Source organism: Barbatula barbatula, assembly GCF_947034865.1.
Source record: "Barbatula barbatula genome assembly, chromosome: 9".
Classification (NCBI taxonomy): domain Eukaryota; kingdom Metazoa; phylum Chordata; class Actinopteri; order Cypriniformes; family Nemacheilidae; genus Barbatula; species Barbatula barbatula.
In genome coordinates this window covers 1,441,694-1,584,809 of record NC_136772.1, presented here as the reverse complement: position 1 = coordinate 1,584,809, position 143,116 = coordinate 1,441,694, and the positions used below count along the sequence as shown (strand labels likewise).

Here is a 143,116-nt window from a genome sequence, read left to right as displayed (position 1 = left end):
TTTTGAGAGTCAAACAAACGGCCAATGCTTAAAGACACACGCATCTAGACATCCAAACACACACACCCCCATATCGTCTCAGAGACATTATACACTTATGAAAAGAAGGGTCGTAACATTAAAGGAATTATTATTCAAATAATATATACAGTAGCAATGTAAATCTGTTTCCTTCATCCCTGTGCAGTGTAGAAACATAAATGGTTCAATTTAACCAGATAACCAAGACAACTGAATGTCCAACTATTATCATCGGATACATTTCCAGCAATAAACCTTCAATCAAATCAAGTCGATATTGTCAATTTTTAATCTGAAATTTCCGTAAGAACCACAATGTTTTTAAAGGCCAAAGTTTCTCAGCAGTTTGCACATCAAGCAGGTTGAAATGAGTTGTTCAAATACGTTTAAAACTTGCTTTTAGAGAACACCCAAAGCAGAATGTTTTAAGGAATATTACTGATATAGTGCAAAGAGCATGGTAAAAAGAGGGTAAAACAGCTAATCCCAGTTGAGATTTGTTCTGTACGGGAGTTGTGGGATGGAGGCCGGGTGTCCGGAGCAGGACAGACATCTCCTCCGCTGCAGACATTCCCTCTGAGTCATGATCTGATGTGTACGCCAGCACGTCTGCAGACCATGTGTCTGTCTGATGACAATCTCTCTCCATTTTTTAACCCTTCGTCTCCCTCTTTCAATGGCATGTCCATCTCATGTAATATGACATACTTTTCTCAACTAATATTTTCTAACCAACCTACATCAGAAACCCTTAAAGAGAACTTAAAGCAGCCTAGTATTTACACACTGTTTGTCTGTATTTTTTATCATTCTGTCGACTCTTGAAGAACCAAAATAATGCCAAGCGTCATTTTGAAAACTCGCGTTCAGTTCAAGAGATTTGCACGTGATTTGACACAGGTCACATACGTATTCCAAAGGTTAAAGAACTGACCTCATATTTAACCTTTTATTAATTCAATGAAACCCTTAGTATGGGAAAGCAAATGATACTACTAACTAAGACATGATGCCGATCCTTAGAATCCACACCACGACATGAACTTGTGCAAGTGGATTATTTCAGCAGAGCTGAGAAGTGTTTAGTGAGGAAAATCTCTGGCTCCCCGGTGGCAGCGGAGGGATCGTGGTGAGGTCAGACTCCAAAGTGCAGTGGGATTCTGTTTCACTAAGTAGTCACATACATCCTGCGGTACCCGTCCTGCTCTCAACCGTGAGGTACGTGATCGAGAGACTCAAGAACACAAATCTACCCTGACAGAAAAGAAGTCTATTCAAGTGTACTATTACTATACTTTCAGTCTGCTTCCCAGAAATATACTTCAAATTACACTTGACATATACAGACAGAGAAGTCTGAGTATGTTCAGCCTATACCTGTTCTCAATACTTAGCTTGAGAAACACTTGAAAATCAAATGAAATGTTCTAAGTTTACTCTTACAATCTTATAAAAATAAGGGGAAGAAAGCCAAATAAGTAGTCAACCATAAGGGTGATGTATACTTGAAGTATAAAAACTATTTAACTAAAGGTTTGCTGAGAGTATACTTCAAAGTGTTCTTTCATACAACAAAGATATGCTTCAAGTATTGAACTAGTAAATTAAAAGTATACCTACGGTTCACTTTTAAGTGAACCAAAGTTTACTACTAGTATACTTTTATTTATAACTAAAAAGTGAGCCAATTTAGTCAAAAGAAGTATTGAAATAGTACACTTACAATATACTACCAGCACACTGATGTCAGTATACTTATATCTATATGTACTACATAAAGGATACTTCATATATTTTTAATTTTACGCAAGTATACTTAATCAAATTAAACGAAGTACACTTGTTTTTGTAAGTTTAGTCTGAAAACCTGCATTTACAAAATTACAAGAAGTGTACACTTCATGACACTTCAACGACACTAATAATTAATAAAATGTTACGTCTGTACTTCTAGGTGTAGACTCACTTGGTCTCACTGATAAAAACGTGAGAAGAAAGTATGTTTCACCAAAAAAATGAACACAGCAAATCCTTCTGTTTGTGGTTCACGAACAAGGCCAAGCGTGTGCAAGCACACAGGAGAAGTTTCTCACAGCGTGCTTTGTTTCTGTCACGCCGAAGCCAAATGTCTCATTTACATGTGAACGTTACTCTCCTGGATGTGCGACATGTGAAAGGGGAAGTACAGATCGCTAGAGCACGACTAGCCGAGAAGACACGTTGCACACTGTTTGCGTTTCGACAGAGAAAGGAGGGGTGGATATTCTGTCTTGGGAGCACGAATTTAGCCAGCTCGGCAAATAAAGCAAGGCCAAAGCGGTGGTGCGGAGAGGGAGCGATAGCAATTTACAGCTAATAATACCTTGTCCGTCGCCTTGAAATATAACAGCGTGTTCCAAGTCAGTGTCGGGGGAAACAAGGAACCCCCAGACCTTGAGCTAAAATAGGCTTGGGTTGTGTTGTGTTGGGTTGTGCTGAATGAAGCTGTTATTTGCCCGGCCGCGGTTTAGACGGACACAATCGCTCGAAGACGATACCAACTGGAGTGGCTTCTTAACTCTTACAGCGATAAGAGACGTGAGAGTCCAGACACTGAGATAAGACAAATTGCCTGTGGTCTGTAATGCAAAAGGAATTCTTTAATCGACAGATCCCATAAATACATGCAACAGAGCTTGATGATGACTACATTGAAGTTCTTCCAAAAACAATCATGTCATTATTTACTCACTTCTATGTTTGTCACGGTCACTTGTCAACTAGGGACTACACTTCCCATCGGCCTTCGCACCTGTCATCCATCATTGAATACACCCGCGTCTAATGCACATCACTGAGCTCTTTAAATACCCACCCCCAACTTGCACTTGTTGTCCGGTATTGTAGCTTGTGGCTTCCCTTGTGTTATTCTTCGTATTGGATAACTAAAATCTATTCTATTGGATTATTTTCGCCTGTCTAGCGTTTCTCCGAACAAGAGCGTTATAATGTTATTTAATCCTTTATTGTTTTTCTCATTCCTAAAATATAGTACAACGTTCAGCTTCTGTTTTACTTAAAAACAAAGTGGAAGGTGATTTTTATTATCAATACGGAACTATTAAATCGTATCATATAAAAACCTACAATACCAACTTTGCAGTGTTCAATTATTAATATACATAATTTTACTGAAATGTACCCAGGTGGATTGACAGTGTTCGTCCTATAGCAAAGATATAAAAAACATAGATATAAAACTACAAGTAGTCCTAACCTCACTATTCTTAGCTTTTTATACTGTGCTAGGCTTTAATGGACTAGTTTGATGCACTTATGTATTTTGTTGACTATGTTGTTATAATTGCTTCCAATGTTTCCTCATCTGTAAGTCGCTTTGGATAAAAGCGTCTGCTAAATGACTAAATGTAAATGTAAATATGACTTCTTTCTTATGAAATATTGCATGGAAAAATGGGACAACACTCACTCTTTCTAGCAAAAAATAATTAAACTTTATTAGTTAAAATGAATATAATTTTTAGTTTCATTCTCATTTCTAGAGAGAAAGTGGTGCACCATTTTTTTCCATGTAGTATGATTTTTGTATTTTTGGCTGCACCTCCTCTTGTGTTCGAGCATCTCTTTTCAATTATTAATTATTTCCATTAAAAAAAATATATGGAGATGAACATATAACATTAACATATTAAACATTTCCTAAGATTTTAAAATTTTAAGTGAAGATTGTGAAGGCATAAAAAAATTAAAAAAAAGAGAATAACCCACATTGATAAAATATTTGAACTAAACGCTGCAATATTTAATTCACTGGGACGTTAAATACGTCTATTTTGTCTCGCAAACCAGCAGTTCACATAAAAAGGACTAACCCATCATTGTCTTACAGAAGAATTATATGGTGAGGTATATAAAACCGTTTAAGTGCATATGGATGTAGTGAAGCGTGAAAGCGGATCAGGGCTGGAGTCTGGGAGAGGTTACTGAGCTCTGAGACAGCACTTCTCACTCTCTGGGTCTTTGTCATGTAAATGTACCATGACACTGCAAGCACAAGGGCTGGGAGAAGTGCTTTCTCACGACTAAAATAGCTTTTAAAGACCGTGTTAAACAAAGCCACGACAATGGTCAGGACCTCTGGGCGTTTCAGACTCCGCTGGTAAAAGAAAAAGCAAGATACGGAAGGCACGATTCAACCTACATGTGAATATTTACAGGTAGGAATGTTTGTGAATAAAACTTGAAATCCTTGTGGATCTTATATCGGGGCAACACTGCCCTCTTGTTGATCTCAATGACAGTCACAGACACCAAATGTCATTCTAAAGCTGCTCATTTATCAAAGAAAAATGATAATACTCTATAATACTCTCAATTTTCTTTCCTAAAGGCAAAACAGGTTCAGGAGTCTTTCACATTGACGCATGAATTTGAGATTTAAGTCCTACATCTGACCACACGCAACTACTGTCAGTGTCTCTTGTGCTAAAAACGCAGTACTTATTCAAAAAAACAAAACAAGTTTTAATGGCGAGTGGGGAGACGGGCGGGTGGAACAATGATGCAACACTTCAGCTGGTCTCTCTACATCTATTCAGTCGAGTGTAAGGGCAGTGGGGGATGCAGGGCAATGATGTCATGGCTTTCTGCACGCTGACCGTGTGACTCAGACGTACTGTCAGACGAACAGCTGTGAGTGCAAACGTTCACCTTTTGTCCTGCTTGAAGCAATGACTGCTGAAAGACCTGTCACACAAATCACCCTGATGCGGAATTAAACCCTTTCAGCCTCGCCCCCTCAGTTACTGCTGCCCACTTCACGCCCCTTAAGAGTGAACTTTCATGAACAGCAATATTTTAATAGTACAACATGAAAAATAAATATGTATATGATGTATTTGTGTGTACGTACAATTATATAAATGTACACTTTTGGAGAAATGCCCCAATCTACCTTAATTCACACTTTATAAAGGATTTTTAAACGATTATTTGTACACAAATTAAAGTTAGATCATTTGGCCACCATTTCTATATGGGTTTACTTACTAGTAACAGTAACTTTTACTGAAGAAATTCTGAATGAACCGTAATTTTCAAAGATTTACATGAATTATCCAAACAAACAGGCCACATGAAAATATATTGTAGAATACTTTGGTATTCACTATATCAAACTGCAATATAATTTCAAGATACTATACCATTTTAAAACCTTACTATAGTAAATATTAAATGTTTATTGCAGTTATACTCCTACATAATACTGTAGAATATAGTGTATTCATATTTATAATATATTACAGTATAGTACAATTTACTATAGTCAATTCTATAGTCTACTATATTATTTACTACAGTTTACCAATATACTATTGTTAATCCAACTGAATACTGTAGAATACACCAACAACATGAAGTAATTATTATGAAATATTATTTGCTATAGTAAATTCTATAGTCTACTACAGTATTTACCATTTTTATACTAGTGTAGTATGCTTCAATTTACCACAGTTTACGAAAGTAAATACTAAAGTCTACTATACTATTAACTAAATGTTACCAATTCACTAGTGTCAATACTACAGAATACTGTAGTGTGCATTAACCAAGCGTACACATTTTTTATATTATACTTCAGTATACTTGAATTTACCACAGCTTACTATAGTAAATTCTAAAGTACACTAGAGTATTTAATACAGTTTACCAATTCACTATAGTTAACACAGAATATTTTAGTACATATAAACAAAGTGCAGTTATTATTATATTATAGTAAAATGTACTTTAGTTCTCAGTAACGTTTTAAAAGCAGGGTTTGTCCAGAAACCCACAAAGAACATCTATGAAGAGCGCTGGAGGTCGCCCCAGACACCGTTTCGCTTTCGCATCTGAATCTTAAATATTCCCCTCCTCTAAATCATCCAAAAATAACAGCAAATCCCCCATAATCCCATCAGCGGCCTTCAACAAGCGCAGGCCCGGCACTGGAGAATTACAATACAGCAGTGAAGTGAAGCCCGGGGCGCGTTTCACAAAGCATCAGGTAACAAGACCTGGATTGTATCCTGAGAGGACTTCACTCCTCTGAAAAGAGAAGATCAACACAATCAGGCGCCATTTACAGCGAACAAAACAACCTGATTAACCGCAACATTTCTGAATCATACAATTACCACTGGCATTAAATGAAAACTCAACCGGCAACTTTATGTCACGCATATTCCTCTGCGATCTGAAGTCTGTAATTTCATCTCACACACACACACGCGTGTAATCCCTGACGCCTCCCGGCCCTCGACCGTCACCTCCGCGAAAGGCTCGGTCTGGGTCAGAGTCTGCCCTCCTGACTCGACAAACTGCAAAAACTAGCACAGCAAAAAGGTTTTGATGGCACGTCTCTGTAATCCCCCTCCTGATTTCCCTCCCTTGGCCTCGTAGGCTGTGTGTGTAGAGGCCATAATTGCTATCCTCAGATATGAGAGCGAGGGATCATTACTGCCCGCCTCGAATATAATGAAGGCCCCCATAATGGCAAGCTGGAAAGCCACATTACGATGGCAGGATCTGAATATGCTGTAATTTGCAGATCTTGCAGGTCAAAGCTGTTCTGGATAGTCGTTCATAGCATATATTTGTCATATAATAAGATCCACGGGGGTCTACGTTTTCCCAAACCAGCAATGCAAGCAGATGGCGTTGCTTATATAAGTTCTGAAAGGAAAAGCGCTTTTAGATAGAGTTCTCACGAAGGACTGATAAGAGACTACATAACATGATCGCAGCACTTCTCATCTTGCATGACGCACAATGCACCAAGATGATCACCAAAATACATCTGAAGCTTTTCACAATTCAGCACAACTTAAACATTCGTAAACTGATATATAACATATATCACGATATTTGTGTATTTGATTAAAAAAAGTAAAGCAGCCTTTGAGGTTAAGATATAAAATGCAACAGTAATTTAAGAGATTAAACACTTGGTTTTCAACAATTAGGCAACAGGGCTCAGCGAAAGATTGAAAACGTATTTTGTAGACATGTTCAGATGGTTCGCGCAGTGGGTTTATTTCATTATGTGATCAGAGATAATTCAATTGCAAACGATGTGGGAATTTTCCGCATTCTTAAGTCTAGATTTGCGTGAATTTTATAAATGTTGCGCAACCCCACGATAAAATTCAAACCTCTCTTCAGCCCTGGCCAAAAAATAATACAGCACCCCAGCTCAAAATACAGTACGTTCCCGTGGCTATGCTAAACACCTTCAGCTTGTTCTGATAAAGTGAGTCGTACCTTATCTTCTCTTACTGATCCAACCTCAAGGGTCCCAAGATTCTCTCATTTACTCATCATCATGTCATTCCAAACCTGTTTTCTTTCTTCTCCAGATCACAAAAGAAGATATTTTGAACAACACTGACCCTCAATGACTTCCGTTGCATGAACACAAAACCGCTGAGACATTTCTCTTAATATCTTCTTTTCTTTTGTGTTCAACAGACGATTCAGATTCAGGTTTACAACCACATGAGGGTGAATAAATGATGACAGATTTTTTACTAGGTACATTTTCCGTTTAAGATATCCCATAGAGAAAACTCAAATGGCCTCATATCCCACAACCATCCATCAAACATTCCTGACTGTCATTTATTTCAAGAGCTTTCACCCATCTATCTATCTGACTGTCTGGTCGAGCCAAGTTTGAAATATACAAGTACAGACACACACTCACTGTTTCACGCTTTTTCCCTGTTCTAGTACTGGACTGGGAACTACATTAAGGATAGAAGAAGGCTGACACAGCAGTTCTTTCCTATGTGCCTGTTCCCTTCCATTCTGGCCAAACCGGTTCAACGTCTCTCTGTTTTAACAGCGCTCACATTCAGTCTGTCTTTTCTGCCTTCAACTCTACAGTATGTCAGACTCTGAAACTGTTCAATATTTCATGACACCCTTTCATAAAAAATAAGAAAAACTTGTTTCAATTGTTACAGTTACTCATTGGATCCTGACGTACAAAGAAATACTGTCTCTGTCTAGATCTGTTTAGATCACAAATGGCGTCTGGAGCGAAACTATGATGAAACATTAAATGAGATGGTGTTGAAAGTGTGTTTTGGCCCGTAGATATTTTAAACAAATAGCCGCAAACAGACATCCAAGAACAATCCATCAGTCAACAGATCTAATGCTAAACCATGTCATCAATCCTTCAATCTAAAGAAATACTTGACACACACTCATATTGTACTGTACATAGGGTGCTAACCTCTCTTAGAGGTTAGCACCCTATGTAGACAGCAGACAGAAAAAAGAAACTTTGAAATAAAAGAAAGTGGAGTAAAACACGGAAGCGTGTCTCACCTGAGTCGCACTGTTTTTGGTCCAGGGTAAAAGACACTCAGACACTAAGGAGACAGCGGACGGCAGCAGCTCTGGAAAGGGATTTGGGACGGGTACCATTTGCGTTTCTATCCCCTCTTTGCATTTCCTGAAGAAAAGAGAGACACATAACAGTGAAATAGAGATAAGTATCTCTGCAAATTACAAATTTACCCGACCTCCTCCGGGAAAACTCTTAGAAAAAACATATTTTGTATGCGAGACACATAATGATGGTTGCAGAGTAATGAGACATAAAGCGGATGTTCTCCAAGCAGCTGTGTAAGACGGCAGGCACAGACAGAGGCTGATGTCATTCTAATGATGGAGCAGATGACTGAACTTCTGTCTCCAAGGCAACACTGGAGTGTTCGGTTACTGTAGCAATGACCTCATCGGCTGTACCTGAAGGGTCCCCGGAGAGTCCGTGTAAAGAGAGGAGCAACAGTCTGATGTGATCATGTGCTTATTTATAATTCGCTTGGAGAGATGTCTGGAACATGCCTGGGTGATAGTTCAAGTCAAAATCCAAAGAAATACATAATATAAAAAAATGTAATATATATATAGTTATGTTCTTTAATAAAACGTAGCCTATCCTGGCCTATTATGTTTTTTTTCTGATGCAATTCTAATTGTGACAATTTGACACAAATTCGCTTTAAAAATATCATATTACTGTAGTGCATTAAAAAACACATTTATGCTACCTACATTTTTATGATATTAAAATAAAAAATAAATCACAATTTTCCTTATAAGTCTACGGGTGTTAATAAAGACAGCAGGTTTTGTTTGCCTATCCTCGTATGGACCAACTATAAAAACTGATTCTAAACATATTAAAGTGGCTTATCTGGACATCTAAAATAGCAAAAAAAAAGGTTTTTGTGTGTGGTTAGCGGTAGACATTAGGTCTGTATAAAAACAACAGAAGTCTATAGCAAGTTCCCATGAATGTGTGTGTTTGTGTGTACGCTCTATCTCAGCTGGCACACCCAACCTAGCGAGGGAATGGATATTTGAGAAGCCTGAAGAAAATGGAACAGAACAGAGTGAGAACGAGCGAGAGAGGGGTGGCGAGAGATAGAGAGACTCCTTTTATTTTCCCATTCGGTGAAGACAAATATGGGGTGATGGCTGGCAGCATGCAGAAACCACAGAGCAAATCAGCCAATCAGCATCAAGAGTAAACAAAAATGAGATGTGACGGATTCAACAAAAACTAAATTCAACCAAAATAAACGTGCTGCTTCAGCAAAATCTGACCATTAAACACGGCACGAAATAAAAAAATTATGGAATATTGTTATGTAGTGTTTTTTATAGCGACTTATCTGTGCACTTCATTATCTAAAAAGGCAAGCGCCCTCATAATCTTTAATTGAAATCGTTGACCTCCTCCCCTCCTCGAATCGACTTTTCATCACTTCCTGTCACGAAGAACAGTGCGAGGGCGGAGTTTTCTTCATGGGAGGGTGTTCCTGCACGATTGCCTTCATCAACGCCCATCTTCCAATGATCCAAGGTCTCGAGGTAGGAAGTCAAGTCCCGAACAACTTTTTCTCTCATTTCAGAAGCAGATATACGGAATATGCGTAAATAACGTAATGTTAACTTGCAGTTGCTATACTGTACTTGTGGTTCAGTCAGTTCAGCGCCTGGCAGCACGAACCGCTGTAAATACTAGTGCGGGCGAATGTTGAAACCCATCCGTCTAGCGCGTTTACATAGAAAAACAGTGGTAAAGTATCACTGCGGGATGGAAAATCACGTTGTTTATGAATGGCCGAGCCAGTTACTGTAGCTCACAGCACACACATACTGTGTGCAGTTATTAGCGTGTGAAATTTTTTTTTTAATACGTTTCAATTTAAATATACCAAAATATATTTTCCTGATTGAATAGTATAAACAGATGAACCATGCATCGCAGGATAAGAATTGTGTTTTTAGAAACTAATTGGGACTTCATTTTGGACATCAATTAAATTATTTTAGTGTCATTTTTTTCTCATATTTGTGCATCTCAAATCAAGACTGGTGATCCAGTATAGAGAAACACACATGAGCACAGCAGGGTTGTTTTTGTGTCTACACATGCGGACACGCAGCGGCCATGACAGTTGTTTGCGACACAAATAAAAAGGTTACACCCCTTTACACAGAGTCCTGTTTGTGATTGAAATCCAAACCCCCAGAGCTGAGCTACCGTATCGCAAACACGTAACAGACGAGATATAAAGTTTTAGTGCCGAGGCCCCTGTCTGCGATCCGTCTCGCTGTCTGACCGGGCCAGACAGTAACAGGTGCTTGGTCTGATTCCAGTTTCTCCGGCCTCTTCTGTTTACAAGTACAAAGTCTACGGTCCCCTCTCAGGCAGACAAAGGCAGCACTATTCGTCGTAGGTAGAGAGACGACCCGTCGCATGTGCGGATGTGTTAACCATTAACCCGTGAGAAGCGCGGTACGGTATCCACGCAGCCAGATCTATGTCCCGCAAAGCCGGGGTTGCATGTGCACAAACCCATAAACACAAAAAATAAAGTTTAGTCAATAAACAGGTCAGAAAGAAGGAAGAGAGGTCTTACCTATTTCCCTTGAAGAGCATGGAGGCCGCGGGAGACGTCTTATTGTGATGAGCATTGGGTGGCTGCAAGGGGGAACGCAGTGGGATCAAGGTCGGCCCGACGTTCTCGCTGCCTCTCGCGCCCCGAAATATGGCCGCTCTCTCGCCGTGGCTGCCAGAGGTGTGCGTCTCACCCAGAGAATCATTCATAGCATTCATGGAGCAAGGTTACAGCTACCAGCTCATCTGGAGCACAAGACAGAACAGACGGCATCAGGACGGGTCGAAAGAGTGCAAGCGTGTGTACTGATCTCTCTTCTTCTCTCGCCGTGCTGGTGTTGTCACAAACACACACACAAACGCACACACACACGAGTCTGTGCTGCCCCTGCATGGCAGGCTGTCCTAGCAAGGGAAGCAGATCCCTCCTTCCAAAACATGATCCGCAATAAAGTTATTTTTAACTCTATGATTCCTGAATGTGCGCGGCTGGCTCTCACGCGCCGCAGGGATCAAAAACCACCCGCTCCGTCTAATCCTGCCTCAGAAACTCTCTCTCTCAGTTTTGTCTGGGATTTGACACTTCAGCCCTCCCTGTTCCTCACCTCACTTCTTGTAAGCTGTACGTGGAGGTTAACGTCCTCAGACAAGGTGTGTTTGGGTCACTCATTGACAAACAGACACGGATCAGGAGTTACATACTGTATATAGAGAGGGATAACAAAACAATTCAATGTTTATATCTGAGCTAAGATTATTTATAAGGTAAGGTTCTGTTTCAGCTTTGACCATCATGAACTTTCAGGTCAGCTTCATACGTGATAGCATTGGCGAGATCATTTATTCATCCTCATGTCATTCCAAACATTGTGTCTTTCTCACTTCTGTGGAACACAATACCACCGAGACCTTTCTCAAAATATCTTCTTTTGTGTTTCACTAAAGAAAGAGTCATATTCATCTTAACCGATGATGACAGAATTGGGGTGAACAATACATTCCCAGCCGGGTAAAAAAAGCACTTGAAATGATTTATTGCCATCATGTCTTCTACGTTAAAAGACTTTAAAGGATTATTACAGTATAGTTTTATCTTTAGTGCGTTTTCTACATTTCCCTGGACCATTTTTTTGTCCACCCACACCAGCGAGGTAACACTGCTCTGAAGAGCGCGTTATCTAACATCGGCTCCATAAACGTGCATGTACTGTAAAGTATAACGTAGTATAGTGTAAAACAATATAGCAGTAAAAAAAAAACAAAGCAGACGCTGTGGAATACTTTGTACCACAATGCAATGCGCTTGTCTTGAACATCTGTGAAAGTAAACACTGACTGGATTTTTAAAACATCTATAGATTGCCAAAAGTTAGTCAAGGTTTATCTTTACATAACTCTTAGAACTTTCGTTTCAACCAATAAGAAAAGACAAAGCAAAGATGAGATCTTTGCAATGCTATTGTTTTTCCTGGTTATCAATATTTGCTTGCTTCAGTTTCCTTGGTCTCGGATATTTCTGCTAAGAAAAAATTGTCAGAAATCTCCATCATTATAGTTTATGAGTGTGTCAACTGAGCTCGTATCAAAAGTTAACATTATTGAAGATCTCAATAAGAACTCATATGTTACTTTGTATTTCTTCTAAGCTATTTTAGTTGAAACTTAAGTAAAACACAATCTCCTGAGCTATGAAAAAGCAACATCTGAGCATTACAATTCTGCTATGGGAGGGCAAAAACACTGTCTAACAAAAAAAAAACAAGCAAGCAATCTCTCCGATGACCAAAAGTTTTACTGGGTCTAAGACAAGGACACCAAAGGCCGGACGGCTCCAGAAATAGGCTCCGGCCTGAAACACATTCTTCTGTTATCAGTCAATGCAAACGCTTTCTAATTACATTAGCAGGACATGAGATCCAGAGCTATTTCAGTTCAGCTCGGTCACAGTTGCACATCATAACAAGAGTCCCAACACACAATCCAAACCCAATGAAGGGTTTCAGCTCTGCGGGTTCAGAAAGTTGAAGATGAATATATAATGAGTTTAATAATGGAACAAAAGACAGAGTGACAACTACAGTACATGTTCAATGAAGCACGTGCATATAGATAACCATATAAGTGCATGCACTGACTACATGTATATTAACTTTACATATCTCCATGCGTAAACAAATCTATCTGTCACACCCGGGATATGAACCCAGAGTGTGTTGCTGGAAACCCCAAGGATCAAACCACTGCTCTATGGTGCTGTGTGAATCCAACAGGCAGATAACCACAGGAGGCAGGTTAGAAGGAAAACAGATGATCTTTACTTAATGTAACGAGAAGTTGATCAAAAGTTGATAAAAAGTCTGACCTCAACGTTCGCTCAACATTTTCTTTGTTGTGAAAAAAGCTTTGTACAGACCCCCTGCATTTAGCGTACCATCACTTATGACATCATAAATGATGACGTTAGGACATCATTCCTAACTCAGTCCGGCCAACCACATCTCTCACAGCATTCAAAAATGACTTAAAACCCATCTCTTCTGTGAGAAAGAATGAGAAAAAAACGAACCCTCTCTCTTTCTCTCCACAGGTGTTGTTCTGGCTTTTGTTGAAACTAGTAACTTTGTATTAGCACCTTTTGTATTATTGCTCCTTTATGACATATCGCCGGATTTCCGCGGAATAGTACCGTGTATTTGATTGAGTACGCATCAAGTAGTCTACTGTTAGTGTTGCAATCTAATGATTTTATGGCGTGATCGATTCCAAAGACATCCACAGTCTACTTCTCGAGCGAATCTTATAGATCGTGATCGTTTCGAACAAGCGAATTTTGCCTCACGCAAAGCAAAAGTAAAAATTCAGCTTATTAAGCAGCCTGTGTATATAAATGTCCACACGATATGGTTGTCGTGTTCGTATTGCATCACGTGTTTTTGTTGATAAACGCAAGCTTAGCCTACACATTATTGGCTTTAAGAAGCGCTGTGTAATCAGACGCAGCAAACTCACACACAACAATGCAATGAGCGAACAAGTTTGTTAAAGCGCTTATGTTTTTTTACACATTGATTCCTTTCTTCTTCATCTCATGTGCTGAAACAGTATCACTGAAAGATCCATTAAAGTAGTCAAAAACACGACTGAGATCGTCAGAGTTTAAAGCTGTGAACACAGTTTACATGTATGATCATCATTATAAAAATATGTAATTCTGCATGTAAAATGTATATTATAAATAAACAAGTAGGTCTATATTCAATAATGGTGTTTGATGCTGATTGCCAAGTTCAATACCAGAGATTTGAGCCCCAAACCTCAGATTTGTTGGGTCAACTATTTATTTTATGTTAATAAGACTGTTATGTAATTACCTGATTGTCGCATGTTCCCTCGATGATGTTGATTGAAAAGTTCAACACTAAAAAGCAGATGCAAACACCTACGTTTTTCTCTGTTAAATTACGTTTCAAACTGACTATTCTGAAATTAACATTAAATATTTCCTCCATTCTTTTGTTATGTATACTATAAATGACATATGGCTTTGTTTAGAAAACTAGTTATACCAATGACATTTGTATTGATTGATTGTACACCTCAAATAAATGTTATTCTTGATTTTACTTGTAAAGTTTAAAGGCCCATTCTCTCAAATCTTTTAACACATTTATTTAAAAACATTTTTTTAACTTATAACACATTATAAACAATTTAAAAACTATTCCGCAGAATTCCGCAGATTGAGAAAGAAATTCTGCACAGAATTAACAAAAAAAGTCAGCAGATTCCGTCTGGCCCTGCATATCGCTTATTGCTCCCTGAACTCTCTGTAAGTCGCTTTGGATAAACGCGTCTGCTTAATGACTAAATGTAAATGAAGACTTTCAGAAATCTATTGCATAAATTTACTTCTAAGTTTGGTAATTTCCCATTAGAAATCTCGTCTGCGTTATCGTATTTGAATCTTTATCTCTTCTGTGCAAACGTGACAGGTGTCATACGATTATGAAAATATTATTCAGGGACACGCGATACATGTTCCGAGCATTATACGAGAACATCACTGCAAACAATGCTCACTATAACATGCAAGTAGAATTGGTCAATTATCTCACAAATACTAAGAAATCAAATGAACACCTTTTTCTTTCTCGGGCTGTAACATCAGAATCATCACTACCGATTCTCAGAGATCAGTGCGTGTAAAGAAAGTCCGTTCTCGCATGTTTCTGAAAGGGTTAATGACACAGCTAAAACTAATATTATCGTTTGTAATAGATGTAATTCGATGTGTATACACGATTTAAGGTTAAAAAACGCTGTATTTTACACATATCGTGCATGTTTGTATCTCCTCTTTGCTTCGCCTCTCTGAAACGCACAGATTTTTTACAAAGCTCATTGCTCTGAAAAGCGAGGTGTGCTCTGATTGTCCAGTTTACCCGTGCGTAGTGATTGGTCGAATATTACAAGCGTGTGACGGAATTGTAACGCCTCTTACCATATTTGGCAGGAATTGCATATACATTTGCACAGTCTTAGTCAAATTATACTACGAACTTACGTAGATTTGTGGGGGTGTGGTTACACGAGGCGTTTCAGGCAGGTCTGGGTGAGCATCCTTTGCTCCGACACAATTTTACGTGTCTAATACATGCAGGGGCAACTTATAAAACACCAAAGACACATAAAAACACGTTTTCGCAACCTATGACCCCTTTAATGTTAACTATTTGAATGTTACTCAAAATGTAAAGAACAATATTTAGGATCAGCTGTCTTGTTTTTGCTGCTAACAGAGTTCTCTTCATCCGATATTACATCTTAAATTCACTGAAGGAGAACGCAAGTGAACCCGCATCCCGAGGGTATAATTCAATGTTCCTTCGCTGGCTTTACTGTAATGATTGTTGTTAATATGTAGACAGAGGATGCTGGGTGTTCACTAAATGCAAACAAAGGCTTGCGGTGCTGGTTTCCTGCGTCACGAGCCCTCGAAGTTTTGTCATGAGTCTCAGCGACGTTGACAAAGGCACACTTCAGAGTAACATCATAGACATCCAACTCCATAAGCCGGATACATGCTGCCAGTTGTGGGTGTGATACACAAAGCCACTGCTAAATCAAACAGTCTATCTTCACATCTTTCTATACGTCAGGTTACATATTAACATTCAAACGGACACAGAAGCCCTCGATTGAAATTTAACTTAGCATTTAACCTTGATTTACTGAAAGGAAACACCAGCACTCAGTGAGTTACAGAGTCCAAAGGCTTAGGAAAGAAAAATCACACAGGACATCTCAAATGTCTCAATTGTTTCTCCTTCACCCCAATTGGAGGAAATGGTGAGCAAGTGGAGAATTTAGGAGAAATTAGTCCTGCATCTCATATGTTCTTCATTCTGTCTAGAGTTTCAGGAAAGATCCAACCGCGGCTAGAATAGCATACTGACATACTGCTGTTTGTAGTATGCATACTGTATGTGCAGTATTTCAGTTTCAATATGAAGTCATCCACCTTCATTTTATACTCTTGCTGCTTTTGTTTCTGTTTTTATCTTTCTGAAAAACCTTATAGGGAAACATCTGAGACAAAGTCGATACTCCCACAAACTTCACAGAGAACCAGGTCTCAAAAAGAGCAACCTCTGAGCAAATAACTCTTCCTTGGGGAAGACATTAGCACTCTCGTGGGTGCGGAGTCGGAGGATGGAGCCCCGTGCAGGGGTGGAGCAGAAACACGAGCTGGAGTCAGCATCACTCGTACGGTCTGAAGTCATTATCAGATTAACAGGATTCACAGGGGAGTGTGCACACCTCATCTCTGCTTACAGACAGGCATTCATGCATCTGTGCTGTGAAAGATACGCGGGAACAGTTATTCTGAGGCCGTCACGTACAGACTGCAGTGTACATTAGCGACACGGTGCACGGTTTAACCTCTATAAAGTTATTTGACCTTGAAATACCACTATAAGACTGTATGAGCTGCGGCAGCAACTGGTCAAGTTTCAGCAGTCCAGTAACACCCTGCTGGTACACGTGAAGGGCTACATTTTTCCACAGTTCTGTTAAAATATGATATATAATATGATATAAAATATTATATATTTGTTTTCAATCCTAAATAATATATTATAGTAGATACAGTAAGTGTAGCATTTTTACTCTCAAGTACATTTTTAAGTATGTGTATTCTATCAGTTCTTTTGGGGGGGGGATGTTGCTTCATATCATACTTTTGACTCCAATAAATTTCATAAATACATGTCTTTTTTTACCTTTAATACTTAAATACACTCAAATCTATTTAAACTATTAAAAAAGTATGAAAGTAATAGATTTTTTTAAGGACTTAAAGTCCCTGTGAACCGGATGTTGCAATCGTTTTTACTTCTGTAGTTTGACTAATTTCCGAGTTAAATGGAATTTTGAGTAAGGAAAAAGAGTGGCAGTGGCTTTCGTCTTTTTCTGCGATTTGAATAGATTTTGAAACTGAACAGGGGAGGAGTTAACTGATGCTCCGCCCAAGTCGTCTAACACACGTCATCTAAGATGGATAGTCATTTTCAGATTTGATCTGAAGATTATGAGGGCACACAAATTTTAAAAAGAGAATGACGCACATTGATGAACTATTTATAATAAACGCAGCAACATTTCATGAAAAAATAGGCATTGTCATTTTTTATTTCACTGGGACTTTAAGTATTAAAATTCAGTAAACGTAAAAACGAATAAATGAAATGTAGTGGGAAAAAGTATGTTGAACTATGGTTACCTTGTTTAATTATAGAATTTGTAGTAAAAACATAGTAACCACATTTAAACTTATCATTGTCATTGTAAATCTTTGTAAAATGTACTACAGTAACCATTCGATCAAATACTTAAATAAATCAAGTTCATACAACACAATTATTTTGAACAACTTAAACAGGGATATTGTTTAATACTCTGGTATTCTGGTATGTTAATGTTTTTGGGGGGTTACCATTGTGGTAAAGTAATTAAGTTAGTTTAAAGTATTTTTTTCAGTGTATATAAAAGGTTACCGTATAATAATATACTGTATTTATACACATAATAGTACACGCAATAGTGTAACAGCAGAAAATGCTCTGAAACAAAATCAGGTTTGTTTTTTCGCACTGAAATCAATACACACACACCCATCACTTGCCGTGGAAGACGTCATTATGCACAAGTAAACAATGTACAGTATATACCTGATCATATTCTGGATGTCATTAGAGTAATTATTTGATACCAAATATTAATAATGATTTTTTTTCCAAACCATCACATTTTTACCGTTCCATCCATCCGCCTGCTTTATTCTTGATGTAACACCCCCTTCAAGATAGATTAAATGTGTCCTGTCCTACTTTTAATTCTTGTGCAACATCTTAAAGATGTCAGTAAAACAGACAGAAGTGTTTTATTTCCAAGGCAACAGTTTCACTCTAAAATAATAACGATACTGTAGTGTTTTGTTCCCTGCTAATGTTTTATAATGGCTAAAGACGCAGTCTATAACTTACATAACTTTTAATAGCATTTTTCTCTAAAGTCGAAATCATTCGATCAAGGTCTCATAAACCACAGTCTTTTATCAGGAGACAGGACAGGCCTTTAAATATTAACTAAACGTGCAATCCATAAATATTGATGACTTGTTTCTCTGCTTTCTCTTTCTCATTTGTTTAAAGGACATCAAAATAAGGGACAAAAATCTTTGTGTTTCATAGAGAGATTTGAGATGAAATGGGGCGCAAACAACAGACACTTTTGTGTAAATCCTCTTCAGCTCAGATGCATCTTCTCACTCCTCTCTTATTCAACCGAAGATCTCAACAGTGTCTCAAACTGCACAGATTGCTTAGGTCCTCATCTAAAATCATCTTAGCTATGCAATCCACATCATATCATTATATTATGTCATAGCTCTATACTAGTTCCCTCTGTCGCTAGGTGTCGCTGGCGGTGTGAACGCAGCTAGTATATACCGTCTTATTTGCATTTGAATAGTTTCTTTAAAAAAAAGAGATAAAGTTGACACCCTATCAAAGCAACTTCTGAGTAATACAGCTTTCTTCTGGTCTTTGTGGAATGGATCCACGCAAACAGCGATTGAATATTTCGCCATAGATGTCACTTCTGAGCAGATCCAAATGTGATCACCAATTCATTTCAGACTATCCTTCAACAAAACTTTCCAACATTTTCTAGGCCAGAGCATCAGTATACGTATCTGAAATGTGTATCAGGTTTAATCGACGGAAATGTTCTCGGTGCAAATCTGTAAAACCAGTTGCCTGTGTAAATGATTCGCAAGGAACCGGTTGAGGAGTGACTGTCACATGGTCTTTGGTTTAAGCGCAGACACACAAAAGACTGGAGGACACAGAAGAGCAGATAATTATAGCCCGTAGCAAACACCCACCTCACCTCACCCTCCAACCAACGCACTCGCTCCATCACTACAATCAGCACATTCACAAACACTAATGTGGAATTAACATGCAATCATGTTACTGACACACACTTTGGGCGTCTGGCCTGGAGGCACGTAGCCACGAGGGCGACTAAAGTCAGATCTGGAGAATACGAGCAGAGAGGAGATAGAAATGCGTTTGGGTTGCATAAGTCTACAGGGCAGTGTTTTAAGGAACAGTTCACCCAAACAATGTATTTAGGTTTGGAATGACATGAGCGTGATGATGAAAGAATTGTCTCTGGGTTAAAAATGAAGTCACTGGTTGAATTATAGGAACAAAAGAATATTGTTTGAATCAGACTGCTGTCTGAACGCTTTCTGTCTTGAGACCTGTTAGACTTGTGGCTACTGTGAACATTTTTCTGGGTTGTTTTGGAAGAACATAGTCATTTGTTTATTACATAAAAAGATGAAGGTTAAATAATCTTTAACTAGTGTAAAGTAGGCTTGGTGCATGATTTTCAGGGGAAAGAAGAGAACCAATGGCTACCTTGTTTTCTGCAGTCGATGTTTTCAAATAAAAGCAGTTCTCCACTTTTTGCCTTTTGTTTCAGACTCAGAAAATGTTATATTAATATTAAGATACTGTGTATCAGCCAATATATCTGTTATCGGTTTCCAATGTTAAAGAATCATCGGTTATCGGCAAAAGATTTACATATCGTTGCATCACTTATGTAGCATAAGATTTGCATGATGGTAAGTTGTTGGCTTGCAGCTACTTTGCAAGTCTCTATGCCATTTTACTTAGATATAGCTTGTTCCCTTCTTTCTCACTTACAAAAAAAGAAAAGGACTTTTTCACGCAGCTATCTATGGCTGGTCACTCGATTTGCCATTAAATTGTATTCGCATATCATTTTTTAAAATTTAAAACCCTTTGATAATTGGCGAATTCAGCTCCTTAACATCGTTTACAAACCTGCTTTTCCGACCAAAACAATTGTTTCTTTGTATTTTCAACGTAAACTCTTCCACAGTGTATGTTGCCACTGGAGGAATCATATGCGTTATGACACAGCTCCTAATAAATGTACAATATTTTGCATCTACATGACTTGAACTTTCCCTCATATTGGACCATGAACGACAAACACAGCTGTTCTCAACAAGCCAAGCAGTCAGAGTTTAGTTTGAAGCACAAATAAAGCGTTTAAATCATGAACACTTCTCCTAAATACAGGCCGTATAAATCTATACTGCGGTTCTCCGCATCGCCAGCAGGTGGCAGCACTAAATGTGCCACTTTTACCACAGAGTGACAAATCCCATCATTCATCCCATGTAGTTGATCCTACACAACTCAAAAAAAACACTGACGTGTAAAATATAAATGACAGTATATAAAAAATAACTTCAAACTACGTGCAAAGATTAAAAAGGCATTTGTATTCTCATTTAAATAAACGGAGAATTGAGCACAGCGCAACAACGCACAAATCTCCTCAGATGTGATCGGACTGATAGAAATAATGTACATGAACACCTATGCGCACATTAAACTGCGCTCTGATGTACAGTAAAGTACAGTACACATGAAGTACAGTAGACTACAGTATGCGACGGTAAAGTACAGTACAGCTCACTTGAGTACAGTTCGGTTCCCTTGAGAACTGTACAGACCCGAACACGGCAGTGGCCTCTACTGCAGTAGCGTTACGCAGCGCGTTAAAGATGCAGCATATGGCACTTTAATGTCGTTTACAGTCATGTGTTATATGCGTGTGTACCTGCTTCTGCTCGCCGCTCCCCCTCTCGCCTCCATCGCTGCCCTGTGAGCGTCTGGACGAGCGGCGGTCCTCAGGCTTTAAAACGCGACGTCACGATACTGCGCGGAGGCGCGGATCAGACGCGCGCGCGTCTGCGGGGACGAGGACGGGCATCAGAGCCCCGCAATTTACTAACAAGGAAGTGAGAGGGATGTAAGAAAACAAAGGAAAATATAGCATAAAAATGCAATGAATTAAGTTTATCTTCTATTATATTATATAATGTACATGTTTTAAAGTATGCTAGTACACAATATTGTAATTAAAAAAATAAACCAGGAAATAAAACTGAATAAATTATTTATGTAGGCCTACATTTGAAATACCTTTATTTTAAACTTAATACACATTCATTTAAGTGTAAACACCCCTTACTGAATAGAATTGAAGTAAAATGATTTAACCGTTTTATAGTATTACTTAAAGGACTGGAAGATCGCAATCGCTTAATGTAAAAATTCACTAGTTAATAAAAGAAATGAGCGTTATATATCAGAACTGGAATATCATGCAATAATAAAGAAGTCAGAAAGTTTAAAAGTCTGTTATACTTTAATACAGAACAGAGGAAAGTTCAGATATTACAGCAGTTTTCTTCTCACAATAAGCCCAGTGTCTTCTGTCTTGGCACCGTTTTTTATGTTTCTTGTTGTGGGCCCCAAATCCTGCTTGATGACATACCATATTTTGATCATTTCAACACATGAAACTACTGCCCACCGTTAATAACAATGCATTTTGTGCTAACGTCTGGCAAGTGAAAAAGCAGAGCTTTGTGTATTTTTCAGTACCATTGGATAGTAATTATATATCAAATCTGCAGCTAATAATTTAAACAAAATAAAGGCCTTATAATAGAATAAAGCATACTCTAAATCTGCACATTTACAAAATTTCTCATCTCATTCGCAAGTCACAAAACAACCCCAAAATATTCAAATGGGTGGATTTCAAAATAATATAACATTAATACGATTGCTGCTGTTTAATTTCTGTGGTCAGGGAAAAACAGTGTAACAGATAATAAGAAAACAGTTTCATCTCTGAGAGTTCATCTGAAGAATAAACGAGACGAGATCCACAGTTGTAGCTTGTTCTTTCCAGGTATCCGCTCAGCGTCGATCCCAAGATCAGGTTATCAAACAGATCTTCCCATTAAAGGTAGTTGGACCTAAAATGTGAATTCTGTTGTTATTTATTCGCTCTTATAATTGAAATTAGGGTGAATAAATAATGACAGAATTCACATTTTTGTCAAACTATTACTATAAGGCACGAAGGCAGATGAAAGCATCACCTCAGTCTGAGGAGCAGCTTCACATCCATGATAAGCGACGGCGAACGTTTTGTTCAGGTCTGGAAGGTGAAGCTTAGCTGTGTAGCTTTGAGAGGTAAAAAATCATAATATTTGAAATTCTAAGAAACGGAGTTTGTGTCCTGTTTGCAGAATATTATGGAAAGAGTGCAGCTGGATGTCCATCAATTAAAACACTGAATCGAGTTGAAATTCCTCATTCCTCTACGGTTGCTTCTGATATTCCCTTCAGTGTGGGAGATGGTCCAAAAGATCCCTCAGACCCCTTTAAACGACAAAAAACAGACACTTTGTTAATTCAGTAAATATAGTGGATTTTTTCATTTGTGAAAAACTGAGCGATGACTCTGTCTCTCAATTATGTGCATGAATGACAAAATGAATGAAAGTCTACAGTTAGAGGGACTCACAGGTGACGGTTGAGTATTTCTAATCTCACAGGTTCCCATGTCTGCGTCTGAAGCAGAGCAAGGCGCTGGGACGTCACGGCCCGTATTTTGTGAAGGGACCGCTCTGTATCTCTCCGTCTCATCCTCTCCATTGTCTGTCACCTGTGGTCCACAGGGGTGATCAAAACACACACTAAACACTCTGTCATTGAGGAGTGGGAACGGTGCACGCCAGGGTCCACCAGAAAAAAGAAAAAGATGTGTCGTGTGATTTATGTGTGTGACACGAGTGAAACGCAAATGTCTACCTAACACAATCAAGAAACGCAAACACACACACACACACACACACCCAGTCCCATCAGTAAAACAAAAGCTTTAACCACAATCGTGTTTTGATGGCGCTGAGGCCCAAACACACATTGTGGGGACTGACAGCACACAACAGCGCCCTGAACACACTCACAGCTGACCTCGCTTACACAACGACAAAAGAGAAGACGACGGGTCAGTCCAGGACATAGATTAATGATGCTTGTGCGTCAATACATTCAGTACACACAACCATTACAATGAGCGTCACCCAACTCCCAATATTAATTTACTAGGGCCGGTTTAAACTGGGTGTACTTTACAATAGATTATTTGCTAACGAAACAACTGCAGTACAATGAGACTAAAAAAAGAGAATCAGGTGCCAAGAAAAGACCTTACAGGTCACGACTCCGCCCGCACTGTACTGTTCTCTGACCTTATCACTATTTGACATTTCTGTTTTTGACTGGGTCTCATGAAAGCTGTGACGAATAGATAAATATAGACAGACAAACAGATTGACTGACAGACAGATATAGGCAGACATACAGTACGTATAGATAGACATGCAATAGACAGACAGATAGATAGATATAGAGAGACAGTTAAAGACAGACGGAAAGATGTAAAAAACGACTATAGGATATACCTGTTTTAAGTTTATTTCACCTAAAAAAAAGTTTTAAAGTGAATTGTAAAGATTTTTGTGTCAAGTATTTGTTTTTTTAATCTACTTGCAGAAATAACATTAGGAAATCTCACTTTAAACATTAGGCATTCATAGTTTAATTTTATTTTACAGTGCATAAATAGACATAGACAGACACATATAGACAGACAGATATCTAGACATAAGATGGACAGACATATAGATTAATATAGAGAGACAGACTGATGAAGACAGACAGACAGTTAAAGAAGATATAGATTGAGAAATATAGACAGACAGATATATATCTAGACAGACAGACAGACTGATAGATATAGAAACAGAAAACACATACAGATAGAAGATCGATAAAGGTGAACAGATGCATAGATATAGACAGAAAGACAAACAGAGAGACATAAATAAACAAACAGGCAGACAGACAGACACACACATATAAAAACAAACCGATAGATATAGACAGATTTTACTCACTGTGTTCGCGGGTGGCTCGTGTCTCTCTTGAATGGAGCTTGTGTGCACCAGAGGACGCTGGGTAAGAGAGTGTGAGCGTTTGGCGGCAGACAGCACAGCCTGAGCGAAGCGAGAAGGTGTCGACGATGAGTACGGCTTGGGTGCAGCAAAGCTTCTCAACTTATCCAGACTCAATGCAGGCGAGGGATTTGCCGGAAAACTCTTCTGACGGGTCACACATGAAGCAGGGGGAAATCTGGGAGGCTCTACATCTTTCGCAGGGTGTTGGGGTTTAGTTCCATCTACCTCTGTCTCGTTAGGAAGAGTAACATCCCTCGGCCTCTCACGTTCCTTCTCATCCCACCGCACTGGTGGCGGTGGAGGTGGAAAAACATCCGACTGTGGCCTCGCTGCAGGACTGCTACACCGACTGCTGCCGCTACTGCTGCTACCGAAACTCGCCCTGCGCACCGCCGCCGAGCTCACGTAATCCCCGGCCGTCCGTTGGTGCTGAGGCAGACGGAACGAAGCTGGTTTGGGTCTTATGGTGGGTGGAACTTTCTTCACTTTGACACCGGACTCGGTTCCTGATGGAGACACTGGAGAGAAGACGTCATCTTGAGGAGAAGCCGGAGGAATAGTTTGTGAAAGTTCAGCTGGTTTTATGGACGATCTCGAGTGGCCGTTAAGCGCAGGCGTGCCGTTGCTCAAGAGGCCAGGCGGAGAGGAGACGGTCTTGCTCTTTGAGTTCGCGTCGGCATCATCGCGTCGTTCCAGAGTCAGTTCCACTTCAAAAAAACGCATCTTTTCCAGAGACATCTGAGGCACGATGGTGTAAGTCGTCATGCCCACTTTGGGTATGTATTCACGGGTCAGCTCGTTGGACGGTTTGGGTTTGGGCTCCGTATTTACGATATACTGTACGTTGCTTGGGAGTTTTGGGGATTGAATCGTTGAGCTGGTTTGGGGTTCAGGAACCCGGAGCTCTTCTGTAGAAGTGTCCCTGTCCCGCTTTGGCCCCGTTGAGGGTGTGGACACAACTACTGGAGGGTTGATGCAAACGTCGGATAATGGAATGTTAGTCGTGGGATCTGGCTGGGTTTGCGTTTCAGTTTGACTTATGCTGACTCTACTGGTCTGGTCTTCAGAGAGAGGTGAACGACTGGGCTCAGGGGAAGGTTTGGGTGTGACCGTGTTGGATTCAAGGGATTGAGATTGTGAGAGTGACGTCTGGATGCCGCAGTCAAATGTTTGAGACCTTTTGAGCACAGCAACAGTCGTCTCTGAAGCGCTCACAGAAACGTTCTCCAGAACAAGACTGCTTTCAGAAGATTCAGCTGCTTTTTCAATCCTCTCCTCTAGGGGATCTGTAGCAAGAGAAAAAAGTAACGAGCTGAATTCGGTCACTTTTGGTAGCTCTTCTTAAGAACACAACGCACTAACCAATGGTTTGGTTTACAAAAAATAAGTAAGATATTTCATACATTAGAAAACATTAGCTTTCAAATCTAAAGAGGTGTGCAATTTTTCCCCGACATGATAAATAAATAAATGTAAATTGAATCCCCTGCGTCCAAACCTTTGACTGGTAGCGTATTTACATTCAAACTAATGATGCCATTTGATGTAATTTCGTATCACAGCAATAAACTGGCTTCTGCGTGAACTAACTGTGAGATAAGCACTCTTTCAAACTTTTAAAACAATGTCCAGAAGTTTTAAAAACTTTTTAAGTTACAAAAACATCAGCTGAAATGTACCTGTCTTTGACTGGGCCTGGCATGTGATGACCTGCTGTGATTGGACCTCTCCATTCACTGCCACCTCAGGTATTCTGTAAAATAAAGAACAATCACAAAATAAAATAAATATAAAAATATATATAAACATTACAATGAAGTTAACCATGAAAACATTTTATACTTTAAAATAAAAACTAATAACTTTTACGAAAGAAACAATTTAAAGTCTTTGGAATACACTATTAAAAAGCTTTTATAGTCCAATTTAAATCAAAGGTTGACTTCAAAAATGCTCATGAACTCAAATATTATTTAGGTTATAATATTATATTTTGTTTTACTAAAATTAAAAGTTTGAAAACGTTAATTTTCATTGAAATACATATAAAATATTGATCTAAAAACTAAAGGAAAATATTGAAATATTGCTGTGACGAGCAGGGCGGGACGAGAGGAACGGTGCGAGGCCGGTGACGCGAGTGATAACAAGCGTCAGCTGCGCGTGCAGCGTTCTCGCATCTCTCACGGAGGAGCTCCGGAAGGATAAAAACTTGAGCGACCAATGTGAAGGGCGACTCTCGTCCCGCCCTGCTCATCACAGTTGCCTTAAAAGAAAACTGAACAAAAATTGAAAGCACTAAAATTGTAATAATAAATAAAATCTAAAATAACAAAAAAACTAAAATTAAACTTCAATATCAACATAAAAATAAACCAATCAATTATAAAATGACAAAACCATATACCAAAATTGCTGAACTCAAAAGATCAATACAAAAACTCAAAGCTAATTTAAAATAATAATAAAACTAAAATCTAAATCTAAAGTTAATTTGTCATATTGTAGAACCATTAAAAATAAGCTAATGGAATAAGTAACCAAAAAATACTAAAACACTGATGCATGCTAATGTCACACATTATATTACAAGCGAATGATGATGTAGACATGAAGAAACACTTTAGATTTTATTGTAAACTTGCAATAGTCCTAAAATGTATAATTTAGTTACTGGTTCAAATGTATTTTTCTACTAAGCTCTTTGAAATTGAAACCCCACTGTATACTTCATAAACAATACCCTGGACAAACAGCTTTTCCTGTACCCACCCTGGATCAGCAGATCTGAGATCACGTGATGGATCGTCTCGGGACGTCCCGAGTGGAGATACACGTTCAATCTCTGTATCTTGAGTGGAGGAGTCGATTGAGATATCAGCAGACAGCTTCAGACTGCTCTTGTCCTCCGGCTCTCTTGGCACAGACACCTCCTCCTGTTCCCTGATCTCCTCCAGAGGTGTCGCCAACATGACCTCTGTAATATACGATCATGACAATCATTAGAACTGAAAACAGAAAGCTCTCTTATAATACAGATTCAGTTTGAGTCCTGATTGCTGAAAGTCTGGTCACACAGCAACAGCTGAGATGAACAACACAACTAGTTTGTATGTGTGTGTATATACTGTACAACACATACAGACGTCAACAAATAACCTGAATAGGCAGATTTCTATGTCAGGAATAATATTTCTATCAAAGGATATAAAGGATACTTTTTGCAATTAAATCAAGGATGCTTAATGAAACATTGTTTTAAGTCCACGTGAACTGGAAGTTGCGATTGTTTCCGAGTGAAATGGGCTGTCTCTCAATATGCGTTCTTCAGCGGTTTTGAGTCTTCGTGTTCTCGCTCCACATTATCAATAACTGTCAAAGTCTGGTTCTAATACTCAAGTACACAAGAACAGAGAACGCATAAAAGTTCCCGGATGTGTTCTCAATATCAAGGATGCTTCGAATGCAGCCTGTCGCGTCATGTAAAGAACCAGCCCGAATTCACTGCGGCTCCAAGTTCATTCTTCCGAGGCTACCTCGCAAGACCCGTCTCAACAAGAACACAAGTCCGTTCTTTGCGCTCTTGGAATTGAGAAACGGCCATGGAATTTCTAATGAGAAAAAAAGTGGGCGTTGCTTTAATCTTTCTCTGCGATTTGAATGGATGTACAAAAACAGCCGTTGCATTTTGGAACTGACAGATGAAGGGGAGGGGTTAACGGATGCTCTGCCCAAGCCGTCTAACATACGTCATTTTCAGATTTGAAAAGAAGATTGTGAGGGCTAGCGAATTTTAAAAAGTGAATGACCCACATTGATAAACTATTTCTAATAAACGCAGCAATATTTCATGAAAAAATAGGCATTGTTATTTTTCATTTCACTGGGACTTTAATGACAAAGGGTGTTTAATACGTTTGTATTATACAATAAACACGTTACTTTTCCAGAAAGATGAAAGCATTTTCCAGAATACTGTAAGGTGCACTTTATTGAATACACTTTACAAACAAACTTAAAAGAAGTCTTTCCCTCTCGACTATATTACATGAATAGCACAGCCTCTTGCGCCGTATTGCATAATTCTCATGTGTTTGCATAAACTCCATCAAATAATGCTTTTATGAGATTCTGCATTGGCTGTAAATAGCATGATGCAAAACTCAACAACGTGAAAGTAGCCTCCAACATTGAGTTTATCACAGTGTCTCTGAGCTCCAGTCGAGCAGGGGTATCCCACTTCAACATGAATTATGCACATCCTCTCTCTCTCTCTCATGAATGAACAGCAGATATGAAAGAGAGAGATGGCATTTGCAGTATTAATGTGAAATCTCTGCCTCTCCGAGCGAGCGAGCACAGCTAATGAAGACATCTCAGTCCTCTGGCTTCATTCAGTTCAATCGCTAGAGACACACGAGATGAAGAAACATTCCTGTGATCTTTCCATCCACACAGAGGCACTTCCCTTTCTCTTTCTCACTCTCTTCTTCTGTCTTTACATAGAATTTACTCACAGACCATGTAGGCACAGATTTTTCTTTTTAAATGCATCATATCATAAGGGAACATGTATATAGACAAAGGGAAAAAAAACAATAACACGTCAATACATTCGAGGAAAGAAGAAAAAAGACATAAAATGGAAATCAGATTATGTCCTGTATATCAAGTTTCTCTGTAGATTGATTTTAAGAAGCAGATGAGAGAAAGGAAACGAAGGGAAAAACATTCCTAACAGATGCGCTTAGACAGATCAAATAAAAAAAAAAACAAAGTGTTATATACAGTATAATTAATTTAAGCTGGGATAGTTCACAGAAAAATGTAAGTTATTTTATCATTTATGCACTCGCATGTCATTCCACGCCTCTATGACTTCCTTTCTTCTGCAGAACACAAAATAATACATTTGAGGAACCAAACAACACTGTTGTCTAGATACAAAACCACGAAGACATTTCTCAAAATATCTTCTTTTGTGTTCTACAACCACATTTAGCTGTTTTAATGTGAGACATGTCACACACTAAACTGGCTTTAAAACACAATCCTAACTTAACTCAACCCTGCACATTTGATACAGCATTTGGGAATGAAGGTCTTACTGACATCAGATACTCAATACACCTCAGCAAAAAGCTGGGAAGGAAAATACCCTCGCGTGAAAGATCGTCCTGGGTCTCTGGAGAACGTCTCTGTACGGTTCTGAACAATGAGAAAAGTCTGCCTGATGATCCCAACGCCAGATTAGACAGTAACTCCCGTCCAAAACAAACATCCGGACCTGTCCATCTCCTCCATTACTTTACACAAAACCTGCTATCACATCATAACAAAACAATGTGTTTTATGAGTTCAGTGTCCCCAGACAGAGGAACAACACGTCACACTGACAATAGCAGCTTTAGTTGGGTTACCTACCGGGACGAAGAAACGCTTATATCCGTAATGGATTTAAAAAAGAAGGAAAGCACAGAATGACAAAAGAAAACAATAGGACGATGACGAACTAAAAACCTTCACCACAAGCTTCCAAATCATTTACTTTTCTTACATTTACACCGATGCATTTGGCAGATGCTTTGATTCAAGTTTTGTCCAATGGACGTTTTTATTCATAATTTTTAATATGTGACCCTGGACCACAAAACCAGTAATAAATATCATAGATATATTTTAGCAATAACTAACAAGACATTGTATGGGTCAAAATTAGAATATAAATGAAAGATCATGTTCCAGGAAGATATTTTGTCAATTTTTCTAACGTAAATCTCGAAACTTTACTTTTTTAAGTGGATGTAGCAAAAATCGCAAACAAAAATGGCCGGAAACACGCTTTCAAACTTTACCCACACGTACCAAAGCCACGTGTAAACGGACAGACAAAACGCATACATTTTTTTGCCCTTTCACTTGAAAACCGTCTCGTGTAAACACGAGATTTTGAAATAGTTATATCTCGACCAAAGCATTTTTATTCAGCTTTCAGATGTTGTATACGTCTCAATTTAAAGAAACTGACTCTTATGACTAGTTTTGTGGTCCAAGGTCACATATGTATTAATCATTTTGTATCCATGCTGTGTTTGGAGTGGAAACTGAAGCTCCATTTTGAGAGAAGCCTTTACACCAAAGCCGCACTAGTTTTCACTCCACAGTCCCGTCGCACATTATAAATACATTTATAACAAAATATCAGAAATAAAAAAGTGACATTGAGGAAAACTTTTAAACGAGTAAGAGATAGAGAGAAGATAAAGTGCAGCCATCAGATGATGCTGAGAGTCTCATACGCCCCCTGCTGGTGAATCAGCAGGACAAACATAAATGATGCTCTGCTGCCACAGATGAACAGATTCTTCACATTCAAACCATCACCGAGTGTCTATGAGATCACAGCCCGTCTCCATGTTTTTGACTAATGCCAAGGACAGCGAAAAAAGTTTAGTGTTTTCTACAAGTTACATGTGCGAGAGGTAAAACACAGTGAAATGACAAATTCGATCAGAATTACTGATATATAATCTTCAGACACCTACTGATGAATTATTTCGGTATCAAACCGATAATAAAATCAGGCCTATATATTATAGTTGATCATTTATAAATGATTTCCTCCGATTAAACCCCTTAAACTGCACGCTGCTAACAATTCAAATCCTTTCTGTCGTGATCATTCACGTACTGCTATTAGCAAAACATTGTTGATGTGGGTACAGTATGTAGATACAATATTTCTTAATGTGTAAATTATAGGAACAAAAGCATCTTGTTTGAATCCGACCGCTGTCTGAATGCGTTCTGTCTTGAGACCTGTTAGACTTAAGAGCATTTTTCTGGGTTGCTCTGGAAGGACATCTATCGTTTGCTTATAATATAAAAATGATACCAGAAAAGTTTAAGTCAAAGAATATTTAAATAGTGTAAAGAAGGTTTGGTACCTGATATTCTGTGGAAATAAGAGTGCTAATAGTTATCTTGTTTTCTGCAGTCAATGTTTTCAAATAAAAGCAGTTTTTTGCCTTTTGTATTAGACTAAGAAAATGTTATATTAATATATATCTGTTATCGGTTTCCAATGTTAAAGAATTATCAGTTATTGGCCAACGTTTACATAACATGATACATGATTGAGATGTGCACAGCAGGTGCGTGTCGGTTAGAAATGCTGTCTGACTTGATATGAAGTCATGCTAACGTGCGCCAAGAATACTGTCGTGACACTCGGCTGTAAAAATCCTAACAATCCTTTCCGTGGACTGAATGTTTTCACAATCGGACCCTCTCAAAACAATGCTGATGAAATGTCAAAGCTCTGTTTACACACACAGCTGTGGCCCATTTGCAAATCTGTGTGTATATGTGCGTGCGTGCGTGTGTGTGAAAGCATTTAATGAATACAGCTGCAAACATTTAGAAGCCGAGAGTTGCATACAGTAAATTTTCACCAGCTGGGGAAACACCCAACTCAAGCATATAAAACACAGATCTGCATTACTTACAAACAGACTTCATCCCAACACAAAAACCTCATATGAGTCCAGTTCACAACACAAGCCTGCGTTCAAATTCATCGACTTCCATACTGTATAGTACGCAAAAACCAGTATGTGAAATGAGCGGTATTTCAGAAAACCCAGCATGCAAAAAACTGCATGTGAGAAATACCCAGATGATCCACCGAGATTTCTCGGTTTGCATCAGATGGACACTTTTCTATCCCATGAGGAGACACCTAATTCAACAGTCAATACATTAAAAATACTATAAAACAGTTCAGCGAGCAGCTTTAATAAAGTGTATATAGTTATGAAGAACTATAAAGGACATAAATACTTTTACATTTGATTCACTGTGTAGTGTGTACGGTCACAATACACTATTGTAAACAAATTGAAAGACTCTGCACAAATGATTTGGCACACTCACAAACGCAGGCCTGATAGATTAAGTATAATAGAAATGTCTCTTTCCTTGTCTGCCATAGTTGATTTATTTCCACAGAGTGCATTATGGGAGTCTCTACAAAGGACACATGCAAGGTTTTTCAGAAGGCATCATAATCCTGTTGCTAAGTATTTCGCTAACATAAGGTTTTAGAACAGAGCTCGGCACGTGCCGGCTCTCAAAGTCTAAATCTAATCCGCTCTTTTGTGGTATCAACACTAATATTAAAGTTTCATTCTAGAGGGGGATTACACCTGACCTTTCATCCGGAGACACAAAACAAAGCATGTGGCTATTTAGAGAAAAGAAAAGATTGATGACAGCACAGTGAACGCGATAGAAAGATATGATGTGACTGTTCCATCACCAGGTGGCACCAAAGCATTATTAAGATACAGCTACACTTGATAATGTGTTTACATCCCGTTCAAAGTACAGCTGCTGCAGTCTTTCAAGCCCTCTAAAGCTCAAAATACTCTAGAAAAATGAACGCTTTCCATCCCTTTATCACACTGACAACAGCGGTCTGAAGAAGACTGCAAAACTAGAATCTGAAAAGTTAGTATTCATAATCATTTGCTTTAAACTATCACCCTTATCTCATTATAGGTATACTTCTTTTAAATTAAAGATAGTCTATTTTTATGTGCTTCTAAGAAATATACTTAAAATGACAGTCAAGTATACTTATATTGTAAAAAAAAATATTTGGCCTATACTTGAAAGTATTATTGAGTACAGTAAATCTTGACTACTCCTAGTATACTTGGCTTGTTGATGCGTTTACTTTTGTTCGAATAGACCCTCTTCCACTTTTTTTCACAACTTTCACTAGATGTTTACGGAGAGTATACTGTACTTCTAAGTGTACTTTCATAAAAATGCGCTACAAGTATTGAACAAGTAAACTATCAGTATACCCACAAGTTCACTTGTAGTATGCTTTCAAGTACAAATGAAAATTTGTAACTCGGAGTAGACTACTGCTACACTTAAAATATTAAATAGTACACTTACTAGCACACTTATACTAGTATACTACATTAACTTTACTCAAAAGTATACTTAATACAATTAACTTAAGGATTTCCCTTAATACAAAAAAGTATTTTAAGTATGATTGGGTTGAATCTGAAGACCTTTTTTACCCAGAAACCCCTGAGAACCTGATTAACGCGAGCACATTCTTTGAATTCCTTCCGTTTAACACATGTCTAACATTTTCTAACCAACCTGTCACGCTTCTGTCCTGTGCAGCTTCATCAGGAGGGGCTACGGCGCTCAGGGCGGGGGGCGGTGGAGCCTTGCGTTTGGTGGACGTCCTCTTGAAGCACGATTCTGTTGAGGGTCCTGCACTCAACGGGGCCACGCTCTGTGGAACGCAGACGGCAATAAATATGACACATAATTCCAAATATTTGGCTTTGAGAAATGTAACCACATTCCCAGATGACACAGTCTCCAGAGTTTTGTAGAAACTAAACGAAAGAGTGTAAAAGCAGATTTAATGTTTTACAGATACCTGGTCGCCATCCAGATGCTCTGCCGTGTCAGGGTTTCCCTGGTGATGGCTGAGGTCAGCGGGCATGCTCTGTGACATCATGCCGGGCGGCAACGGTGCTCTTCTCTTCTTTGGCATATCGGAGGGCAAGGTATTGTAATCGTACGTCGGCGAATGAGCGCTGAAGGAGTTCATGCTCACCGGACGCTGTTTCCTTTGTACCGGAGACCCCGGCGCACTCACGGTCATAGACTTCAAAGAAAGACAACCAATCACACGTCAGCACACTTCCGACCGAAAGCACGGCCTTTGAAGAGACAGCCAATCACAACTCATTTCAAAAGCAAATATGACCGCTGGTGCTCGGAGAACGTTTACAGAGTAAACAAAAATACAGATGCCTTTGAACTCGCCCTAAAGTCAAAAAATCTTTTCTGTGTTGTCACAGCAGTTTTCTCATACAGGATTTCAGTACTCACCTGTTCTGACTGTTTTCGACTTCCTTTTCTAAATAAGCCGAACACTCCTTTATTTTCCTTCTCCTTCTGGATCTTGTCCTTTCTGTGCCGAATCGTGTCTGTGATGTAATGCGGTTGTGTATGTTGTAGTTACATTCTAAGTATTCGTATTGCAAAAAATGATCAAATGTGATGTTTACTCACCAGAGCCCGTAGGAGATGGTGGCAGACTCACAGGACTCACTGGACTAAAAACTGCAAAACAACATCAAGATTATTAAAAATTAAAATGATTTTCAGGCATCTGGAGTACCTTAATATCCCTTAAAAAATAAGCATACTTCAAGGTGATTTTATTAAGTTTACTGGTATAGTTTTAAAGTATACTTTGTTGTTAGTGTACTTATTTCAATGCACTAGTAGTATACTTATAAGTGTGCTATTTCAAAACTACTTGGCCCACTACTTTAAGTTTACCACCTAAAGTATACTCTAAAGTACACAGGTAGTTTACAACTATGTTTTTCATTTACTACAAGTGAACTTGTAGGTATACTGAGATAGTACACTTTTAAGGATACTCTCAGTAAACAACTAGTTTAGGAGTTTTTTACTATATAAGTATACTTGTGACTAATGTTAAGTGAACCTAACATAACTATTTATATTTTGCACTTTAAACCGAGTATACTACTATGTTAGTATACAAGTATACTACTATTTAGGTATTAATTCAACTTCTTGAAATACACATTTAAGTGTACGTCAGGTAGATTTATATTTTTCTATATCACTGTGTACAATTTAGATCAGCTTCAGTTCCTCATGTTTTATTTACTTTATGCTATTCCAGCTGAGCTTTTTTCTGAAGGGTGACCTTGTAGAAACCAGCCGTGGATGATTTAATAGAGTGATTTGAATGTGTTGGTGATAAACACACCTCTGGTATCGCTCGCGTACACTTCCCTCAGGCCAAAGTCATTGAGAGAGTAGTTCAGGTCCATAGTGTCTTCAGAGTGAACGTTTCGTAATAAAACTGTGGTCTGCGGGTCAAATTCACATTTCTCACAGATGGCTGGTAGGAGCTCTCGCAGAGGAACCCGAGGACTCACCCTGAGAATAGTCTTCTGTGTTTTCTTGTAGTTGATCACTAATCGTACAGTTGCCTGAAAAAATGAGACAGGAGTAAGAACAGTCGAAAAGGCCCGTTCACACCAAAAAAGAGCAAACAGGTAAGGCTAAGCATGCAGCATCACATGTATCCTTCCCAGATAAGGCAATCCCAGAATTCAAAGCGAGTCAATAAATTATATCTATCCGATATGTGATGAACGATGATTATAAACATTCCTGATTCATTCCAAGCCATTTTTGCACCATACCGATAAAATCAAAGACTTATCAAAATCAACAATGACTTGAATTGGTCGCTGATGAGATCAGTTTTAGTCAGGATGCTGTTTCAGAAGACAGCTGCCTACAAAGGTCGTAGAAGCACGGTGCGCTGGGTTTGTTGAACAGAATCTACCCTGCTGAAAAATCTGAAACCATCACAGAAATTCTAATGGGTTTAACGGTCATAATGGGAATTGCGTTGTTTGTAATGGATACTATAATGGGTCTCTACTGGTAATGTGTTGTGATGTTCTCTGGCATATGGACACAGTTAAATCCTACTGGAACAAAACCGTGGTTCATAATGGTATTTGTAATAAAAACCATTGTAATTTGTCGTATAGCGTTAGAATCTGTTTTATACAATCTACCAGCCACTTGCTTCTGTTTTGTCATGTGAACTTGTCATGTTGTTTTTATTTTAGACGGTCAGGCTCCGCTCCTTTGAGTCAATGAAATAACTCTCAGGTTAATCTCACAGGGTGTGGAACAGCACAGCTACGGTTACTTATGACTAAAAGAACAAACACGACAATGAAAATGACTGACATTTATTTGAACAAAGTGTATAAAGTTTACAGAAACGGATCCGTCGGATCAGACCTGACACTGTTTACTTTCCTAATGCAAGTTCCTGGAATTATTGTGTACAGTTCATTTGTGCAAATCAATCTAAAAATGTTTGGCTCATAAACCTCTTAAAATGTAATAACTTGTTATACTTCTGAACAAGTTTTCTTGTCGGTTCACGTCACAAATCCATCCTTGTTTTACATCCTCCTGTCATCAAAACAACTCGATTCTACACACGTTTGTTAATAAATTAATAATTTTTTCCTGCAGTAAATATAAATCTGCTTCCGCAGAAGAAACAGATTATTACAGATTTGCAACTGCATGAGGACAAAAGTGTTTTTTGTTTATCTTTGTTTCAGGTAGCACTTTAAATCAGTGGAGCTGTACCTCGGGCATCTGTGGTCCTGTCTTTTTGCTCCTATCCTCCAGTCCTTTGGGTTTCAGTAAGATCTTCTCGGCCTCGAGGGTTCCGATCAAAGCGTTGGGTTTGAACTTCACATGGTTTCTGTTGGTGGTGATGAGCTCAATGGTGTGACCGGAAGGGTTCAGGTGGTACTTGGCACAGAGCGTAACCAGCAGGTCCATCATGGGTTTGCTGAAACGCACAAAAGCTCAACTTGTTAAATGACGCCAATAATCTGGTTAACACATTCACAAAGGCACGGCTAACCAATATACCTATACAGCCACGGAAAAAACAAGAGACCACTCCAAAGTTTCATTTCAAATCAGCATTTCTAGATACACTGTGTTCATTCCAGTCCAGTGTCTGTTGAATTTCAATCAAAGTCAACAGCAATGTAAAAGACTGACAGCATTGACAAAACAAATGAAAACTGTGATCACAATTTATTTTTACTTTTCATAAATACATAAATACAAAAGTGAATATGAACTTTTTCTCTTTGAGGTCTGAAAAATAACAGAAAGGATGCTCTGTATTTTTCACCCGATTCCGCAATAAAATTCAAATAGAAACAATATTTCTATTTTAAATGTAGTAAACATATTGTCAGTAGTTCACAGATGAAACAAAAATGCTAATTTACCTAAACACATACAGTACTTATGAATAGTAAATTGAACTGAAATGATGCTTTGAAATGCTCTCAATTTATTCTGCGGCTGTTTGTATATATAAAGTTCTATACAGTCATATGACCAAAGCCCAAAGCAGCAGCTTAGATGCATGGTTAACTATTTGGGTTTCACATAAACAGCAGAAAATTCATACCTCAATTATTCTCTCTAGACATAAGTGAGAATAAATGGAGAGCAAATTAAGATATTTCTCAATATGAAAATCTCAAAAGGAATAAAACATTTCTCATCAAATTCACCCAAATCCAGATTATTTAATGTCTAAACACAACTGAGAACTCCATCAAATCTCCTGTAGCTTTGAAAGAGGAACATCTGAGCAATATATGGGGTTGGAACATCATGTGGATAATGATTTCTGGGCGAACTATTTCTTTGCATTTGCAAAACGAGACAAAGATCTATGTTTCACTGGTTCAAAGAGTCAAATAAAAGCCTCGGGACGAGTGAGGAGGAGTCTGAAATGTCACAGCACAAGTTCCTCTATCCCTCCAGCATCTGAGGAATTTGCATGAGTTGATGTTTCTGCGGGGATCTCCAACACAATCAATGTAAATGAGCTTGAATGTTGATTTTATGTTTTCGCACTGCCATATAATGTGAGAACCATGTGAGAAACAATGATGTGAAAGCCATGATGTTTTGTAAAGCGCCAGTGAAATCTAAATTATTTCTTTTTTCCTTTTATTAAAAATAAGTTAGCCTTAAGGACGTCAATAAACTGATATGTTCCTACGCTCTGACAAAATTCCCGTTTAGAAGATATAAGCGTTCAAAACTTGACAGTCTGGCACGTGTTCTAGAAAACCATGACATCACACTACACTTCAGCCTGTCGTCAAAGTTCTTGTCCAATCAAACCTGCTTTAAAATCCGAAGAGTCCCGCCCCATTCACTATGAGAGCTGCGGAAGCGGTGCTTTAAATCAGCCACTTGTTCGCACATTTATTATGTCCTACATGGTGAATGATGCACTAGATGGGAGATAGGGGATGATCTAGACAATGTAACACTTAAAATTTAAGTCTTCATTTTTTTGCGTAAGTGTCACACAAGCGGTTACAGGCGAGTGTCCTCCATTTCAGAGACATGACAGCACAGAGCTTATCATTTGCGTGATCATTCGCCCGTTTCAAGTCAACACACTATGTTGAATGTTAAGGTGCTATAGAAGAGATTGATGCGTAAAGGAGAAGACAAACGCCATTGTCACTTACCAACGTAAATAACAAGCTTCAAACGACACATCACGGACATCACTGATCTTACGATTCTTTTCAACAGACTTTAACACCAATGTGGCTATCAGGCTGTTAAACGCAGCTTTGCCAGGCTGACTGTCAGCCGTAAACGAAACGAAATCGGTTATTATTATTTAAAGGGGGCGGGGTCACTTGATGTGTCTTTTGAGTTACGTCAACACATCAAACAATGCTGCACGTTCAAAGGCATTGCAGTGGGCCTTTAATATTATTAGTGTTATTCAATAATATTACAAACAAAACTGTGTTCATAATGTGACTTAAAACAGTAACATACTGATAAAAATATACATAGTTTGAATGCACTTTAGGTTGTTTTGAATAAAAGCCTCTGCCACAATAAATGTTTTTAAAACTTCAGTCACCATAAACTCTATGGCAGAATTTAAAGGATTTTAATTTTTGGATAACCCATTCTTTTAATACAACACCCACATCGTCATGGAGTAAATAAATCACGAGGTTTGCACCGCATGAGCATGAACAAACAACAGCTTTCAGTTAAATGTGTTTTGCTTTCTCTTTTCATTGGACTCTAGCGGGACGTTAGAGAACACTCATCATACACGCTCGACATGCTGCGCATTGAAAGTGTGGAAAATTCTTCAGAGACAGTTTATACCTCATAATACTTTCCAACTGCGTTTGGTATTCCAGGATCGGAGAGCCCTTAAAAAATACACAAATAATTTCATCCCTATCAGAATGAGGCCGGTTTGGGTGTCCAATTCACAAAAGCAAAACCGACGGATCTGATGATTACTCCTTTTTATCTTATTTGGTTTCAGAATCTGCAGTTTAGCTTAAAGGTGTTTTGGATAACAAACAAAAAAAACAATGATTAAAACAGCGATGACAGATCTAAGATCACTCCGACAGCTCGCGGCCTTACGCCTGAAAACAAATACAAATAGCATCCTCGTAACAACCTTCGGCTAACATATCCGTTGATGGGTGATACTTGCGCATTTTAAGCTTGTTGGCTGATAAACAAATGAACAAATTAGATGATAAAGATCCTGGCACACCTTTAACAGTTAGTTTAGTTTGACACTAAAAACATCTAGACAACGACACATTATTCACATAATCTCTTTCTAAATACACACACCTTCATATGAGTAAATCATCTGAATAATGAAACTATAAGTGCTTAATCGTCTCGGTGTTAAAAGATGCAAGACTACAGTATTATTCCTCGTACCCAAACCGACTGAGATTTGCTGCAGGAAGTTCTGAAATGTGCCGCCACACCCCGATGACTCACAGCAGAAATGATTTAATTCGTTTTATAACCGAAATCATGTGAAAACCTTCATGATGTCATCGTCACCAGAGTTGAGTTTTAAAATCCTTCATTATTTATTCACCATAATGTCATGGAACATGTCAGATATTTTGAGAAATGTCTCAGTGTGTCCATGCAATGAAAGTCAATGGGTGCCACACAACCGAATGCGAAATGCATTCCTCACCTGCCGGGGACCACGGTGGTTTTCTCCACCCCTCCTGGCAGGACCACGGTAAGGGTCAGGTCCTGATCCAGCAGATTCTCTTTCTGGTCCATGTTGGGATGAGGGTACGTCGGGAGCTTGTTACTCAGCAGTGGACCATCCAGGCCTTTCAGAAGAGGAGGAGGAGAGGGGGCTTTGTGTTTCGAAGATCTCCTGTAAAACAGAAAGAGGAAGTTAAGAATGTAAGAATGAAAAATGAGACGTTTGGGTTATCAAGACAAACACGATTGTTGCACTGAAAATGTTGCATGACGTTGTCTGAAAGACTGTCTTTCATCTGCGCTCCGTTTAATGTGCGAGAGGCACTTTACACGGCAGTCACAAGACGAAGAGGAGATTCATTCATTCATTACAGCAGACAGTCACCAACTCAGTTTTTGAGCCGCATGGGGCCACATTAGTTTTAAAGCACTGTGCTGCAAACATTTATTTTTACATTTTACATTTGGCAGACACTTTCATCCAAAGTGACTTACAGGCCTAAACATAAACTTAAGACAAAAATATTTCCTTGTATGAACATAAGTTTCACCTTTATTGTTTTTCCATAAAATCAACATTAAGCACAAAACAGTCACAATTCGATTTTCTCTGACTCTTATGCCAGACACATACTTCACACCCGTACACAAGTACAGACACGAACATTTTAACCCCCAACGGTTTGGTCTTGTTGATGGAAACCTTGGTGAACGTCTAGCGTGTTATCATCGATGGAAAAAGCTATAAACATGTAATGCAAATTAGGTCTAACTTGCTTAACAAGATTCCAACTGTGGCTCTGACAAATTGAACATGAAAAGACGGCTTACGCTAATGTCTGTTACAGTGTCCTTTGCATACCTAGAATGTGTTTCAACTATAAAGTTCAACTAAACTAATATCAGTTGTTAATGAAGTTATGCCCTTAAGACTTCTATGTAAACATGCTCAACACATGCAAAAAGAGCAAAACATTTTCTCTGCATTTTGACACTGGAAATTGTGAACTTCATACGTTTTCAAAGAAACATAAAATGAAACGTCTGCATTAACAGCGCTGAAGAATCCAAAGCGAAAGTAAACACATAACGTCAAATTTGAAGTAAACGTAAACATCTCCTTTGTGTCGATATGCATCTAAGAGATTATCTTCATGAAAAACACAAATGTCTCTCTATATAGCTATTTAAAGATCAAGAAAAATAAGGAACTACTCAAATAAGTGTCAATTAAAGCAATAATAAGCGAACATTAAGCATGGTAAAATCACAGTAACACACGGCCACAAAATACACCTTTAACTTTTGAGGCTACACAACTCAATGAGATGACTTCAAATGAGATGACTTCAAACAATAAGCAAAGCCGCAGACCTTGAATGAAAAAATCATTCAACAAACTCACATGCAGACACATGTGCAAACAACGGCCTGACACGACACTGAAATTTCAAGGTTCTGCGACTATCAGCCTCTGTAACCATAACAAAGTACGACTGCGTGGAAATCAGCTGGAATTCAGAAATATTGCAATGGATCATTCTGTGTCAAATCAACCTCATGCCAAATGGTTAAAATGACAAAAAAGTTTGTTTCTAAAAAGACGTACTTAAATTAATCAAAAAAGCTGGAATATGAAATGTTGTGAACGGATATTTATTGAGCCGCCTCAAGATCAAAAAGTGCATGTAATGTGAACGCTGACAGTTCCAAAATGAGAAAAAGCACATTTTCGTTTTCTTTTTCCAAAGGGGACATGCCTGCAACTCGAGAAATATTAATCTCAACATCCTTTTAGATTCTGGTTCTTAACAAACTTGTCTTTTGTTATCTATATTGATAAGGCGGCATATTTTACGGAAAGAGAGATATGGGGATCAATTGAACCCTACCCATGCTCCCTTTGCATACAACTGACACTTATTGTATTTGTAGATGACTGTCACAAGAACAGATAACATTGATACCTTTATTTATTCACATAAAAACCAATGTGAGGCAACAAATATTCTTTGGTTTTTGCTGGTTGACACATAAGGCCACGCATGGCAATAGTTTTGACGTCAGAACACGCTGCGAAAAAAAGAGCATGTGTTTTGATGACATAAGCAGCTTTGACTGACACGTTGATGTGTAAACAAGTGATTGTGCTGAAAAGACAAGAAGTTTGATTGTGACCTGTTGACTGAAATATGCTGGTTGATGTTTATTTTACACCGGAGCAGAGGACGCAGATCCAATGAAACTGTGATGTGGAGATAGAGTCAAAACATACATCACAGACGTGTCGGTTCTTGACTGGAGGAGTCTTTTCCTGTGACACATACACTACATTCAAACTCATCCATCAGCTGTACAGATAACTGTTATTAAACACAATCACACATCCTGAACAAACTACAGTACTCAAACACACAAACAAACAGACAACGCAAAAACCTGGCCATACGCAGCATCTCAGTTTCTGCATTTATTTTAGGGCTGTCAAACGAGTAATCACATCCAGAAAACTTTGTGTTTACATAATATATGTCTGTGTACTGTGCTTCTTAATTTTGTATAAACAAATACATGCATACTGTATAATATTTGAATAATAAGTAATTCATGTTTATACATAATTGAATTTGAATTGTTGTAAATATAAATAGATGCATTTAAATATTTCCTAAATACATACACTGGTATGTCTATCTTTTTGTTTTTGTTTTGAAGCGCGACACACATTCACTATTTAACAGCGTATATACAGCATATCTCTGTCATCACACGCATCACAGTAATTCGAAGTAATTCATTAAAACAAACGTTTATTATCGGCATGCATTTTTTGATTTTGCCAGTTGAAACTTGCAAGCGTTTTGACTCACAGACACAGCACAGGTACAGAAAAAAGTTCTCTTTCGCGTCTTGCTAGCTATTTAGCTGTAAAATGCACACAAGATTATGCCGAAAACATACAAGGTTCACATAAACACAAAGGTTTCATCGGACGCGGGCGTCTGACCCCCAGTTAACTTCTGGTTTGTTTTTGACTAGTTTCTAATAATATAACAATTTATATTGAATTTAATCTTTTTTTTATTTTATTGTATTAAATAAACAATTTGTTGAATGGGTGCTGCAGTACCGTACGGTACACTGACATCTAGCGGTAGAGCTTGGTATCGCAGTCTAAATTCTAAATATTGGATAGACAAGTTTAACCAAGTAATGGTTTCTCGGTTTCTTTTGATTGTTGTCAGAAATAATCTACAGGCACTCGATTACTTGTGAATGTGTACTGGAAGTTAAGGGCAGGCCACGAACGTGCGTATGTGCAGTAACGTTTATTTATGTTGTCACCTTGAAACCGTCTATAAGTGAAGTTAGGTGTGTATTAACATTAGCTCTTAAAGTGACAGTAACCTAATAAACCTGATGTTTTTACTATTTATTTATTACCAAGACACTTCACAGTAATGCAGTTAACGTGTTAACGGACATTTCAGAATGTATGTGCAAAGAACTTGACAGATCACTGTGACTTTGCCTTTAAAGAATACAACACACATCACTTGAACCTCTTGAAGTTTGTGTTTCTTTTGCATCAGACGTCAATCCAGAACTGCATAAATGCGACATCTGAGGTTGAGACTACACACAAAGTCAATCTGGGCTCAGAAATTTAAAGCAAGTCAGTTCCTTACGCCATGATGTCATTTTATAAAACCTGGAGCAACCGTGTGACTCAACGTCTAGAGAATGACTGTGTGAATATTTTCATAATTTAATAAGCCAAACCTACAATTGATCATATGAAGAGCTGTGCGGATCACACGTCAAACTCTCTCATTCATGTCAAACACCTGCTGCAGTTTACAAAAGAAATCTGACAACACGTGCAGATAATTTCTGTCTCCAAAACAAGACTGGGCCAAAACATCAACGCATCAATTTACTGTACAAGATGTTTTGGTCGTAAACAAACGGATCATCGAGTCCCCAAACTGATGGTTATATCAAAACATCTGTGAAAAACAACTGATCTTGTGGACCCGTTCTGCTCATTCTCTCAACCAACTTCATCTTGGTGTGCCCTGCCATACTTTCAAACCATTTACATTTTACATTTAGGCATTTGGCAGACGCTTTTATAAGCGACATACATTGCATCATCCTATACATTTATACATAGGTATCTGCAATCCCCTGGGATCGAACCCACAACCTTGCGTTGTTAACACAATGCTCTTACCACTGACATTTAGATGCAGTGTTTTCTTCAAACTTCAAAAAACAAATGTAGTCAAAAAGTGTCTAAATGATTGACTGGTACTCTTAACCTTTCATTTTAATCACTTATTGTACAGTATATAGTAATACTGTTAACATCCATCGAGATAAGCTTTAAGCACATCAACTTGCCAGTAGTCCTTTTATCGTCACAAATCTATACATCAGGGAGAGCGATAGAGTCCGTTAACGGAAGTCGTGCCGCTCGGCGGCCATGTTTGCAATGCCTCTGGGCAGTTATTTACGTCAAGGCCACAGTCCTATCTACTTGAATGGGGAAGAAGTTTATTTCTAAAATCCCTCACAATTAAACAGCATATTTCCGATCGATAATTAAACATGAACGCTTTCATAACTTTGGCTAAATTCCTTCGCTAGTTGCATTATTTGCCATTCATTTCACCGGCAGTGGTGCATCTTGTTAATATTAATATCTTTAGATATGCTTTCCCTAACTTACTGTGTGTAAAGTGTTTGATCTGTTGCTTTCTTTGCACGGATTTAAACTAGAAATGCTCACCTCTTCACAAATTTAACAGTATATAATATATTTATATTATTTATAACAGTATACTATATTTTTGCCATTGCGCTAGAGTCCAGAGCAATCCAAAAGGTAATTTTCCTTTTTTTCTCTAATAAAAAAAATCATCATTTTGATCAAGCATTTAGATTGTTGTATAGCACAAAGAGTAAAGGATGTAAATGCTGCGTTATGTAATGAAACAGAATGGCTGTGCATTTATATTTGGTCACGGTTGTCTTCTTGCACAACTTGCACATGAAGGCATTTCGTTTGCTATTCGTTTCCTGAAAAACAAATCATCAACATTTGACAGATGCATTCTTTTTGGGGAAAAATGTATTATCTACTCCTTTGTCGTTTTCCACACAGGTGTCACTTACTGTTGCCATTTTGATCATGACAAGTTATGTTTTGTGCCACTAATGAGACGTAAGCAGTGAGCAAAAATGCCTACTGATGCCATTTTTGTCACGTTACTCTTTCATTTTAACAATATTCTGCAATTTTATATTTGATATAATCTCATTTTATTTCAAAATTAATATATTTCCCAGATCTAATGCACATATTTGCAACATTAAACTGAAACTACAAGAAGTAGTAAGAGAGAGAAAACACAGACACAATGATTTCCTTCCTTTGAGAACTGAAACACAGAGACTTGTCTGACTTTTGTCGGTTAACCAGGCGTAACGTGTCTTGTCCATCACCTTTATTAAAGGCCGTGTGGTCTTGTGGCTTGCGTTGGGCCGGCTACTGTACACTAATGAATGTTTACATGACTTACCCAGCACGACCACTCACATTATTAAATCGCTCGTAACCGTCCCAGCTGGAGGAAAAACTTAACCTATATCATATTGGGAAACTACAATATCTAGAAGACGTTTGGGGGGGGTGTTGCTGGAATTCCACGCATTCCAGCTCGCATTATTGCAGCTGCCGTGTGAGGAGGCTTCCCGGGAGCGACAGTTGTGGACGGAATTTCAATACCCGAAACATGTCAACTGTTGCCTCTGGATTGTTTTAGAAGCATACGGAGCGAATCTGGGACAGTCACATCAAAGCCGAGCGAGATCCTACAGGGGGATTGTGTGCTAGACAGGTCTGGAATTGAACCTTTGGGAAAAGGTGGGTTTACGTTTTAAGAAGAACTGAACAACATCCCACACCTTCCTGCTCCGTGCACGACTCCACCCGGGATATTTTAAGAACCCAGTTTAACAATGGACCGCTGCTTCAAAAGAAAACTAGCAGGAATAATTCACTTTATTCTACTTCATATTTATTATTGAACGGACAAACTCTCAAACACCCACAGTGTGATTCTTGATAACACCTGCCCGATGACTTATGACTTATTTTCCAGGTAGAAGGAGTTATGAAAACAAACACATAACGTACCGCCGTGTGACTGGTTTCATCTCGTAGTGTAAACATGGCAGAATAAACTGAGTCACTTATGAACCTGCACCAACAAGATCAACACAGATCTGCCAACATTCAGTGCCGTAGAGTTACCTGCCTCACAGGTACAACACAAGAAGGCTTTATCAAACACAGATTCAGATTCGATTGTTTCGATTAGTTTTCTTACCTCCTAGGCTGTGCTGTGAAAATCCTCTTTTTAGATATGTGACATATTCCATTAATCCACACAGTGAGAGAGAGAGAGAAAGACTGGACTAGAGCAAGTCTGTACCCAAGTGGCAGGCCTACCTTAATGCCACACCCCCTTCTAATGACATCAGAGACTATCTATGCCTCCCACCCTGGCGTAACACTCCAGCATGCCTTGTCAGCGAATCATGTGTGTGTACGAGCGTGTGTGCGTGTGTGTCAGAGCGTGTGTGTGTCCGAGCGTGTGTGTGTGTCAGAGCATGTATGTATGTGTGTGTCAGAGTGTGTGTATGTCCGAGCGTGTGTATGTGTGTGAGTGTGTCAGTGCGTGTGTATGTGTGTGTGTGTCAGAGCATGTGTGTGTGTGTGTGTGTGTGTCAGAGCATGTGTGTGTGTGAGTGTGTCAGAGCGTGTGTATGTGTGTGTGTGTCAGAGCATGTGTGTGTGTGTGTGTGTGTGTCAGAGCATGTGTGTGTGTGTGTGTGTGTGTTAGAGCGTGTGTGTGTGTGAGTGTGTCAGAGCGTGTGTATGTGTGTGTGTGTCAGAGCATGTGTGTGTGTGTGTGTGTGTGTCAGAGCATGTGTGTGTGTGTGTGTGTGTGTGTCAGAGCATGTGTGTGTGTGTGTGTTAGAGCGTGTGTGTGTGTTAGAGCGTGTGTGTGTGTGAGTGTGTCAGAGCGTGTGTATGTGTGTGTGTGTCAGAGCATGTGTGTGTGTGTGTGTGTGTGTCAGAGCATGTGTGTGTGTGTGTGTGTGTGTGTCAGAGCATGTGTGTGTGTGTGTGTTAGAGCGTGTGTGTGTGTTAGAGCGTGTGTGTGTGTGTGTGTGTCAGAGCGTGTGTATGTCTGCGGAACTTGTGTGTCAGAGCGTGTGTGCGTCAGAGCGTGTGTGCGTGTGTGTGTGTCAGAGCGTGTGTGTGTGTGTGTGTGCGTGTGTGTGTGCGTGTGTGTGTGCGCGTCAGAGCGTGTGTATGTCTGTGTATCGTGTGTGTGAGTGTGGGTGTGCGTGTGTGTGTGTGTGTGTGTGTGTGTGTGTGTGTGTGTGTGTGTGTGGCAGCTGATTGTGGTCATATTGCCAATTGTTTAATTAAATATATTAAGTATATAAGAACTGTTGTAAATAATATAAACAATTATGTTAACTCTGTATCGGCACAAATATACAGTATATGAAAACAAACAACCTCCAGCACTAATGAAATAAGACAATAGCTGTCAATAGATTTATTAATTCCATGTCAAGATTCACAATTAATCTTATATTTTGTATAGTTAACATGTTTACACAATAAAATCTTTTTTTGTAGAATAAAAACAAAACAGTCATGTGTAAACTTAACTGTTGATACCAACAAAGCCAAAACTCCACAGCAATTGCTTTTTCTATAATCTTCAAATACTTTAAATTGTAGAAAACTGAAACTGAGAGCTCAGAGGTGAAATACATTCCTGTATCACTCGATTTAGCATGAAACACTTGATCTTTCACTGTTCACTGACCTGTTGAAACAGCATTGACTGTGTTTCTAATGTAATCAAGTCTTATCACTTTCAGCTGTGTCTGTGTATCATTCATCATTATCAGGCCCGACGCAACAGTACATACATATTAAACTTTACAAGGCAGAAATGTAAAAGCCTACAAAAAAGATTTACAGATATTATTCAAATGTTATGAATTGACTATTTATAGGTGTGTGTTTGGGTAAATGTTCATTTAAGTTTAATTCTGGGAACTATTAACCACATTTCTCCCAAATTTCAAATAAAAATCTTGTTTCAATTTGCATTTATATGCAGAAAATAAAAACTGGAGAAACCGGTGAAAATACGCTCTGTATTTTTTCAGACCTCAAATACTGCAAAGAAAACACGTTCATATTCACTTTTAAGAAATAGATCTGTTTTTGGTCATGTATTTAGGAAAATCTTTCACATTTCTGTTGGATGACTTTATGTCACTCCTTTGGTTTGATTTTGTTAAAATTCAAATGACACTGAACTGTACTGACCACAATACAAATGCTTATTTAATGAAAAATTCTCTTCTTATCCAATACGAATTTTTATTCAAGCTTCAAAAAATTTACCAAGCTTAATTCAAGTATCTTTTTTATACCGTTTTGGGTCTTTTAGGACTGAGAGCTTCTATGCTTTAAACAAGACATCATATCTGTAAATCGATCGAAGAATGTTTAGATATTTGTGCTGGAAAACAAGGCATAAGATACTAAAGGAATAAAAAAATGAAAAGCATAAATAAGTATCAAATATATCTTAATCGATTAAAGATTAAAACAACAATATCACTTCAGCATTCATTTTTAAGTGAATTTTTACTTTGGTGTAATTTTTGGTCTTTAAAGCATGACATCACATCCAATCACGCAACAAACTCAAAAATAAATGGACATGCTCAAAGCCGAGTGTGACCGCACCTTAAATCTGTTTCAAACAACCCCGAGAGAGTAAAACAAAAGTATTTCTCCACATTCTTGCTCAGGCATGTCACGACCCAGAGGTTCAATTAAACCTGCGGAACAACAACAACACGTCTCTTCTGCGCTGTCTGTCATCTCATGTTTATCTGTGCTTTTAAAGGGGTCATATGACACGGCTAAAACAAATATTATGGTTTGTTTAAGATGAAACGCAATGTGTAAACACGATTTAAGGTTCAAAAATGCTGTATTTTCCACATACCGTACATGTTTGATTCTCCTCTTTGCTCCGCCTCTCAGAAACGTGCAGATTTTTAACAAAGGTCATCGCTCTGAAAGCGAGGTGTGCTATGATTGGCCAGTTAACCTGTGCGTGGTGATTGGTCGAATACCGCAAGCGTGTGACGCAACGCTTCTTACCATATTTGGAACATCAGGTTCCAATGCCATTGTACTGACAGGTACGTCCATCTTACTTGCGTTTACATTTAGGGCGGTGTTAGTGGAATCATACCACGAACTGATGTAGATTTGTGGGGGTGTGGTTACACGAGGGTGTTTCAGGCAGGTCTGGGTGAGCATTCGCTTTTAGATAGAATGCATCTTTTGCGCCGACACTTGAATTTGAGCAATTTTACGTATCTAATACATGCATGGCCAACTTATAACATACCAAAAGACACAAAAAAACACGCATTTGCGCCATAAGACCCATTTAACTCCTCACGTGATCACATCAACGCACTCGAGTCAAGGTTATGAAATGATAACAGCCAAAGGGATGCACTGGATTTTCGTCAAACGAAAATATTCGGTCAAAAATAGCAAAACAGAAAGCAGTTCTGTGTTTGACCGAATAAGGGAAATGCCCGAATAAATTTGACATGTGATGTGATCAAGCAGCAACCAGTTATTTAATAACGAATCGTTTAATATGCTGTTATGACACCGGACAAATTAAATCACACTTCACAAATGCGTTTGATCAGGTTAGATGAGAAGAGTCGCTCCTGACAGACACTGACTCACCAATCGTGCGCTAATACACTTTTAAACATCTTCCTTCAAAGAACAGCTGTGTCTCACATGCGTCCGTCTGTCAGCTGGGTTCTTCTCTTTATCATGTGACTAGTTCACAAACAGAAGCCTGCGGAGGCGCTGAACCAGACCGCTGCGTAGGAAGAAACAGATTGTTTTGCTAAAACTCCAGATTTGACTTAATGAGATAAACCGGTGCATCCAAACAGTTCTGCTTCAGCCCAGCTGTCAGTTCCCGGGTTCCAACTGTGCTTTAATAGGAACAAGTCTGACTGCGTCATGAAGGACAGAAAATACAAAACGAATAGTCACTAATTTACAGGGTTTAATCGGTTGAGGCGAAAAACTAAACTATTGAAACTCAATTTAGTGTTTAACCGTGCATAAACTAAAGAGGACAAAATAGTACGTAAACATTCTGTTGTGGCCGTGAAAGGCTGAGCATCTAGCAAACGAATAAATAACTTGAGAGCAGTCGTGTGACATGCCCTAATCCTCAATAGAGACCATCTAAACACTGGCATAACCATGCTTTTACTAGTCAAATCGAAGTAGTAATGTTCCTTGGCAGATTCCGACTATGACAGACGACTTGCGAGTCTCTAATGCGACTAACATCTACGATTATACATCTTATGATAAAATGTTTACCCGTAGCTTTCTCCGAGAGGTTAAAGTGCCTGAAACAATCAGGTGGATGGAGGGAGAGGCCCTACAAATTCCAGTCATATGCTTTCAAAGATTACTGTCTAAAAGTCAAAGAGTGTTTGCATGCTCAAACCTGATTCCTGGCGAGGAGAACAAGCCTGAATGGGACCTCGCTTCTGACTCAGTTTATTCACAACTATTTGAAGTGCGTATCATTGTTTGCGCAGGGGAAAGTTGAATTCAAAGTGAGCGTTAGAAAGGCAGGAAGACGTGACCTTGAGTTCCCAGTTTAGCTTCACAATGAGAGTCATCAGACCTGCGAGGTGGGGTTTTGGTGATTTTCTCGCTTTAAATTCGCCGCTTCCAGCACCCACAGACCTCGCTGGATACAGATGTTGATCTTGCCAGTTTTCCCTTGGCCTTATAAAAACAGGGAGAATGGTAAAAGCGCTCACTGCTGACAGCTCCTCTCCGCAGATATGTTGAATGTGTGTGACGGCTGTGAATGAGGGCATTATGTTGGCTATGTTTGGAAATTAGGGCTGAATTTCCACGTACAACCACACAGGGCAAGAAAATCTAAAATATCTTTGTATATTACATACTGTAGTAGATATATTGACTTGTTTCTCAGATGTTGCTCCACAACCGAAACAAAAGCATCAAAAGTAAACAAAAATGTCAAATCTACTCGTCTTAAAGATGAAAAGTAATTATATGACAAAGAAGTAAAACCATGCAACGATAAGCAAGAATAATAAATGTTTGGTTTGTAAATGTCTCGTGAATTATAGTAGATGGTTTCATGCTTTGCCAGCCAATTATTCACCAGACGTGGTTGCCACAAATCAAGTTTATCTTCTCTGCTGATGAAGCTGGATTTAATGCAGTTTGGGGTCATAATGGCTTTTCTTTTATCTATTACCATGCGTAGGTTTCAAGGATAAGGACACGTAAAGCTTTATTCGTGTTGGCGTAGCTCTTTCTCTACCAGACAAATCTATGTGAAAAAAGGTATTCGACCGCATGCTTTTGACATTTAACCTCAGTTATGAGCCTAGATGCACTTTATTATTTTGCATTTATCATTATTGCAAATGCAAATGCACATTTGCATTGTGAACGGACCAGCAACTCAATATCTTTTCCCAAAACCAAAAGATCTGTGCGGTGCCGTCCACATTTATAGTCGTCAACAGTTCTCTTACAATCCTCAATGTCGCAATCGTCTTACAATCGTCTCCTGAGCTAACAAACAGCAACCCATGAGCAACAAAAGGTTCATCCGGGGAATCTGATGGCAAACATCCCCACTTTTTTACAAAAAGAAGAAAAGATCAAAACTTAAAACCATTCTGTCAGATGATGAAGATAAAATGACAGCCAGACGAAACGGGCAGGACGTGAGCCAAAGAAATGACTCTGATTGGTCAGAAGTGTTTGGCAGACAGAGCGGGTAACTGCAGGAGGTTGGGGGGATTATTCCCCGTGGACAGACGAAACACAGAACCGCAGTCACAGCTGGTAATATGGTAAGCGAGGTCGCTCACAGTAAACACAAGCTGTTTAGAAAAGGTCTGGAAAGGATATTACCCCAAAAGCATTATGGGATGGGAAGATATAGAAAGAAAGTGATGAGGGGGGGTGAGACTGGGACAAAATAGAAAAGCAGAAAAACACACAGGGACATGAATTCACTTTTCTCTTTGCATCCCATTTATTTCAAGCCTAAGTGTTAAACTGTGCACCATATGTGACACATCCTCTAAAAATCAACTAAACAGTTTTCTATCATCTTACATAATAGGCTTGTTGCAATAGTCGATGTCACTGGTGATACACGGTATTCACCTGCCAACCGATTACATCACTTACGTCACGACCCCACCATCATATTGAAGCGGAACAAGTGTCGCAGCAAAGATCAGCAGCAGGAGTCAGATTTTATTCCTCACGGGAGGAGAGTGAAGTGAGCTCACGGACAAGACGATGACGGAGGCTTTTCTGTCAATGAACATGTAGTAGAATATAAGCATCAAGTTATTATTTTCTTTTGGTTCTAACTTAAAAGCCAGTCCTTTGCCATGTATTTAACATAAAAAATTTTTGTATCGTATTCCCTTTCTTATTCGTTTCTTATTAATTAGTTTTTTGCACAGTGTGTGCCGTGATTAGTCGTTTTTTTAATATAGGCAACTTATTTAGCATAAAGATTTTTAAGTTTCGTTTCTTAATTATTTTTTGCTTGATGTGTGTCATGATTATTCATTTTGTTAAAGGCAACCTTTAAGGTTTTTTAATATTTGTTTCTTTTTATTTTTGCATAGTGTGTGCAGTGGTTACTCTTTTGTAAGGTTTGTGTTCAATATAAGCAAATGTCATTGTACTTTTTTTGTAGTTAAGAAAGTTGTTGAACCTATCATTGATTCAAGCAATTGCCGTTCCCGAAATGCCGCTAATTCAAACCTGATGTACGTGCACGGCCGCATCTTCGACCACCCCACACACAGCACACCCCTCACTCCTGGTGTCACCAGTACTACCGGTGTTTTTACATGTCTATTGACCGGTGGGAAAATGTCATCACCGCCACATCCCTATTTACATAATATAAAGAAAAGTCTGTGAAAATAAATATACTTTGGTATATTTAATATTGACCCGGTAAGGACATGTCAAGAATGGATGTCTACTTTTAGGAAGCTAATTGGTACTTTTTGTGCAGAATAAAAACACACAGGCCCAAGAAAATCATCATTTTCAATACATTATAAGTCAAGATATATTCTATTTAAGGAATATATCCTTTAAGGAAAACTACTTAAGACTCTCAAAAGGGAGCTGATGGGACATAGACATGAAAGGTAAGAAAGTTTAAGAGAAGCGTATAACATTTATGGTCCACACTAAAGCAGCGTTCCCATGACCAGTGCCAAGGGAAAGAAATCGAGATTCAGTACACTAAATTCAGAACACCATGGGCGATCCAGATGTGAGCCGCGAACGACCCCATACTGTAAAGGTCATGTAGAAGGTCACTGTACTGGTCGATGAACTCTCACTCTACCATTTCACCCACAGGACTCTTCGGGGTCACATGTTCTGACCTAGACATTCCCACCACGGAAAACAGAGATACGGAAAGACAAGGCCAGCTAAAAATCTTGTTCTCTACAGACTGGTCAAAACATCTGCCAGGCATTTAGATAAGCAATGCTGAAGAGAAACGGTTCAAATCCCACACTCGCAGGAATGTTTTGTACCATTTACAAGATAAGTCATCAGAATTAAACGCTCAGCTTACCTACACGGCAGTGAAACTCAAATCCGCTAATGGTGTCGCCTGCCGAGTTGGAATATACAGGGTATACAACGTTTGCGAGTTTCCCCTTTATTAGCTCAAGAACATTTACATAAAAGTCAAAAGAGGAAAGTATTTTAACACAATACATCCTTTCTTAAGAAACAACGAGACATTGTTTACAGACAACACATTTGCCAGAGATACACCAGCTCGAGTTTTCTCTCCACACACAGTAGCATCCGAAAGTCGCCAGACGCTTCTGGACTTCAGAATCTTTATATCTGCTTCAGTGTGCTGCTAATGCATTCACTATTGTGTTTGTGCCATCCGTATAATTCTAGTACGATATTTATAACATGCAAGTATGTCTGTGTGGCTCCCTCTACTGAGTCTTGGTCATTTTTTTATCAACCTAAAACATCTCACCAAAGCCTCTACTTTGACTGTATCGTGTTGACACTTCCTGTTTAAACAGGAAGTCGGAGTGGAACATATCGAGGGCTTGTGTCTATATGTATAAATACACACTACAGCTCCATTGATAACATAATATATTTTTTATCTTATTTGTTTTTAAAATGTTTTTAATATTATGACTTGGGCCGAATAAGTAGGAAAACATCCAATAAGATGTGAGCTGTAAAACTGTTTAAAAAGCATTTAATGGCGAGGCCTCAAGATGCTGCTTGATATAATAAAAAGCGTCTCTATAATTCTAGATAAAAGGTAACCACTGAAAATAATAAAATGTAAGTTTTGATTTATTGGAGTTTTATTTGTGTCACAATATAATTCCCAGTTACATTTGTGTCATTCTATGGTGAGTTCTGAAGAAATTGAAATAAAGAAATACATATACTAAAGAATAGACAAGTGACTTAACTTGTACGCATGTAAACACAGATTCAAAGGAACAAAACCTTTTTTAAGGTTTTAAAGAAAATATTAATATTTAAGTATTAAAAGATGTCTTGACATCCAAACCTAATTTGACAGCTGTTGTGTACGCTTCAGTTAAAATGACATCAGGGGGAAAACGATTTGACAAAATTGTATGTGTTCACATCACAGCAATGCCGTAATGAAATGAAATGAAAACCACCCAGTCAGAAACATCAAGACAAACATGTTTGACAGCAGAAGTCCAGTACTGTGTGTGTCGTCCAGCTCAACTGTTTGAAACGGAATAACTTTGATTCATAATCGATACGACAGATGGACGTTTACACGTTTCAAGTTTCATAGAAAAATTACAACGAGAGGAAAATCTGGATTTTCATGTGCCGAACAAAACAAAATACCATGATATCATATTAAAATGATCTTTCGATCTTAAAAAAAAGTAGTCCAAATGATGGGATACTATGATTGCCAGGAGGATGTTGCTAGGTGATGGCACTTCTGCTCCAAGTGGTTGCTAGGGAGTTGCTAGGATGCTCTGGGTGGTTGTATACTGGGCCAAGTCAAAAAGGTCTGTTAAAATTGTAATGCTTTGGCAAACATCAAGCCAACCACCAAATACTTTGATTCCGTGACACCATACAACCAAATGTTTAACTGCAAATTGTTAAAAACATTTAATCCGGCTACGTCGAATCACGGACCAACCAATCAAATTAATCCTCAAACCTCACTTAACAAATAAAGTCATGCATCCATCACCTCCACAATATATGAGCAGAACCGCATGGCTGAAAAGGATTTGTGTGTGAGGTTTCACTAATGCAGTCAGATGGATTTGTGGCTTTGGAGTGTGTTCATGAAAACACAAAACATGAAGGTGGAAAGGTCTGTGAAGGAGCATTTCTTCATGAAAACTATGGGTCCTTTCAGTTCCCACAGCAGGTTCAGTGTGGTTTTATGAGGTGAATCTAGGACTGCTGTGATTGTGGAGGTTGTCAGTGAGCGTACGCATGAAGTCATCCACAAAGACGCAGTCTTGTGTTAGAAAACAGCACGCCACTGAACAGACCGCGGGGGTCTCTCAACATGTTTTTCAAATTTAAAATTCGTTTTTATTAGACAATGACAGCACTGTATTCATGGTGTCTTGAAAGAGCCTAGCTCATATTAACAATTCTGTTTATACAAACACGCTGTTGTTGTTTCAAACGGCGTATATGCACACGGAGCAATGACGTATTTCTGCTAAAATCTCAGCTCTTACATTTTTTTACTTTTAGAAAATCGATAATGAGCATTAAATAAATAATATAAATATAAACACTGTCGGTTCGCAAACTCATCACGTAAAGCCCGTCTTCAAGTGCTCATGGGTGTCTTCTGTACAGTAAGCGTAAACACAACACTGACAGCATACTAAAATCCTGCCAACAAACGCATCACACTGGAGGAACTCGACACGCATCATATTGTGGAATGCGGTTTAGCTCACCGTATCTGCCCACTGGAAGAGTCAACCTACCCCACCTACCCCAAACACATCAACCCATTCACCCCAAACTCATCAATCTGGTGCATGTTGTTCTCTGCTGTATTCAAAGCTGTTTACGGTCACTGCCTGCACGACCGACAACCAAACAAAGCCAGCCTCATTCTCCGGCGTTCTCTGGAGTTCTGCCACTAACTCTCTTTCAGAGCTGAGAAGCACAACATGCAAAAATAAAGGCCTTGTTTTCTTCAAACAGGGGAGGCAGGAGAGATCAGCTCTCGTGTCGCACAGAAACACTCTTCTAATGAAAGTATTCTGTTGAATACAGCTGTCGAGAGAGCTTGTGCGTGTGGTATGCGGAGGAGTCATGACTTATGGTATGTGCTGAAGATCTATGGCATCAACAGACACTAGCTCCGTACCAAAATCTAGTGAGCTGCCTACACAGGCAGCATATTAAGGCACCATATGTCATCACAAGAAATAATAAACATAGTCACATTATCTCTGCGTTTACTGAACAACCATCTTTCAGCTTTGAAAAACTTTATCACACCAATAGTGTAATTCTTTGGCTTTCAACACTACATTTAAGGCCACAGCTGTGTGTGTATGAAGAGAGAAAGCAGAGTGTGAGAAACAAGGAACAAATCTACAATAATTCTCAAATGCCATAATCCCTGAAGTAACGCCGTCTCTTGAAGCCCTGGCCCTTATTGGGGGGCCCTATATTTTCCACAATGCGGAAAACGCAGACGGAATTGCAGAATCCAGACATAAAAACTTAATTTGCTGTATAACACCGAATGACACGGAATCTGGTAAATATATTACATCTTAACCAGGACTCAGCGCTGCACAGTAAACAACATGCTAATCGTGCAATAAATAACGTTAGAATTGCTCAGATGCGGTTTACATAATCTGCTTGTTTTGCGTGTCTAAGTAGTTGGGTTGCATGTACAGTACGTGTAATGCCCCGTGGTGCTTTCAACTGCATTGAATCTACTATGAAACACGCTTTGCTGCGACCCTTGAAAATAAAAGTCTGGTAAACTTGAATAGGTTTTGACACACCCACATTTTACTATAATTCGACCACAGAGAATATTATTTACTATTATTAAATCATATTTTACATATGTTTTAAAAATATTAATTTATTACAAAATAAAAAATAAAATGAACTTTAAAAATGGTTTAATAACATATATACATATATATACTGTATGGATTAAAGCAGGACAATTAAGTTAGTTTGTCATGGGGGCCAGTTCATGAAAAGCATCCCAAATGTGGAGCCAGAGAAATATGGCTTGCAATATGAGGGATGACACAACAACAATAAGAAACCTGTTTTATTCTTTCCCTAATTCAGTTTTTTTCTGTTCACATGTTTCTGGATTCCGTGTCTTCCGTACTTTACTATACAATATAGAATAATAATATATTTGACCACATTGAAAAAATACTTCGGTATACTATACAATACTTATATTATACTACAGTATACTATTATCACATCATTCCGTGAAACAACATTAACCTTCTTAGGCGCTATTCTCCGACGCGCTATTGACTCTGCACTTTTGGTCCTATTCGTGCTAGCAAAATGTCAGAAATAAAACCAATAAAAGTTCTCATCCGTTATTGTCCTGTTGCGTCTCACAGTAGAGACTGCTGGCGAGTCTCGCCGCTCACCTAACGTCACGTGACTCCTGTTCTGTGCTGCTGCAGTGAAATATTGAAACGGTATATGGGATAAAATCAAATGGATTTCATAGGGCCCTAGGGGTCCGTGCTGATCGTTTGGAAATGGTCAAAGATCACTTTACATTACATCATAAGTGAGTAAATGATCTGACAGCTACTCACACAACTAAATGTCCGTCCAGCTCCGAATTCCAAGAACAGATGTCAAGAGCGAAAGAAGCCAAACTGCAGCAGCGCACGGCACAGTCCTGCCAAAACCTGTGAAGTTTCACATCTTGCATTCATATTTGCCGCTTAGAGAGTTCAGATGAAGCTGAAATTCCTCTCATTTGTCTTTTTTGTGCAAATCTGAGCTTGCTGAAGATGAGTATGCGGGGAAATCTACAGTGAGGTGATGGCAGGCCTAGAGCGAATCGCCAGGCGTTTTGTGTATTTTTTACGGATCTGGGGGAAGAAATCTACAAATTTAGGTAGTCTGGTAAAATGCGTAAATCGAGGACTTCCTGTAGCTAAACTTGCAGAACATAGCGTTAGCAACACACAGGTCATGGGTTCAACACACATGTCATGGGTTCAAATCCCCAGTGAACACACACACTGGTAACAAGAACTGTATGGATAGAAGTATCTACCAAATGCATAAATGTAATGCTGTTCACAAACAAATGATACGACGAGAAACCGGCGTGTGGAAACAGACTCATGTTTGAACCAAGTGTGCAGATAAATTAGGCAACTTTAGAAAATACTGTGTGTGCAATTTCCAAAAAGAGTTTCACCACACAGAAGGTCTACAGGTCCGTGCTAGACAAAACCAAAATCCAGCTTCCAAATAACACAACTACTGTCTCAATTTCTTCCAATCATTTCTGTTGAAAATCCCAATAACGGGGAGATGCGCTCATTCCCAACGGGAGAGAAAATGTATGTGCGTAAGAGAAACGATAACAGCAGGAAAAACAGCGATGAGAACGTGCTGGAAAATATCTCAGATTTCATAGAAAATCCTTCCAGCTATTGGAACATTCAGAGCTGACATCATCTAAATCTGAAGCCATTGAGCACAAATTTCCAAAGTCCTGAAGTCCAAAGTATGTTAATAAAGATCATATTTGACTCTAATGTGAACACAGGATTCCAGATCCCATCGCTCATTATATAGATGGATAATTGGTCTCATGTGGTATCCAAGGACAAATGTCTGGTTCGTATATGTGAAACGTCTTTTCATTTCTGCGTAGAGTCTTGTCATTGTGAACCCGTAGCACCGCAGCTATAGATTTTAACACAAGATAAGGCTCGAAGATCAAATGAAGCACAACATAATAGTCTAGTAGATATGTATCTTCAGTCATATCTAAAGGGAAATGAAAGCCATATGATGTGTTTCTTCTGAGATCTGTACAGTAGTAGTTTTGAATGCAATTACATGCTCATTTCCTCAGCAAAGAAATGAACCAAGAGCGTTTTCTAGAGATTTCTCTCCTCCCAAAAGTTCATTTCCCATGACCTCCACATGTGTCCGAGAGCGTTTCTCAGCTCTGCAAGCAGGAAATGCATTAATGTCAAAGGTCGAGGCAATGCCTGCAACAACAGGGACTTTAATTACAGCCACGCTGTCTCATAAACAAACACACATCCGGGACAGCAGAACTATGGTTAGACACATACACGCTCTTAAAGAGACAAAACTTCTGTGGTCATTTACTGTTTAACTTTCTTTATTTTGTGGAACACAAAAGTTGATGATCGACAACTTCACTTCCATAGTATGGAAAAATGATCAGCTTTAAAATTCTTGAAAATAATTTCTTGTGTTCTAAAAGAAGAAAAGAGGCGAGTACAGTCAATGCCAACAGAATCTTGAAGGAACCTTTTAAATGCCCAGTCTGCAAGGAATTTCTGCCAACACATTAAACTAACTTAAATTATACAAAATACCTTTTAATTCCAAAACTCACAATATCCATCAATAGCTCTTTCCTTTGCAGCCCAAAAATGTGGTGGTTAAAAAACCAAAGTAAGACCCGCTCTTTCTTCCCAGGACTTCGCCACTATATATAAACACAAAGGTGTCACCAGATGATCCATCACCAACCACCTCCCATTTACATTATGACCTTTCATTCAATTTCCTATCAGACTCACTCATCTACAATAAACACAGTGCCATAGACGTACACAAACACTGCATTGACCATTTAATCGTATGTCGCTGTCATATGGGACAGGCTTAGTACAGTAAAGTTTTCTTGATACAAAACACCAAAATGTGTACATTTCTTAATAAGTTACAATAGTGCATATCCCATAGTCTATGGTGTATACAAACACTCTGTGTCAAGTAACTAATTCATAGTAACAAAAGAAGAAAACGAAAACTCAGCATTGTCAAGCATTGAAATCACTTTAGAAATGTAAGTTATTGAGCTTGTGTGAGTTTGTAGAGCAGTTTTGCCCTTTCCAATATGGCGGACACGTTGACACATCTTAGCAACAGCCAAAGCTGTCTATGTTTCTAGTGCCTTATTGTCATAAGCCCTCACGTTCCATCCCGTTACTGTGCTTTCACACCGCCCCTGTTGAGAGCGTCAAAACAATCTCTCTGGTCGCCCTGCCAACAATGCTGTAGAAAGATTGGTGGACGCCCTGAAGTAAACCAAAGTGTACAGGACTGCCTTCTCTGGAATCCTCTCGATTGGTTCCTATTGGTTGCAGCCTAAGGGCGTCATAGCTCATTACCATAAAGGTGACCTGATTTAAACTCTCCTCAACGGCCTCGACGGCCGCTGCTCGCTCACATTGAAAATGAATGACTTCCGGGCACTTTGACGCTCTCGAGGGCGGTGGTGTGAACGCACAGTTAGGCTGAGTCCAAACACCGCCACTTGCGTTCTTGGCCACTTGCGTTCTTGGCCACTTGCGTTCTTGGCCACTTGCGTTCTTGGCCACTTGCGTTCTTGGCCACTTGCGTTCTTGGCCACTTGAGAGTGCATGCATACGACGGAAGTAAGAACATACGTCTGTCCAATGTCTTAAAAACGCTGCAGTGCCCTTAACGCACATCACACAATCTTGAAAACCGCTTCCAAGCGGTATTCAGGGCTAAGTGTATCCCATCATGCATCACGTTCACGATATATCATGAGACTTTTTCCCAGGGTCTCGCGATGCGAGATGTTGCGGAAAGCTTTCCAAGTTACACAACAACTTTCTAAGCTTACATCCATCTGTTTGGCTAACATGTGTTTTTCTTTAGCATTTAGCTTTGATACAATACAAATAAAGCTATATAAAAATAAATCTGACATGACTTGACTATATAATGAGTTGTCACATATAATTTCTTAGTTAAACTTAGTTGCACATTTTATTGGTGAACACTCCAGAGTTGTGTATTTTGTACAATGACATAAAAAGAAACACCACATTAATTAACGTTACATGTTTGCCCTTGTTAAGTGTGTCCCATTGGGTTAGAAATACTACATCCTCACTTTGGGATCTTCAGGACCGCTAGAACACTTGGCCAAAAACCGGAAATACGTCATGAAAGTAGTCAAGTGGTCAAGTGCGACGACCGCAAGTGAGGTATGTGCACGCAGCCATAGTCTTGAATAAATAACTAACATAAGACAGTTCCTGTATATTAACATCCTCCCGGAAGTAGCGTCATTTCGTGGGAAAACAGCAGCACAAACGTCAGTAAAGATTAGCAAACAACGCGCGCGTTCTCGTCTGAATTCACATCGGGTTGTTTCTCCCCAAATAATTAAAAGCTACGATTCAATACGACACGCAATGCCACACTTTCTCTCTATTTACATATTCATATGCTCGCTCCATTCTGACAATAATCCAGTTATAGGAAACGTCTCCTCACGCGCTTTCCAAAGGAAGACTTTCTTAAACTACAGGTTACAAAGTTAAAACAGGTACACGAACAACAGCCCAACTACAGTTACACCAAACATACAAACCCAGCGCGGATGAGTAAATCTGTCAATATTTACCTTCTGTTGCGCGCGTCTCCATCCATCCCAGCAGCGGCTGTGAGAGTCACGGCACTGTGAGACAGAAAGCAAACCGCAGTCATTCATTTACAGCCCGAGAAGTAAAAAAACTAGATCGGTAAGTTCGTCGACTCTTCGTTGCGTTGCGTTGCCTGCGGCTCCAACGACGCGCACGGTTGCGTGGAGGTGTTTTCCCGGGGAGGAGGATCTTTCATCTCTGTTACCAAATCACATTTCACCCCGTGCGACATGGGCGTCATGCGCTTTCATCTATGGGCGCATCAAAACAACTATTTGTTACGGTATATTAAAACTACACCAACCCCACACTTACCAACTTACTACAGCAACCATGTAGCATTTGTAATAGACACCACGAATTAACATTGTCACACAGTGATCATAGTTTGCCATATGTAGTAAAACTAATCAATCCCCCAAAACCATGGCAACTGCATTTTTATCTGTTAACTTTCATAAGGACAAACGGAGAGTCCTCGCTAGTTTGGTGTCGTATGTGACATAAATACAAAGTTTAATAAAAACGTTTTCGTTTAACTTCTGCGTTTGTTGACTATTTTGAAAACAGAGCGAATCCCGCCTCGACGCGTCGTGGGTTCGAATCCCGATCAACCTCGAACACGACGTGTCGATATCTGACAAGGACCAACATTGTGATGATAATAAAACGTAATAATAAAGTCACGGTATGAACTGACCTTGATCGGCCTCGATGCTGCGCGCTGCGGTCCACCTTCATCAGTGCTGCTACAATATCAGACTCATCATCTTCAGGTCATGACGCGCGCTGAATAAACACTCAGGTCTCTCTAAAGCTGGTTCTGTCCCGTTACACCCTTACAATTCTGTAACTCCCACCATATTTTCCGAAGTCCTGCCCCAGTCAACAGAAGCTCTCTGTTCCCATTGAAGAAAGAAAGAGACTCATACGGTCATTCACGGTCCTCCCATCTTCATATTCACACTCTAGTAAGACGGTGGGATGTGAATTTGCATGTCGCCCCCAAAAGTCACAATAGAGCAGTGAATGTGCAGAATCCCACCTGAAGCATGCGCTTTACAGTTTGTTTGTTTACATTGCAAATTGCATATAAAATATCATTAGGATATATCATTGATATTAAGAAGTAAAGTTCATTAGGAATTCACGAGGTTAAGTAATGGGTAACATTTCTAGCAATACAGTGACATCTAGAGTTGTAAGTGTTCATGTGCATTATGCAATCCATTTAGTTTACAGTATCCACGTGACATTTGATCCAATTTGACTAAAGGTGCAATTAATCATAACATTTATCTGTACCTGTGTTCTCTGGGATCTTAACCTGTGATTTTCAGGTTGAGCCAGAATCTGAATTATTTAGCAGTTTCCACAACGCACTGGTGTTCACTTCTGTCCTAAAAGCAAACTCATGCTTGCTTTGAAATATGTGTTATACGTAAGACACCTAGTGAGTGAGCATCCTTGCTAGAGCACCTGATTCCCATGCCGGACCTATTTACATCTATACATTCTTTCTACAAATTAAATGTTACTTGTGAAATTACAGGTGCATTCCATTTACCTTAAGCACACGTTTTCCAACTACACTACCTCTAAAAGCTATTTGTATTTTGTCAAAGTTGACAAGCACTTTATAATTTTAATTGAGTTAGATATTTGCAAAACCCAGACAAACATTAAGGGTGACTAATAATAATAATTTTACTTTTAAACAAATGGAGATACAAGGTTTCAGAAGGACTGCAGCGATATGATTTATTTAATAAACCAATTAAATGGTACAGCAATTAAAGCCGTAACAAATGTATCTTAAAAACAGTATATAAAAAGGTCTTACGATATCAAATCTTTAACAGACTGATATTCTGTGTAGCGTTTGTAATCTGTAAGAAAGTGCTGGTGGTGCTTAGAACAGAGGTGTTGGAGACGGTGCAGTAGAACATATCAGCTCCGTGTGAACAGTCTTGAGGGAAGAGCACCATCATGATGATACCGATAATCATGACGCAGACACCTGCCACCAGGATGATGCTCGGAATGAGGTTTTCCCCACGAAACCAGCGTTCATTTGAAAGCTTCAGAAAACAGGCAGAGGGAAAGATGAAGATGAGAGGTGTGGCGCTCAGGACTCCCTGAAAAACAGAAACAACACAATAATCCAATCATAATAATAAATTGCATCTAAATACTCTTCTTCACCGTAATGCTATAGAAGAGCAATCAGTTAAACGTTAACCTTTTGTGTTAAAAGGAACACTTTATGGAAACATGCTGGCCAACAAAGAACCTTTATAGGATCTCCTCAGGAAGGTCTCAAGGCACACGATACAGCTTTTACACGTGATTAAACAAACGAGACATTTATTAGACAATGACAGCATTCTCAAGTTTTACGAGAGCTCAGTTTAGATATTTTCCAAAAATCATGAATCTGTTTTGAACTTTTTGTGCCATGAAAATCGCACTTTCCATCTTGATAAAAATGGAGGTGAACTTTTTCTTGCTAACGGCTAACTGTTCTTTTGCTGATGGTTTGACAGGAAAACTCACGTTTACTTCCAGTACGATACCCAGACAGTCATAAAAGAGGGATATGGCAGTCGTTGCCGATATGATCACCATGGTGACAATGACGTGGGCTGTGTTACCGAGTTCTCCTTTAAAAAAGATATTAGAGACCACCTGGACACAGTGGGAAAACCATCAAGTCTCAAACAGCTGGTGGTTTACCAGAAAGATAAAATACAAGAACAAACACATCTGTCGCTCTTTAAAAAGCCCTCAAACATTTCCAGTCATTAAATGAACAGTAAAGGAGAGCTAAAGAGGTTTAATTTTTCAAGTTTTTAAGTATCTTTTATATGAAAGCCTCCAATATGGTCTGCACTATTGCAGGGACGAAAAATGAAGTCATACCTCACGCGTAACAAAGCACTCCAGAGGGAACGTGGTGATTATACTGACACCATAACACAATCGACCGAATGTGGCCAAGTTATCATTCTTGCAGTAATTCTCAAATATATCACCTCAGGAAACAAAAGGAGGAAAAGCAAAACAGGACTGCCATGAATAGTTTAAGTGTTTCTTACACATTTCTAAATAGTACGTTTAAAAATAGTGACTGCCTGATGTAGAAAAGTAATGGAAGTACATTACAACATGCAATCTCTATAATATGATTTAAAAAAACTCATATTATCATAAATGGCTGGAAAAGTCATTCCCATTGATTGCAATGGGAAGTCTGATCCGAGAACTGGGTGTACCTTGCGTGTAGCCAGTAAAAGTTGCATAACCTGCAGCCGCAAAAACAGCGCTGACCACGACAGCTGAACCCACGGACACATGCGTGACCAGAGACCAGTTACTCAACGTGGGCTGCTGCAGTGACCCGTAGATCATGAAGCTGTTGTGATGGCAGATAAAGGCTGTAAAAGATGCCACGGTAATGTTGAGACAACAAAAATCTGACCATACTGAAATAAAAACATGACAATTTCAAATAGAATCCTACCAAAAGACATGACAGCGACTGCCTGAATGACATTCCAGCGAGCAAACACCCACGCATCATCTGACGGAGGTCTGTGAACAAAATATACAGTAAATCAGAAAATCTGAAGAGGACATTTCATATTTCAGATAGCATGGGCAATGTGTGTTTAAATGCATTCTATAACGTATGCAAGTAACACCATTTAGTGGCCTAATTTCAATAAATGGTCTTCACAAGTTAGGAAATTATAGATTTGTATAAATATAAAAACGTTATGTTGTGTCTCATTGCAACATGCCACGGATGTGCTCACTAAACAAAGCCTCTGATGGAAATCCATACCAGGAGCTCATAGGGGTCACTTCTCAGAAATCTGCATTTACAGGGGTAAATATTAGCCTGAGCTGCCGTCAGTAAATACAAGCATATGGTGGACATTATGTATGAATGAACACAGGAGAGAGAGAGAGAGAGAGAGAGAGAGAGAGAGAGAGAGAGAGAGAGAGAGAGAGAGAGAGAGAGAGAGAGAGAGAGAGAGAGAGAGAGAGAGAGAGAGAGAGAGAGAGAGTTTCCGTACATCTGTGGTCCTAGTGTGGCTGCTTTCACGATAACTGTGATGAGGATCGCAACAGTCAAAATAATGGATAATAAAGACACCTGGAACAAAGAAAGAGAGAGAGAGAGAGTGAGAGTGAGAGAGAGAGAGAGAGAGAGAGAGAGAGAGAGAGAGAGAGAGAGAGAGAGAGAGAGAGAGAGAAGAGAGAGAGAGAGCGCTCAGTCATCTTCCAGATAAAAGGAACACAACTTACGTCTCATTTCTTCACCCTCATTTCATAACAAACCCAGTTTCTATCTTCATATAGGAACAGTATTTATTGTATTGACATACAATAAAAGTCAAGTTTGACATCACTGATGAACAACAAACTTGGATTTTAGTTGCAATAAACTTTGTGCACTACATTGATGTTTTGTATGGCTTCTGATAGGAGTGTCAAACAATGAATATGATTAATCGCTTCCAGAATAAAAGTGTGTATTTACATAATATGTCCGTGTACTGTCACTATGCATAATCAATTTGTATTTTTAAACGCATATACATATACGCATGTATGTAAACATATTTAGACATTTACCAATAATTTCAAATTGTTAATTTTGAACTTTTTTCTTTTCTTGAACATATGTATGTTTCTATAAATTAAAAAATGAATATGCACAGTACACAACCATATATTGTGTAAACACAAACTTTTATTCTAGTTTCTGGTCTGTTGGAAATTGACAGCCACTATGTTGTCTATCATACAGTCACCATGAGCTGTCATAGAAAAGAAGCGCATGATGACATCAAATAACATTTGGGACACATTATAAGTACAGACTTTTTGGAACATCTATTCGACAAATAACACATTGTTTTAAAATAAATATATTTATATACATCCGTAAATAGAGAATTGTTTGCAATACTTTACCTTTCCGAGCTTTGCTATATCTCTATAAAGAGACAGAGGGGTTGTGAATAGAATTGTGGACAGCAGAATTACAAAATGTCTGTTTGTCAGAATGTTTCCAGGTCCAACTGCACAAACAAACAACACATCAAAGTGCTTAAGATGAGTGTCTGTTGTATTCTGGTTTTCTAGCTACATTTTGATCAAGCTTGAAATGTATGTAAGACATTAAGTCTTGTATTTAGATAACCGTTTTTGAATTTAGTGTTTATTTCTCACCCCGCTAGAAACGTAAGCACAAATCTAAGTTTCAATCTAGTTGAGTATTTTAGTATGTATATACCTTTTCAAGTTTTTAACTTAAAAAAGATTTCATTCACGCTTTACAAAATAATAATTAAATGAGACAAAAACAGTACAAGAAATGTAGACTATGTAAAAAAAAAGCACAATGCAAATATAACAGCTCACCTCCTTGGATTCTCATAAACACTTTGGTCAGTGTATCGCCGGTTATGATGTTGTAGCTGATCATGGCTTTATGTGGGAAACAGAAGTTTATTTTCTTTATGAACCTTTGAGCGTAAATACAAGTCAGATAAGTTCGGAAAATGTTGTAAATTGTGATCACCAATAAATGGATACATGAACTGCAGACCAGATAGAATCAAATATCCCGTCAACCCAAAAGTGCTTTGCACCAGAGTCTGATAACTCTGAGTTCCCGACAGATTTCCTCCTCGAATCAACAGGATGATGGAGTAATCTGCAATACAGTATACGACGACATGTCAACGTGTTTCAACAGCGTTACAAACTTTTATCACATGAATGCAAGACATCTGACGGACAGGACTGAATGAAGCATGCATGCTGCACATTGTACCTGTGATGAAGGCAACCAGAATGAGCAACAGAAGCCCCATTGGGAGACCCGCCTGACTCATGGAGTACGGCAAACCTGGTCGAACAAAAAATACGTCAGAGATTAATAAGAAAGATGATGATTCACGTAAATATAAAAATGAACTCCTAACTAAAGAGTTAACGCCTTTTCTCTACCCTAAAGATACATCACAGGACTGTAAACATATCTGTGAGTGTAGTTTTTTACCCTGAGCATCATGTGAATGAACTGGCTGCTGTGCAGTCATGTGATTCTTTAGCGTGTAAAAGCTTAACCAGTTCTCACGTCTTTTTTGACCTACTGAAATCCACACAAACTGGATTAATGGGAATCTAGTAACTAAAGTTCAAACATAAATGCTCTTTAGAAGAAGAATGTGCTTTCTATTGTGCATGTACATATTTTGTTGAAACTGCTATGAATATATTCTGGCTCATGTTAAATGACTAGAGCCACAAAACTGTTAATGCGTTTATGCATTATCCCTGTTTAGTACAACAAAGCTTTACCAATAATTCCTGATCCGATGATCGAGTTTATGAAATTAAAAGAGGCTGAGGACGTCGAGCTGCTTCCACCTCTATCCGTGTCCTTTTGCAACAAACTATCTCGGTCATGATCTGTCTGAAACGACCAAAATCACATTAGAACCAGGTTTAAAACTATATTTAGTCAATTGCAGATCATGTACAAACTCACCTGTTTCTCACTTTCTTGGTTTTCCATTGAAACAATCCGTCTGTGTTTTCCTACATGAATGTTCTTGCGTGTCACTGACTCAAACAGCAGTGAAAAACTCGCTTCACTTCATTCATTCCGCCCCCTTAATATGATAATACGCCCCTTGTTCCACTTAACCGTTGAATGTATTTGTTATTTTGCTTTTGAGAAAATAATCTCCTTTGACACATCAAACCGTATAACAGGCCTAATACTCCACAGTCTCACATTTTCTGGATAACATTGGAAAATCATTTATTTAAGTGCATGATCCCTTAGGAGAACGTAAACTGCGGTTTAAACTGACCGACCAATTTATAGACCTATGATTTAAATTTGTATGAAAGTTTGAAGTTTCATGAATGGGTTCCTGTAGCTCAAATGCTTACCCAAACCCATTAACATTTAAATCCTCAGTCTATAACGCAGTTTAAACCGCTCAGACAGGTTCCTGTAGCTCAATTGGTGGAATAATGTCTTCCAAATGCATTCGTGAACATGAATGGTATGTGACTTTTCATTTATTTCGTCTGATCTGAGGACCTGGGCCAGACAGATGGATGTCATGATTCTGCCTCCTCTTGTCTTGATTTTCTGGTCTAGGGGCAGAATCATGACAGACCCACGTGTTTTATGTGGAGAGAAACATATTGTCAATCAGGACATAATATGCGTTCTCTCCAGTCTCGTCATTTGGCCCCACCCCTCTCGTTCCTAGTATAGCTTTCCTCCTGTGTCTCATTACCCACACCTGCCCATCGTTATCTCCTTTGTTAGTCTCCCTATATAATGCCCTCTTGTCTATTGTTTTGTGCTTGTTCGTTGTACATGTTTCCATGGCGTGGTCCTCAGCCGTGTCTTTTCTGGAAATTACCTTGCGCCTTGTTTTGACGCATGTTTAGTAAGTCTTAGTTATTAGCGTTAAGTATTTGTCTTTTGTTTATGCCCCCTCGTGGGAAGTCTTTGTTTACGTTTTTTGTATCGCGCCTCAATTCAGTTTTCCCCCATCGTGGGTGTATTTGTAATTTGCATTTATTAAATCCTGTTTAACCCCTTCATCGTCGCTGCTTGCAATTGGTTTCTCCTACCACATTCGTGACAATGGATGGTCTGAATATGTGGAGCACCGATTCTTAGTCTAAATTAACTACATTTATTCTCTTTGGCCCACAACCGGTGATCCGTGTTCTCTCTGTTTGTTGAAGCATGTCTTCATGACTCGTTATTTTTGTTTGGTTAAATCACTGTAATTCCCAGCACATCATTCGTGTTTATCCGCTAGATGGCATCAGAGGCCTTGCGTTTGTTCATTGAGCAGAACTGAGATGATGGACGCGCACGCTTTCAAATTGGGCCACAAATGCAATGCAATTGAATAAAGGTTAATTCAGCATGGTCTGTTCTACTCGATGAGAAGCGCATATTAGGTTTGATATGGTAATTTCTCATTGTACATTCTGTAAATGGTGTGTTAAAAAGTGCAGACTTATCTTATTAAATTATGTTGGAGCATCATTGGAAAATAGCAGGGTAGGCTAAATGTTATCTTAATGTAACCTGCTTTACGTCGTTGCACACAGATTCAAAAGGCACCTATATGAGTGGAATACCTAAATTCAATACGTCACACACGTCAGTCAAATTCTGGCAATTTGCGACGCCTACTGTGAGGAAGGTTTTGTTACGTCTTTAACATCCATAGGCGATTCTTTAGTGGACCGGGGGCAGGCTACGTCACTACAGCATAATCAATACCCCAAAACACCCCCCATGTAAATAAAACATTGACACATGTCTGCATTGACCGAGCAAAGTCGGCACCGCATACTTTATAGTTTTGAGCTCGTCCTCAAGCATCTCGGTCTTTACGCTCCCTACAGAATTCCCGGAAGCGCGCGCGGCTCCGCTCCCGCAGGCGCATCTCACTGATCATCCGTCTTCTGTGAAATGCACCCCGCTGAAAATCTCTTGGATCTAAATTTACGTCACTTGTTTAAAGTTTCATCACTGAATGTATTTTTCTCCGGTTTGGATTATTTTTGTATTTCTTATTTCGCCGGACGTGAGAACACCAAGTATTGATGAAAGCGATCATCTGTAAGTACATAAAACGACAATGTCACACAAGCTTGGCGTTGTTTTAAATGCAATACAATTATATTATGTTTAGGCAACTTCGACAGTGGAAAAGCACATTCTGAAATGTATTATAACCAAGTAATTGACGTTAATTGTTTATAGTTTATTTTGCCTGCACTGCAATCTATAAATAAATCATTTATTTGATGAGAATGGCCTGTCAATGGCTGTGCTTACCTCTGTGTATCTAGTATATGTTTATAAAATATGGTAAAGTTATTAGCACACTGTACTGGACACGATGGATTTGGTTTCTCATCCGACATCCATTAACGTTACCAGACTCGGTACTGCGCCACAGGTCTGTGCGCACAAATCAACGCAAATTGTGTATTTCAAAGGGTGCAAAAGTGTGATGAATGATTATTAGTGCAATGCTTCATGTGTTGTTCTTAAATGCCCACCGTTTTGTGTTGTGGGAATCGTTGAGAGTGCATGCAGCTGTCCTAACCATGGTTGACGCCCTGGGCATTCACTTTTGCAATGAATGATTGATTTAATTCCTGACGTGGGGCAAGGAAGGACATATAAAATAGTTCATTCATAAAATTGCATATATCTAAACCCGGTTTATTTGACTCTAGTTGCTAGATTTGTGTTTTTTATGCATATGCATGTGCCATGCAAGAAAATGTTGCATAGCAATAACGCAGGTCTTACTATTAGTGAGGGACATTGTGCACCTGAGAGACGATCAATGACAACAAATAAATACATTTTGCACGATATAGCTCCTGTCATCTCTTGCATCCACTAATATTCAGTCTGTATTTTCTGCCCACCCAACAGTCCAGCAGACGCCAATTGAAATTAAATCAGATATTTCCTCAGCAGTCAGTCATAATATTAAGGCCATTTTACCAGTTGCAAATGATGCTCACTTTATGATGCAGTGGATTGTATTACACGGACTAAAATGGTTAAATCGTTTATCTGTTGTCTACCGAGGCCAGCAAGTGGCTTAAAAGTGCTTTAAGTGGTCTTGTAAGAAAAATCACCCCAGCCTACTATTTCAGATATTTATGAAATTGCTCTTGAAATCACGCATATAACTGTGACAGCTAGACTACTGAAATAAATCAGTCTGCCTGTCAGTCATTTTGGCGGTTGAGTTTGCCGGCATCTGATTGGTTGTGGGGTTTTGGCGGCGGGCCTCGGCAGTTAACAAAACTATGGAAGTTTAGGTAAATAACAAATTACAGCCACCTTGTAACAAACGTGTTGGTTCTGGACAAACTTTAAACCCCACAAAAAAAATGTTTAATCAGGTTTACGTCGAAATTACAGGCTGCATCTGTTCTCAAAGGACGACCAGGTCAAGTTTGAGGTTTATTGCTAGATGGATGTCATAACTAACTTATAACAACAACAACAACAACGATGAAAGCCAAAAGCACTGACAACCATTTCCAAAGTACATGTGAATTGTAGTTGGTGTTTAAAAAGTTCAGAAACAATTTCCCGGCGCCTCGCTAACTTTAACTTTAACTTTACTGTAAACAAACTACTTTGACCTAAACCTGCTCAATCTCGACATCAGAAACTCATAAACAACGCAAGTCATAAATTACTATGATTAAATACGTTTCTACGTGTTTCTTTATATGTTGGGTCTAGTTCGAGAGAACCGTCGCACACTTTGCGTTTGTTCCTGCTCGTGAGTCTGAATCATCTCCGGGCCTCTGCTTTTTTTGCAGTTCACCGTAAAGATTCGTCCGTAAAGAGTCACAAGAATATTCGGCGAACAGTATCAGCCAGATTGTATTTCTATAAAATATTTGAATAAAAAAAACCCTGAAATATTAAAACCACGATAAAATCAATAGAAGCGTTCTCTGTGGGTATTTCGAACCCCGCCATTATATCTATAGGCTATTACCCCTCAGCTAACACACCTCTATAATATTATTATATTCATTTATTTGTCATTTTTTTGTTGCAAAGCATCCACATTATACATAAATGCATTAAATCTCAGCAGGCATGCACGAATATAACGTGTGTAGTGTTGTGTGCCCGTTGTCGAGCACGGTTTGTGATTCAGAGGCATTCTGCTAAGTGCTCTGTGAAGGTTTTAGTCCACCCCAGTCTACAGGCACACTTGGGAAATGTAATGTTCTTGTTCATGAGGTAACAGGAAACAATGGGAAGTGCCTGTGCATTTCAGGAATGGAAATGTATTTGTGGTTGTGGCCTTACTTCTTAGAAAAAGCACGTTTTTCTCCTTGAACAAAGGCACAGTGGGAACGAGAGAGAGAGAGAGATGGGAAGAATTTTAAAATTGCAAGAAAATGTATTTATTTAGAGTGCAGGAGGGATGAAACACAAATTGGGTTTTTTATGTAGAATCAATTTCCCCAAAAGTGTAAACTGTGGTGCTTTCAAATCATTATTCTAGTCCAGGTGACTTATAGTGCATTCAGGTGATGCCTTTTGTCAGTATGTGCTTTTCCTGTAAACATAAGCTCGGGTAATGTGTGATTAAGCATTTTACTTTAAAGTATTATCGATGGCATTACTATGACAATATTACATGTCTTGATTTTGCATCCGTTTTTGTGTTTATCTGACGGAAATAATACGAATTCTAAGCACTGCCTTGTTTATTAACCTCCGCTCAAAAGCCTCACAGAGGAGTCAGTTTGTCATAAAGAGTGATTCATTGGCTTTGAGCTAGCGTCAGGTTTCTATTGTCGATGGTAATTGTGTGATGAGCATCATGCGTTTGAAGTCACTTCAGTACAGTTTTGACCAAATGTTGACCCGGGGCTTTATTTGAAGTTTATTTTGGCTCACGTCGGATATCTGGACCTGTCAGTTCGCCGCTCGACCTCTAATTAAAATGATCCGCTGAATCACCCGAGAGTACAGATGTGTTCAACAACCTGTTAATCTCTCTGAGGACAAAGCGTACAGCAATAATCTGGATTTATTACATCCTTAGCGTACTCCGGAAGGCCCGGTGCATTTCTTATGGATGTCACAAACAGCTCGATGATGCCACGATAATGTCTTTTGACAACATTGATCTTATTTCTCTGTTTGTTCTAAATGGTTTGATCGTTTTAGGCACCATCATTTCAATGAAAGTTAAACAGTCAAACGATGTTTAAAATGGTCTCAATATGATTTACAGATTGTTTTATTGTATTTGAATCAGACTGCCTAGAAATGAATTGTGTTTATAGGGTTAGTTTATAATACAATATTTGTTGAATTTCAAGGAAAGAGTTTTTTGAGGAACGCTTATTTGTTGGGCTACACATTGTGCAAATGAGCCTATATACAGTATTTTTTGTTGCTAATGTGCAACTGAATGTTTTCAAGCCATCAAACTAAAGGCAGCATTTCAGATGGATGCAGAGAGACTGGCACACAAATGCCAAGAGAATGTGAAATGTACGTTGGTTATCAAGTTTATATTTGATTGTATTTTAATATAGTCCAAGTGGCAAATCTTGAATCATTGAATGTATACCGCATTACATATCACATTTGTCTTCGGTATTGTGTATCCCGATTTGTTTGCATTGGTTAATCTTTGTTCGGTACAGATACTACAGAATACTGGTTTCTTATTGTCTATTAGATAAACAGGAGATGTAGAGTATGTTCCTAACAGCCTGATAAATTTCACAATAGTCTTTTAGCAACCGCTGATTATACGACCAAACCAAACAGCGCAATGTTTATTCTGCTGTAAAAAGCATAAACTGTGGTTTGTATGCTTTAGCGTGTAATCTGAATCGCGTGTCATGTTAAATTGCCGAGCTTGAATGTCCCTAGACAAGAGTGCTGTTTTTCGAGCGTGATTCTGCTCTTGCTCCATTTGTCAGTTTTAATATGATTTGTAAAGTCTGATATGTGAAGGAAATGATGTCTCCTTTTCAGTGACCTGAAGACAAATTATAGCGCTGTAATGGAATTAGGAAATGATAACTGCTAATGATTCCAAGCAGACACATGTCCGTGTCTCTCGCATGTTTTGACATTGCTTGTGAGTTTTGCTAGGTCTCAGACTGAGAAAGTAATTCAGTCAAAAAACATGTTTTGTCACGAATAACACGCGTTCTTCATTTCAACACTGTCTTGATGGTGTGCAGCTTGATAGAAAGGAACGCAGGGCTTGTGTAATATATCACATAATCACAATCTGATTTGCCTGCTAATAGCATATGTTGTCTATCTTGGATGCTGTTTTGGAAAACAAACCCATGACCACCAAGCATGTATTGGCATTTTTCTTTAGGAACCGAACCTACAATGTTTTTAACTGAAAGGGGCTGCAAAAATCCCTCGACTCATAGCGCAAAGTGTTTCTGATAGCTATGCTGGTTTTGAGTATAGGCGTGTCGTGTCCATCACTTCATAATTGCTGTTTTGTGGTTCCAGATGGCTCATGTAGAAAGCTTTAGCATACCGTATACTGTGAGTTACCCGCTCACTCTTTCTCATCCTGTCTCCATCTGTGGTTCTGCCAGTTGTTTCTCATGGGGAAGTGTAGAGAATCACTCTGAAGCTTCAGGATGAAAAGATGGCGCAGACGTTTACTCCACCAGGACCAAAAAGTCTCCGATTGTTCACCCGTGAATCTCTCAAGGCCATCGAGGGCAGGATCGCCGAGGAGAACTGCAAGAAGTCAAAAGACAAACAGGAGAGAAGTAAGGACGATGGAACCAAAAGGAAACCCAACAGCGGCCTGGAGGCCGGCAAGAAAGTGCCGATTATTTATGGAGATGTTCCCCGAGGAATGGTCTCCACACCGCTGGAGGACCTGGACCAGTTTTACAGCAATGAAACCGTGAGTTTATTTTTGTTATATAAATGGGCGTTTTAATGTTTGACACTTACAGTCATCATCTTTTTCTACCTCTTCTTCAGACTTTTATAATAGTAAACAAACAAAATGCCATCACCCGATTCAACGCCACTCCTGCCTTGTACATCTTCAGTCCCTTCAACCCTTTAAGGAGAATATCAATCAAGATTTTGGTACATTCATATCCTTCACAAAGGCTGAAATGATGTTACCTTGCGTACCGTTTGGTTGGATGGGTTTCATATGTTTTTGCTGTAAGATGGAGGTTCTCAGTCTGGTGTGTGGCAACCCAAAAATGTATTTTAGGTCAGAAAAACAACAATGCTTGACACAATTATTTAAATATAAATCTAGTTAGGTTAGCGTATGTATGTGAATAAAAGTATTTGAACTGTGCATATACATAATAATGTTCATAATTTTTTTCAGTGTTTTATACCGCGATGGACGTTTTTGCTTGTGTACTATGAACAGTTTAGTGTTGGTCCTTAAGCAAAACCATTTGAGATTTGAAGAATGTAAAACGTTTTTTTAAAGATCTTTAAAATATTTAGCCTTGTGCACTTTGAAAACCTATTTAACACCGTACTGTAAAATAACAATTTCCAATGGATGCTATTTTAACTACTTGCCCACCAGTATACTTTCCTTAACTGTTTTCACATTGTTTAGCATGTTTATAATGTTCACTATATTGGGCAACTGCGCTTTCATGACCTACACACAACCCCCGAGTTGGGCCAAGAATCTAGAGTAAGTTGATCTCAACCTATTTCATTTGCACATTGTAGATCAACAAAGCATACTGTACAGTTCAAGCAAGTTATTGTTGGTTTTAACAGGTACGCTTTCACTGGGATATACACCTTTGAAGCGCTCATAAAGATTGTTGCCAGGGGCTTCTGTGTGGGCAAGTTCACATTCCTTCGAGACCCATGGAACTGGTTGGATTTTATTGTTATAGTCATGGCGTAAGTATTCCTGTTATATGTCTAAATCAAGTTTTCCCCGTTCCAGCTGGCTGCGAGGTTACATTGCTCTTGAGGACACACTTATCATCAGTTCATTTTTTATTGCTTAAAGGTGAAGTCAGTAGTTTGACATTCAAATACTGTCTCTTGTACCTTTTTTTTGACCATTTTTGACCCTGGACCACAAAACCAGTCTTAAGTAGCACAGGAATAGTTGTAGCAATAGCCAACAAAACATTGTACGGGCCCACATTTTTGGAGTTTTCTGTTATGCCCAAAATCATTATGATATTAAGTAAAGATCATGTTCCACGGAGAAATTTTGTCAATCTCCCACCGTAAATATTTCAAAACGCTATTTTTGTGAGTGGATGCAGCAAAAATCACAAAAAAATGGCCGGAAACACGTATATAAAATACAATCTCGCTGCTGCCCGCTCTTTGAGAATTACTCACACAAGTTTGATATCTATGTAATGCTTAGAATTTCTGCGTTCAGGTTTATCTACTCACCACAACGTCATAACAGCGGTTAGCCAATAGAGAGCATTAAAACAAACCTGTTTCTTCTTAGCCACGGCCTGCTGCAGCATCTGTGAAGAAGAACTTCAAAGGAGATTTTCACAATGTTATGGAAAATCGATCCATAAGATGGTTTTGTTGTCCGGGTCACATTTAAAAAAGTAAAATATTTCATTTAATGGTCCTAACATGGCAACATTTGGTTAACTAGTTTGGGAAAAGTATTAGGCAGCCTGCGGGCCAAAAATTACAAGCTTCACCTTTTTAACACCACATAATCCATGCAGTTTAATTGTCATCTTCAGATTCATGTCATATTTGTGATCACTGTTAGAAAAGCAGAATAGAAAGGCTATCGGTTATGCTAAAAAGCCATGCGGTCATGCAGTATTGCTACAGACGTAATAAATCTAGCAGAGCTACCTAGACCGCTAGCCTGCCGTCTTGACCTCCTTGTGTCTTGTATGTTCTATAGTGTAAGATTGCCCACCCTCCATGTTTCAGATACGTTACAGAGTTTGTGGATCTGGGTAAGGTCTCCGCCCTGAGAGCGTTCAGAGTTCTGCGAGCCCTGAAAACTATATCGGTCATCCCAGGTGAGATGTTAGATGCTGGCGTTACTGTAGATCAGACTGCTTTCTTCAAGCTTGTTCAGAAGATATGGACAGTCTAGAGTAGCAATGCCAGTGAATATTATACTTTACAAATAAAAAACTTTGAATGTGATCATTTTCTTTCTATTCGTAATTTGAGGGACACAAACCAAAACACCAGATTATTTATAAAAAATAAAGTAGCTAAGCATCAGAAATAGTTTGCACCGAATGAACACGTTGAGCTAAAATTGAAACTCACATCTGTAAACCTTACATTTTAATTCCAAAAACCAAAGGAAACTTCAAGAAATCAAACAATAGTTTCTGCTTTCGTTTGTGATCCATGCATTTAATGATTTCACTTGTGTCCATTGAGTGTCTTTCATGTTTTCATACAGTCCTTGTTTTACATTTCCAATTCATAAAAACGTCTTCCATTACGAACTGGACGGATTCAGTTTTTAATTCAGCCACATTTAAACAAATACTATTACTTTTCTTTTGTAGTAATGTTACCGAAAGCTGGACAGTGACAGTATTTTTGTGTTCTCCGCAGGGCTGAAGACAATCGTCGGCGCTTTAATCCAGTCAGTAAAGAAACTGTCCGACGTGATGATCTTGACCCTTTTTTGCCTAAGCGTCTTCGCTCTGGTTGGACTACAAATCTTCATGGGATGTTTAAGAAATAAGTGTGTGCAGATGCCACCCAATTCCACATTGAATGAAGCCAAGGAACTTGATTATAACTGGACAGAGGCCTGTAACCAAAATTCAGAGTATTGCGAGGATTATTATATTAATAATCCTGGTGAGTTCATGCTAGACATTAATGTTTTGTTATTAAGGAAGGTTACGCTTGATTTCAGAAATGATTTCACTAATTATAGGTAATATTGCAACTACATGTCAACTAACTATCATTTGAGCATTCGTAGGCTATTGGGGTTAGGGGAAGAAATTGACACGTGGGACCGTCAGAGTAAAGTTTTACCAGACAATGAATCTAATGACTGGTAGTTGAAAAGAAATATTATTAAATATTGTGCACGAATCTGTGTATTGCCGTATGGGGGGTCCCCCGTGCCTTTGTGCGCAAAACACGTTACCCACCCCATCTCAAAAGTTACATGGATGATCAGCTTTATATAACAAAAGAAAAAGTATTAAAAACATATTAAATTAACAGTGTTCTCTACTCAAGTTCAAAGTCATATTTTTTAAATCACAGCCTAATGCTCATTGTCAAAATGTGAACATTTCTCTCCTTTTCCTTTAGAAAATTTTTATATCCTGCCAGGAAAGAGAGACGCTTTGATCTGTGGAAAAAGTCGTGATGCTGGGTGAGCTCTGGATTTCAGATCATTTCATGAACCTTGGTGACAGTCCCGTGTGCGCTAAGTTTGAATGTCTCTTGTATATTTCAGGCAGTGCCCCGAAGGATTTTACTGTGTTAAAGCAGGTCCCAATCCAGATTATGGTTACACCAGCTTTGATAGCTTTGGCTGGGCCTTTCTTTCCTTATTCAGACTGATGACTCAAGACTTCTGGGAGAATCTTTACCAACAGGTCTGTTTGCTTACTTCTGTCATTGACTCAAACTTTGAAATTCTTTTAAACCCCTTTTTGCTTAAATGCTCAATCTGCTTTAAACATACAATGGTGGTGGATGGGGACATCAAGTTGGCCTAGAGCCTTACCATCACCAAAAAGACTACCATCAAATTTTCACTTCCGAGTGAACTAGTTCAACAAAAATATTTCAATTCTGTCATCATTTACTCACCCTTGGGTTGTTCCAAACCTGTATCAATTTTGTTCTGCAAACACAAAGGAAGCTATTTGGAAGAATCTCAGTAACAAAACAGATGTAACCCCCCATTTAATGCCATAGTAGGGAAAAGAAATACTACGGGAGTCAAAATGCTAAAGAACTATTCCTTCAAACGTTTCTGCCAACCCTTGTGAATGTCTTCCTGTGTTTCCCACACTTATAACAAAAATTTAACTTACAGAGCTTTTCTTACAGACTCTTCGGGCCATAGGAAAGACCTACATGATTTTTTTTGTGCTGGTTATCTTCCTGGGATCCTTCTACCTGGTGAATCTGATTCTGGCTGTGGTTGCCATGGCATACGATGAACAGAACCAAGCCACCATCGACGAGGCTCTGAAGAAAGAGGAGGAGTTTAATTCCATGATCGAGCAGATCATGAGACAAGAGGAGGAAGAGGTGGGTTGTCAAAGTGCATGTGCTACGATTAAAGAAATAGTTCGCACAAACATGATAAATTCTCTCTTAATTTACTCCTCATACTGTCCCAAATGTATATGCCTTTGTTTCATGGGTTAAAAGAATAACTTCATATTTAAATGTCGCTTTCTGTTTGAAGAATAGTTGAAGCATACTCACCTTTAATCGAGTCTCAAACATTAACTCATTTGGGTATCTCTCAGCTTTGTGAACTGTTGCTTTAGTTAGTTTAGTTGCGTGAGTTCTCTTGTGTGATCGACAGGCGGCTGCTGCTGCGTCCAAGTCTGAGGAGCTCAGCGGCGGGATGACAGACAGTTCTTCCAACAACTCCAAGCTGAGCTCCAAAAGCGCTAAAGAGAGACGCAACCGCAAGAAACAGAGGCAGCGTCAGGAGGAGAAAGACGACGATTCGAAGAAGGACGTAAGCGTTAAAAAGACCAGTTTCAACCTTCCAGACAGAAACAACCGTCGCTCATATGAACGTACTTGCACGTCTCCACGTCAGGTTAGTTACATCTGTGTGGTTTTTATATTTATACTATAAATTTAGTACATGCATCTTTAGATCTCATGAGTTTTTAAGTTGTGTTGAGTTTCTCAGCATCAGAGATGTGAAACTTCATCCTTTATTATCACCCGCTTAACTTTCTTTTCCACAGTCATGGAATTCACAAAAATTATTTCTTTCCGACCATTCTGTGGATTTCTTTTCTTCATCACCTTAGTTTATAATATTCAGCATTTGTTTAACTGTTCTTGAGGCTTGTGTATCTCTCCAGTCCCCCTTAAGCGTTGAAGATTCGGTCTTTACTCAACGGCGCGACAGCAAATCTAGCGTCTTCAGCTTCCATGGCCGCGTGCGTTCCGAAAACAACCATGCGGACGACGAGCGGAGCATGTGCGAGGAGACGGACAGCCGGAGGGACTCGCCTTTTCTTCCACCTCGTTCTGAACGTCTTTGCAGCAATGTTAGCAAAGGCAGCCTGACGCCACGTATGCTGCTTCCCTCTAATGGAAAGGTGCGCTACGTGGTCGACAGCAACAGCATAGTGATGGTGTCAGGGGACTCGTCCGTGCCCAACTCCCCATCTGGACTGCTAACGCCAGAGATGTCCAGAAAAAGAGCCATGTTTGAAGACTTCTGTGTAAGGGGGAAACGTTTCCGTGCACAAACATTGCTTGCCCTTTGACGTACTGTGTGTGCTGATGACTTTCTTTGGAGAGTTTTCTCTTCGTTTGGCCTTGTACATTCATTATTTTATCATTTTTCTTTACATTTCCTTATTTTATTATTTACAGCCCAGATGGAATCTGTAGATTGTTTTTGAATGATTGTGGTGGGAGATGTGTGAAAAATTGAGGTATGGACTCGAACAAATCAAACTCTACAGATACCGTCAATTACTGATGCTTCAATTTGACACATCTTTCAAATTTCGTGCTGTGTCTGCTTTGATAATCGAGAGATCTATCAAAGTCAAATTTCTGAAGGCATGTTAAAGCATGTATCGGCCATAATTCTCATCATGCAACTTTACAAAACCAACAAGATGCATGATGTGAAAAGACCAAACGTGAAGCACTTGATGGTTAGCCTGGAAAAAGCCCTTTTTCTCCATTCCACAAGTGTTTCTGGTTCTGTGTTTAGTGAAGCATGTGCTTCAAGCATGTCATTCAAATCGAATGTACTTCGTCCATTCGCTCTTTACACATCAAGATTACAGTACAGTAATCCCAAAAGCCTTGCATAGCTTGTTCAGGTGTGTTAAATGAGGGAAAGTGGATCTTCACATGATTTAAATGACAATGCTTTGAAATTTGGATAAGGGCGGCGGCACGGCACGGCACGTCCTTTACACATGATGCCCTTAAAGTCATAGTTCACCCAAAAATCACAAGTGTAAGTAAATAATGCTAGAATTTTCATTTTTGGGTGAACTTTTACTTTAAAATGCTAGGAACAAGCAGTAACTGTGTGAAAATCTTTAGTTATGCTTTTGATTGGTTGTCTTTTAACAGGCAGATACAGATGAAGAATACAGAGGAAGATGCAACTCGCAGCGACTCGCACAAGCTTTCTTACACGACCAGTCAGTCCGGAAGAGAGCTCTGAGCGTGGCCAGCGGCTCCAACAATCCCTCTGACTGTAAGGCAAAGAAATCTGAAACCTCCGATGTTCACCTTTTTGTTGTCCTTAAACTGTATGCTGTTCTTTTATTCTGTGGCATGCAGTCATCTGTTTTTGAGGAATCTTCTTCGTTCTGATGTTTTCATTCAGCAACAGTTGATAGTGAACACTAGGAAATTGATACTAAATACGAATCAAATATTTTATAATGAAATATTCCTAAAATATACGGATTTACATGCAGACTTCTGCTTCTCTCTTCCTCTCTTGACTGTGGCAGCCATGCAAGTGTGGAAGCAGAAGTGCGTGTATTGGAGCTATGAGTTTGCGGAGAACTATCTGATCTGGGATTGCTCCCCCACTTGGCTGAGGATCAAGAATATTGTCCACACAATTGTGATGGACCCTTTTGCGGACCTCTTCATCACCATTTGTATTGTGATAAACACAGTGTTTATGGCCATGGAGTTTTATCCCATGGATAAAAGTTTTATTAACATCCTTTCGACTGGGAACCAGGTAAGTATTTCAGTCGGCATGTAACAGTAAAATGCTTTATTCATGCTTATTTGTTTAAAAAAATAATTGTGGTCATCTCCTTGCCTACAGGTGTTTATAGTCATCTTTACCGCAGAAATGATTTTGAAGATCATTGCTCTGGACCCGTACACGTATTTTCAAGAAGGCTGGAATATCTTTGACAGCATCATAGTCTCTCTGAGTCTTCTGGAGCTTTGCCTCGCCAAAGTCTCGTCTGGAATGGGGTTTCTCAGACCGTTTCGACTGGTGAGAGTCACACTTGTTTTCTGTTACCGAAAATGCCGGATGAATTGAGAAGCGCAATCACGGTTATTATAGTCAATTTGGGTATATTGTGACAACGTAGTGACATTTCTTACCCCACTGGATTTGTCTGGATTACTTGAATGTTGGATGTTTGTGTTTTTCCGAGCTTCAACAAATTGGGACCTACTATACAGGCTGTACATAAAGTGAATATTTCTATTAAAATCTACGTGTCTAACTGAAAAAAGAAACACATATACAGTACATATGGGATGACATGAGGGTCTGTAATTTATGAGAGAATTGTTTTCGGCTCAGATTAGCTGTAAAAGTGTAACATGCAAGCAAGCAAATACTTCATTGTTTATCCTGTTTATTGTTACAGTTGAGGGTCTTCAAACTAGCCAAGTCCTGGCCGACTCTCAACATGCTCATCAAGATCATAGGCAACTCGCTGGGCGCCCTGAGCAATCTGACGCTGGTGCTGGCCATCATCGTCTTCATCTTCGCCGTGGTGGGCACGCAGCTGTTTGGAAAGAGCTATCGTGAATGTGTGTGTAAGATTAACAAGGACTGCATTCTTCCTCGCTGGCACATGTCCGATTTCTTCCACTCGTTCCTGATCGTCTTCAGGGTGCTCTGCGGCGAGTGGATCGAGACCATGTGGGACTGCATGGAGGTGGCGGGACAGCCCATGTGTTTAATCGTTTTCATGATGGTCATGGTGATCGGAAATCTGGTGGTACGTACGCATGGTCTGGTTCTATGAATAAGAACACGAGTAAGATGTTTTTGTGCGTTTGGGAAAAAGTGTTTCAAAACAAAAGCATTCGTGTTGGTGCTACTAGTCGATAAGACTTGGCAAAAGCTCTGAGCAACAATGTTTCCGTCATGTTTCTTTCCGTAAAAGCAAGTTTACGAAAGTCGTACACTAACTCTCATTGGTTTCCATCACGTCGGCAGGTTCTGAACCTCTTCCTCGCTCTGCTGCTCAGCTCCTTCAGTGCCGACAATCTTGCAGTCCCTGAAGATGAAGTCGAGAAAAACAACCTGCAGATAGCGGTCGGTCGAATCAAGACAGCCTTCGCCGTCGTCAAAGTCAGTCTGCGCAGTTTCTTCCGTAGCGGCTGTGTGAAGAGAAAGAAGCAAAGGAAAGCGGCAGATGGGACCGCGCGCAGGAACGGCAGCAGGGAACTGAACGATCACAACGCATTGGAGTTGTTTCCAAAAGCCTCACTGACAGACATTGACAAGGAAACCGAACATATTATCAGCAACCCGAGTTTGACCATCAGTGTCCCGATAGCTGAAGAGGAGTCTGAATTTGAGTGCCTGAACACTGAAGACTTCAGCAGTCTCTCTTCGGACCCTGAGGAAGAAAAAGAGGTAAGGTGGTCTGCTGTTTGATGTGGTTGGAACGATGAAATGGAGGTGCGCGACAGAATTTATCCCACCAGATTTGATGTATCCCGCTCTTTTCATTGCCTAGAAAAATGGGCAAATTACATCGACGTTTGTCTCCATTAGTGATGACAATTCAGCCCAGAATCAAGATGTTTGTTTATGACATCATGGGGGGCTTTCAAGATTTGTGATACAGCTTCGTGTTTCTCTCAGGTTGAGGTAATTGCCGTAAGTGCTTTGTGGATTACGTCAACTTTTATGCAATCGGACCCTTTATGGGAGAGGGGTCAGAGAAGCAGTGAAATATCTGCCTTCAGATCCTATTATCTGCCATTTAAAGCTGAGGGTGAATGTGTGTGTTTTCTTACGGCTAGAAAACAAGAGAGCGCTGTGCTGTTTTAGTGTACAACCGTCTCCATTCTAATCATTTATCCACATGTTTCCTACGGCCCATGACGCTGTGCATGAAAAATTGAGAAACTTCTGGTTTCATGTAAACAACAGCGTTTCTGCCGTTCAGCGTTTCTGAAAATCAATCGGATTTCATGGGTCCCTAGTTTATTAATCAACTGCATGGAGGCAATGAATATCTGAATATCCAATTTTTTTCTCTGAGCAAAATAATGACTGTAAATAGCAACTGCACAGACTTTATTTAAATTTATTAAAGAAATTATCAATTTTAAGTCAAATTTGAGTTCATTCATTCATTCATTCATTCATTTTCTACCGCTTATCCGGGGCCGGGTCGCGGGTTAATGTTTGAGTTTGAGTTAACGCAAATTTGAGTTAATGTTTTTAATTAAATAAATATTGGATAGCAAAAATCACCTTTGAAGATCGTCATGTTGTCTTATTTTATTTTTATCTTATCTTACTTCTCAATTTACACTTGGGCACATTTACAGTCATGCCTCTCTTCAAATGTGAAATGTATCCGATTCATGTTCAGTACTATTAATTGAAAGCAGAAAAACTAGCTAGTATTGTATAGTACTGTATGCAATTGACCAATATCGGTATCGGATTTGGCCAATAGTTGTTAGTTAAATTCGGTATCGGTACATCCCTATTGTAAATCCATGAAGTGTTTTTATAATCAATGTTACATGAAATCTATTTGCACTCTTTTTTGCGAACTGTGAACTTTCCTTTTAAACTAGGAGCACAATATTTCATGTTTGTTATCTTTTTGATTGAGCTAAGCGGTTCACACTTTAAAGTTCGTCTTTTCAAAATGGTAAAGTCCGTCACTGGAGCAGAGTTACCTTAACAAATGTTTTTAGGTTTTGTGTCAATTGTTATAATATCCTTTTTTTTCCTCCCGTGGTAACACTTACAGACGTTAAATATTGAATAATAACAATTGTGAATTCAGTTTATTTTAAGGTGACAAATCCAAATGAATTGAATGATAGTTTAGCCCTCGTCCGTGTTAGGCTCTGACTGTTGAGATGCCTTTAGACAGAAATGTCAGATAAGGACTCGAGCAGTTGTGTTCTTCATCAGAGTAGATGGATTAGATCACAGCATGCATCTATATTTGTTTGTTTATGAAGATTATTTAGTGTGTGTTTAATTGCTCAGATGCTAATTCTAGTCTAAAAGTAGATCATATAGACACATAAGCTCGTGAAGTGTCATTTCTGAAGCTTGTTGAATGACCGAAACAACGTGATTGACGGACATCGCCTGAATGTGCTTCTTTTGCAGAAGCTGGATGACGCGGATGCGAGCTCTTCTGAGGGCAGCACGGTAGATCTCAGATTCTTTGGACATGCTAGAGAAGGAGAAGGGTCTTTGGAGGTTGAGCCGGATCAATCTACATACCCAGAAGCCTGTTTTACAGCTGGTGATGTTTTTCATCTTATCTTCACAATATCAGACATGGGATAGACTTTTTGACTAGGGCTGTTTGATGGGTCCTATAAAGCCATAAAACTGTTATTAAAGCAATGTTCTTGGTTACAATCATTCATACTATGGTCCTTTCAGATGAAAATTGATAAGTGTGTTAATGTATTTGCGTATTGAAAGGCAATGCTACTCTTGTTCTGCAGGGTGTGTCCAGAGGTGCCCGTGCTGTCAGGTGAATGTTGAAAAGGGATTCTGGAAGACCTGGTGGATGCTGAGACAAGCATGCTTCAGGATAGTGGAACACAGCTGGTTTGAGACCTTTATCGTCTTTATGATTCTGCTCAGCAGTGGCGCTCTGGTAAGAGGAATGCTTAAAAAATGTTATATATATATTTCTTTCGGTTTTATTTGCTTAAAATAATAAATAAAAAAGGATGGACTATGGGTACGTTCACACAGTCACTTTTTAGGGTTGACAACCGTATTTACTTACGGGCTCCAAATGTCCTGTTTATTATGCAGGTGCAAAAAGTTGGTTGATCCAAAGTTTTTTTTTAGTGGATTTACTTTGTATTTGTTTTGTGACATTAATGTACCGTTTGATAATGAATTATATAATGAATTTAAAAGAAGATTATGAAGTGCCAATGGCTGTATTTCATCATACAGTACCTGTGTTATATTTTGGATGTGTTTTGCAGGCGTTTGAGGACATTTATCTGGACTCACGGAAAAATATAAAGATCATTTTGGAGTATGCGGATAAAATTTTCACGTACATCTTCATTCTTGAGATGCTGTTGAAGTGGGTTGCATATGGATTCGTCAAATACTTCACCAATGCGTGGTGCTGGCTGGACTTTATCATTGTTGATGTAGGTGCTTCGTTTCATAAATATGTAATCATCAAACTAACTGTGTAAAGGAAAAGTTCACCTTAAAACAAAAACGTCTTCATTCCTGGACAGTGACAAAAAATCTTCAGTGTTTCAATCCCGATTGGGGTAAAAATTAGTTATTAATAAGACGATTTTTGTTTGGAGGTGAAGTGCTCCTTTAAATTTGTAAATAAATTAAGGTTTTATCATTCACCACATGCAGTCAATTGCAACGCATCTGTAAACAGTGTGTGTACATTTGGGGAGAGCGATTGGAACAGTGTGTGTGTGATGTTGGAGAGATGATGTTTGACAGAAACTGAGTGAGTGAAATGACCATTTGTACATTAGAAAAGCCATTATCCCAGGAGAAACCACAACGAGAAATGTGTAGAAGCAGTACAAACATCCCTGTTTTTCTCCTACAGTCATTACATCTTTGTCTGTGCGTGTGTGTAGGTTTCTCTGATCAGTTTGGTGGCCAACGCCCTTAAGTTCTCCGAGTTAGGCGCCATCAAATCTCTCCGAACCCTCCGGGCCTTCAGACCGCTCCGAGCTCTGTCACGTTTTGAAGGAATGAGGGTAAGATCTCACGGCATGAAAGCGCTAATATCAAAAGCACATTACAGATGATCTATAGACACAATTTCCAAAGTCAAGAATAGCCATGAAGTATCAGAGAAATATCAACTTTAAAAATCTATAAAAAAGAATGGATTTTTTGGGATAAATATTTGTTTTCTAATGATACTGCCATGCGTTAGATGTTTTTACATTTTCACATTAAAACTTTACCATGCTTGTTAAAAAAACTATGAATATTTATACTAAATAAGGATCTTTCTACATTTTTATTATTGTAATATTATTAATTATTAAATTATTATTACACTAAAATTATTAAATATCAAATAAATTTTAGTAAAAAGATGAGGCAAAACAAAAACAAAAGTAAACAGGTAACATTTGCAAAACACTTCTGTAATGTCACATATTTTCAGTAAAATATTGTTGGGGTAATTAACATTTCTATCTATTAGAAAATGTATTGACCCTGTTTTAAAACAGGCGTACTGGTGACCCAGTATGACATCACGGTGGTATTTTCCATTCGGATGTCTTTAAAACACTGGATCAATAAGCATGGCACTGTTTGACCCACCGTTTCTAATTATCATTTGTAAAATATACTGTGTTGTATAGATGTGAGATGAGGAAAGGTTTTGTCCGGTGTTTTAGTAAATGATCAGCTGTAATGTGCAAGCAGTTTTATATAATAATCTGATGAGGGTCTATTGTGCTGGTATTGACTGAACACTTGTGTTGGTTTCCCCCTCACATCTCTCTCTCTCTCTCTCTCTCTCCTCTCTCTCCTCTCCTCTCTCTCTCTGGTCTGTATGTAACATGCATTTGTTTGTCATTGATGCTGAAATTGTATTTATTGTTGTTTGTTCATTTGCTCAAAACATCTTTACATTACTGCATCAGTGCACAAGTTGAGAAATGAATGGGAATACTTTTTAATCAAAGTGGAAATGAAACAATACATAGAGCTGCTAGAAGTAGAGTTTTTGTTCAAGAATTAATAAAAAATGTCATCATTGGTGTTTGACATATTTAATGTATTTGTGCATGTCATTTAGAGACAGAGTTTTAGTTGAGTTGTTTAATTGAATGTGTTAGTTTTAAATTAATTACTGCTGGTGTTTCCTTAAATGTAAACCTTTTGGTAATTTAATATTTATTTTATATTTAAAAAATGTTGTCCAATCAAACTCTTTCTTGAATTATAACTCTACCATTCTTCCAATTCAGTGACCTGTGGGGTTCAATTCACACTCATGAATTACAAACTTGATAAAATTATATATATATATATATATATATATAAATACACATAGTATGTATAGTTTTATTCTGATTAATTATGCGATACGTTTGTGATGTTTTTGTGGACACAGGTGGTGGTGAACGCTCTGCTGGGCGCCATCCCCTCCATTATGAACGTTCTGCTGGTGTGTCTCATCTTCTGGCTGATTTTTAGCATCGTGGGTGTCAACTTCTTCGCCGGAAAATTTTATCAATGTGTGAACACAACCACAAATGAACGGCTTCCTCTTTCAAGAGTCAACAATGATACTGAATGTATGAGCTTGAATGGAACCGGTGACATCCTCTGGAGAAATGTTAAGATTAACTTTGATAACGTAGGAAACGGATATCTGGCCCTTCTGCAGGTGGTAAGTGACCTCAACAGTATATGATGGTGTTTTGATCTGGTAATTTATTGTTTCTCATCCCAAACAATTTTTGTACCACAGTACAGATGACAATAAAGATTTCACATCTGTTAGACCTTTAGACCAACACCGTGTCAACACCGACGCAGCGCAATGGAACTCATTATAATCATCATCCACACTGGAGTCGGTCGGGTGTAGACATGGTGTTATTGTGCAACATTGACTGATAACTTTTTAGAAATCATCCGAGTGTTTAGTTAGTCTCAGGTCACAGTTCACAGTATACTAACATGACTTTCGTAGCAGTTATTTTATAATAATTTATAGTCACTTTTTTATTTATTTATCACAATTTAAAGGCCGCGCACAGATACTGATGTATTGATGAACACCCAATGATGTTTCGCAATTTTGTAGAAAACCTAATACGTTTGTTTATAAAGTTTTACCTTAAATTGGGTATGGTCATTTTGTAAAGATTCTTACAAACTTTAAGAATAAACTAAATATGTGACTGGAAAGTGATCTTCAGAGGTTTTATCTCAAATTGACTCTATTATTGTTTTGATCTGTTTTAAGGCCACTTTTAAAGGCTGGATGCCCATTATGTACGCGGCTGTGGACTCACGAAATGTAAGTATTTTTTGGTTGATCTTTTGTAAACGGCTCCATCTAATATAAAGCATTTCACCACAGATGTATTTTATAGACATCATAGTGATTTGTTTTGTTCCTGTAGGTCAGGGAGCAGCCGGACTATGAATTTAATCTGTATATGTACCTGTTTTTCGTAATCTTCATCATACTTGGAGGTTTTTTCACATTGAACCTCTTCATTGGTGTCATTATTGACAACTTCAACCAGCAGAAGAAAAAGATAAGTGTCTCTATAAACTTAAGATTGACAGTGGGATGTTTGTTTGTTTCTAAATCATGTGCATAGGATGCCTTTCATTTCATGAAGTGGATAAGACAGGATTTAGATCCCTATAGTTGGTAGTAAGTAAGCGCGTGTCTGTATATATGTGGTCATATTTGATGACTGGATGTCTGCTGTCTTGAGATGGTTGTGTTTGTTGTCAGGATGTAGGCATCTCTGTTTGCTGGATGTTGGACAGTCTGTTTTTGGTATAGGCAGGCGTATCTGTTTTCTGGATGTGGGTGTGCAGTCTGTTGTTTGGATGTAGGTAGTGTGAGCATTTCTGTTTTCTGTAGGTGGTATGGGCGTGTCTGTTTTGTGTAGGCGTGCCTGTTTTCTCTAGGTTCTGTGGGCGTGTCTGTTTAATGTAGGTGGTGTTGGCGTGTCTGATGTATGAAGGTGATATGGGCGTGTATGTTTTCTCGAGGTGATGTGAGTGTGTGGGTTTTCTGTAGATGGTGTGGGCGTGGGCGTGTCTGTTTTCTTGAGATGATGTGGGCGCGTAGGTTTTCTCTAGATGGTGTGGGCGTGTCTGTTTTCTCGAGGTGATGTGAGTGTGTGGGTTTTCTGTAGATGGTGTGGGCGTGGGCGTGTCTGTTTTCTTGAGATGATGTGGGCGTGTCTGTTTTCTCGAGGTGATGTGAGTGTGTGGGTTTTCTGTAGATGGTGTGGGCGTGTCAGTTGTCTGGAGGTGATGTGGGCGCGTAGGTTTTCTCTAGATGGTGTGGGCGTGTCTGTTTTCTATAGGTGGTGTGGGTGTGTCGGTTGTGTGGTGGTGATGTGGGCGTGTCTTTTCTGTTGGTGGTGTGGGCGTGTCTGTTTTCTCTTGGTGGTGTGAGCGTGTGTCGGTTGTGTGGTGGTGATGTGGGCGTGTCTTTTCTGTTGGTGGTGTGGGCGTGTCTGTTTTCTCTTGGTGGTGTGAGCGTGTCTGTTTTCTGTAGGGGGTGTGGGCGTGTCGGTTGTCTGGGGGTGGTGTGGGTGAATCTGTTGTCTGGATGTAGATGTATCTGTTTTCTAAAGGTGATGTGGGCGTGCCTGTTGTCTGGAGGGGAAATGGGGATATTGGTGTGTCTGGTTTTTAGAGGTAATGTGGGCGTATATGTTATCTTTTGGTAGTGTGGGTGCATCTGTTGTCTGGATATAGGCGTGTCAGTCTGGAGGTAATGTGGGTGTGTCTGTTGTCTGGATGTAGGTGTGTCAGATGTAGAACTTCTGTACAGTGTGGTTTAAAAGGCTGTGACTTGAGTTTGCAACATTAAAGAAAGATAATTTAAGCAAATCTATGACATTGGCCGTTTCAGCACATTCAAATCATTGTGGTTATTTTTAAAAATCCTAAATAAAACTATGTATAGTGTTCCTTCTATAATGACGTCTCTGTGTTGTTTCTTTACTTTGGAGGTCAGGATATTTTCATGACAGAAGAGCAGAAGAAATATTACAATGCCATGAAAAAGCTTGGCTCCAAGAAACCTCAAAAACCCATTCCGAGACCAACGGTAGGCAACATTTTGAGCTTATTTCTTTACCTGTTCGTACATCTCTTGAGAAATGCTCATCCGATCTCACATTTATTCTAGAACAAGATTCAAGGATTTGTCTTTGACCTAGTGACCAATCAGGCCTTTGACATATTCATCATGGTTCTTATATGGCTCAACATGGTCACCATGATGGTGGAAACAGATGGTCAGTCCCAAGAGAAAGCCAAAGTTCTGTCCAGTATCAATCTAGTCTTTGTAGTGCTGTTTACTGGTGAATGTGTGCTGAAGATGATCTCGCTACGACATTACTACTTCACCATCGGCTGGAATGTCTTCGACTTTGTCGTGGTCATACTGTCTATTGCCGGTAAGTTGATGTGATCGACTATCACTGATGCTTGTAGTTCACAGCATGGACCTTACAATACATGTTTTTTTATCAATATCTTCATCATGAGACGATAATATTGGGATTTATTTATGTTTGGTGTGTAGGTTGTTTAACAACGATCATTTATCCTTGCAGGAATGTTCCTTTCGGATCTCATCTCACAGTACTTCGTCTCACCGACCTTGTTTCGCGTTATACGCCTTGCCAGGATTGGTCGCGTGCTGCGTCTCATCAGAGGTGCCAAGGGAATTCGGACTCTTTTATTTGCTCTGATGATGTCACTTCCTGCCTTGTTCAACATTGGACTCCTGCTCTTCCTTGTCATGTTCATCTACTCCATCTTCGGCATGTCGAGCTTTGCCTACGTCAAGAAATCAGACGGTATAGACGACATGTTCAACTTCGAGACGTTTGGCAACAGCATGCTGTGTTTGTTTCAGATCACCACGTCTGCGGGCTGGGACGGTCTACTGGCGCCGATGCTCAACAGCCAACCACCTGACTGTGACCCGAAGAAAAACTTCAGCGGCAGCGCAGTTGTGGGCGACTGCGGAAACCCTCCGGTCGGCATTTTCTTCTTCGTCAGCTACATCATTATATGTTTTCTGATCGTGGTGAACATGTACATCGCTGTGATTTTGGAGAACTTTAGCGTGGCCACCGAGGAGAGTGCAGATCCTTTAAGTGAAGACGACTTTGACTGCTTTTATGAGGTTTGGGAGAAATTCGATCCTAAAGCTACCCAGTTTGTGGAGTACTGCAAGTTGTCAGATTTCGCGGACGCGCTAGACCCTCCTTTGCGTATTCCCAAACCCAACAGACTGCAGCTGATCAGCATGGATATACCAATGGTGAGCGGAGAACGAATCCACTGTCTGGATATTTTGTTCGCATTCACCAAACGTGTTCTTGGCGAAGGGGGCGAAATGGATATCCTTCGTGGACAAATGGAAGAACGCTTCATGGCCTCCAACCCCTCCAAGGTCTCGTACGAACCAATCACGACAACCCTCCGCAGAAAGCATGAGGACACGTCGGCCACCGTGATCCAGAGAGCCTTCAGGAAGCACAAGATCAGGCTTGGCATCAAGAAGGTGGGTAATGTGTGCAGAGAGATAAAAAAACTAAATGGAAAGCTCCCAAGAAATGAGTCTAAGGATAATGAGAATTGTAACGATAACACAGAAAATTCAGACCTGACGCCTTCCACATCATCTCCCCCATCGTACGACAGCGCGACGCCAGAGGACAAAAACAAATACAAGAAAGACAAACGCGAAAAGGAAGTCAAGGGTAAGGACAACGACAAGACCGATTGACATTCTTAATGTTTATAACTTCGAAAGATTATTTGTGAAGGCGGTTGCCCTTTGGCGCGTGTTTCTATGCCATTCTGCCTGAGCATACTTGAACTTTGTGCCTATTTTCAGAGCTGTGAGTGACTGAGTTAGGCAGTGAAGCTTCTACGCAAGCCGTTTCACTCGCTGGCTACATACGGCAATGGACCAAATGCTGTTGAAAGGTTTGTTTAGCGTGTCTGTGCTGTAGGTTTACACCCAGTGTCTTGCATTTCAATGCTGTCTCTTGTTCAATGTGATTTTTTTATTCTATTCCATCATGGGTTTTTTTTGTGCAATTTCTGGAGCGTGTTGTCCAGGCTCAGACAAAATTCAGAATTCATTGAGTTCTCATCAATTCATGAATTGGAATTTTGAATTGAATCCCAAAAGATGTTGAAATGGCCAAATTGAATTAAAACAAATTGTTTCGGAAAATAGCGTACGGTATAATGTGTGTACGGTAATTCATGCTGAAAATGATTCGCATTTCATTTCATTCCATTGCATTGCATTTATAAATCTAATTATGCATCTTGGAGCATTAGAGTTTGTTTACACGTTGTTTTTAACTTTAACTGAAGTCTTTCTGCTTTATCTCTGCGTAAGATACAAAAACACAAATTTGTGAAAACACATTTGTGTATGTTATGCACATCACATGTTCACTACTCTTTAGAAGAACGCGAATGTGCTTGGTGTTTCTTTACAAAGCGACGTCGCCAACTACTGGCCTGGAATGCATAATACAGCCATCGCAGATCCGCGTGAACTGAGATCGTTTTCGCGACAATGTTGTCTGTATGTGAAACATCCAAAGCGCACATACGTAGTTGTTGTGTAAATGTACCCTAAACTCAAATTCATTTTAAATTCAGGGATTGGATTTGAATGTATGCGCCGTTCCTACTTCAAAGGTCACAAAAGTGGTCTATTCCCTGTTTGTCACTAGAAATGTAACTGCATGAATGTTCATCTGTAATCCCTCCCAGAATGGCTGACTGCCTCTCAGGTGTCTTTGAACGTGATAGAAAGCCATTCGTTCATGTGCCTTCCCTCGAACACCCCAATACAACCCCAAGCATTATTTGATATCTCACTCTTTACTCTGTCATTTACAGAAGGATGTTGCTCGTGCAAAAACTTCATTCCCAGCTCCCACATTGTGTGGTGTTGCTATTCTGAACTGTGTTTACTAAATCTTTTGTCTTTTCCTCTGAATGATTATTGACGTGTGTAAATATTTTGTAGGGATATGCAGTTTGTTGTATAATTTCTATAAATCATGGATTATAATCTATATGGAGAATGTGAAGGTGACCAAACTACATGAACTTTTCCATTATGTTTCTGCTGAAATGTTGTCAAATATTACCATTTGATTTGTATTATGCATTTTGTTTTGCACTTTTGTTGCCTGATTTCTTTCAGGTCAAAAGATTGTCGAAACTCAATGCAATTCTAATTCTGTACGTTTCTCTTCTATCAATTTTTGTTTGACATGTGACAGATTTATCCTCGTGATGTCAGAAATTGGGATGAGAGTTTGGGATGGTACGACATCAGAAGTCCTGTATATGTTTACATTTTTATTTATGTTTTGTTTTTAAAGGAGTCTGAATATACATTCACTGTCACAGAACGCAGTTGTAAGGTTTATGCGCTCCATGTAAACGTGTCCATGTCATGTATTGAGAAAATGAATTCTAGGTATATGATGAATTGATATACTGTAAAACAAATATAAAAGTAGCATACAACAGAAATATGTAGCTTTTTTATGCATCATGCTTGTAGTCTGTGAGTTAAACTGCATGCAAGATATTGGGTCTGTTCTTGAAGCCAAAAGAATAAACTCATTACATACATCATATCTGTGAGAACTCTGGGTATTTTCTGTTTTTGTTGTCGGTGCCATTGAACCAAACGTAACTAGGAAGGAACAGATTCATAGATCAGATTTTCTTTTGAAAAAATAAAGTTTTACTAAAGTTGTCATTTGTTTATGTGCAGGGTTTTTGTATGGGTGACATACAATTTGAAACGGCAAAGTGCTACATCCATTTAACATGAGCAATGTGTTTATTGAATTTTAAACGTGCACTAATGTGCAATGAACACGAGTCCCCATTAAATCAGATCGTAAACGCACACAAGTGTTTCCTTGGGAAAGACAGAAGTTTTATGGACACCACTTTGGTCTCTGGTGACTTTGTGTCTGCTGTAATTATGAGAACACTAGAGCTGCCCGTAATTTCAATATCTCCACCGCCAGCAGCATTAGTCCTGATCCACGTCCGGAGAAAACCCTCCTTTCTCTGCTAATGAGCTTTTAAGTGTAAATCTTACATTTTCCTTTCCTCAGAGATAACCGTCTGACCACACACTATATTCTAATGCTTCATTTGAAAGACAACATAAGAAGTCCATTAGCTAAAATATTTCACTTTTTCTTAAAGGGATACCACCCAAAAGTCCAAATTATATCAATGTGTAGTTGTATACAGTTCTTGCTTGGTTGAAGATTGAAAAAATGTTTCCAAGTGAGATTTCTGGGGCATCATTGACTACCATAGTGTTCTGTTGAACACAAAAAAGATATTTTGAAGAACGAAGGAAAGCAAACCGTTCTGGGACACCTTTCAATACCTTTTTTTCTACTATGGTAGTCAACGATTTCCCAGAAATGTCAGTGGCAAACATTTGTTTCTAAATATCAGATCAAAGGATTTTATACAGACTGAGGGTGAGTAATTCATGACAGAATTGTTATTTTGGGGGAATTACCCCCAGGGGCGTCGCTAGACACCTTTTACTGGCGCACGTGCCCCTGTATGAATATCATGTTTAAGTTTTAACGATTTGGATTATTAGTCATTTACATTGTTAATAACGGCAAAAAACTGAACTATATGCAACATATTTACCCAATTCCGCTTGTAAAAGCAACGCAGCCGTGCATTTTAACTGGCCTGAAAACAAACTCGTGCCGTACTTTTGCGCAGAAATCTTTGTCCGAGCACATTTGTGTGTTTGCTTAACAACAGAAGGTGCAAAGCAGGGAAATGGAAGCAGAAAGGAGATGATGAGAAAATATTGGGGTTTGTTTTAGATAAAATGTGTTCTTTATATTAGTCGGAGCCTGGTTTCTTGAAATATAGTAATCGCAAATTCTTGAAAAAGATGTAAGGTTTTAGGTTTAGCAATGCCCCCGATGACCCCCTTAACGGAAGACTTCATTTATTTTGCTAGTGAAAGTTGGACCAAAAAATAAATATGGATTGCTGTTTCTTGATTTTTTGTGTCGACACAACTTTTTTGATAATTTGTAGCTCTGGTATGCTGACTTTTCATGTTTTCTTATATGATTTATGCTTGAGCACCATTTTAAGGTTAATACTGCTTTTGTTGTATTTTTGCTTCTTGATATTTGTAACATTTTTTACTTTCTTGATGTCATGACATCGGAAATCGAGCTTAGTGATGCTCTTAACATGTTTCTGCTGAACCTTTCAACATGAAAATATTATAAAAGGCTTCTTGTGTGTTTCAATAGAAAAAAGCTAACCCGACACTTTTTCACGTTCATAAATTTGATAAGAGATCCACAAACAGCCAAGATAATGTCAAAATTCTTGATGATTTCGTTTTTCTTATGTCTGGCATTAAGAGTTTTCATGTGGCTCTCCGACCTTTGAACCCAACTGGGCTCGTACATCTATAATATAGTCACAAAAAAGAAAACGTGGCACACCAAAGCTCAAAATTAAAAAATGCTTTTAATAGTTTGGTATCCAATAGTAATGTTTCACGTGTTAAGTCCCCGCATTGAACTTATTGCCTGCTAGATCTTATATTAAAAACACTGATGATATTGTTTATTTTTATTTACATTTGTTTTATGATTTATAATTGATCTCTACATTATATCTATGTGATCAAAGCATAAGATTAATATGTATTTCTTCATTAAGTGATCGAGCGTCCGATAACAGAAGAATCTTTCCAAGATCACATATTGGAAAATGCACAAACTGCATCCGAACAGTTCATCAACACAATCTCTGTTTCTTTTATTGACTTTAGTTTAAATCTGTTTATGCTTAATAAATTATTAATCTGATGAATTTTATCTTCATACGCAGGAAAAGAAACCCTTTCATTTTCTGGCTGTTCAATAAAAGCCCCTCAGCATTCTCATTTTTCACCGCACCGACATACATATGTCATTTGTGGTGTTTATTTCCGTTTTCCACTAAAAGTCATTTGGGCTAATGCAGAATAACTCGATTTGATTTGCAGGCCGCCCCTTAATTGACCCCATTAGCATGACCATAATTTAATAATTTAAGGAAAACACAATTAAGCAAGACGTTTCCTTACAATCATTCTGTTCGGCTTTTAAAGTGACCAACACTGACAGAGAAGATGGTGTTGAAGGGCTGGTCGGTATCTTTGCTGAAGCTCACGGCTCTTGTCAAAGCCTTGTGATTGGCTGAACTCAGGAAGCTTTGGTCCGAGACACTTATTCAAATGAAGGTGATGCCGGAGTGACTCCTGTGCTGTTGCTTAGCAACGTGACAACAGGTTGACGTAGTGACGGGGCGTGCAAAGCAGCCCTGCAGTAACGTTGTGTTATTCTAAGCTTTGCATGTGTGCTTTTTCATCAAAATATACTGTAGTACATATTATTATAGAAAAAAAACATTTTGTTTCTTATTTTGCCTTACATTCATTGTGTGTGTCAGCCATTTGCACACTGAATTGTGCTTGATCTCATCTTCTTTGAGAAATGTTTAACCTTTCACAGCTGGGTTTACTGTACTGCACGACCAGAGCCATTGAAAGAGAGAGTTGCGTCAACTCCGTTGACTCCAATGGAACAGTTACATCACAGCCATGGTGGTTCATGGAGGCTCTTAATAGTTCCCGGAAGTTACTGGTAACGCACGGAGCTGCGGCTAAACAGAACAACTGAGGTAAACCTTTAACCCGTTAGTCATTTCATGAATAAAGAGATGAAAGAAATAAAGCATTTAAAGAGAAAACATAACTTCCTGGAACTATCTGAAGGCTCCACGAATCACGTGACACATTTGAACTTCCGTTGGTGCAACTCTCTCTCTCTTCTCAAAGGCTCCGTGCAGGACCAAACAAGCAACACACGAGACTCAAACCTACCTTCAATTTTATCCTTGCACATTTTGAGATACACCAGCGAAGATCCACAGACGAACGTAAGACCCAGTTTAGTGGTTAATGGCCGGTGCATGTCAAATGTCACTCATAAATATTTCATTCTAACGTTAATGATCCATTTCAATGCTGACATTGACTTACGACATCTTATTAAAATGTGCATATGAACTCTTTAAGCTCAAAGTGATATTTGATATAGTGCTTTGCACAGTCTGTAGGAGATCCTCTTCACAGGGCTTACAATGTGTTGTGCGGAGGTTACCAGATGAATCGATAAGAGTAACTACAGAAAAACCGCAACGGAGAGGCAACATCCAGCAAATGGAGCCACGATTCCCACAGCGAGGTGCTTCTGACCGCTAGACGTATGAGAAGATTTGAGAAATGTACTTTAATGAGTTGTTGTAAATTTCTAAAAGCACTCACTGTGATATTGATCAGGCCCCAGGCTGTCCGAGTAATTGCATATCTCGGCCTAAACGTGTTTAAAGTGCTTTTGACACTGAGGCCATAAGAAATCTCTCCGAGTGCTATTACGCTCTAAATGCTGCGGCTGAGAACGCTCGAATATCCTTGAAGAAGACTGGAATATACTCAGTCACCATTGAAAGATACACAAGGTTACTTATTGCAGGTGTCCTGAGAAATGATGACATCTGTAAACACAAAACAAAAGCGCCAGGGGAGTGCTTCACGTTTTAGCCAATTGGAGGCTTCCCTTCTGTCTGTCAATCATTTCTTATGATCAGTTTTGTTGATGCTTTGGAGGGTGCGGTTTACAAAAGTTTCAGAGCAATTTTATGCGTGCAAATGCCAAAACAGCAGACGATGACACAACAGCAGAGCTTATGATCCATTTAAAATCTGAAACATTTATATAAAATTTTGTAACACACGCTCCTAAAGTGAAGGATACTTATACAAAGAACCTTTCAGTCAAAATTATTTCTTTTCTACCTTTTTGTTGTCTGTAGAATCATTTTAATACCATCTTTTGTACAACTGTGGATGTTAAAGGTTTTTTTATTGAAAGATTTTAGCGCTCAACACTGAACCGTGTGGTGTCCTTTTTGCTTTTCAACACTAAAATGAGATGAGAATTAGTTCATAGTGAGATCTTCAATGATGTTGACTTTTGATGGCTGACATGACAAGTCTGAGCATCTCTTCTCAAACTCTAATGACATTTGTTAGATTTCTGACTATTTTACTTATAACAAGAACGTTTCCTTTCATATTAGGATAATAGCAAACAGCAAACACTCCATTCTGTGCATCTCATGAATTCATTTGTCACTTGTTAAAAGCTTGTCAAATAGATGCCGACATGGACAGGTTACATGATACGCTACAAGCCTTGTTAACCAAACTTACAGTACACAAGAATAAAAACCTGCTCATGACTATAATAAATATGAGCTATTTATAATTAGCTGGCAAAAGCAAACAACCATCAACAATCAAGAGACGTTTAAGAACGTAATAGTTTAAAATATTTGGGTGATTTTTGTACGGTTTAACATTAATTCATGTTTACAGACTTATTTTAGTTTATATTGGGTATTGAATCACTGCTTGAGTTTCAGAAAGTCTGATTCTTGAAGTAAAAGCATCCGTGAACAACTTTCGTTTTTGTTTGTTTGGTTTTGTGTGAGATGAAGGTTGTGAAAGAAGCAAATCCACACACTCTTGACCGCAGTACAGTCACGTGATGAGCTTTATTCCCACAGTGATTGAGACACATCCGTACCAGAGAACCTTTTGCATCTATGCAAAACAGCCCGGCCTCATTTTTACATGCAGAAACATGCAAAAAGACGCAAGTGTCGTAAGATCATTTCAGCACTTATTGTAAATAATTCACTACAGAAAACAGCATTAGATCCTCAGTGAATGGTGTAATAACATGTACATGCATTACATTGCTCATTTTAAAGATTGTTGAAAGTTCTGGAACATTGTCAGGCCTCACATTACATTGAAACTCCATTATTGTGACTTGTGACACAAAAGCACACGGCTCATTTGAGACAAACGTCTCATAGCTGGACAGTCACACAGGTTTGTATGATAAGAATTTTGACTATGAGTTGATGACCATTCATCACATTTAACATTTCCACGTAAAATATTGACCGATTAGAAAATGTTTTTCTTTTGTTTGTATTTAGGGAATTGAAAAACTACAAACAAGAAAGCTTTGAAAACTGAATGCTTGCAAATTTGTGAATTTATAACAAAAATAATCTTGTTATGAATACAATATTCACCAAAATCCAGCTTCATTGTATCGTTGCACAAGTGTTTATGAAATATTTCAAAGTTTTCAGTCTGTCTTGAGAACCTATAGGAACATAAAATGAACTGTTTGTTCACTCAAAATGCACATACAGTCAGAATAAGAACGATGTTTTTCTACATTTTAATTTAGACACGTTAATCATCATTTGACCTGCTGCTCTGTGTCATTATATGTAAACAAGAGTAAAATCTGTGCTACATGTAGGACCGCTAAACCTACATTTAAAGGAGTGTGGCGACACCTGGTGGTGTTTAAAAGAATTGTCATGTAATCCCTCTCACTTTAATTCCGAGGGACACAAAGTTGTTTTCAAGTTTTAATTAAACATTCATCTATTATTATATTGCAAAACATCTTGCCAAAGCATCAATGCAATATGATCAGTGATATAACAACTTAAGACCGACATCATTGTGAATGTCTAAAAGGTAAATACGGCTTTGATATCGTTGAGACGGATACTCCAACGTTTTAAATTTAGTAAGAGACGCATTCTCATTAATTTAAATATAAACATAATTAAAATACATTATGACATTATATTCTTTAACTTGAGTAAGTACGTTGTGTAATGCGTAATAAACAATACAAGATTAATGATCAATTAAGTTAACAAAACACATTGAATTCGTGTTGCCAGACTTCCAAACGATGATTAGTGTTTTGGCGCCGCCGTGTGGTCATTAAAAACATTGCGCCGCGGTTCGGAACGCCAAAGAATCGTGTGACGTCATTTCCTGGTTGCCAACAGGAAATAGCGGAGTTTGTTTTGGTTGCTATGTCGCTTCATCGACGTTCAAAGATGGCGAGAGGCTGATGAAATAATAAAAACTCAATATTTGTTTTAGTTGTCTGTGTTGTGTTGACAGCATGTCGTGCGCTGAGGATGAAGAATCGACGCTCGTGAGTGATGAAATAAGACGAAAGATAATTCCTGATGCACGAGATATACAAAATAAAGTCACTTTTAGTTTTGTGATGTTTAATAGACATATGCAGCTGTACAAGATAACACAAGACAAACAGAGTCACGTAATATTTGAATATATTGTTAATGCTAAACATCTTTTCTTTGAATTATTATAGTTTTTTCCTCCAAAGTGAAGTAAAGAAATCTTTCACGCAACAGTGAATTTCTCATTATTGTCACACAGTATTTTTGTAACTTTCCCATGACGTGTTCTTTTATTGATCGTTTTTCATGTAAATAACTGAATATAGTTTATATAGTTTTTTTGTATATATATACATATGAAGAGTTTGGTTCCAAAACAAGATAACTCCTTAATGTTTTTTATTATGTTATCCTGTTTTTATTGTGTTATAATTGTGGCTTAAATCAAAACCAACCAACTGCAGTTTGATTGATATTAAAAGGAATGCACAATAAAAACATGATTTTTGAAAAAGTGTGATCATTTTCATCATACAAACTCTTCATATGTAGTTATATAGTTTATAATATATATATATATTTATATATATGCTTTCCTGTCGCTCAGTGGTAAGGGCATGGTGTTAACAACGCCAAGACCGTGGGTTTGATCCCAGGGGATTGCACATACTTAGAATCAAAATGTATAGGAGGATAATTCAATGTAAGTCACTATGAATAAAAGCGTCTGCCAAATGTGGAAATGTAAATGACCAAAGCTGTAGAATGACGTTGTTGTTGTTGTTGTTGTTGTTTTCAGGCTTTGATCTTGTACTACTCTCAGGAGAAGTTTTTCTGTCATGTTGTTGATGTTTCCAGTGAAGCTCAACGGAGGTTCAGTCATGATCCCATCTTTACGTTTCTTCATGCGTATGGACTCCTCATGCAAGGTGAGGAAAAACCAAAGTTCACACATATATAATCACTTTATTCATTGAAAAGTTGGTTCAAACCATGACACAATTTCCAGTGTTTACGTCAGGATTATCACTTTACTTGCATATTTTGTACGCATACCACACTTACCAATACATAAAGGCCATCTCTAATGCACAGTTTGGACCGGTGACCATATGCTATGGTACAAACAACTGTTCTTTTGACATTTTATATTGTATTATGCTGCTGTAGAGTCACTGAACCCCACATCAAGCATTTTTATGTAAGAACTGACATTTTGTGCATATGACAGAAACTTGAACTCTGTTAGTGTATAATATCGGCTTTCAATATAATGGCCTGATTACATGGATCGCTTATGTGCATTAATATAAAACACTTTCAGGCCCCCCCATTTTTTTATTTCGTCTTATTCTGTCATATCTTATGTCTCTACTTTACTGTTTGTTCTATAATTTGTGAAAGTTTTTTTGTGAAAGAATGCATCTGCAGATTGTGAAGGCACTGTATGGATACTTTTTGATGGATTTAAACGCTTGTCTTATTTTAATTCTGAAAGATCAAGTGTTGGATGCCATCCAGGAGTTGGAGCTGTTAAAGGAGAAAAAGGAAATTTCTCTTTGTGCGCTCATGGCTCTGGTTTATGCCCACAAGAGAAGACCAAACCCTGGTGCGGCTGTTGCATTTTCTTCATTCTACAACTCATCATGTAGTTTATGATTAATGAATATAATTTCACATTTCCTTAAGAAACTTGGTCTCTTTATTATCCTTATGTCACATTATACAATCGATCGTCTTCATAAACATCTTCATAATCAAGAGGCATTATGAAAAATATCTGCACTAAAGACCTCACGATCACAACATTTAAACACGTGCTGTGTCTTTCTGCACCTGTCTGTAGACCGTGACATCATTCTGGAGCTGGATGGACGAGTGAAGGAGGAGAGGAAGACCTCAGGCCCCAGGGCTCTGTATTACGCCGGGATGCTGCTGTGGCTTCTGGGACGCAATGATAAAGCCAGAGAATATGTGGAGAGGATGATCAAGATCTCCAGCGGCTCTAAAGAGGTGAACGTCACTAACGCATCTGCTGCCGGAGCTTTTCATGTTGGGAAACCAGCACATCAAGCTGCCGGTTTATTTTATATATTAATGGCATCTGTCTGACAGCGCCCAGAAGTCCAAACTCAGTTTGCTTTACTTTATTGCTCTTATTTATTTGAGTGTAATTCTGTGCACGTTTGAGATGAACGAATTAGTGTAAAAATATAATGTGAAACGGCCAAACTCGTGGCAAAAAAGGGTTGTGGTCCCTTTAAATGTCATGATTACAAATCCAACTTGTCTCCAAATGTCTTTTATTTTGCTGTTTGTCAATATTTGTGGTCTGTTGTTTAGGGACTTGTGCTGAAAGGTTGGATAGATCTGAGATCTAATAAAGAAGGGAATGCCAAGAAGTCTGGGAAATACTTTGATGAATCGCTTAAGGAGAAAAGTGATGTGTTTGCTTTGATGGGGAAGGTGACCACTCTTCTGCAAATTTATATTGCATTTCTAATAAAAATCACTGTCTTTCGAGTTTAAGGACAGAGAACAAACATCATTCTTCAAAGCACTTTATTTATTCTTTTTCTCAGGCAGAATATTATGAATTTCGTCAGAATTATTCGGGCGCTATAGAGATTATAAACCAGGTCATTGTGAGTTACCCGTCGTTTCTACCCGCCCTGATCAAAAAGATGAAGCTGCTGTTAACCTTACAAGACTGGGAACAAACTGTGGATGCGGCGCAGAGGTAAATCACTTACTTTGATATATCTATAATTCTTTTTCGAGATAAATTGACTCAGTTCATATCACTCTGCACCTTCTGCCATCAATGTTCTTCTGTTTTATTGAGGATTTACAGGTTATTCAGGTTTTAAATAGCATGATGGTTAATGAGAGAGACTTTATTTTATTTGAACTATTGCTTGAGTTTGTTTGTTAATGTTTTAATAAATAGAGGGTGAGTGGTCGACTGCTGCATTCACAATGTGATTCATGTGAAGGAAAGACTTGATCTTTCTTTCACTGTTGGACGAAAGCCAGTGAGGGACAGAATAAAAGAGTCTTTAAGGCCGAGCACTAGAGCCGTACAAACTCAAACCGGTTCTCTCTGGTGGAGGTGGATTGTATTCAAGATGCTGTGTAAACTATTTTATGGAGATTTAGCAAAGACATAATTACTTTTATAGTGTACAAGCTGTTTATAAATAATTTTATATGATTTATAAACTGAAATCTAAGATCTATAAAATCTTAAAAATCCCACATTATGAGTTTTCATAACCTCTGATAAAGCTTTTCTTATTGGAGGTGGGTGATGCAGCTACAACTATTGATATTGTTCTGCATTTTAATGATATATTACATAATGTTTAAAAACTTTATTATAGCTTAAATTGTTTTCAGATCAAAGGATTGGAGGGAGATATGATTCCAAATGTTTATGCAATAAGTCAATTGAACAGAAATGTTGTTTATCAGATAAGAAATGTTAAGGCTGACATTGAAGTTGATATTCACCGATCATTTCTACTCCATTATGGCTCTTATATTTTATTTCTGGTAGTTTGTATACACCTTTTTTTGTTTTTTCACTTGTTCATTTTCGGGCCTTCAGACTTCTCCAGAAAGACAAAAATAACTTGGAGGCTGCGAGGATGTTGGCTTTGTATTCTCTCTGCCGAGAAGGGAACATCGGAGAGGTCAGAAAATTGTGTCTGGGTTAAATACATTAGTTTTTTGCCTTTTTCTCACGTTCTTGAACCTTTTACAGTCTGCAAACCAGCTGTCAAATCTCATCAGTAATCTGGACATTCAGGAGCCCAACAATCCAGAGCTTTTCTACAGGATGTCTTTAGCTTTCACTCGAGTGGTAACACTTTACGTTATGAACACATGCTGTAGTTACACTAACACAGATATCTTTTTGTCGTTCTGTAGTAATTCTGTAATGTGGAAGAAAGAATAAATAACATGTACGTACAGTATATTAACGTAAATATGTGATGTTTGTTCAGTGTGGCCGATCAGAGAAGATTCTTCAGCACACACACAGGATGGTGGAGCGGGCGTTTACTCAGGTCTCGGGTGACTCGGAGCTGGCCACAGAGATGGGATATCAGCTGGTTCTGTTGGGCAGGGTGAAAGAAGCCATCAAGTGGTATAAAACAGCAATGACTCTGGACGAAAGCAGCGTCTCGGCTTTAATAGGTGAAGCATGAACATGTTGTCCTCAGTCATTCACTCAGGCGGTGTGAGGACACGATGTGAATATTTTGTGTGCGTACTGTCTCTTTAAACAGGTGTGTGTCTGTTGTGTTATAATGCAGGTATCATCAGATGTCAGCTGATGGAGGGACACATTGAGGACGCAGAACAACAGCTGGAATTCCTAGCAGAGGTTCAGCAGTCCATCGGTAAATCAGCGGTAAGAGTGATTTTCACAGAAGAAAGAGGAAGTGAACCGTTTTGGGATGATATGCATGATGATCTTTTGATTCAGATGTGGTTTGTGGCGTAACAGAGCCCGAAGCACACTTATGGAAACACACACACGTCTGTTTAGCTAAACACAGCTGTTGTGTGCCATGAGTAATCGTTTAATAAAACAAATAATTTTATTGTCACTTTTGCCTAAAAAAGGATCAAACTCTTAAGGCTAAAAAACACAGTGTTTCATAGGAAAATGACTTTTATCTGACATATTCAGTGGAAAGGGAAGGGTTATAAATGCTCTTTTATTTAAGCGTCTGCTAAATGAATATGTGAAAGGTAAATGTAAAACAGCATGTTTACTCAGTGTGGAATATTATAGGCTAGTACTTAGTCTAGAAAACTTGACAAAAAAGCCTGTGTTCAACGCATTTGAGTTATTTTTAGTGGAATTAATTTTTTTTTAGTTATTTTATTATTTTTATTGTGGTTTTATTTATACTTTGGAATGTCACTTTATTTGAATAATTTTAGATTTTATGCTTAATCATTTTGTTACGTGCTTAATATATTACATTTTCATTCACTTTTTAAAAGATGCTATCTTTAATTTATTTATTTGAACTTAAATGTAATGTATTTATTTATTTGTATCTATTTTTTCTTTAATTTCAATTAATACTTTTATTTTCTCAATTTAAACTATCACCTTATTGCCAAAGCAAAATGTCTCATTTCCGTGTAGCTTAAGTTATATAAATAACAATATTTATGTTTTATTTATTTGAATGAGAAACGTTTATTTAACAGAAACATTGTAATTGTAGTAGTTTTAGTTATCTATTATCTATAATTTGTTTTCTAAATGTTTACAGAGCAAATAAAAACATACCGAGAACAGAAATGATGCATGATTTTTAAGGTAAATTTGGATCACAAGTCCTGTTTTAATCTGTGTGTTTGTTTCTATTAGGAGGTGCTGTATCTGCGTGCACTGTTGGCACTGAAAAAGCGACGATCTCCAGATGAGACGACTAACCTGTTAAATGATGCCGTGGACACACACTTCTCAGCGCTACAGGGTCTGCCGCTCAGCGTGGAGTACTTTGAAAAACTCAACCCTGACTTTCTCCTGGAGATCGCGAAGGAGTATTTGGCTCTGTCTCCCGCCAAGGTCTTAACACCCGTACCTCTGTATAAAGCCACACGACATCACACACCCGTACCTCTGTATAAAGCCACACAACATCAGTCTGGTTTGCGTTCCATTGAATGATGATGTATTGTTTTCAGGCTCCAGCTCCAGGTCAGACTCCCTCTCCTCAGCTCTTGCATTGTGCTTCTGTTCTGGATACTGTAGTGAAGGTGGTTCCTGGTCTACAGCAGGCCGTCTTTCTCATGGCTAAAGTCCGGTTCCAGTCAGGTCTGTCGTTCAGATTTCTATGGGTCTGAGGAATTTTTTCAGATGAGTTTGACTTATATATAATATCAACTAAATATATTCACTTAAAAAGCAATAAACTTTATGTCTTGCTTATGTTTAGTTTATGCTTAAAACAAGAACACAAATACTATTAACAATAAGAAATAATACTAATATTCTTCCTTTTAAATTTATCATTTTTCTTACTCCGTTGGAAAAAAGTTTCTTCTTGTTTTAAGGAAACACGTCACACAATTTTGTTAGAAAGCAAGACAAAACATTCTTGCGTTATTTAGCTTTTTAAGTAAATCTGCCTAGTTTTAGAGGTTCGATCATTTTTATCGGAAAACACGACAAACTAGACATTGCTATTCTGTAGGTCTGATATTTTACTTGTCTGGTTTGTTTGCTCCTACAGGCGAGACAGAAGTGGCTCAGAGCGGCCTGCAACACTTACTAGATCAGAATCCAGCACACGCTGATGCTCATCTCCTCATGGCTCAGATTCATCTCACGCAGGGGAGCTTCAAGCTCTCATCCCAGTCTCTAGAGCTCTGTCTCAGCCACAACTTTGAGGTGAGGTCTCACGTCTTTAAAATCTGGAAGAATCTGGTTTCATCGTGTCTTTCAGCTTGTTAAATAACCTGCACTCGTTCCTCTTTTACTCAGATCCGCGAGCATCCGCTGTATCATCTGATCAAAGCTCAGACTCAGAGGAAGATGGGTCAGCTCCAGGACTCCATTCAAACGCTGCAGATGGCCATGAGTCTGTGCGGCGTGAGGAGGACGGGCTCCTCGGCTAAAAGGCAAAGCAAGAAGACAGAGCTGAGCTCGGCAGACTGCGTCTCTGTGTTTCTGGAGCTGGCCGAAGCTCTGTGGCTCAATGGAGAGCAGGTCAGTGAATGTCTGCGTGTGCGATTCATTCTGAGAGAACGGGCAAGGGTTTGGTAAAATGTTGTGTTTGGTGGAATAACTTCCAGCACGAGGCCGCTAAAGTGATGCAAGACGCCATCAATGAGTTCACGGGCACGCCGGAAGAGCTACGGGTCACTATCGCTAACGCCGACCTGGCATTGATGCGCGGCGACACGGAGCTGGCACTGAGCATGCTCAGGAACATCACGCCAGAACAGCCCTACTACATACAAGCCAAAGAGAAAATGGCCGACATTTATCTAAACCACAGGAAAGATAAACGCCTCTATGTGAGCTGCTACAGGTAACACCAGAAATAAAAAAGCGGTATCTTGTAAAAGAGTCTTTATTTGTATCTTATGTTATTGTTAGATGTGTAATGTGTTACACTTTCACAAACAATCATGCACGCATAAACTTCTGTGTCTGTGTTTTTGTGAGGGATTTGGTGGAGAAATTGCCTGCCGCTCATAGCTTTCTGTTGCTCGGTGACGCCTACATGAACATTCAGGAGGTGAGATGTCGTCCGGATGTTTATCAATGTTTGTGTTTGTCTTTGAATGTTACGTCAAGTGAAGAAATACTGTGTTTTGTTTATGAAACATACTTAAATTCCCACAAACATTTACTGCACAGATGTAGAGGAAATTGTAAAAGAAAAACAACTGTTTTATGCACATAAGTGTTTGTGTTTTAGGTTTGCTATGGTCAGACAAAATATGGTACAACTAGATTTTTTAAAATGATTTCCAGCCATGAATTAGAAATAGTCATTTCAATAGTGAATAAACATTTTGTAGTTATTTGGTTTGGCGGTAAATTGCTTATTACAGTCTTTTCTTCTAAAGTTTTGTAATCTTTATCCAATAAATAAATTATTATTATTCCAATAAACAAATCATTGTTATTATTGATGATAATATATCAGTAATATTATTATAAATAAATAAACAAATTATACAAATATTTATAAATATTATTAACTGTTTTATTATCAAATCAATATATTATAAAATGTATTGTTTTTTCAAGTTATTTTAAAGTCATTGACATTTATTGTTCAAGAGAGGAACCCATTTTACATAGCGACATTTTCATGAATGAAGCATACAACAATCTCACATTTTTTGTTACCCATAATGCAACAGAATTCATTCTTTGTAATTCTCAATAGCAATTGTAATGACTTTCTTATTACCGTAATACGATCATTCTACTCCATATTCTCATCCAATATTTCTGAGATACTAAACATTGCGTATAGTCCGTTATGAGAGGATTACCTTCAGACAGGCATATCTTGTTTTTCTGTCATCCGCACATCCGCGTTTTTGATACTGTATGTGTGAATATGATGTTCTCTGCTGACAGCCAGAATTAGCCATCGAGGTGTATGAACAAGCCCTGAAGAAAACCCCTAAAGACGGAACGGTGGCCAGTAAGATCGGAAAAGCACTTGTTAAGACACACAACTATGTGAAGGTGAGCGGAGAAGATGCAAAAGCAAAAAGAGAGAGAGGTATGTGGTAATGCATATCTGTAAGTGTGCTTTCTTCATGCATGTCATCGTTTCTCCAGGCGATTAACTATTACGAAGCGGCCCTGAAGAACGGTCAGCAGAATTTTCTGAGGTATGATCTGGCCGATCTGCTCATGAAGCTCAGACAGTATGAACGCTGTGAGAGAGTTCTTCAGGAGGCTCTCGCACACGACCCTGGTGAGAAAACACCTCATACTATATCAACACAACATCCAACATTTATTTTAAAAAGGAAAGCAAGGTTTTTGATGGACTGATGGAATACAGACACGGTATTTGTAACCCTTAATGTCACATTCATCTCGTTCCGTCAGGGTGGTATTACTGTTTAAAGGGTGTGTATTCAGTAACCTGTTGTCATGTTGGGAGGAGGAATCCTGAAAAAAGATTTTGGGCGTGCCGTATGAATACAGGGTGTGGAGGAGATGGAGTGAAGCAAACAGAACCGTTTAAAACAATTGTTTAAGTTGTTTGTTAGCTTTAACATATTGAGATTGCTACACAGAACAGGTTCATACTTTAGTCTTTCCAGCATTTCTTGTAGACGATTGCTTTTGTGACGTCACTGTCATTTGTTCCTCACAAGTGCACACGTGTCCATCTACACACACAAACACAAACTGTATTTACACGTGGTTAACACAACATGAGCACTTGTAAATGAAACTGATGTATTTGATTTCTCTGTCTGTATTTTTCAGTCAATGAACTTGTGCTGCTCACTGACGACTGTCGATATCTTGTGCTTCTCGCCAAAGTCCAGAGCAAAGTCAATAAAAATGATGAAGCCTTACTGTCCTTACAAAGAGTAAGTTCAATCTCAAGGAGTTTCATTGGTTGGTCCTGCTTCAAACTCAAGCCATTGGTCCATCCAGTGATGCTATGGCGACTAGTATGGATGCTCAAACAAACACAGCAACGTTTGGGTATCACCACAGTGTTGAGTGAACGCCTCACAGCCGCTTCCACGTATTAACCTGCGTCAGGACGCAGGATTTTAGCATCCTATAAACAACACATATCTCCTTAAACTCTCAAAAATAAGTTCTCTGTTAATAAATCTTCTCCTCCGCAGGCGAGAGACGTGCAGGCGAAGGTCCTGAAGCGCGTGCAGCTGGAGCAGCCCGACTCGGTGCCGGCGCAGAAGCAGCTCGCCGCAGACATCTGCGCTGAAATCGGCAAACACTGCAGCATCCAGCGCGGCTACGAGCGAGCCGTCAAGTTTTACAAAGAGGCGCTTGTGTACTGCGACGGCGACAGCAAGGTCAGTGTGTTCCTCTCCCTGCAGCTGGACACGCAAATGAGGATCTGCATGCAAACACTCATTCAAAGATTACATGCATGTGCAACGAAATAAAAATAAAATGATACTTGGCTCAGCTGTTTGTCACTCTGGATGATGTGCGTGTTCAGGTGATGCTGGAGTTGGCTCAGTTATATCTCACTCTGGATGCCGTCGACGCGTGCCAGCAGCAGTGTGCTGCCATTCTGAAGAATGATCCCGTGAACGAGGCGGCCACGCTGGTACAGTTCTGGCCACAATCTTTAAGCCTCAGGAAGAAATCTTTCGATCAGAAGAAACAAATCCATACATTTCACTCTCTTGGTTTGTCGGCAGATGATGGCAGATCTGATGTTCAGGAAGCAGGACTACGAACAGGCTGTCTTTCACTTCCAGCAGCTCCTGGAGAGGAAACCAGGTATGTCGTTCATCTCCCGCACCTTTGAACCCGTCCAGATCCCCTTCCAGAAGAGTAGAGAAATTCAAGCAGCCAGAATGACTCGATCAATCTCGTCTCCAGACAACTACCCAACGCTGTCCCGCCTCATCGATCTGCTACGCCGAGCCGGCAAACTGGAGGAGGTCCCGAGGTTCCTCGAGATGGCAGAGAAAGACTCGCAGAGAGCCAAGTTTGAGCCCGGATTCAACTACTGCAAAGGGCTTTATCTGTGGTGACTGTTTATATTCATTCATTTGATAGATGCTTTAATCTAAGATTCTCGAGTCTAATGTCGATTTATTTTGTTAGGTACACCGGCGAACCCAACGACGGGTTGAGGCACTTTAACAAAGCCCGCAAGGACAACGACTGGGGTCAGAATGCGGTTTATAACATGATCGAGATCTGTCTGAACCCTGACAATGACACCGTCGGGGGAGAGGTGTTCGAAAACCTGGACGGAGACATGGGGTGGGTTCTGACGCCGGTCTTTACAGTAAAATGAATGTAGATCGTTGAGGTCATATCATCTGGATTCGGTTCATTTGAAGAGAAGTGTTTGAGTTCATTTCGAGGTCTTCAATAATATTTACTTTTGATTGCAGCCCTGACAAATCTGAGCTCGGTTTGACACACTGTTGACATCTCTTCTCAAACTCTTAGGCACTTTTTCTCAGGAGAAATAATTGAGATCTCATCTGTGATTTTTCTTTTGTATTTAGGTGGTTCCGTGTGGAGCACACAGCGAGCACGCTGTTATTCACATACAAACTTTGTTGGTTTGATTCAGGAACTCCACAGAGAAGCAGGAGTCGGAGCAGCTGGCGGTGAGAACGGCCGAGAAGCTTTTAAAGGAGTTGAAGCCGCAGACTCCTGCAGGTCACGTGCAGCTGCGCATACTTGAAAATTACTGTTATGTGGCCACCAAACAGAAAGCAAATGTGGAGAGAGCTCTCAATGTGTTTATTGAGATCGCAAACAGCGAGGTGTGCGACATCACGTGACATTCAACACACGCATGCACACGCTCATTATATATGCCTGAAATCACACGCTGGAGGCACAAAACTTCCATTCGAATCGACTGTGTCGGCATCGAAGTGCATCACAGACTGAGATAACAGTGTACGTTTGTTGTCGATTCTCAACAGAAGGATTATGTTCCTGCTTTGTTGGCCATGGCCACTGCCTACATGATCCTGAAACAGACGCCTCGTGCCCGAAACCAGCTGAAACGCATCGCCAAGATGAACTGGAACATCATCGACGCGGACGAGTTTGAGAAGAGCTGGTTACTACTGGCCGACATCTACATCCAGTCTGGGAAATATGACATGGCCGGAGATCTGCTGAAGAGATGTCTGCGCCACAACAAGGTGACGGTGATCACATCACGTTCGAGAAGAGAATTTGTATTTATGTGCGAATCTAACCTTTCTGTTTCCGTGACAGTCTTGCTGTAAAGCATACGAGTACATGGGTTACATTATGGAGAAAGAGCAGTCATTCAGAGACGCCGCCATGAATTACGAAATGGCCTGGAAGTACAGCAATCAAACTAACCCCACTATAGGTACTGGATGAGTAAAGCTCTCACGACCTTCTGATCTCATGTGAGACTGAATGTGTGTTGACATCTCTTTCTGTGTCTTTGCCAGGATTCAAGCTGGCATTCAATTACCTGAAGGCCAAAAGACACGTGGATGCTATAGATGTGTGTCATAAAGTGAGTACGCGAAAACTCCTTCGGTAAAGACTGTATAGAGAGGATTTGGAAGTAAAAATTCAAATATTTATGTAGTATCTTAACAGTACATGATTTATAGTCAAGAGTTTAGTTTGGACTGACGTTTCTGATTCGATGAGGTTATGCTCAATGAAATGCTCAACCTAGGCTATGAAATGATTGTTCTTTGTTGCTTATGAAGTAAATTATAAAGTAAACGTTGACGATAACTGAATGTCTCGCAACAGGTCTTAGACGCACATCCAAACTATCCACGGATAAGAAAAGACATTCTGGACAAAGCAAGAGCATCTTTAAGATCATGACATCATGACCAATGTGTTAGTGTGTGTGTGTGTGCACGGTAATGTGTTTACTCGAGCGTGATTTCATGTATTTTTTGATCAGATTGATAATTTGATACATGTCAGTGTATTCATTTTGTACAACTGCTTACAGTGTTCAGCATTCTGACTGGTGTCGTGTTTTTAATTATAATGCACGGTTAAATAAACATTTGAAAAACATTATTTCGGGGAGAATTACATTCTTGCAATACGGTTTACATTTCCTCTCATTTATTAATGTATCCATTAGATGGTTCAGATACCAGAAGTTTGGTTTCCGTTATCTCAAAATCTAGTTGGGTGAGCTAAAGTAAACCTTACTAACTTTCCTTTATTTGTACTCAAACCAAGTTTTCCGCATTTGTAGAAAAACAGCCATTGATGTGAACTCTACTGTTTCAAATCATCTCAGGGTGAGAATGAGAACCTCAAGAAAAAGCCGGATAAAACGACAAACAACAAGCATTCTACATGAAGTGTGACACTGAGGATGATCAAATATAAATATTTAGATTTCTTTAGGATAAAAGTATTTTTTGGTGGATATGGAGAGGTTGAACACAAGGGAAGGTGCATTTCAAGCCCCCCACACATGAACCGAGGACTCTGAGCCTCTCTGGTATTCTTCTCTTGTCCGGTTTGTGTCCGGTTTCTTTTCTTTACCCGCACACACAGAAGCGCTTTATGAAGCTCGTGCGCACGGGGACGCGCTGGATCGGGTATGTCTGGTGAGTGCGCTTTCTTTACCCTAAACTATATTCTCTTTCTTTATCATTATGTGACATTTCAATGCTGAAAGACTAACAATGATGCACACTGACCGTGAGTTATTCCGGACGAACAGCTTCCGACAATTTGATCCCTAGAAACCGTCGCGTTTTAATGGATTTAATGGGAATTTTCTTGGTTTTAATGGCAACTACCAGTGTTCTCTGGTAAAACATAAAATCTTACCAAATACGACACGAATGAGGCACAAAACACACTTAGTTGAGGCTGTTATCGTGTTTAAGGTTCGTCGAAGTGGAAGGAAAACTTTTGAAATGATTCCGGCGTTCTGATGCGCGCGTTCCTGCGCTGCGCGTCTCCCGGCAACATCCTCGCGGAGCGGATGCCCGTAATAATCCTGTTACTTGAATATCAGCCCCGTTACCAAACGAATCAAACTCTGTTACTCTCTAGAAACCAATGCTCGTGTTAAAACTGTAATAATGTCAAACATCCGTGCTTTATCATTATCGAAGGCCTCCGTTGCGCGCTTGAACAAACTAATCATCTCACATGATCATAGAGCTAATATTTACTCGCCATGTTTTCTCACCAAATATTAGAGTTGTACAGTATATATACGTGCGCTTGAGAATGCCTTTCAATACGTGAAATGTACGGAAACGTGGTGGACAAACCCAGAATATAAACATTCCTGCAATTTACACGTGCGGATCAGCAACATTCTTTAAATGCTCATCGTTGACGCACCCTCCGAATGAATGGAGGTCTGATGTGGCGTTTACGCACGCGTTACGCACGCTCCGCCCTCATCCTGACAGAAGCGCACCTGGCGCCACGCACGCCCCGCCCTCCGCCTTCACTCTTCCTGTGAGAGACGCACCTGGCTCGAGCGACACGGAAGTCCGGCTGTGATTATTCCACATTGACGCGGCAGCTGGAGTCGGACGCGGACGTCGTTTGATTTTGGGACAGTCGCTGTGAAGCTCGAAACACTTTCAATATGCTTTTGCATGATCGACAGCCGCCGGCGGTATGTGTTATACGCTTAGTTTTACATGTGAGATCATAATTAAAGTGTTTAGGGGTTTTGTGTGACAGTGCACGGTTCATTCGGGCTGTTGAGCTCACAATGATTAACCCGACGCATACGTGGATGAAAGTGACGTACGGTGTGTTTTAACATCACGCATCTTTAGGAGGTGTATGATAAAGTTTAGCTGGGAACACTTCACATTAAGGTGCTCTTGTTAAAGCATTTTTAAATGCTTTCATTGATGATAAATGTCATTTACAAATGCGTAATAGCTGCATGAATAAATGCATCTTATAAATGCTTACTAAATGCACTTTTTCTTTCTTTATTTAACTGGAAAGCAGATTCATTATTATCTTGATGTTGTTTGCAATAGACTGTGCACTCTTGGGTGTTTTCTTATACCTGCTCACTATTAGCCAGGTATCTCGTCAGAATCCTCCTTTTATTTATGCAGTTATAACTGCTTTATAATGCATTTGTAAATGACTTCTTAATCATTATTGAACACATTTATAAAATGACTGTAAAGCGTTAACGTTTAGTTTCATATTTTAGTTTAGTCTACAGTATATGAATCCCGTACGAAAATGAACTCTATTCTTTAACGGTAACTATTGTTCACCCGTGACATTTTATATTAATGACTTGATTCAGTCTTTTTAAATGTTATGAATAAATCTGTATTGAATTTTATGACTAAATATCATATACGTGTTTATTTTTGCACGCATCAAGAAAGTAAGTGGTAAGAGAATGCTAAAACATATGAAATAATTTTCCATCGGTTAAAAGGACCAATTATCATTTGGGAGCTATTAAAATTCACTCCAAGTGGATGTTTTTAAAGAAATTAAGTTCACAAAATGACTTCTCTCATGTGATGAATGAGTTCTCGGCTACCTAAACTTGGCTTAAATATCAAAGGAAATGTTTACATTGGACGTTCAGTGCTGGAACTAAAGTTCAAAACGTCTCAATATTTTTCCTTCCTCGAAGCGGTCGTCAGTGTTTGTCTTTAAAAATGTTCGGGTTGTGGTCTTTTCTGTGCGTATGTATTTCATCACCTCTGTCTCATTCACAGGTTTGACGGCCCGCAATGTTACGCGCAGGGTGTGTGCCAGGTGAAGTTTTGTTCCAGATACTCTGAGTGCCGGCCTCCTTTCAGCCCCGCCACACAAGAATGAAATTTCTCCGCAGATTCCTGCGCAGGCGGCTGCACCCATGGAAGCTCGCCATCTTGGCGTTGGTGTTCTTGGCCTTCCTGTTTCTGATGCAGAGAGAAGTGGTCAGTCACAACCCGCAGGATGAGCCTTGGCTCAAGGACATTGTGGTTAAACGTGACGCCGTCATCGGGATGGTTATGGGAGCCGTGAATAACTTCCGGGACGCTATGCCAAAGATGCAGATCAAAGCTCCCGTTAGACAGCAGCAGCAGGGAAATGAAGGCGGCCTGGCCTGTTTACCCGGATACTATACGGCCGCTGAACTCCGTCCGGTTTTGGAAAGGCCCCCGCAGAATCCCAGTCACCCGGGGGCTTCTGGGAAGGGTTTTCACACTGACAACCTGAGTCCAGAGGAGCAGAAAGAGAAGGATAGAGGCGAGGAGAAGCATTGCTTTAATTTGTACGCCAGCGATCGGATCTCGCTCAGCAGGGACCTGGGACCCGATACGAGACCTCCGGAGTAAGTATCGTGTGTTTGCTTTGCTCACCTGATGCTGATGTTTTTCACCTCTACAAACATCACAATGTTTGTTTATAGCAGCATTCCATTGGATGAGACGTTGGGCAGGTGTCAGATCAGCTTATAGCTGCTTTGGAGATGTCACGGGCCTCTTCTCGAAAATAGTCATATTTTTGTTAGTGAGGGTCTTCACAACTTTAAACAGCATTTTATGTGAATCTTCCGAGGTGTGCAGAAAAACGTTTACGACACATTTAAGATCGCAACAGAAACATTTCCAGATTTCCATTTCCTTCAGGTTCATCTGTTGCTCTCTTGTGATGTTTTGTCCTCAGACACCTTATCAAAACATGTCTCCACAACTATTAAGATAAATTAGAGACTCTGTGAAAGGTCAGCGCTTTTTCTTCAGTCAAACATGTTAGTTCTTGCCCCTATTGTTATATGAAGTGACATGTAACACAGTTAGGGCTTGGCTTTATCAACATAATCTCATTCATACGATCTGCCGGTGACGTTTGATTTTGGGGTGGGGTTTCATTTTTGCTTTTATAATGATCACATCGCTGCTGTCCTTCGGAAACCTAGTATCTCCATATTTTGTGACAAATCACTAATATCAGTCACGCTTAAAGTTCGTCACTGGGTTTTGCAAATATCTAACTAGTAAAAAGTGCAAAATAAATAATTTATCACCTTTTTTGGTTAACAATAAATCAACATCAGGCTTCTCACCCATATTTACAACAGTCATGTTATAATAATGATTCGAGCTGTCAGGTTGGATTTTGTGGAAAATGTGGTGTCGTTTGACTTTAACACGTGTAAAGAAGGACGCAAAGTAACCTGCAATTTTGTGTTGCAAACAGAGGTGACGATAAAGAGACTTATATTATATTTGAAGAGGTCATTTGCAAAAACAGAGAGCTAATTTCATTTGCATCATCCTGATTTTGGGCATTTGTATGCATGTGATTTATGAAATCATCTCTTTTTGCATATTAACTCTTTAAATATTGCTTTATCGTTCCAACATCTGTTGTTGCCTGTTGGATTACAAAACTAAAACAAGAATCGTTGCAGGCAAGAACCAGGTCCTGTGACCGGAGGGTTTATTATAGTCCTCTATGGTATAAACTTCACATTGAGACCAGGTGGGGGGTGGCCACTCATAAAAGTTTTCTAGAGTAAAGGCCAAAAACTAAATAATCTCAAAATCTGTGAAATCGTTGCGTCGTCATTTTATATTTGCATCGAAGACAAAAATAATCGGTACACTCTTAAACAAAAGGTGCTTCATGTTACTACTGCATAGAAGAACCATTAATGGTGAATGGGTCCATGAAGAACGCTCCAAAGAACCTTCTCTATATTGTGGAAAAAGGTCTTTCAGATTATAAAATAGATATATAATAGTGTATATTGCTAAACCCTTCTATGTATTAATTTGTCTCTTTGATTTTTTCACAGATGCATAGAGCAAACGTTCAAGCGCTGTCCGGCCCTGCCGACCACGAGTGTGATCATCGTGTTTCATAATGAAGCGTGGACCACGTTACTGCGCACTGTCTACAGCGTCCTGCACACCTCCCCTGTGCTACTGCTGAGGGAGATCATCCTGGTGGATGACGCCAGCGCTGACGGTAAATACCCCTCTGTGCGCTTTAATGGGTGTCCGGTTCCAGTCGGGCAACCCGTCTCGCAGAATTCCTCATGAAAGGTTACTACAGGAAACGGAAATGTTTGCGAATGTTCTCCGAGGGGTTTTGCTGAGGTTTGGGGGCCATCAGTGGACTCTTAAAAACTAGACCTCTGACGGCGAGGAAGAGAAAGAAGGGATGAGAAATGACGGCAGGAGAACTGCAAGACCCAGAATTTCTATTTGACTCCAAGTGTTTAACATCCAACATGGTACAAAATGTGTTTAAACGTATTTTTAATGACTAACTACTTTAACATTTTAGAGTCGGCAGACTAATTTCTGGTCGTATAACACCATCGAGTTGTTTTGGCTTAACGAAGTGCTCAGCAATGTAAAGAGGATCTGTTATATTAATTACTTTCTTCTTTTTTTCTAAAAAACATCTATTTTTGCCGCCCGAAAATCCTCCTTATTCCGACACTGTATTATTAGACCGGAAATGAGTCTGCTGATACTGTCTTCGCAAAAGTTCACCGGCGTCATCTAGTCGAACTTGCGAATTATATTTAGGTTCTAAATGACTTTAAGCTGAATCATCAGATGAAAGAGAGAGTTCAACCAAAAGGTTTATCCATCCTCGTGTTATTTCAAACCTGTGTGATGTTCTTTCTTCTGCAGAATGCACAAGGAAATATTTTAAATAATGTTGATAGCCAAATTACATAAAACACCATTGACTTCCATTGCATGGACACAAAACCACTGACACATTTCTCAAAATATCTATATAAGAGTCACAAACAGGTTTTGAATGACATGCGGTTGAATAAAAGATGCAAGAATTTTGGGGTAAACCATCCCTTTTTTATATTCTTGGTCCCTGTTGTTAAACACCTGGTCCACGGTTGGTGAATGATTTGGTCCCGGACTGACTGACCTTTCCATGCTGGCGTCTTGCCATGTGAGAAATGGAAGCTAGAGAATTGGCTTTCAACATCCTCTTTCTCATTCTGTCTTCTTTTAATTACACTCTCTCGTGTGGTTTCAGTTTCTGCCGAGAGAGACCAGCGTGCTGTGTATTCAGTCAGAGTCAAAGCCAAAACTTTTAGTACATCGTACTGTGAGGTTTGGACTCCTTTCAGCTGCCCTGTGTTATTCTTTTTTAAGAAAATAACTGAAATAATGTCATATAAAGTATCGTAACATAAATTTGGTGAACCTATTTTAAAACTGTGGCCTGCCACAAATATTATTGACACAGAGGCCTCATTAGCGGCTGTTTTATGTGAGCCGCCGTCCGCCATATTGGAAAGGTCAAAGTTGGCATGTACGCAGTCAAGGGCAAGATGATTTTCCTGTTCTGCCGTTTCTGTTTCTCACAGATCGACTGAAGGACGAACTGGACGAGTATCTGAAACAGTTGAACATCGTCCGTGTGGTCCGTCAGCTCGAGAGGAAAGGTCTGATCACGGCTCGGCTCCTCGGGGCGTCAGTGGCTACGGGAGACACGCTCACCTTTTTGGACGCCCACTGTGAGTCAAGCTCTGAGTCATCGTCTCTAACGTCACATGAATGTCCCTGTGACCGCCGGCTAATAAAAACACGCCTGTGGTCAGTCAGAGTTCTTCTCTGCTGGAAAGAATGTGTTGCTTTTAATACTGTGGGAGTTTATGCCTGTTAAAGATTCACTGTTGGTTTTTTTGGGCATGTTCGTGGAGAACACTGTTGTATTTACTGCAGTGCTTGTATTTACATTCTGGTTTGGATTTGAGTTTTGAAAAACCCCAGAGTAACTCATTGAATGTAATAATTCAGCCCAAACTGTTTTCCCATTCAGATGTAGTTTTGAAAAGGTGCGCTGTCTGGGTTTGTTTTATATTTATGAGTTTGTTTTATGTTTACAAGTTACTTGTGTTGCATTATTAATCGCGCTTCGATTAAGAGTGTATTTTAGCCCCAATGAGAAAAGATACCAAAACTGCATTTCTTGTTTTCCTGTACAAACAATCCTTTAAATCAATTCTAAATCGAGATGCGTTTTGCCTGAGAAGCAATTGATGTAAAATATGACGTCTTGTTTTTCTTTCAGCGGGATGAGAAATATAAACATAATTTCTAAGATCAGAAATGGCTTAAACTCACGTAATTCTGATTTTTTATTTCTATAAAGTAAATGAGATATTTAGCTTGACAAAGATATCTTAGGTTATACTTTGACTATGTTGATACTCTTTTGATGTTTATTCACTGTGAATACAGGCCTGACTGTTTATTTTCTTGCAGCTTTGCTCAAAATTCATGTGAAGAAACTTCCATAATAACATCAAATATCAATTGTAAAACCATTGCACCAGAGGCACAGCCTGTCTTACAAAATACACCAAATTTGAGCATTCCTAGTAACTCTTAATACGATTCTGTTTGGTTTTATTATTAAAGTTTAACAAGAGTATTAAAGAGTGAGTGCCTGTAAATGAGTGATGCGTGTGTGTTTCAGGCGAGTGTTTTCACGGATGGCTGGAGCCTCTGTTGGCCCGGATAGCAGAGAACTCTACAGCCGTGGTGAGTCCTGACATCACCACCATTGACTTGAACACCTTTGAGTTCATGAAACCCTCACCATACGGACAAAACCACAACCGTGGGAATTTCGACTGGGCCCTGTCCTTCGGCTGGGAAGTGCTTCCGGCTCACGAGAAACAGAGGCGAAAAGATGAGACCTACCCCATTAAGTAAGAAAAAGCTTGGATCACCCAAAAATACATGTGATCTTAGATATGAAACCGTGAAGCTTTTTAGAATACAATTACAATATATGACTGAAGCAGATCTGCCGTTTTCCTTTAAATGCTTTGACTAAGAAAGAACATTTACTTTAATACACTCAGAACCTCATTAGATTTCATTGTTGGTTTTCTATTAAATGTTTGTACCCACGCAGTCTAATGGAAAAACGTTAAAAGCAGAGGAATGTTTACAATGTAATCACATTTGTCCTCGCAGGACTCCCACTTTTGCAGGCGGCTTGTTTGCCATTTCAAAAGATTACTTCTACCACATCGGAAGCTACGACGAAGAAATGGAGATTTGGGGAGGAGAAAATATTGAAATGTCCTTCAGGGTGAGACAGTGCACACGCACACATACACACACGTGACCTACGCACATGTACATCTGAATAAATCAAGAAATGCCTTCAAATATTTATGTTAGAAACTAAATAATTTGAGTCAAGAACAAGCACTTAAAGTCCCTGTGAAATTAAAAATTACAATTCTTATTTTTTCATGAAATATCGCAGCGTTTATAGTAAATAGTTTATCAATGTGGGTCATATTTTTTTTTAATTCATGTGCCCTCATAATCTTCAGTTAAAATCTGAAAATACACTTGGCAATCCATCTGCAATGATGTAAATTAGACGGCTTGGGTGGAGCATCCGTTAACTCCTCCCCTTCAACTGTCAGACTGCTGCTAGTTTCATTTCGAAATGCGAGAGCTGTTTTTATACATCCAATCAAATCCTTTTTACTCGAATATATGTCAGAATACGGAAGTTTAAACGATCGCAACTTCCAGCTCACGGAGACTTTAATTCAAAAATCTAAATATGTTATTATACAAAATTTATTTTCTGTTTATTTCTATTGCGCTTTTACAATTTTGCAGTGTTGCAAAGCTGCTTTAAACACTGTAGAACAAAAATAGAGAAAAATACGTAAAAAAAGGAATACAAATAATCTTGTTATTATAATTTATAGTACCGATTTTGTAATGAATAATGTTCAAGCAGCCGGTTGTTATCACAAGAATAAACCCTGACAGTATTTACAGAACATGATCCCACTTATTACAAAGCTACTTACTTCATAAGTAAGTTATTAAAGATTAAATATTGATATGTAAATTATTATTATTATTTTATTTGACCTTCTGCGAGGAAAACCCATTTACTTTTTAATATATAAGACACAATGTTCAAATGCATTTAACAGGCAATTTGGTTGAATCATTTGTAAATGTAATGTCCTATATCTTATCTTTTTTGTGTGTAATATTAAACTGTACCAGTCAAAATCATTTTAGCATCCGGGTTACGCGATAGGCCAATAAGAAACAAGTATTGCAGTTTAATATTGTATAACCTTATTATATAATATAAATATAATATATTTAAGAAATCGTAAATATTAGAAACATAAATGTACATTGTAAACAGTTTATATTATACAGTAACTCTCATAATATATTTGATATAAGCTGTTATTTATATTGCTCTTAAGCATGTGTGTGTGTCAAATGTTCTGTAAGATGTTGATCTTATTTTAAGATGTTTATGGAGCTGAAATGCAAGAGGATTACTCATTTTAAAACACAGTTTAGTGCAATGACTTTAACAAGTTGTTTTGTCTCTCATGTTCTTATTGTCCTGATGTTTTCTTATTGTTTTATAGGTGTGGCAGTGCGGCGGGCAGCTGGAAATCATTCCCTGTTCTGTCGTCGGTCACGTGTTTCGCACAAAGAGTCCACACACCTTTCCCAAAGGCACACAGGTGATCGCTCGAAATCAGGTGCGACTGGCTGAGGTGTGGATGGACGATTATAAAGAAATCTTCTACAGGAGAAACCAGCAGGCGGCAGAAATCGCCAAAGAGGTGAAGATGAGCATTTACACACCTGTACACAAGACCGAAAGCACTTTCTTCAGACAAACTTCATCTTATACTTTCATTTCTATCATCGTAATTTATACCTTAAAGTGATGCTTCACCTAAAAATGAAAATTCTGTCATCATTTACTCGCCTTCCAAATCTGAATCAATTGAACTGTTCACAGAGGAAGATATTTGGAAGAATGTAGGACAGCAAACAGTTCGGGGGCACTCATGTCTGCCATTGTATTTAAGATATTTATACAGATTTGGAACAACTCGAAGGTGAGTAAAAGATGACAGAATTTTCATTTTGTGTCCCTTTAATTGTACTTTTTGTACAATACAGTGATTAAAGGTGTTGTAGCCTCTTCCCAAAGCAATGTGATGCTTCTTTCCAACCTAAAGCTTAGAAATCCGGAGAACTTCTGCTGTTTGATAACCACAGACAGACAGACAGATTTAAAGCCGTGCCTCAGAGAGCATGTGGGACGTCTTGTGATGAGATTCAAAGATGGATTCTGTAATGAAGCCTCTCTCTCTCTCTCTCTCTCTCTGTCATTACAGCACTCATATGGAGACATCTCTAAGCGTGTAGCTCTCAGAGAAAACCTTCAATGTAAAAGTTTTTCCTGGTTTTTGAAGGACGTCTATCCAGAGGTGTTCTTGCCTGATCTCAATCCACTGCAGTTTGGCGCGGTGAGTTTGTGTGTTTTAGGATCTCTCTGTCTCTCACCGCAGCGTGTTGTGTCTGACTGCTGTGATTTCCCACCATGCTGTAGATGTTGGAAGAAACACGACTCCGTGTTTATACAGCTTTCATGTTACGACACAACAATCTGTTTTACTTCCTCTCCTCCCTTCTCTCTCTCTCTCTTTAGATAAAGAACATTGGTAAGGATGGATGTCTGGACGCCGGAGAGAATAACGATGGAGGAAAGTCTCTCATCATGTATCCCTGCCACGGGATGGGAGGAAACCAGGTACACGAACAGCCATGAGAGTGAAATTAGTCAGAAACGTATTTAGATGGTGTAAAGGGGTTTAATCTGCAGACATGCAATGACTATACAGAGGAACAATATGGTTGGGATCAATTTTCCCCACTGGTGGACCATCAAACATTGACAGTCAATCAAAATCCATTGCGCCCTTAAGACGAATCACGCGGGGTTCGAAAGATTGGCGATATAAGTCACCGTCCACTTTTAAACAACAGCTCAGGCATAGCAACGTCTCAATATGTGTTTCACGGAAGAATGAAAATAAACACAAGGTCAGTGTGACATGAGGGAATACATGATCTCAGAATTCACTTTAAGGAGCCGCTTCTTTAAGGCCGCATTTATACATATCTCTTGCTACGTCACGCCTGGCGTTCACACTGATCCGGCTTAGAGATTTAGAGATGTTAGCCTAGATATCTGATAAACATATTTATCTAAATGTGTTTGACATGTTGCATCTCTTTTTCTTTTACAGTATTTCGAGTATTCAACCCATCATGAGATCAGACACAACATTCAGAAGGAACTCTGTCTGCACGCGGCCGAAGGACTCGCCAAGTTAGAGGAATGTCAGTATAAAGGACAAGACAGTAAGACAGGACCACAGCAGAAATGGGAGATAAGAAAGGTAGAACGACATTTTAAAGGCTCTCTATCTCTCTCTCTGTCTCAATTTTAAGTACCTTTATGGACTGTTTCGTCTTAACAACATAAACAAACGTTACTGCGCATGCACACTTTTGTGACCCCAACTGAACCTCCGGTACACATTAACAAACAATAAAGTGCCTGTATTATTTCCAAGAACAAGTAAACGAAACCGAGAAGAACCGTTACTTGGCTAAACGTGTCTCTCCAATATTTTGACTTTAGACTGCGATACCAAGCTCAACCACTAGATGTCGATGTACCATACGGTTTCTTTAAATGGACCGATTTCCCATTCGACAAGACCCATTCCACAAACTGTTTATTTAATCACATAAACATGAAACTCAACAAATAGTTTATTTTATACAATTATTATACAGTAAAAAAATGACAAAAATGTATATTGACATCAATTAAATGAAATATAAATAGTTATATTATACGACGCGGTAAACGGTCTGTTGGCATGATTGTGTTTAGTTATTGCCAATGCATTAGACAAGCAAAACAACAAAATCGATATCCAAAAAACAACCAACAATGAGGTAATATTCAAATATGTGACCCTGGACCACAAAACCAGTCTTAAGCAGCAAGGGAACATTTGTAGCAATAGCCAAAAAAACATTGTATGGGTCCAAATCAACCATTTTTATTTCAGGCCAAAGATCATTAGGATATTAATTAAATATCATGTTCCATGAAGATATTTAGGATATTTTCTACCGTAAATATCTTAAAACTATATTTTTGTGAGTGGTTGCAGCAAAATCGCAAACAAAAATGCCCAGAAGCACGTCTACAAACTTTATTCGTTGCTGCACGCTCTTTGAGAATTAAGTTTGATATCTATGTAATGCTTAGAATTTCTGCGTTCGGGTTTATCTACTCACCACAACGTCATAACAGCGGTTAGCCAATAGAGAGCATTAAAACAAACTTGTTTCTTCTTAGCAAAGGCCTGCTGCAGCGTCTCGGATTAACAACTTCAAAGGAGATTTTCTAAATATTTAGATTTTCTGCACCCTCAGATTCCAGATTTTTAAACTGTTGTATCTCCGCCAGCTATCGTCCTATCCTTACAACCCACACATCTGCTTATTAATTCAGCTTTCAGATGATGTAAAAATCTATATTTAAAATTTTGACCCATAAGATCCATAAGATATATTTTATCAAGTTATCTTATTTGATTTTTCACCTCGTACCGTGTGAGCCTGGCCGACAAAACCTGTCTTAAGGGTCAATCATCTGAAAACTGAATAGATAAGCTTTCCACTGATCTATGGTTTGTTAGGATAGGACGATAGCTGGCGGAGATACAACTGTTTAAAAATCTGGAATCTGAGGATGCAGAAAAAACTCAAAATATTTATTAAATGACCTTTGAAGTTGTTTATCAGAGACGCTGTAGGAGGCCGTTGGTAAACTTTCCGAAACCAGTGGGAGGGCTGGGGGAGCGTATCGAGCACAGAAATATTACGTCATACGTCCACATCGTTTTGTGACAAGTTGACCATGTTAAGCATGAGAAGCCAAGCACGCTCAACAGTGTGAAGAAGTCAGAATGCATGACATTAATTCCAAAACAAACCACAACTCAAAGATTTTTCTCCTGCTCGTTCAGTTTGGTGATTTTGATCAAAGCTCACAGATTGATTTCTACAAACACTAGTGAGCTCTACCTTGCCGTCTCCAGCCTTCAGCATCCTAACCATCATGCAAACTTATTAGTTACCAATTTGGATAACATCACACAGACTCATGCAGTACACATCGATAGTAGAGTCATGTGATGTTTTAATATATACGGTCTGAATCAGGGGTTCTCAATCCTCCACTTTATTCAACAATATTCAAAGCCCCACTCCCGCAAAATATTTCTCAGCTTGATATTAACTTTTAAAGTGTTGATTCAATATAAAAATGGACGAATAATAAGAAATATCTTGGTTTTTCGTTGTTTTAACATGTGTTTCCAGGCTCATTATTAGCCACCCCCTTGGAAGTCAGCTGGGGGCCCCCTTGTGGGCCAAATGGAGAACCACTGGTCTAGATAGGTAGCTCACCAGATTTCTGGAACAGATATTTTGAGTTTTGCCCTGTAAACTCGAAACTAAATGTTTTTGGTGGACTAATCGAAAGCATATTTTCAAGAACAAAGGCGAAGAGAGGAAATAATCTCCCAGCTTCAGTTTCATTGCCTGTGTGTTTGTCTAACACTTGCTAGTGTTTGTCTTTGTGATTTGGCTGAAGTGTGAAGCGCTGATGGATGCCACCGTGTTCTTTTTTCCCTTCTGCAGGATCAGCTGCTTTATAACAAGGCCTCACAAAAGTGCCTGACAGCTCTTCATGAGAATCCATCTCTCGTGTCCTGCAATCCAGCCGACAGATTCCAGCTCTGGGTCTTTATCTGAACGGAGGGGCCGCTCGTAAACACAGGGTCCAAAATTCACGCTTGATTTAAAAAAACAATTATCTGACGTTAATATTTATTACCGGCCTTTGCGTCATTTAAAACTTATGTAAAATGACCCATTCTTTTTCCTTATTTTTTATGGTTTTGTTATTCATATTAAGTTTGGCTGCTTTATGTGAAGAACATTTTGTCACACACAGAATGTTTTACCACGTGGAGTTTTGGAGACTTTGTAAAAAAAAGAAAAACGCATTAACGTCTGATGCTAAGATATGCTTTTAGAGCCAAAATCATTTTTTAGTGTTAATTTTGGACCCTGGACATACAGGACACACTGCAGAGTTTTCTATCTGAGAGAGATATGATGTTAATTTATTTTTGTATGTGGAAAATATTGCTGCTGGAAAGTTGGAATATCTCTAAAGGACCAAAAAGCACAAGACATTCCAGTAGAAAAGTGCCAAGGCATCTTCGGACTGGGCACTCAGAAAAGTGCAGTAAAGTGAAGTTATTTTTTACCTTTCTCTATGTTGATCTGTCCGTTTCGTCCTTCTCTTTTACAGTATGCATATATATAGAAAGACATGTGTCTTAGCACAGTTGTTTTTTTACATTGACTGGAATCTTTCAACCACACCGGTGCTAAATATCAAGTGCTTTTCTGAAAGTGAAATGCAGGCGATTGAGGCCTTATCTTCTTCAAAGAATCATGTTATGCAACATGAAGAGTTTACAACACCAAAGACATCTTGAAAGTATTTGTTTTATATTCCCTCTTTAAAAAGTGGATTTTGTGTCTTTCTGTGTGCATGCTGATGTGAGGCGGGTCATTCCGTTTATGTGGTACGAATCTGTAAATTACAAATAATAATAATATGCATGTGTAGTAATTTAAGAAAGCATAAAACATAAATAGCTTTTTATGTTGTTATTTTGACAATCTTTAAAAAATGTTGATGTCACAACACTGTTGTCATAGTCAAAATAATTTCTTATGTTATCTAATATTTTTTGATAATGCAATCAGGCAAATCTATTCTTTAATTTGGTTTATTTTGTGTTTTGTCTTTTTTGACCAATGGGAGGCAGAGAGCGAGCGAGTGAGGGAGAGAGTTTGTAACCACTGTGGCTCTTAAGGCAAAATGATAAATAGGTGCAGAATTATTATATGTGTAGCTTTAACATTGATATGGATAATAATAGTTTTTAATATCTTATATATTCTCAATGCAGTTACATCATTACACCCCTAATTGTCATTTTTGTAATTTTAGGTGAAATGTTAGTGATACGTGCCACTTCAAAATTTAATATATTTTTTTTATGAAATATATTTTTAGAAATATGTCAAATATATTTCTATGTACTGCATATGGGGAATGACCCTATTCACAAACTCATTCTTTGTTTAGGAAACATTCCTTGGGATTTTCTTTATTTTAATTCTGTTAATATTGTTTCTGTTTGATCTTTTTTGTAAATGTTGATATGGTGTTGAGTTGCTTGAATGAACATGTGATCATATTCTGTGACAATGGTTTATGAAGCAAGTGCAGACCCTGATACAGTGCATGTCACAGAATGGCAGAAGGGGGCGCTGTTTTACAAGTATTTGTGCTCCGAACATTTGCACGGTTCACCCACACATGAAAATATCTACTTATTGACCCGCATTTAAAACCTGCATTTAACTCTTTCTTCAGTGCAACACAAAATAAGATCGTTTCAGAAGTGTCTGTGTGTGTTCATACAAGGGAAGTCAATGGGGTTCTTCATTACATTCTTCGAAATATCTTATTTTGTGTCCTGCAGAATAAAGAAAGTCATAGGGTGAGTAAATGATAACAGAATTTTTATTTTAGGTGAATTGTCTCAATGCAATACAAAACTGAAAAAGAGCAGAAATCTCTTCTATTTAAATTGCAATCAAGTGTTTACATCTGTCAGAAATCACTGTTACTTTTCATGAATTGAGTTTTTGTGGCTTATTTTTGTAAAAAAATGTTAAATTTTTATAGGAGTGTGTTTCAGAGTCAGTAAACTTACCAAGTGTTGGGGATTGGAGAGATTTGTGCTTTTATTTTTATGTCTGTCTGTCTACAGTATCTATCTATCTATAGTATCTATCCATCTATCTATAACACCGTTAAAGTCGAATCTCCTTTGCAAAGCTTCAAAAGCCTGGATTGCACAACAAAGAGAAGTTTTATTCAATACATACTGTTTAATGAACGCACAATAAATACACATTATAATAGATCATTCATAGGGAATACTTAAAACAGGAGAAATGTGATTCTATAACTGGCTACATGACATGAAGATTCCAGTTCAACGCCTTACTGACATTACATTTGTACACTTGTGGTTTATATTCCGTACTTCATCTGAGACTGAGGTTAATCGTACCAGCTACGCGTATCGAAGTGAATCGGAGAAATATGTATTTTCTGCATCCATAAAATAAATTCTAAAAGGCAAAACACAAAGTCTTTGCCGCCTTAGAATGTCAACCAATGCAAAAAATGAATTACAAAATGAAGGCATTCTCTGTTGTTGAGACATCGCTTACTAAAGCCAAGGCAGTATTTCACTCACAAAATCTTTCCTTTAAAACATTCAGTATTTCATTTTCTCTCCAGTTTATATTTCAGTTATCTTTAAAGGTGAAGTGTGTTATATCTGCACTATATGAGAAACTAGATTTTAAAGGGGCCATATTGGATGGCAAAAATGAACATTATTGTGTGTATTTGGTGTAATACAGTGCGATTACAGTTTAAAAAACTCATTAGTTTTGACACACCGTGCCTTACTGTTGCTCATCTGTGCCCAGCCTTTCTGAAACGCCTCGATTTTTAACAAAGCTCACTGTTGTGAAAAGCGGAAATGTATTGCCGCACCATATTTGGAACATCAGCCTTCAAAGCATATTGATAGCTGATAATGTCACCGGTACCTGGTGAGTTCAAGCCCGATTTGATCCAGAAAATGCGTTTGACCAAGCAGATTCATCAACTTTGCCATCAGAGCATAACAGATCGGTGAGGTTTTATCTTTTAAAAACGATTAAGTTGAACAAATATCTACCTATAGCTAACTTCTTGAGCTGACTTTGACGCTGTGTCAATAAAACATTTTGTTGCGTTAATATAAAAAAATCAGGGTCTGAACAGGTGTACGCACTTTTGCTTGTCCGAGTGCTGTAGGTTGTTGGAAATGTAAGTAATTCTTGCCGCTGGTAAAGTTTGGGATGTTGACAGGCGCTCTTTCAAATATCAATGACAATATTTAGACATCATTAAAAGGCGGAGAGATCTGAAACTGTTCAGCTGCGCGTGATTTATAGATTCCACATCTGATTGAGGCGTTTTCTTTGCGTACGTTCGTTGTATGAATCACACATACGCACTTTGAGAAATGATGATAAAATAAAATTGAGGACGGTTTGGTAAGATTTTGGAGTTGAGCCGTTTTGGAACAGTGTTATAAATAAAACGTAACCACCGATTTCTAATTGTTTTCTCCCTTGGAAGACCCAAGTAGTTTTTCATTTGTAATAAAACAGCGTCTCCACGACATGGCGGTCGCACTACAGCGGGAAATGACACGCCTTCTTTCTTTGCGTATACATATCTGGCGGTGTTCTCACGAACTGACGTAGAAATGTGGGTGCGTGTTTAAAAGAGGCGTTTTAGGCAGGTTTGGATGAGACTTGAATATTACGTGTCTAATATACGCATCAACAACTTGTAAGACACCAAAGATACAGAAAACACGAAATCACGTCATATGACTCCTTTAACATTTGTGTTGAGTCTTTTGGATGTTGTTTTGTGGTTGGTGGGGTGTTTTAGGGGTTACTTAGTTTACTGGCGATCAATACACCTCAGTGATAGATATGGATTTGTTTTGTCTTTCAGATGTCTGTCATCGAAAGTCAATTTATGTCAATTTAAGTTAACGTTTATAGTTGCAATTTACGCTGGAACAGTTGAAAGTCCAGCATGCAGAAATATGACACACTTCACTTTTAAGAATCTGGTTATTTCTGTAACACATCATGAGGTACGCTGATGACATACAAAGGCATTTGATTGTCCTGTCTTGAGCTTGAGGGACATTATCAGTTTGACAATGACTCTCTTTCAAGAGGATAAACAAACCGAAGGATGCATCGTAATGTTTGCTTGTGCGTTACAAAGAGCTTCAATTCTTAAACCCGTCAGAGCTTTAAAAGAAACGCTCACCTTAAAATAAATTCTAAAAGGTTTTACCATCCCCATGTCATCCAAACATGCCGTTATTTTACTTTTCCATAAGATATTAATAGTAGTAATGAACTCTTACGGTGTCTCTTTCTTTGACAGGGTATCATAGCATGACTTGAGATCACTTCTCTTTACTCGGGCAATGAAACTATTGCACTTAACAAATTCATCTTTTCAATTTGTTCAGTCCGAGTTCATCATTTGAAACGTAGAATTGTAATATCTTGAGCAAACAAACGTCATGCCATAAAACATTTCTTTCAATATTAGTTTGGATAAAAAATCCTTCCCGATCTAAATAGATTTACTAATATTAGTATTCCATTGCCTTCTAGAATTATAATTGAAACACTTTTAAAAATCATCTTTGCCTGAAGGAAACTCGATGCAAAGTGCATTTTGTCAGGAATCCCTGTATAATCCCAAAGATAATGCATGAGTTTCATAAGACAAAGACTTGTAAAGTCAGCATTGTTATCGTCTTCATACGGTTTACTAAGTTAATTCTCTTATCTAACTAATCGTCTGCCGTTTCAAAGCAAATGCAGACAGATCATTTCCTTTTAGCATTGCAGAAAAATCACGTCTCTGCCAAATCTCGAGACTTGTAATAAAATTATAAAATCAAAAGCTGTGTGTGGAATAGCATACTAACATACTACCCGAATTATGCGATACTGTGCGCACAGTCTGATCAGTTTTAGTATGTAAAATGTGCAGTTTTTAGTATGTAGAACGTTAATATTCTATTCCGAACACAGCCACAGTCATGACATGGTACCAGATAGCCCCGCCCACTCATTGCTCAAACAGCGATTGGTAACATTCCGTGTAACATCAGCCAATGGAAAAGTGCAATAACGTTCAGGAAATGTTTCCACAACTTAACATGATTTTGGTTTCGTAAGCAAAGGCAAATGAACAGCACGTATTTCAAGAGCCGTTTTCATGCTTCCACAAACTCTTTCAAAGCTTGAACATGTGTACGAAAACTCAACGTTATTATTTTCTCTTTTACGTTACATCGAACTCTTACAAAACCATAAACCAGCCATGAAAGCTAAAAAAACATGCTGTTATCAAACATTTAGATATACACGTACTGGAACACGAACAGCAATTTTTACTTCGTTTTTTTTTCGCACAACTAACACAGATACATAGAAAAGTTCCTTTCACGTCTGAGTAAAACTAGAACTTTTGAAATCGCAAGAAACATTGCACGAGCCTCAGGCCGGGAACATACTTTATACGCAAGTATGCAGACGCAACGTCGTGGTACCGTCGTACAAACGCAACAGGGCGTTGACGCGCTTGCGCGGCGTATGTTCGCGTCTAAAGCTTATACGATCTGATTTTAAAGTTTAAATAACATTTGATCTTGCAAAGTCCAGGAAAAAATACAAATGTTCGGTTCCGTCCCCCCAGCAGTAAATTGGATATTTGAAGGCCGATTTTAAACCGGGGTGGGCTCGGGGAAAACATCCAGTAAAGTCTGTCCTTTTGTGTTGTCGGCTAGTGAAACGTCCGGCAGATTGTGACACATCTCCTTTGGCTGTTCAGCTACATAACAGTTCCCGTTGCTAGTGTAAGCATCCTGCGTGCTGTTGTTGTTGTTGTTTAGATAATTTTGGAGTTCCATCTGGCTAAGCTCTCCCGATTGGCTAATGAACGTCCCTTTAGATTGGACACTTTTATCCGCCTCTGGCGTGCGGCAGCCAATCACGGCTGTGGATCCGTTAGCGAGCGTGGTGAAGTGGTGAGTGGAGTATGGCTGTTCGCTTTGTTGGGTGTAGTCTGTGTATTGGTCAGTGGTCACATTAAAGGGACCCTGAGACATGACCCTACTTGAGTCATTGACCCTGTCTTGATATGAGGTCGTGTCGTCTCCGTAAACCTCGCTAGCTTGGTTAGCGTTGGGTAGTAGGGTGGGCGGAGTCACGTTTTCCATAGGATAGTACTCCGGGGTAGAGCTCATGAAGTAGGAATTACCATTTGTTTGGTTTTCTGATGAAGCCGTGTTCTCCGTGTAACACATTACAGGTGGGGGCGGAGCCAGTTTGCCGGATGTCGTCGCCCTCGACAACCCCGCATCAAACTTTCCTGTCTTATCTTCGTCATCTTCATCTTCCGAGTCGCTGTTCGCCAGACTCTGCGTGCTGGAGTCGGACAGACTACACAGACTGCTGCTCTCATCTTCATCTTCTTCATCATCTTCATCATCCTCCTCCTCTTCTTCTTCCTCTTCCTCGTCTTCCTCATCTTCGTCATCTTCCTCTTCTAGGGTGTCGTCCATATCGTCGCCCGCCTGCAGGTGCATGATGGTGCTAGGCGGTACAGAATCTGGGATGGCGTATTCCAGCGCGTGCTGGCCCGTAGTCAGCGGGCTGCAGTGACTGTTGGGGTCGCCATGGAAACCGTTTCCGGTTGCTGTGACGGCAGGGCCGGAATTCTGCTGCTGTTCACGGCTCTTTTCCAGTTCCAGCTTCATGATGGTGTGCAGAAAGTGAGTCCGAACACGGATGGGGTTGAACTCGATTCGCCCGGCGGCATTACTGCAGCCCTCTTTGGTGCACCCGCAAGGGAACGACATACGGTCCACCTGTTGAGACCCCCCCCAAAAAACACAGTGGAGGTTAGTTTAGGACAGCTGTTCTTAGATGTAAAATGTAGTTGTAAACTCATTGGGTTGGTTTCCCGGACAGGGATAATTTTAAACCAGGACTAGGTTTTAGTTAAATTAGGATATTTAAATTGTTTTTAAAAACATATTTTTACTAAAAACATTACTGGTGTCATGCTTGAGACAAAACAATCACCCTGATTTATTTTAGGATATGTCAGTGTAAGTTGTTTTCGATCAAGACACCTCTAACATTTAAATTTGTCTGGGACTAGTCTTAAGGAATCCGCCCCTTTGTGTCCTCAAAGTTTTCCACTGTTACACTTGAAAATGTTATTTTATAAATGAATAAAAAGTGAGCCAACTACAGTTACTCCTTAGTAGTAATAAAAAAGTACACTAACAAGTATACTAGTACTTTGATTTTAGTGTACTTACTGTACTACATAAGGAATAATAAGATTTATTTAAGTATACTTAATAAAATAAATACTTTTATATAAATCTCTAGCTTCTCTCTTCTGGAGACATGACGTCCTACACAACATTTCTTCAGTTGTATCAGTTTGATCTACATCCACTTTGTAACATCTAAATCGGTTTTATCTCCATTATGCCATCTTCGTGATATCTTAATCCTTTCTGCTTGTTAATCTGTCTTGTACATTTCTTTGACAGACTTTGCCTTAATATATTGTAAATAGAGGGAGGCAAAAATCTGCCGTGTTCTCAGATTCGAACATCTTTCGATGGATACAAACAAGCTTTGTAGAAACTGGGTGACTCTTAAGAACATGCTCAGAATATATTGCAGCCCAATGTCAAGAGAGATATGATAAGAGAAATTATAGATAAGGTCTATTTTTAACGTATGAAATTTAGCGACATCTAGTGGTGCGGTTGTAAATTGCAACCAACGGCTCACTCCACCCCTCCTTTCAAGGCACCACGGCGGTTGACACATGACAAACATGTCGTCACGTTTTTGCGTCTTTGCCAAAGGAGATAACATATTTACGAAAAGCACTCTGTAGAGCAGTTTGTCCGTTTAGCGCTACTGTAGAAACAACACGGAGAAGAGGACCCGCAGTGTATGTAGAAAGATATAGCTCATTCCAAGGTCATGAAAACATAACGCTTCATTTTGTGAGTTCTTTATCAAACTCTGAACACATCACACACGTTATGTATATTGCAACAGAAACTCCCCAAAAATTACATATTGGGCCTTTAAATATTTCTTTATGTATATCTGCATAATATCAGCTTTTGTTGCACTGATATTACACCATGCTTACTAAAAGAGATAGTTCAACCAAAAAAGAAATTTCATCATTTACTTACCCTCATGTCATTTTAACTTGCATGACTTTCTTTCTTCCACACAACACAAAAGAAGATATTTTGAAGAATGTTGTTAACTGGACCCCATTCACTTGCATTGGTTTTGTGCCCATACAACAGAAGTGAATTGAGTCCAGTGCTGTTCGGTTACCTATTTTTTAAAATATCTTCCTTTGTGTTCTGCGGAAGAAGAAAGTCATAAAGGTTTGAAATGACAAGAGGGTGAGTGAATGATGACAGAATTTTCAATGTACTCTATACAGGCACAGTGTTCGGCTACAGACATTGTCTTTTGAGAACCGTAAAATGTCATTCTTTTGCAAATGATTCAAACTCACGAAGTGTGATGTTTGTGTGTTTAGGGCACCTGACACTTGATTCCAGCGAGGCTGCAGGTACAGGTCTCGGGATCACAGAAGAGTCTACAGTCACAGCCGCAGTCTTCTCTTGAGACCCTGATGGCCCGTAGCTCGTGTTTCTCCTCCACGTCGATCTTCTTGACGCCGGAGGAGCGCAGAAGAGCGCGTCGCTTCTTAGTGGTCAGCGGCTGAAGGAAAAAGTATTCGTCCACCTCCGTGTTGTCAATGTCTAGATCATCGTCAGAGATGTCATCCAGCGTGAGCGCGCTCGCCTCCTCTGACTCCAGTGCGCCGTTCTTCGTCAACTGTACATGACAAATGCAAGTTCATTCTTTATGACTTATAGTTCTCTATGTCGAATAAAATACTTTACAGCCTTGGCCAATATACGAACATCACTGAGATTGTAATGGTTATTGTATTGGTTTTAATGAAAACTGTAATGGTCTCTAGTAATTGTGTTGAGTTCTAATGGTGGGACGCTAGCTGGTGAACGGGAATGAAACCCAAAGCACACCACATAAAGGGAATTCATAATGGGTTAAATGGTTCACAGCTAATGGTCGATTATGGCGTTTGTACTGGAAACCGTTCACATTTGTTTACTAAGATACTAGCTTTGGATAAAAGCGTCTTCCAACTGCATAAATAAATACATTTGTCTAATCTTTCCTTTTTGGCAGGTAAGGGGTTGTTTATAGGTTCTCGAAAAACATTCAGGTGAGTAAAGACAGCATTTTAATTTTTGCGTGAACTTTTCCTTTTAAACCAATAAAACGTATTTTTCACGACCCAAAGTATAGAATATAATCCCCACCCACAAATGCATCCGTGACAGTTGGGAATGTTAATCATTTCCGTACCCGCAGTCGTATAGAGTTGAGTTTCTCTTCTTTCAAGTGGTCTCGGAGCATGTCCCTGTGGATTCTCTCCTGCTCCATGGCAAACTCTCCCAGCGTGTACTGTCTGACACAGCTGTGTCGGCTCGACATGCCCAGCGTGCTGCCACCCTGACTGGGCACGCTGGTGAAGCCCTGCCGCCGGCTGAAATAATACACCGTCACTTTCTCGAAGCGCACCCTACGAGTCCTCATGCGCTTCTCTCGCTTCAGGATGGACACTGAAACATTAAATTAAAGGCAAATGGAATTACGCGTTGGTTATTGAATTTGAAAGACGTTGACGTGTCTTTCCCGTAACTGTGCATTACGCCTGTGATTTCTTTGGGACTAGTAAATAGGGTTGGGCGATACATCGTGCATTTTCTTTATACCTACAGTATCATATTGTATGGTATTACATGTACACCATATGCATTGCGTTAATATTGCAAGAGGTTTTGTATACGTTAGGACTATCGATTCAAAGCATGGACTCAAAACTTTCTTTGCATCGTTTGCCCAAAATGTTCCTGAAATACATAAATAAAGACATGAAGTACAACGATGCAACATGAATACAACGTTTTCATTACATCTCTAATAATTGTGCTTTACAAAAATAAAGATATTTTACAGACGCACCGTAAGCAAATAATTGAACATATGGTTTTATCAAAGCTTATGATATTATGAGCATTACGTTTATTTCTATAGCAGATTCTTCAGTTTTGCATTGCAGCTGCGGTACAGCAGAGCAGATTGTAGAGACAAGAAAAATATATTAATAAAAAGAAAAAAATTATTAATAGGTTTTATTATACCATAGTCTGTTTGAAAACTTGATTCTGATTGGACGGAAGGTGTGCATTAAAACCGTGTAAGGCACAAGTAGTTCCAGTCAGTTGGATCAACATTGTTTTAACTGACCAAAATCATTTTTACCGGTTTGGTAAAAAAATACACTGTAAACATCAATAAATGCTTTAACTTGGCAAACGACCATGGTATAAGCGGGATAATCCACAGCTAGCCGTGCATTAAAGGAATTTAATGTACTAAGCGGAGGCATTGAAACCCTTTAATGCACGGCTAGCTGTAAATGATCCCTTACGTAAAGCATACGTTCATAATATTTGCAGTGCTTCATCACTCAATCTTATGTCACCTGTGCCTGTAGTAGCTCACGTGTGGTGAGCGGTGTGCCCGTGACCCCCATAGTCATTCAAAAGGGGGATGGTAAATATATACTGTATAAAAATGGTTCTCGAGTTTCCCCGTTACTCTCTCACAGCTCTCTTCATGTCTGACACAAACAGAACAAATAAGAACCATCTGCTGCTGCCGGTCCCCCGCCCAGAACCGCCAACACAATACATCACACGCAAAAACCCTGACTGACACAGGAACTTTACAGCAGAGGGCTTTTCTGTTCTAAACACAGCAAAAGTACGAGCCAAACTTTTATAGGGATGGTGTACGACCAGTGTTGGGCAAGTTACTCTGAAAAAGTAATTCATTACTAGTTGCTAATTACATATTCAATAGTGTAATGAGATCACTGTACACATGACTCTCTCCGAAAAGTTTTTCATTACTTATTACCAATTACAGTCCACATCTTACATCAATCTTGTTTAGTCAAGTGATTCAAGGATTGACATGGAACGGCTTTTTTAATTCATTCAAATAAATTATATAAAACTACATATAGTTGTATTATTAACTGACCAACGTATTACAAAAGTGAAAATTATAGATTAAAGCACGAATTTTAAAGTTAGACTTTGAATTTCGTTGTCAATTCCACTATTGCACATACATATAATATACAAAGTATTTAGTTCAATTATATCAAAAGTAACTGAAATTAAATTACAGGAAAAACTTGAGTAATCCCTTACTTTACTTTTTTAGTGACTAGTTACACCCAACACTGTGTACGACATAGCAAAACTTTTATCAAATAAACTCAGTAATTCGAATAATAAAGTGGAGCGAAGAAATTCATATTTCTTGTGGTTCTGGGGTGGATCTAAAATAAATGGAATATATATTTCATATAAAAATTATAACTTTAGTGTATATAAAACCCATAACGGTCACAATATGCTTTCGTAAGCGTAGCATCTTCTATGTTTGCATCTCCGATTTAGAAGCGCAAGTCTAATTTACAACATTGAGTTGAAGGTTGAACATCAGTCCTGTGGGTCGTCCTCACACATCTGGTCCACATAAGCTTCTAATTGCTCCTTAATGAGGAAATCAAAGTGGACAAGCACCACAAAACCTTGGAAAAAACAGAGAGGCCAACCGTGATTTAACAAGGCCTTCTGGGTAAAGAGATTTACTGAAGAGCAGCGAGAATGATTGACACGGAAGATAAAACTCTGCTCCAGCTCACCTCATTTATCGAGCTTTAATCATTTAGCATTGATTTCAAAAGCTGTTACACTCGCTTATGTTTGCTTTATGATCACAAATATTGTTTTACTAGGGTAATTATTGTTTTAAAGACCTCATGAAATGGCTCGGCGAGCACAGCTTCTTTCTTTCCTGTGTTTTATTAAAACGGGACGGTGGGGTGCAACATACTGCAACACATTTTCTTTTTTTTGTAGAAACCTGTCGTTCCGGAAGCGAGATTTAAAGTACCAGCCATAGTCATAATGATGACAGATGCTTGTCAGGTGAAGCGCTCTTCAATGTTCTTCGCTCAACGTTCTTTCTATTGTAAAGTCAAAGGCCGGGAAACAAAAAGCTGAAACACGCCTCAGCTTCTTAATGGTGAGAGGCATCAGACCAGATGTTTCACGTGTATAGGGATGATTAATATTTTCTCAAGCGCCCTTTAGACAGCGCGGCGAAGATCAATATCAAATCGGCGTGATGAATTTTCCTTTCAGAGGACCGTTTCTATTTTCTCCTCCCAATTTTGAAGTGCGTCTCCCCTGAGGACATTCTCCGGGAAATTGTATTTCCCATCTTCTCATTTACCCACAATTCAGTGCTTGTTCCAGGTTTAATGGAAGTTAAGCTCGCAGCTAAAGCTTTACAGCATAAACTACATTTCATAAAGTTGATTCAAATGCAAAAGTTAACGGTTATGTTTATGAGCTTGAAATCGAGGTAAAGCAGCAATGTTTTTGAGAAAACGAGTAGGATTTACTTCTTTTGTGTGTTAATTTGCATACTTTTTTGATAAAAAAACAACAGCAGATATTTGAAAATAAACTTAACTTGTTGTCAAGTTTTTGCACAGTTTTGTAAATTACATTTACTTTCAGAAACTGTATGCCAAAATGTACACAATTTTTTTTTGTAAAACCTCTTTTTTTTACGCGATAAAATATGAAGTAAACCCTTTTATTTGAGTTGTAAAGTGTCTAAATCTGGGTTTTGTGGTGTCTGATCCATGTACACAATTCCTTTCTGGTTTCTATATCATGTGAAAGCTGAAAAGATTTAGTTACACAAACATCAATGAATAAATCTACAACAGCATTATCTATATTATAACTCTATATTATAATCTGAATAAATTTACAAGCAAAATTGTTAGGTTAACTAATCTTTTTAAATTGATTACATTTTGAGGCAGCTGGGTAACTGAATTTTTCAAGTTAAAACAACAAATAATTTTGACAGCGTATTGCTTTTTTTGAATGCCCCCCAACATACGAATTCATAGGAATATGTCACCTCGTCAAATTGTTACGAACTCCTGTTAGATCAGGTTGGATGTTTTGTTGTTTCAGGTGGTTAAACTGAATCGACGTCAAGATGCTCCTTCAATTTTCTCTTTATATAAACATGAGCTATATCATGTGATTTCCTCACCAGTGCGCTGTAGCGTGTGCGAGGATGATGAGGAAGATGCGGGTGAGGAATGGTTGAAGTGTGAAGCCGATGGGTTGACGCTGTCGCTGCTGTCTCCGCTCTCGGTGCTGGAGATCTCCTCTTCCTCCGATTCTCTCACAGATGAACAGGGAGACGCCCCCTCCACCTCTTCAAACTTCCTCTTCAGAATTCCACTCATGGCTGCCGGCCGGGAGGCTGAGAGAGGACGAGGTGAGTAAAAATAAAAAGTATGTGAAATCAAGTCAAAATCCCTTTCATTTTCTCCATGGAGAAATAACGTTTTTTCCTAAACTTTCCGGACATAAACCGACCGTGAGTTTTGAGGTTGAGTACAACTTCCTATTTAAAATGAAATCAATTATTTAATTCCCAAGTTCACCAGGTTCTCTGTCAGGCTGTGTGGTTTCATTCTCTGTTCCAACCTCGCAATTTTATTGGGAAGCCAGAAAATGGTTGTTTTGTGGCATCAATGTAAAGCGAAGTGAGTGTACACTACTAATAATTCACAAATGAAAGACATCTGCTGTAACAAAGCACTGTCAATATCTCGATTACATCATCATTGCTTCATAGTTCATTCATTTATTTCACGTTCACGTGAATGTTGTGATTCATCTCTGAGCTGTTTGGTTTGATTTACGGCTTTGAACATGTCAGTGAAGAACTTTCCCCAAAGAGAAAAGACATAAGAGAAATACTTCCAAGGCCCCTTTAACACACAACCTCCTCTCATTCTCTCCTGTTCTTTGCTCTCCTCTCTTTAATTCTCTGCTCTCTCTCTCCTCTTTGCCAATTCCCACAGTCATTGATCACTATAAGCCACCCAGGACCGAAGCAGGAAAAACGGCTAATTGAATTCTACCTCAACCTTCCAGGAAGTTCATTTCGTCTGCTTTTGATTGAGTGGCTTCAGGAAAGAAAACACGCTGGAAACATGAAATTAATGTTTAGAGCTTTTCTCTCCCATCGTAAACTAACTGGATTGGCTTCAAGAATGTATTCATCATAGCACAAGGACACAACATGAACCTTAAAGTCTAATTTCATTTTGACTTTCTACTCAAGGCCGCTTGAAAAAGACCCATTTATCTGTCCGACATCTGCCGTGTCAGACGTCACCAGAGAACCTTTAAAGCGACCAGGTAAAAAACATACAGTAAGAAAAATCTCAATGAAATAAAGAAAATGGACATTTGTAAGACATTTCTCCTTAGAAAAAGAGTCAGAAAGCTCACAAATATCTCTATGTGTCAAACTGAGCCCAGACTGCTCAAGTCTGCAATCAAAAGTCAAAATTATTGAAGATCTCAATACGAATGCAAACATTTCTCATCAGATTTACCCAAATCCAGATTATTTGACCTCTACAATCTACATTCAGTTTACACCGCCATCATGTGTTTGACACTCTCATTTGTGTCCGTTTTTATTTCTTCAATTTTAGTTGAGAAATAAGAGACTAAATTCTTATTTAAATAAAACACAAACAGGAACTCCATAAAATCTCCCGAGCAATTTAAAATAAATGTCTGATGTTCTGTTCGGTTCGGTTCGGTTCTGTTCGGTTCTGTTCTGTTCTGTTCTGTTCTGTTCTGTTCTGTTCGGTTCTGTTCGGTTCTGTTCTGTTCTGTTCTGTTCTGTTCTGTTCGGTTGTGTTCTGTTCTGTTCTGTTCTGTTCTGTTCGGTTCTGTTCGGTTCTGTTATTTCGTTTTTTAAGGTTACTTCCTGTTTGCGAAACCATGTTTGTAGTCTTTTGTAGTTTTTCGTGTTAATTAATTTTCCCAGGTGTTTCTTGTTTCCTTGTTATCGCAGTGTTTTTAAGCCCTAGTAAAATCCTTTGTTTGATGTCGGTCTAGTAAACAAAGAGTAACCAAACCAAACCAAATCCAGAAACGTATAGGACCGACACCAAATAAAGCAAACACTAGGGCTGCA

General features: G+C 38.9%; 6 protein-coding genes across 14 annotated transcripts; 3 read left to right on the top strand and 3 right to left on the bottom strand.

The window, feature by feature from the left end:
- Positions 1 to 21,556: 21,556 nt before the first annotated feature.
- cobll1b (cordon-bleu WH2 repeat protein-like 1b) lies at positions 21,557 to 63,084 on the bottom strand. Of its 5 annotated transcripts, none has more exons than XR_013787122.1 (15): positions 62,914 to 63,062; positions 62,195 to 62,248; positions 40,207 to 40,398; positions 36,756 to 36,963; positions 35,338 to 35,563; positions 34,602 to 34,652; positions 34,419 to 34,516; positions 33,961 to 34,191; positions 33,672 to 33,810; positions 27,258 to 27,462; positions 26,165 to 26,238; positions 24,426 to 25,771; positions 22,988 to 23,128; positions 22,523 to 22,842; positions 21,793 to 22,447 (listed from the first exon to the last, which is right to left on the bottom strand). XR_013787122.1 is itself a non-coding variant. In XM_079464063.1 (14 exons), exons 1-14 carry the CDS (start codon positions 62,952 to 62,954, stop codon positions 22,774 to 22,776), a joined length of 3,075 nt encoding a protein of 1,024 aa, XP_079320189.1. In that variant the 5' UTR covers positions 62,955 to 63,084; the 3' UTR covers positions 21,557 to 22,773. The 5 variants fall into 5 exon arrangements, 3 of the variants coding, with proteins under 3 accessions (XP_079320189.1, XP_079320190.1, XP_079320191.1); XR_013787123.1 differs by having other exon boundaries at positions 21,793 to 22,433; positions 22,560 to 22,842; positions 62,195 to 62,464; positions 62,914 to 62,941; XM_079464063.1 differs by having other exon boundaries at positions 21,557 to 22,842; positions 62,914 to 63,084.
- Positions 63,085 to 63,898: 814 nt separating this feature from the next.
- Positions 63,899 to 69,412, bottom strand: slc38a11 (solute carrier family 38 member 11). 4 transcript variants are annotated; one of them, XM_079464887.1, is made up of 12 exons: positions 68,785 to 69,412; positions 68,595 to 68,709; positions 68,065 to 68,139; positions 67,810 to 67,944; positions 67,650 to 67,715; positions 67,200 to 67,306; positions 66,296 to 66,375; positions 65,737 to 65,807; positions 65,489 to 65,650; positions 65,136 to 65,248; positions 64,770 to 64,901; positions 63,899 to 64,351 (listed from the first exon to the last, which is right to left on the bottom strand). In XM_079464887.1, the coding sequence occupies exons 1-12, from the start codon at positions 68,809 to 68,811 to the stop codon at positions 64,061 to 64,063; spliced, it is 1,374 nt and encodes a 457-aa protein (XP_079321013.1). In that variant the 5' UTR covers positions 68,812 to 69,412; the 3' UTR covers positions 63,899 to 64,060. The 4 variants fall into 4 exon arrangements, with proteins under 4 accessions (XP_079321013.1, XP_079321014.1, XP_079321015.1 ...); XM_079464888.1 differs by having other exon boundaries at positions 63,952 to 64,294; XM_079464889.1 differs by lacking the exon at positions 65,136 to 65,248 and having other exon boundaries at positions 63,952 to 64,351; positions 64,770 to 64,876.
- A 1,407-nt stretch (positions 69,413 to 70,819) lies between these two features.
- On the top strand, positions 70,820 to 95,396 carry scn1laa (sodium channel, voltage-gated, type I-like, alpha). The gene is made up of 27 exons (XM_079465010.1): positions 70,820 to 70,902; positions 75,426 to 75,745; positions 75,826 to 75,944; positions 76,436 to 76,516; positions 76,606 to 76,734; positions 77,761 to 77,852; positions 78,409 to 78,660; positions 79,129 to 79,192; positions 79,277 to 79,418; positions 79,879 to 80,082; positions 80,366 to 80,608; positions 80,883 to 81,248; positions 82,123 to 82,249; positions 82,512 to 82,750; positions 82,841 to 83,017; positions 83,403 to 83,759; positions 83,981 to 84,403; positions 86,135 to 86,273; positions 86,482 to 86,636; positions 86,980 to 87,153; positions 87,616 to 87,738; positions 89,118 to 89,396; positions 89,979 to 90,032; positions 90,139 to 90,280; positions 91,720 to 91,817; positions 91,899 to 92,169; positions 92,329 to 95,396. Exons 2-27 carry the CDS (start codon positions 75,479 to 75,481, stop codon positions 93,510 to 93,512), a joined length of 5,901 nt encoding a protein of 1,966 aa, XP_079321136.1. The 5' UTR covers positions 70,820 to 70,902; positions 75,426 to 75,478; the 3' UTR covers positions 93,513 to 95,396.
- Positions 95,397 to 101,780: 6,384 nt separating this feature from the next.
- On the top strand, positions 101,781 to 114,206 carry ttc21b (tetratricopeptide repeat domain 21B). 2 transcript variants are annotated; one of them, XM_079464947.1, is made up of 29 exons: positions 101,781 to 101,934; positions 102,726 to 102,855; positions 103,425 to 103,535; positions 103,773 to 103,939; positions 104,270 to 104,392; positions 104,509 to 104,666; positions 105,537 to 105,621; positions 105,693 to 105,791; positions 105,937 to 106,129; positions 106,249 to 106,346; positions 107,325 to 107,525; positions 107,645 to 107,774; positions 108,193 to 108,350; positions 108,444 to 108,668; positions 108,755 to 108,993; positions 109,131 to 109,203; positions 110,061 to 110,171; positions 110,268 to 110,406; positions 110,931 to 111,037; positions 111,305 to 111,493; positions 111,643 to 111,753; positions 111,848 to 111,929; positions 112,032 to 112,182; positions 112,260 to 112,421; positions 112,741 to 112,936; positions 113,102 to 113,326; positions 113,403 to 113,523; positions 113,609 to 113,676; positions 113,925 to 114,206. In XM_079464947.1, exons 1-29 carry the CDS (start codon positions 101,902 to 101,904, stop codon positions 114,000 to 114,002), a joined length of 3,963 nt encoding a protein of 1,320 aa, XP_079321073.1. In that variant the 5' UTR covers positions 101,781 to 101,901; the 3' UTR covers positions 114,003 to 114,206. The 2 variants fall into 2 exon arrangements, 1 of the variants encoding a protein (XP_079321073.1); XR_013787161.1 differs by having other exon boundaries at positions 101,825 to 101,934; positions 112,673 to 112,936; positions 113,925 to 114,196.
- Positions 114,207 to 115,507: 1,301 nt separating this feature from the next.
- On the top strand, positions 115,508 to 129,908 carry galnt3 (UDP-N-acetyl-alpha-D-galactosamine:polypeptide N-acetylgalactosaminyltransferase 3 (GalNAc-T3)). Its single transcript, XM_079464000.1, has 11 exons — positions 115,508 to 115,785; positions 116,873 to 117,474; positions 118,945 to 119,117; positions 120,499 to 120,648; positions 121,614 to 121,848; positions 122,120 to 122,237; positions 123,571 to 123,771; positions 124,336 to 124,467; positions 124,650 to 124,751; positions 125,251 to 125,403; positions 127,730 to 129,908. Exons 2-11 carry the CDS (start codon positions 116,972 to 116,974, stop codon positions 127,841 to 127,843), a joined length of 1,881 nt encoding a protein of 626 aa, XP_079320126.1. The 5' UTR covers positions 115,508 to 115,785; positions 116,873 to 116,971; the 3' UTR covers positions 127,844 to 129,908.
- A 154-nt stretch (positions 129,909 to 130,062) lies between these two features.
- Positions 130,063 to 141,359, bottom strand: csrnp3 (cysteine-serine-rich nuclear protein 3; the record flags this gene model as incomplete). The annotated part of the gene is made up of 4 exons (XM_079464838.1): positions 130,063 to 134,718; positions 136,451 to 136,747; positions 137,306 to 137,562; positions 141,161 to 141,359. The coding sequence occupies 4 exons, from the start codon at positions 141,357 to 141,359 to the stop codon at positions 133,573 to 133,575; spliced, it is 1,899 nt and encodes a 632-aa protein (XP_079320964.1). The 3' UTR covers positions 130,063 to 133,572.
- Between the last annotated feature and the right edge of the window lie 1,757 nt (positions 141,360 to 143,116).

Coding starts and splice junctions, on each gene's coding strand:
- cobll1b (XM_079464063.1), bottom strand. CDS start 62,954: ATGAAGGTGGACCGCAGCGCGCAGCATCGAGGCCGATCAAG. Junction 36,964..40,206: donor ACCACCGTGGTCCCCGGCAG/GTGAGGAATGCA, acceptor TGTGCGTTTCAG/CAAACCCATGATGGACCTGC. Junction 25,772..26,164: donor CCAGGCCCAGTCAAAGACAG/GTACATTTCAGC, acceptor CTCTTGCTACAG/ATCCCCTAGAGGAGAGGATT.
- slc38a11 (XM_079464887.1), bottom strand. CDS start 68,811: ATGGAAAACCAAGAAAGTGAGAAACAG. Junction 68,140..68,594: donor CATCGGATCAGGAATTATTG/GTAAAGCTTTGT, acceptor TTGTTCGACCAG/GTTTGCCGTACTCCATGAGT. Junction 65,249..65,488: donor TTTTACTGGCTACACGCAAG/GTACACCCAGTT, acceptor TTGTTTCCTGAG/GTGATATATTTGAGAATTAC.
- scn1laa (XM_079465010.1), top strand. CDS start 75,479: ATGGCGCAGACGTTTACTCCACCAGGACCAAAAAGTCTCCGATTGTTC. Junction 81,249..82,122: donor CCATGTTTGAAGACTTCTGT/GTAAGGGGGAAA, acceptor GTCTTTTAACAG/GCAGATACAGATGAAGAATA. Junction 83,018..83,402: donor TTCTCAGACCGTTTCGACTG/GTGAGAGTCACA, acceptor TTATTGTTACAG/TTGAGGGTCTTCAAACTAGC.
- ttc21b (XM_079464947.1), top strand. CDS start 101,902: ATGTCGTGCGCTGAGGATGAAGAATCGACGCTC. Junction 108,669..108,754: donor TGTGGCTCAATGGAGAGCAG/GTCAGTGAATGT, acceptor AATAACTTCCAG/CACGAGGCCGCTAAAGTGAT. Junction 111,754..111,847: donor TGAACGAGGCGGCCACGCTG/GTACAGTTCTGG, acceptor GTTTGTCGGCAG/ATGATGGCAGATCTGATGTT.
- galnt3 (XM_079464000.1), top strand. CDS start 116,972: ATGAAATTTCTCCGCAGATTCCTGCGCAGGCGGCTGCACCCATGGAAG. Junction 122,238..123,570: donor ATATTGAAATGTCCTTCAGG/GTGAGACAGTGC, acceptor ATTGTTTTATAG/GTGTGGCAGTGCGGCGGGCA. Junction 124,752..125,250: donor ACGGGATGGGAGGAAACCAG/GTACACGAACAG, acceptor TTTCTTTTACAG/TATTTCGAGTATTCAACCCA.